The 144,179-nt window shown below is 38.2% G+C and overlaps 2 protein-coding genes across 9 annotated transcripts; one reads left to right on the top strand and one right to left on the bottom strand.

Moving 5' to 3' along the window:
- Positions 1-65,891: 65,891 nt before the first annotated feature.
- Positions 65,892-87,177, bottom strand: CEP44 (centrosomal protein 44). Of its 4 annotated transcripts, none has more exons than XM_055577678.1 (13): positions 86,835-87,177; positions 85,528-85,636; positions 84,046-84,093; positions 78,708-78,846; positions 75,461-75,608; positions 74,177-74,323; positions 73,451-73,573; positions 71,268-71,426; positions 70,372-70,578; positions 69,844-69,919; positions 67,186-67,310; positions 66,897-66,934; positions 65,892-66,115 (listed from the first exon to the last, which is right to left on the bottom strand). In XM_055577678.1, the coding sequence occupies exons 4-13, from the start codon at positions 78,794-78,796 to the stop codon at positions 66,073-66,075; spliced, it is 1,155 nt and encodes a 384-aa protein (XP_055433653.1). In that variant the 5' UTR covers positions 78,797-78,846; positions 84,046-84,093; positions 85,528-85,636; positions 86,835-87,177; the 3' UTR covers positions 65,892-66,072. The 4 variants fall into 4 exon arrangements, with proteins under 4 accessions (XP_055433653.1, XP_055433650.1, XP_055433651.1 ...); XM_055577675.1 differs by having other exon boundaries at positions 71,268-71,429; positions 86,835-87,150; XM_055577676.1 differs by lacking the exon at positions 85,528-85,636 and having other exon boundaries at positions 71,268-71,429; positions 86,835-87,151.
- Positions 87,178-87,316: 139 nt separating this feature from the next.
- Positions 87,317-143,039, top strand: FBXO8 (F-box protein 8). 5 transcript variants are annotated; one of them, XM_055577680.1, is made up of 6 exons: positions 87,317-87,539; positions 102,621-102,957; positions 104,497-104,623; positions 121,699-121,817; positions 123,837-124,033; positions 125,298-125,931. In XM_055577680.1, exons 2-6 carry the CDS (start codon positions 102,629-102,631, stop codon positions 125,483-125,485), a joined length of 960 nt encoding a protein of 319 aa, XP_055433655.1. In that variant the 5' UTR covers positions 87,317-87,539; positions 102,621-102,628; the 3' UTR covers positions 125,486-125,931. The 5 variants fall into 5 exon arrangements, with proteins under 5 accessions (XP_055433655.1, XP_055433656.1, XP_055433658.1 ...); XM_055577681.1 differs by lacking the exon at positions 87,317-87,539 and adding an exon at positions 101,910-102,040; XM_055577679.1 differs by lacking the exon at positions 87,317-87,539 and adding an exon at positions 102,191-102,408.
- The last annotated feature ends 1,140 nt before the right edge of the window (positions 143,040-144,179 follow it).

Raw genomic sequence — 144,179 nt, 5'->3', positions numbered from 1 at the left:
TACACATTTTCCTCCTTCATTCCTCTCTCATATTAGATGCTTTCAATCTCTTCTATTTTCACCCTTCTCCCTTTTTTATTACTGACCAAGTATGAAGAAGGTTGAGCTGACAGTTGCTGTGTCTTTAATAGTCATCAAATACCAAAAACCAGTTTGACCCTGAAATAAGCTGACATGGAAGATGGGAGTTTGGGGAATTGTTTGTGTGCGTGCGTGCGTGTGTGTGTGTGTGTGTGTGTGTGTTTTAAGATGGATGGAGGAAGATTGTTTGGGGTTTTGTTTTTTAAAAAATGCTCAGAGACTTTTTTCTACTCTTTCACATCCTCACCATCAGAATGGTCTCATCTTCTATAGTTTTGTTTTGTTTTTTTCCTGGCTGTTCCATATGTCATGTGGGATCTCAGTTGCCCAACCAGGGATCCAACCCTCATCCCCTGCACTGGAAGCATGGAGTCTTAACCACTGGACTGCCAGGGAAGGCCCAGTATTTTTGTAATTCCATATAATTAACTAATGCCTAATACTGATGACTTGCTTTTAAATAAAGTGGAAAATATTTCACTGCAATATTTTATTTACATCTTTTCATCACAATAGTTTAATTATCTAAAAAGCAAAACAAATTCCACCAAATTTCAGATAGATCACAAATATGTAACATAAATAAAAATATAGGTATTCAGAGTCAAATTCAGTGAGAGAAGAAGCAGTCCTCAGTCAAAGTTAAAATAAAAGAATCATGCTTTGGAATCAATCTTTCAAAGTCAGACAGCCATCAAGGTCATCCAGTCAAGTTGTACTGGATTGTAATTTTAAAACTGGTACCCAGTTTTTAATGAGGAGCTAAAGCTACAAAATTAGTTGCAAGCAGAAATGGAACTGAAGTCTCTCCCTCTCACTCTCAGGTTGATGGAATGTTAACCACAGAATACTGATCATAGTCTTTGTTGCTGAAAGAAACAGAAGCAAGAATCCATAGTTTCACAAAGCACTAGGTATAACAAGACAAATTTCCAGTCCTCCAGAATGTAACGCCAGAGGAATAGCAGGCATCTTAGCTCCAGCACAATCTTTCTCAACTTTGGACGTTCCCATCTCCAGCGAAATTCCTTAGATAGTCTTAAAGGCATGCAATTTCCACCCTCCCTCATGGGAATAAGCTGCAAAAATATTATAGTCTACCAGGCTTCTAAACATTCCCAACTATGACCCATCTATGGCTTAGATGGTAAGGAATCTGTTTGCAATTCGGGAGACCCAGGTTTGAACCCTGAGTTGAGTAGATAGCCTGGAAAAGGGAACGGTAATCCATTCCAGTATTCTTGCCTGGAGAATCCCATGGACAGAGTCATCTGGAGGGCTACAGTCCATGGGATCACAAAGAGCCCGACATGACTGAGCAACTAACACACACACACACATTTGAAGAATAGAAAAAAATGAAAGAAATCAGGGCCAAATAGGAAGCAGACTACCGTCCAGGGGGTCACAAAGATTCATCACAACTGAAGACAAGCACAACAGCAACAGGAAGTCCACAGATCTGGCCGCATATTCATGATGATAGGTGCATTTCCCTGCACAAAAGGGGCTTCTTAATTCTTCAGTCTGTCTACATACAAGTAATAATAGACGAGACTGCTTTGGGGGAATTCTCCCTGACTTTTTCTTATTTCAAATATAGACAACATTGTAGATGGTTACTCAAGCTATGCTCCTGTCTATATAGACACCAGAGGGAAGACCATTTATTATGGTCTTCTTATACAGATGGAATGCAAAAGTAGGAAGTCAAGAAACACCTGGAGTAACAGACAAATTTGGCCTTGAAGTACAGAATGAAGCAGCGCAAAGGCTAATAGAGTTTTGCCAAGAGAACGCACTGGTCATAGCAAACACCCTCTTCCAACAATAATTCTACACATGGATGTCACAAGATGGCCACTACCGAAATCAGATTAATTATATTCTTTGCCACCAAAAATGGAGAAGCTCTATACAGTCAGCAAAAACAAGACCAGGAGCTGACTTTGGCTCAGATCATGAACACCTTATTGCCAAATTCAGACTTAAATTGAAGAAAGTAGGGAAAACCACTAGACCATTCAGTTCAGTTCAGTTCAGTCACTCAGTCATGTCCGACTCTTTGCGACCCCATGAATTGCAGCATGCCAGGCCTCCCTGTCCATCACCAACTTCCGGAGTCCACTCAAACTAACATCCATCGAGTCGGTGATGCCATCCAGCCATCTCATCCTCTGTCGTCCCCTTCTCCTCCTGCCCCCAATCCCTCCCAGCATCAGAGTCTTTTCCAGTGCGTCAACTCTTTGCATGAGGTGGCCAAAGTACTGGAGTTTCAGCTTTAGCATCATTCCTTCCAAAGAACACCCAGGGCTGATCTCCTTTAGAATGGACTGGTTGGATCTCCTTGCAGTCCAAGGGACTCGCAGGAGTCTTCTCTAACACCACAGTTCAAAAGCATCAATTCTTCAGTGCTCAGCTTTCTTCACAGTCCAACTCTCACATCCATACATGTCTACTGGAAAAACCATAGCTCTGACTAGACAGACCTTTGTTGGCATTCAGGTATGACCTAAATCAAATCCCTTGTGATTATACAGTGGAAGTGAGAAATAGATTTAAGGGACTACATCTGATAGAGTGCCTGATGAACTTTGGATGGAGGTTCGTGACATTATACAGGAGACAGGGATCAAGATGATCCCCAAGGAAAAGAAATGCAAAAAAGCAAAATGGCTGTCTGGGGAGGCCTTACAAATAGCTGTGAAAAGAAGAGAAGTGAAAAGCAAAGGAGAAAAGGAAAGATATAAGCATCTGAATGCAGAGTTCCAAAGAATAGCAAGGAGAGATAAGAAAGCCTTCTTCAGCAATCAATGCAAAGAAATAGAGGAAAACAACAAAATGGGAAAGACTAGAGATCTCTTCAAGAAAATTAGAGATACCAAGGGAACATTTCATGCAAAGATGGGCTCAATAAAGGACAGAAATGGTATGGACCTAACAGAAGCAGAAGATATTAAAAACAGGTGGCAAGAATACACAGAAGAACTATACAAAAAAATATCTTCATGACCCAGATAATCACGATGGTGTGATCAATCACCTAAAGCCAGACATCCTAGACTGTGAAGTCAAATGGGCCTTAGGAATCATCACTACCAACAAAGCTAGTGGAGGTGATGGTATTCCAGTTGAGCTATTTCAAATCCTGAAAGATGATGCTGTGAAAGTGCTGCACTCAATATGCCAGCAAATTTGGAAAACTCAGCAGTGGCCACAGGACTGGAAAAAGTCAGTTTTCATTCCAATTACAAAGAAAGGCAATGCCAAAGAATGCTCAAACTACTGCATAATTGCACTCATCTCACAGGCTAGTAAAGTGATGCTCCTGTCTAAAATTCTCCAAGCCAGGCTTCAGCAATATGTGAACTGTGCAATTACAGATGTTCAAGCTGGTTTTAGAAAAGGCAGAGGAACCAGAGATCAAATTTCCAACATCCTCTGGATCGTGGAAAAAGCAAGAGAGTTCCAGAAAAATATCTATTTCTGTTTTATTGTGCCAAAGAGTTTGACTGTGTGGATCACAATAAACTATGGAAAATTCTGAAAAAGATGGGACTACCAGACCACTACCTGCCTCTTGAGAAACCTGTATGCAGGTCAGGAAGCAACAGTTAGAACTGGACATGGAACAACAGACTGGTTTCAAATAGGAAAAGGAGTACGTCAAGGCTGTATGTTGTCACCTTGCTTATTTAACTTCTATGCAGAGTACATCATGAGAAATGCTGGGCTGGAAGAAACACAAGCTGGAATCAAGATTGCAGGGAGAAATATCAATAACCTCAGATATGCAGATGACACCACCCTTATGGTAGAAAGTGAAGAGGAACTAAAGAGCCTCTTGATGAAAGTGAAAGTGGAGAGTGAAAAAGTTGGCTTAAAGCTCAGCATTCAGAAAATTAAGATCATGGCATTTGGTCCCATCACTTCATGGGAAATAGATGGGGAAACTGGAAACAGTGTCAGACTGTAATTTTTGGGCTCTGAAATCACTGCAGATGGTGATTGCAGCCATGAAATTAAAAGATGCTTACTCCTTGGAAGGAAAGTTATGACCAACCTGGACAGTATTTTAAAAAGCAGAGACATTACATCAACAAAGGTCCGTCTAGTCAAGGCTATAGTTTTTCCAGTGGTCATATATGGATGCAAGACTTGGACTATAAAGAAAGCTGAGCACCAAAGAATTGATGCTTTTGAACTGTGTTGTTGGAGAAGACTCTTGAGAGTCCCTTGGACTGCAAGGAGATCCAACCAGTCCATCCTAAAGGAGATCAGTCCTGGGTGTTCATTGTAAGGACTGATGTTGAAGCTGAAACTCCAATACTTTGGCCACCTAATGCAAAGAGTTGACTCATTTGAAAAGACCCTGATGCTGGTAATGATTGAGGGCAGGAGGAGAAGGGGACAACAGAGGATGAGATGGTTGGATGGTATCACTGACTCAATGGACATGAGTTTGGGTGAACTCCAGGAGTTGGCGACGGACAGGGAGGCCTGGCATGCTGTGGTTCATGGGGTGGCAAAGAGTGGGACATGAGTGAGTGACTGAACTGAACTATACAGATGGAAAGACAAGAAGTAACTATGTGCTCTGACCCATGGTGACCCCTGGCCCCGGATTCTCTCTGACAATGGCATCCAATAGGGCACATCATTGTTTTTTTCTGTAAAGAGCCAGATAGTAAGTATTCTAGGCTTTGTGGGCTACACAGTCTCTATCTAAACTGCTTACCTCTGTCCACGTATTACAAGAGCAGCCCTAGACACTAAGTGAATGAAGGAGTGAAGCTGTGTGCTAATAAAGCTTGATTTATAGATTTGAATTCAAATACTTTTCTTTTTTTTTAATTTAATTTTATTTTATTTTTAAACTTTACATAATTGTATTAGTTTTGCCAAATATCACAATGAATCCGCCACAGGTATACATGTGTTCCCCATCCTGAACCCTCCTCCGTCCTCCCTCCCCATACCATTCCTCTGGGTCATCCCAGTGCACCAGCCCCAGGAGAATGGCATTGAAACATGTAAAATATCATGTATGAAACGAGTTGCCAGTCCAGGTTCGATGCACGATACTGGTTTCAAATACTTTTCAAGTGTCATATAATATCCTTCTTCTTTTGATTTATTTAGACAATTTAAAAATATAAAAACATAAATACACCTGGTTTACTTTAACCATTTTTTTATAGTCTGTTATGCACTGTGGTTTCAGATGTGTAGTAATTTGTACAATGGTTTGTTTCCAAGTATGCCTTAAGCAGAACACATGATTTTTTCTATATAATTCCTTGCCTTAATAACTTTTATTTTGTATATTTGTAAACTACAAAGTAAAAAAATGAACATTTTGTGAAGTTTGTATTTTACATACTCAAGGTGAGAAGTAAGTTTTAAATAAGCTTGTAATATTTTATCTGGGGAAAAAAAAAAAAAATATATATATATATATATAAACAATTCTTAGTTCCAAGGCCATTCAAAAACAGGCGGCAGTTAGATTTGACCCACAGGCCATGGCTTCCCAACCTCAGTATAAAGGGACATTCTGTAATTTGTATTGGGTAATTATTTTCTGTGCTGTAATCCAAATATCTCTATCTGGAACTTCAACAATTCCTCACCATCCAGAACCTGTCTGTGTTTTGAGCATTAATATCTTTATTTTCTGGGGTGATATATAATCAAAATCAAGAAACAACTCCCAAGGCCTGGACATGTGAGATCTGGCAGGGACATCCAGCTCTCACTTTGGAGGTAGTGATGTCTGTGACAGTTACACTTTTGTATATTAGCTGTTTGTTCAGAGAGGGCGTCCTGAAGAATCATCCTGGGCAGGGGTGTGATGTGCATCATCTGGCTCCCAGAGACCCTTCCCCAGCAAAACACCCATTTGGAACCAATGCTTTAGTAAATTCTAATCATATATACTGTATGGAAGAATATGAATGTGGATATACCAATGTTAAAGTTTAACATTTCATGTACAGGGACTTCCTTGGTAGTCCAGTGGTTTGGACTCTGTGCTCTCACTGCTGAGGACACAGGTTCAATCCCTGATTGGGGAGCTAATATTCCGCAAGAATATAAGTGGTTGGAGCATAGAAGACTTTAGAGCAGTGATATTGGTGATTTCATTTGTCTAAACTCAGACTGCACAACACCAAGAATGGACTTTAATGTAAACTATGGGCTTTGGGTGATTATTTTTTGTCAGTGTGGTTCATCAGCTGTAACAAATGGACGAGGGTATACATGTGTGTAGGTAGAGAATATACAGGAAATCTCTGCACTACTTGCTCAGTCCTAAAACAAAAGTCTTAAAAAAAAAAAAGGTATGTTAACTTAGAAATCAAAAGTATGAATTAAAACTATTGTATGATTTCACATTCATTGCAATAAGTGAGTGAAAGTTGTCCAGTCGTGTCCTACTCTTTGCGATGGCATAGATGGTAGCCTGCCAGTCTCATTTGTCCATGAAATTCTCCAGACAAGAATATTAGAGTGGTTCACCATTCCCTTCTCCAGGGGATCTTCTCGACCCAGGGATCGAACCTGGGTTTCCTGCATTGCAGGCAGATTCTTTACTGTTGGAGAATGGCCAATGTTAAAAAGAATTCAATGATGCCACATACTACCAAAGAAAGCTTCTATTGGCAGTAGGTGTGATGGCAAGGAATTGGAAACAAGGAGCTAGAACTATATCCATTGATAGATGAATGGATGTATATATTTTATTTTGGTGAATGTGATCCCATTCAACAGTAAAGCAAATGAGCTAGTCCTACAGGTATTAGTATGGTTGAGTCTCACAAACATAATACCAAAATGCAGAAAAATACAGTACAATTGTATTGATATAAATGTGCAAAATTGTTATGTATTTTTAGCAATACTTTTATATTTCCCAATGCAGATGGAGAAGAAACACAGCCACAACAGTGATAAGTATTGTTTCTTTAAGTTGGATGATCTGGATGTGAGTATTTACTATATTATTTTGTATATATGTTTGGAATATTTCAGTTCATATTATTAATTTTCTCTACATTAAATATAGAAACAGAAATACATATATATTTGTATATTTTTCATAATGTGTCTTTTAAATAAATGAATGAAAATTGTAAATGTCAACATTTTGACTTGCCTTAAAAATCATTACTGTAGTTTTAAACTGGAGAAGATTTTTGGCAACAGAAGCTGGCTAAAAACTCTTTTGCATTTAAATTAGACTCTTCATTTTCTCTATTTTTCTGACTTGTAATCAGAGTCAAATCTGGACACGTGCATCTTAGTTCTCCACTGTCCACTTATAATTACTAGTGAACTACTTCTACCCTCTGACGGGCTTTAAATGCTCATGACATAGTGGGCTGACTTTCTAAATTGTTTCCTCCAACTGATTCTCTAAGAGTCAAGGACACATAGCCAGAAAATGAAATAACCAGAAATTCTCCACTTGAGCAATTTCAGAACTAAAGTAATCTTCTTATCTTTCTCTCACCACTCCCCCTGCCCCCGCCCTATCCCTCTCCTCTTTCTCTCCCTCTCAGTCCCTTTTCTTCACCTTGGAAAGGGGATGCAGGAACAGGAGCTCTGCAATCCTGGTCTCCATCACATCTTTCTCCAGGATTTCAGTCAATAGTGCATCTGCCTTGGATTTTACTGTTAGCCTCCAGGAACAAGCTGTTAACTGATTGCTTCATGGTTATTCAACTGAGGATCTCACCAAAAAATTAATCACAGTTCACTGTGACATACAGAATTTAAAGTTATTTTTGTACATAAATGATCATCTCTTTTCCCAATAAATGTCCACAAGTTGAGCTTTCCTATTACTTTTCCAGCTGATTTAGACATATTATGATTCAATGAGACATATTATGATTCAATGATTCATTGGCTCTCAGCAGGCTCTCCTCCTAAATGGAACTGCATCATAGAGCTGGTTGTGCACACCTAATTAGCCCTGTTGGGGGTTTGACGATGCATACTGGCTTACCAGGTGGCTCAGTGGTAAAGAATCCACCTGCCAATGCAAGAGACACAGGAGACAACATATTCAATCCCTGGCTTGGAAAGATGCCCTGGAGAAGGAAATGGCAACCCACTACAGTATTCTTGCCTGGGAAATCCCATGGACAGATGAGCCTGGCAGATTACAATCCATGGGGTCTCAGTGAAGTGACTTAGCGTGCACACACTCTTTTCCATGATCAGGAAAATGGCAACAGGAGCAAATCTGTGTAAACAATTGGATTTATTAAAGTATCCCAACTAATCTGAAAGAAATATTAATGACATGTACAAAGGTATAGCTATGTTTGCAACATTTGAATTATAAAAAAGAAAAAATTGGAAATTTTGATTATCTCATTCACATTTGACATGCATAATTTAAAAAAAAAAAAAAGAAAGAGAAGAAATCCACTGGATTTCAATCCACTTAAAATATGGAATGATGGATTCAAGCCAAAATCGAGTTTTGTTTCTTAAAGGTGGATAAGCACTTCAAAATTGTTGCAACCTCAATTTTCTTTCTGCAATAAACACATGACAGAATGCTTACTGGTAACTAAGAGCAAAAATTATAAGAAAAATCTTTATGTCAGCCTTTTTCCAAGGTAAGATTTACAAGATAGAGTCAGGTTAGGAAGTACTCAGAGGGATTAGTCATATCAAGCAGCTACTAATTAATTCAAGGACCAATCTCCTTATCACTGCAAATTACCCACCATCCAGAAAAGGTGAATCCAAAGAACTTCATAAGCTGCCTCAGTCATTAGCAGTGGGATTGGACATTTGAGCAAGCCTGAGACAAAGTGGGGCTTCTAGCCTAAGGAAAAATGTTTATACATGTCTTGGTATACAGTTATTTTGACGGATTTTCACTTCCTTAAGTCCATGGTCTTAGACAATGATACACTCTGATGCATGTGGTAAACTATTTACTGTTATTGACACAATTTTTTCAATTTCTTGGAATAGGTAATTCTCTGAGAAGAGACAATAAAATAGTGGCTTGACATCCAAAGTTCAAGTTTTTGTAGTAAAAAATATGCTCTATTTTGTAACCAGGAAAAATAATAAAACTATTTTCATCTTGGAAATAAATAGTGGTTTGATGTCAAAATGACTTGGCATTTATGGGAAAAAGGGTTTACCTTTCTTCTAACATTATTTTATTGGTAGCCCAATCACCTTGGCACCTCATGATAGTGGTAAAATCTCTAGATATAAACCCAATTGTTTAGTCACTCAGTTGTGTCTGACTACTTGGGGACCCCATGGACTGTAACTGACAGGTTACAGTCTCTGTCCATGGGATTTTCCAGGCAAGAATACTGGAGTGGATTGCCATTTTCTTCTCTGATAAATATTGTAGGGATTACAATAAAAATATTTTATTTTTTTACAGTATATTTTTAATTTATTCAACTTTGTATGTGTCAAACACGTGAATAAAACAAAGAAATAACAAAACAAAGATTACACACAACACAATGTAATGGCTTGATCCTATTTAATTACATTAATTTTAAGGAAAAAAATTATACCAACATATTAGTCTTTCACAGAAATGAATATTATGTTATACAAAAACTGGTTTCACAGTTGAAAACTAGGTTTGTTATTTGGTGGGTGTTGAGCCAAGAGACACAACCACGTCAAAGATCTGGAGAAGAAAGGATTTATTACTTGCAGTAACTAAGGTGAACATCGGGGATATTTCCCAAAGTAGTGTCTCCAAAAATCTTTGATTCATTGGCATCTGATTTCTTTTTCAATCAGGTTTTATGTTCAGTATTATAATAGTCTCTGAAAAGACTCTAAGCATTCAGGCACTCACATTGGCTGAAATGAATTTTTGAAACCCAAAACATCAATCATGCCCCTTCCCTCAACCGTACTTTAAAACAATTTCAGTTGGCTTCCTTTTGTTAAAATAGATTCTTAACATTGATATGAAGTTGCAAATTTACTCATGCTCCATTCAGATGTGCAAAAAAAGAAGAAGAAAAAAAACTCTTTTTTGTTTTCTATTAACTGCTCTGATCTTAAAAACTCTCATCCTGACAGATAACAAAGGAAAAAAAAGATAATCTGAAAAGTCAAATGATGGGGAAATTTTGGTGCCTGCCCATGCAAACAGTTTCTAGGTAATTCAGATTGCTTAGATGAGACAGCTAGCTAAATGTCAAACCAAAGTTTTATCTCTGCTTTTAACCTGCCTCCTGGGTGATAATCAAGTTCAGGAAGGAAGCTGAGTGCCGAAGAATTGATGCTTTTGAATTGTGGTGCTGGGGAAGACTTGAGAATCCCTTGAACAGCAAGGAGATCAAGCTAATCAATCCTAAAGGAAATCAAACCTGAATATTCATTGGAAGGACTGATGCTAAAGCTGAAGCTCCAGTACTTTGGCCACTGGAAGAGCATTGGAAAAGACCCTGATGCTAGGAAAGATTGAGGAAAAGAGGAAAAGCAGGCAACAGAGGATGAGATGGCTGGATGGCATCACAAACTCAATAGACATGAGTTTGAGCAAAGTCCGGGAGATAGTGAAGGACAGGGAAGCCTGGCGTGCTGCAGTTCATGGGGTTGCAAAGAGTCGGACATGACTTAGCGACTGAACAACAACAAGGAAGTGGATAGTGGTGGGAATTGTAGGAAGGGGGAGAGAAATGAAGGGCATTAGAGATGTTAAATTTAGACTTCCTTGGTAGTCAGGTGGTTAAGAATCTGTCTTCCAATTCAGGTGACACAGGTTAGATCCCTGGTGGGGGAACTAAAATCCCACATCCCGAGGGGCAACTAAGCCCAGAGGCCACAAAGAACAGCCAGTGCACCCCCCCCAAAAAAAGATGTTAAATTCAACAATAATGATGATGAAGACTAAAACTGATGCACTCACATGCTCTCTCCATGAGAACTCAAGACATCAATAAGTATGTAAACAACAATGATAATATTTAAAGGCATTTCTACAGCTTCTAGAAAATAGTTTAAATACAGACAAGAGATTATTTATTTTCCTGATCGTTCAATAAACATTTTGCTAAACGATTTTTTTTAAGGTATTGAGTTTCCCTAAAGCTATCTTTTCTAAAAACTATTCTCTTCATTAGACAGCATGGTTTAAAATTTCAGGCATGATCAAAAAATTTTTTTTTATTTTTGCATGAGATACTCTGACTATATGCTCCCCCACAGTGATGCAAAGTAAAGGACTAAGTCATGGCCTTCTTTTCAAAACCTGTTTTAAAGTATTTAACAGGAGGATACTGAACTTGACAGTAAGGTTTCTGGAAGTTATCAGCCTCAGCTTCTGTACAAATTCTGCCTCTTCCAGACACCCCTGGTTGTGTCAGAATTTTCCCACCACAGCAACTTTGTGGTTGATGTGACACAGTCTAACAAGGCATGTCTGGAAGAGGGAGCATTTGACTAAGCTGGGAATTCCAGGAAAATCACCAAAAAAGAACACATTAAATGTTCATTAATTCAACCAATATCTCATGGACACCAATGTTCTGGAACTTTTTGTTGTACTTAACAGTAAAAATGAGTAAGATATCCCTCCCACTCTTGAATAACTGGTACTTTGTTTACAGACCAGAGAGAATGAACTAGGAGCCTTAGTTGTTGTTTTTTAGTTGCTAAGTTGTGTCCAACTCGTTGCGATCCCATGGACTATAGCTCACCAGGCTCCCCTGTCCATGGAATTTTTGAGGCAACGCACTGGAGTGGATTGTCATTTCATTCTCTCTGGGGGGCAGATCTTCCCAACCCAGGGATTGAACCCGAGTCTCCTGCATTGACAGGCAAATTCTTTACCACTGAATCACCAGGGAAGCCAAGTGTAGAGCACACATCAATCCTTGAAAGTACTTCAGAAAAAGGAAATGCTGATTTTTCTACTCAGGAGTCACTATTTTATACTTCGATTTCTCCTAATATAAGAATCCATTAGACATTATCTAGGAAAAAAATAGGTTTATTTCTCAGAACATATATTATTCCACTTTAATTTTTAGTAAACCCCTAGCCTTCACTATGTTCCAAGTCTCATTGTAGTCATTTTTTGAAAATTAATCCATTACTTATTAAAACAATCCTGAGAAGTATACATTATTATTTTGCCCAGTTTTATACATGAGGAAATTAAGGCTCAAAGCCTGTAAGTAGCCCACCCAGATTTACACAGATAGCAAGTAAGTTACCTTTAAGTAAGATAATCAAAGATAAAAAAATTTTTTTAAGTATATCAAAATAAAAAGGAAAAAATCACATTCCGTATTCAGGGTTTAAATTAAATCAGAATGGGGTTCTTTAAGATTTTTCAGTGCCATACTAATTAGGACAAAATGTTCTGTCCTTGATATCTAAAGATATCTAATATCTCATGCAAGATATTCTCTTGCATGAGAGAATAAAATATGAAAAAATAAAATATTCCTCCCCATATCAGGTTATCTTGCTATCCTCTTCAGACTTGGTAAAAAACAAATAATTAAACTATATGAACCTTCCTTGGATCTATTTAAATGTTTGGCTTATGCACCCTCTATCAGGGAAAACATTTAATCACAGGTTCACATGGTAATTACCATTAGGCTATGGTTTGCTCATCTGAAAAGTGGGGATAAGGATAGTACGTACACTGTAGGATAGTGAAAGGATATCTCCTTTCATGGTGTGATGGCAGAGCATCCAGGTAGAATACATAGGCACTGAAAAAGTTCTTCAGCATGGTCCTTATGCTTTGCTATAAACAAAATATAGCTATATTGTATGCAGGTCAGGAAGCAACAGTTAGAACTGGATATGGAACAACAGACTAGTTCCAAATAGGAAAAGGAGTTTGTCAAGGCTGCATATTGTCACCCTGCTTATTTAACTTCTATGCAGAGTACATCATGAGAAACGCTGGACTGGAAGAAACACAAGCTGGAATCAAGGTTGCTGGGAGAAATATCAATAACCTCAGATATGTAGATGACACCACCCTTATGGCAGAAAGTGAAGAGGAACTAAAAAGCCTCTTGATGAAAGTGAAAGAGGAGAGTGAAAAAAGTTGGCTTTAAAGCTCAACATTCAGAAAACGAAGATCATGGCATCCGGTCCCATCACTTCATGGCAAATAGATGGGGAAACAGTGGAAACAGTGTCAGACTATTTTTCTGGGCTCCCAAATCACTACAGATGGCAACTGCAGCCATGAAATTAAAAGACGCTTACTCCTTGGAAGGAAAGTTATGACCAACCTAGATAGCATATTCAAAAGCAGAGACATTACTTTGCCAACAAAGGTTCGTCTAGTCAAGGCTATGGTTTTTCCTGTGGTCATGTATGGATGTGAGAGTTGGACTGTAAAGAAGGCTTAGCGCCAAAGAATTGATGCTTTTGAACTGTGGTGTTGGAGAAGACTCTTGAGAGTCCCTTGGACTGCAAGGAGATCCAACCAGTCCATTCTGAAGGAGATCAGCCCTGGGATTTCTTTGGAAGGAATGATGCTAAAGCTGAAACTCCAGTACTTTGGCCACCTCATGCAAAGAGTTGACTCATTGGAAAAGACTCTGATGCTGGGAGGGATTGTGGGCAGGAGGAGACGGGGACAACAGAGGATGAGATGGCTGGATGGCATCACTGACTCGATGGACATGAGTCTGGGTGAACTCCGGGAGTTGGTGATGAACAGGGAGGCCTGGCGTGCTGCGATTCATGGGGTCGAAAAGAGTCGGACATGACTGAGCGACTGATCTGATCTGAACATCCACACAATCAAAAGTAAATGTTGGGACTTCCCTAGTGGTCCAGTGCTTAAGAATTCACCTTCCACTGCAGGGGACACAGGTTTGATCCCAAGTTAGGGAATTAAGATCCTTTATGCCATAGGTAGCGGCCAAAATAATAATAATAAAATTAAAAGAATAAAAATTAAAAATACAAAAACTGCAAATTGGCTTCTCAGAAAAAAAGTAAATGTCAACACATAAATCAACCAATAAACCAACATGGGGTCAAAAACTTCCTCAGACTTCCTCAGCCCACCAAAAGCATTCCTTTTCTCAGGTTAGCAAATGGGCTCCCTTATCTTTCTAGTATTAAAGGTTTAAAAAAACAAATAAAAAACTTTATGCTTCAAAGCAATATGAAACAAAGTCCTACTTATGTTGGTAGACCTTACAGAACTTGTTTATGTACTTCTGACCTCTTGGTAAAGTGATTAAATCAGTACTTTTATGATAAATGATTGGGCTATCAGACACAGAACAATCCAAGAAATCACATCTTTGAGGGAAGCTCAAGTTTTTAGCTGTATTATATCTTGGACTAGGAAAGGAAAGTCATCCACATGTCTGTCTGATTATGCTATCTCGAAAAATAAGCATTAATTAACAAGTTTCACTTTGTTTGCTGTGCTTAGTCACTCAGTCAAGTCCAACTCTTTTGCGACCCCATGAACTGTAGCCTGCCATACTCTTCTGTCTATAGGATTTTCCAGGCAAGAATATTGGAGTGGGTTGCCATTTCCTTCTGCAGGGGATCTTCCAGACCCAGGGATGGAATTTGAGTCTCCTGCATCTCCTGCATTGCAGGTGGATTCTTCACTGTTGAGTCATTCAGTAAACCCAAGCTTCACTTAAGTGATTGAAATTCTAGTATTTTAGTGCAGATTAAAAAATAGGATGTAAACTGAATCCTCTGTTGTAAAACTGATGGATCCCTTGAGCTTATTATAAGAGCAAACTTAATGTAAACCAAGATGCTTCAAGAATTGAATCAACTGTTTCAATTGATGACCATCAGATTCACAGGATTTCTGAACTCATGGAAATATGTTTTTAATTTTACAAGAGTTCTCATCATACCTTCACACAGGCTAGCTACGATGATCTCTTTGTGTTGGGCTCCCTACCTCACTGACTTTCTGGTCTCCAGTTCTTTCGGAAATTCAGAGCAGTCTTCAGTCCTATTATCTGGCTCAGCCCTTTCCCTAGTCCCATGCTCCTGTGGATGGTGCACACAGGACCTTCTCTTGGACAATCTGCAGTAACATCTCCTGGTAACTGCTGGTGTGCTAAGGTGCATACTTTCGTTTTTGTTTTGCATAGAACCTTACATCCTACAAAGTGAAGCATACCACCTTCTGACACACCTGTTTACTTTATGTCTAAGAACTGTGGTCCCAGAAATTGTAGATATCTACAAAGATGACAAAATCTTTCTAAAAACAACCCAGGCCAGTATGAGAAACATTCCAATTGGACAAGACTATTTACTTAAGAAGTGAACTCAAAAGCAAGGACTCGCAAATCAAACATACTGAATACCTATTTTAATTGGCATGCAGAAGCCTCCAAAGAATTAATAATTGAAAAAAAGCTTCGTGTAAAAATTTGTTGCACATGGTAATGTATAAATGGCAACCCCAATCTCCCAATTCATTGCACCTCCCTTCCTTGCCCCGTGTCCAGAAATCCATTCTCTATGTCTGTGTTTCTATTTCTGCCCTGCAAATAGGTTCAGCCGTACCATTTACATGCATTAATATGTGGTATTTGCTTTTCACTTTCTGACTTACATCACTTTGTATGACAGTCTCTAGGTTCATCTATGAATGATCAAAATTTGTTCCTTTGTATGACTAATAATCTAGGGGGTCCAAGAGGGAGGGGGTACATGTATACATATAGCTGATTATTTTTGTTGTACAGTAGAAACTAATACAACATTGTAAGGCAACTATACACCAATTAAAAATATATATATATATATTGCAAAGGTTAGTGAAAAATTAAAGACTGAGGTGCCTAAATCAAAAGATTGAGTGACATAACTTTTACTGCTCCCCTCTGTCCTCCTTCAGGTGTCTGTCTGCCTACAGCACCCAGTCCAGACAGAAAATTAAATTTTCCATTGTTCCCTCCTTTCCAAATCCAGACCCACTGTGAAACTGAGTCCCCCTAAAACTGAGCTCCTCTTCTGAGTTTATGATTAAATTATCTACCCATTATCCCCCTTCTCATCCAACACTTATTCTTCTCATGACTGATGACTATTGAAGAAAAGGGGTATTGAAACCAAGCAGGACCCTGTGGGTATGAATCCTTTCCTTGTTCCTCATTTTTTTGTTTGGTCTGTTTTCCTGTCTCTGGCTAACACCCCAAAATTAGTGAATTTTGCTTCCAGGCTCTGTAAAAAAGAAAAGGAACATGAGATAAGGGTAACTAGAATAAAACTTCTTGTGTTGTCTACAGACACTTAAAATTAGACTGGCATCCATGGCTGTCACTTTTTTCATCCTGATTCAAATACAAATTCCCAAGAGCCATTCATGATTCAGCACTCACTTCCTCTGGTAAGGTCTTACTTCACTGGCCAAGGCTACCTGCTTCACCCAGATTAATAACACCTCTAGGGAAGTTGAAACTTAGTCACATAAGACCACTGAGTAAGCAGTGGGCTTAACAAGGTGGCTCCATCAATGGAGTCTTTCTTCGATTTATTTGATTTTGACTGGTTTGGGTCTTGGAGACTATGGTTCTGACATGAACCCCAGACACTGGGAATTACCCTGTGTATAGTAGTTACAGAGTCTCCCTGGCATGCTCTGTACTCTCAAGGTTTTCAATGCCTGTCCACAGCCACTCACCACCAAGCACATCATCTTCCTGAGATTGAAACATCAAAAAAAGGAACAAAGAGAAACACTGACTTAAATATTGTGAACCTAAAGTCGTGGCATGTGAATATCAGAGAAATTAAGGTCATAAAAACATTATGACCAATGACTATCACACAAGGATCAACAAAACCTGCAAGAACTTCAGAATGGGAGCTGGAAATGGCCCTCATGCCTTGCAATTTGAGTACATTTTTCAATGAAGCTGAGTGTCTAATCAAAAGGGGAGAATTGTTTTAAAAAAAAAGAGAGAGAGAAGAGAAGCCCAGAATGGGGTCACTTGCTTCACATAACAGCAAATCAAGATTTAATATCTAACCTAATTACAGTTTCCGCCTCTCCCAGAAATGTGACCTTTAACCAGTTAATCTGGAATTACCTGATCAGTACTAATGAGGTCACCTGCAGGATAGAACCCCACCCATCTCCCAAAATACGACCTTGCTGGAAACAACCCACTTTTTGTTAGAAACTTCCCTTTTCCACCCCTTTCTGCCTAGAAAACCCTTCCATTTTGACAGCTTCTCAGAACCCCTTTCTGCCTGCTAAATGGGATGCTCCCTGATTCACAAATCATTAAATAAAGCTAATTAGATCTTCAAATTTGCTCAGCTGGGTTTTGCAGAGACATCACTTTGCTGACAAAGGTCTATAGATTCAAAGCCGTGGTTTTTCCAGTAATCATGTATGGATGTGAGAGCCAGACCATAAAAAGGAAGAGCACTAAAGAACTGATGCTTTCAAACGTGGTTCTTGTAAAGACTCTTGAGAGTCCCTTGGACAGCAAGGAGATCAAACCAGTCAATCCTACAACCCTGAATATTCATTGGAAAGACTGATGCTGAAGCTGAAGCTCCAATACTTTGGCCACCCGATGCAAAGTGCTGACTCATTGGAAAAGAGCCTGATGCTAGTAAATACTGAAGGCAAAAGGAGAAGGAGTGGCAGAGAATGAAATAGTTAGATGGCATCACCAACTCAATGGATATGAATTTGAACAAACTCTGGGAGATAGTGGAGGACAGGGAAGCCTGGTGTGCTGCAGCCCATGGGGTCACAAAGACTCAAATATGACTTAGTGACTGAATAGCAACAGCAAACAAATCCCTTAAAACAAGTGCCCTACGGAAAAGGCAGTAATTTGCTTCATGATGAGTTCTATGCTAAGTACTTCAGATATCTTTTCTCACATCACACTATATTTATTCATTCATCTGTTAACAGATATCGAAGTTGTTTTCATATACTGGCTGTGTGAATAATGCTACAGTGAACTTGGAGGTGCAGATACTGCTTTGAGACACTTCTTTAAATTCCTCTGGGTATGTACTCCAAAGAAGGATTGCTGGATTACATGGTTAGTTCTATTTTTGGCTTTCTGAAGTATTTCCACACTGCTTCCCATAATGGCTATACCAATGTACAATGCCACCAACAGTGTACAAGTGTGCCAAAAAGGACTAGGTCTTGAGGTAGACAAATCAGGGCTTAAAACCACGATCTGTGAATTTATAGACATTTTTGCCAAGGGGGAAGGTTGGTGGGGAGGGACAGTTAGGGAGTTTGGGATCAACGTGTACACACTGCTATATTTAAAATGGATAACCAATGAGGCCCTACTGTATAACACAGGGAACTCTGGTTAATATTATGTGGCAGCCTGGATGGGAGGGGATTTTAGGGGAGAATGGATATATGTATATGTATGACTGATTCCCTTTGCTGTCTTAAACAATCATACTTAAAATTATCATAACATTGTTAATCAGCTATACCCAACACAAAATGTTTTTGGTGTTAAAAAAAAATTGAAATAAAAAAAAAATCTAAAGAAACAGTAAGAACCGTGTTCTACCTTTTTCAAGCTATGTGATCAAAAGTCATCTCACCTCTCTGAATTCTAGTTTCCTTGTATGTAAAAAGAAATTTTCATCCTAGGGCTGTAAAGATTTGGTGATAAAGAGCAGTTTTATAGTGCGTAGCACAACACCCATCACATACAAGGTGTTAAAACAATTTTGGATTTTTTTTTTTCCTACCTGCCCTGATTTCCACTCAGTTGTGAATTTGATAGCACAGATTAATTGCCTGCTCACAGAAGTAAACTGCATTTTCATAGGTACTGCCAAATGCTTCTCAAGTGTTGGAAACCATCTTCTCCAGCGTCTTCTTACTCTCTGCTTTAACCTTGGCACTAATAAAAATAGAGTAACTGCCTCTTGCTACCTTGCTAAGAAGGCAGAGATGAGGTTGCATGTGATGCTGCTTAAGATGCGATATGAGCATTTAAAAAGAGTTTCCATGTAAAGGACAAGGGATGCCAATCAGGTCAGCTGTGGGCAAGCTTGGAGGAAAATCTCTGACTTATTTATTACTATTTTAAAGCATGAAGTATTGAAATTTTCAGTGAGATTTATTTCAAAAATTCTCTTCTTTATGACTCAGTGGACAATTTCTTTCCTACAAAGATTCAGGCAATTTTTTCAGGAATGTGAATTATTGGGTGCCAATGCTGAGCACAGGAATCAAATTAACTCTTACAGTAAAACATTCTTCTGTTCCCCTGGTGCTTTTCCTGAAATTACTAGAAATAAGCCTCTTAAAAACTGTTTCTAGGAGGTTCTAGAGACCAACTTCAAGAAACAAAATAGGTAAGGTCAAAGCTTTATCAGAATATGACAGTATTTAATCTGACAGGACAGTTTTGATATATATTCATCTTAAAACATAACACCTGGATTCTGAGGTCCAGAGCCATATTCTCTGAATGCCTGTCTGTAGCTATCTATATTACATATATTCTCCAAAAGTTTCATTTGGATCAAGGATAGATTTCTCAAGGAGAAACATAATCAGCAAAGAAAAAACAGAAAAATGCAGGTGTTGAAAGGATTGAAGACAGTAGAGTGAAGAGCCAAAAATACATGTTATGCAAGATTATCAGGTGTCTGAGCCTGTGCCAGGTTTTAGAAAAAAATGAAACTGAGGGGAAACAAGATCAAAAGTATAAAGCCGAGAGGATTTGAGGGAATCACTTTTAATTATTGATCTCTGTGTTAGCCTCAGAAGCCCCAGAGAATTTTCTTTAGGAAACTGTCTAATTTGAAAGTCGAAGATCCTGTTTGTTATCAAAGCTAAAGCAAAAGTAAAAAACTGATAAATATTTGTTGAGGTCCTTTAATGGACCAGAACCTGGTGGTCTGGAGTCAACCGACAAGAAAGTAAAGGAGAGAGAAAGAGGCTGATATTGCTTGGTTTACACAGAAAACCAATAAAGCCCCTGCGCGGGGCTTGCTCTGTTCACGAAGGCCTTAGGCGCCCTCTCCATGGGATGAAGGAGCAGGGAGCCTTCTCGAGAGGGTCTTAGAAGCCTGGGCAGGAAAGTGAACTCAGAGAGCCTCTGTGCTAGAGGGGATCAGCATGAAAGAGAGAGAGAGAGAAAGCAAGACACGGGGACCAAAGCTTGGATGGAGCAAAGGTGTTTTATTCAACATTGTGTAGGTATTTATACTGTCTTACAAGATAGCTATTTTCAGCAGAGATAAAATCAAAACTTACAAGGAAACATGAGGTCATCCATATGAAAGAGAGAGGGTTGTAAATAATCCCTTTTACCATATGGTTCATAAAAAGGAAGAGGGTACTTATCACCATATAGAAAAACTAACAAAGGAAATGCCTGGATTCCTAAGTCCCCGGGAGAGGGGAAGAGGTTTGCCTCTCCTCTTAAGTCCTGAATATTCAGGAATTAATAAGGAACAGAGAATTCCTGACAGATCCAAAACAGCACACAGGAAGCCTCCTGTTAAATGCTTTCTGACAAATATTGAAGTAGTGAAAAATATTTTAATTGCTTCATCTCATTATCAGTTATAGCAAAATTGTAGTATAGAAGAAATAACTATGTTTATTACTCACTTACAGAAATACAGAGAAAATAAACAATCTTATTCTTCTACTAAAAAATAGACCTTACATGCTGGGGGAAAGAGTTAGGGAGTTTGGGATGGACATGTACACACTGCTATAATTAAAGTGGATAACCAATAAGAACCTATTGTATAGCACATAGAACTCTGCTCAATGTTATGTGGCAGCCTGGATGCGAGGGGAGTTTGGAGGGGAATGGATACATGGATATGTACGGTTGAGTCCCTTTGCTGTCCACCTGAAACTATCACATTATTAATTGTTCAATATGAAATAAAAAGTTTAAATTTGAGATACCAGTAAAAAAAAAAAAAAAAGACAAAGACACCTACATTCCTTGAAAAGCTTGTTTTGCTATTTATACCAAAGGTGGATATACAGAAGTACTACTATGTCATGAAAATCAGATTTCTTAAGGTTTGCTGATGTGGATAAAGTAAATGAGAGAATATCAGATATTTCTCTCTGCTGCTGCTGCTGCTAAGTCACTTCAGTCATGTCTGACTCTGTGAGACCCCATAGAAGGCAGCCCACTAGGCTCCCCCGTCCCTGGGATTCTCCAGGCAAGAATACTGGAGTGGGTTGCCTTTTCTTTCCCCAGTGCATGAAAGTGAAAAGTGAAAGTGAAGTCATTCAGTCATTTCTGACTCTTAGCGACCCCATGGTCTGCAGCCTACCAGACTCCTCCATCTATGGGATTTTCCAGGCAAGAGTAGTGGAGTGGGATGCCATTGCCTTTTCCGATATTTCTCTCTACTAAAGCATTAAGAATACTTGTTTATTTTTAAAGTCTGTTGTGCCAAGAAAATACCATGAATTAGCATCTTCTTATCTCAACCAGGTTCACAGCCAATAGGATTTACTGATCACCTGCTCTGGGATAGGAACAATGCCAGCCCCACCTTTTTTTTTTTTTTTTTTTTTTGGCTGTGCTGAATCTTCCTTGTGGTGCACAGGCTTCTCCAGTTGTCAGTATGTGGGCTTAGTTGCTCCGAGGCATGTGAGTTCTTAGTTTCTGACCAAGGATCAAACCCTGGTCCCCTGCATTAGTAAGCTGATTCTTAACTACTGGACCACCACAGAAGTCCAAATGCCAGCTCTTTCTTTCCTGGCACTTTCACCCTCAAACTCCAGGATGGTGCTGTTCTGTGTTACCATCCCAGCCTCACCACTGAAGTCTCATTATGGTAATTTCACTCCTCCTTCAACATCTAGCATCCATAGGTTTAGATGGCATTGTAGAAGGCAGACCAAAAGTTGGACCATATATTTGTAAAAATTGTTCTGATGCCTGACTCATGTGGAAATTTGCCTCCACAATTCTGTGAATTTTCCACTGAGATTTTCAATGTGTCTCTCCTACACAGAGAGCCCCAGACGTAATACTCATCGTTTCATTTCGTCTGACATTAGAATGACACAGAGGAATAATAACATTTGCAAATAAATGCCTCAGAAATATTCCTGATGACAGTGTATAGTTAGAGTGAGAAGCATGAATGGATTAACCTTATCAATTAACCTCTAGGAAGAAAAGCATAGGATCTCTCTCTCTCTCTTTTTAACCTGGAAAGCCTTTCATTAAAGACTAGGATGGGACCCTCATGGGCCTGTCAACCTCCACTTCCTCACTTCCCCATTGCAACCCCCATCTCTCAAACCTTAATATTAAGTCAATGCTTCAATCTGTCCCTAGCAAATAAATTTCACAGAAAATCCAGCAAGTGATATAGAGATTTTTCAAGATGAAAAGATACTGAGTATTTTGAAATGTGATAACACAAAAACAGCAGAATTTTTTTCCTCTGCTTCATATGGCTTTAATCTGTAATCTAAAAGAGGAAGACTTTTTCCCAGTTATAAATGATGGAGTGGAGATGGAGGATAAATTAAGAGTCTGGGATTAATATATATACATTACTATATATAAAATAGATAATAAGCAAGGACCTACTGTATAGCACAGGGAACTCTACTCAGTATTCTGTAATAACCCAAATAGGAAAAAGAAATCTGAATAAGAATAGATATAGTGGCTCAGGTGGTGAAGAATCTGCCTGCAATGCAGGAGACCTGGGTTCAGTCTCTGGGTCAGGAAGATTTCCTGGAGAACAGAATGACTACCCACTCTAGTATTCTAGCCTGGAAAATTTCATGGACAGAGAGGAGCCTGGCGGGCTCCAGTCTCTATAGGATCACAGAGTCGGACACTACTGAGGGACTAACACCGTCACTTCATTTTTTCTTTTTCATAATTGGATAAGTTTGCTGTATACCTGAAATTAATACAACATTGTAAATCAGCTATACTCCAATACAAAATAAAAAAATAAATTAAGTTAAATTAAAAAGAAATGACAAGCTGCAGCTGAACTTTGAATAATCATTAGTGGGAGGAGGCAGAAATTTAAAAAAATAGCTTAAAATTTCTGAAAGACAGTAAGATTTTGAACTATAAAATCTCACTTGCCATCACAGAGCTCAATGCCAAATTTTTTTTTTTCTGAAGTTGTTCATTTTCATCCAGACTGTTATCTCAAGATGTATTTTACAAAGCTTACTCTGCCTGTGATCTTTCAGTTTGTTATTTTTTGCAAGTTTATTTAACTTGCACCATACGGATTATTTTTTAATGATAGCATTTGCAGCTTAAACCTTGCTAATTTCCAATAATATTTATCATTACAAATATTTATTTATTTATTTATTTTGGTTCTGAAAGCAGAACCAAATGTGCCCCTTATTTTCTCGGCCTTCCCCTGCCGCGCTCTCCTCCCCAGACGCCAGGCAAACGAAAGAGCAAGCCTCTACTGCCATCCAGTGCTGCCTCTGAATTGTTTCAAATAAAACCTCTGGTGCAGCAAACCATGACCAGAATTTTAAAAGGATTCTCTCTCCTAAATGGCTAGAATGTTTTAGATATTTTAATCTGAAACAACTAGATATAAAAATTTTTTCAAAGAAACTGTGCATGTCTATTATATGTACATTATAATTGATAATACCATTTTTATCATTACAATAAGATCATGAATGAAGTGATGGCCCATTCCCATCTTACCATGTTGGACATGTGATTTCTTTAACTTCTTATTATAAAACAGAGATTCACACGAAGCTAAAAAAATAGCATATAGACACCCATGGAAAAAGTGCCAAACTCTTTTCAGAGTAGTTGTACCATTTTAGATTCACATTAAAATTGTGTGAGAAATTTAGGTTCTCAGCATCCTTGATAGCATTTGGTCTTATTACTGTTTCTTATTGTACATACTGACACATATATAATGATGTCTTGTTGCAGCTTTCAGGTTTATTTCCCTAATGGCTAAAGATGCTAAATTTCTTTTCATGTGCTTACATGCTGTCTATCTCTTCTCTTTGGGAAATACTTGTTTGTACCTTTTGCCCATTCTCTATTTTTCTTTTTTTGCTGCTGACTTTTGACAGTTCTCTATATTCTAAATATAACTCTTTTGTCAGATAAGCAGTTTGAAAACATTGTCTACCAGGATATAGCTTGTCTTTTTATTCTATTATTAACATGAACTTTCATGGAGCAAAAGTTTTTATTTTTTTATTGTAATATAGTTGATTTACAATGTTGTGTTAGTTTCAAGTGTATATTATATATGTATGTGTGTATGTATGTGTGTATATCGGAGAAGGCAATGGCACCCCACTCCAGTACTCTTGCCTGGAAAATCCCATGGACGGAGGAGCCTGGTAGGCTGTAGTCCATGGGGTCGCGAAGAGTCGGACACAACTGAGCGACTTCCCTTTCACTTTTCACTTTCATGCATCAGAGTAGGCAATGGCAACCCACCCCAGTGTTCTTGCCCAGAGAATCCCAGGGACAGGGGAACCTGGTGGGCTGCCGTCTATGGGGTTGCACAGAGTTGGACACGACTGAAGCGACTTAGCAGCAGCACCATGTGTGTACATATGTATAAAATCACTTTAATAGTGCTTTTATACATATGTACACACATGGTGCTGCTGCTAAGTCGCTTCAGTCGTGTCCAACTCTGTGCAACCCCATAGACGGCAGCCCACCAGGTTCCCCTGTCCCTGGGATTCTCTGGGCAAGAACACTGGGGTGGGTTGCCATTGCCTACTCTGATGCATGAAAGTGAAAAGTGAAAGGGAAGTCGCTCAGTTGTGTCCGACTCTTCGCGACCCCATGGACTACAGCCTACCAGGCTCCTCCGTCCATGGGATTTTCCAGGCAAGAGTACTGGAGTGGGGTGCCATTGCCTTCTCCGATATACACACATACATACATACATACATATATATATATATATATATATATATATAAAACATCAAAAGGGTGATCCATTGCCTTCTCATATATATATATATATATATATATATATATATACACATACATACATCAGATCAGATCAGTCGCTCAGTTGTGTCCCACTCTTTGCGACCCCATGAATCGCAGCACGCCAGGCCTCCCTGTCCATCACTAACTCCTGGAGTTCACTCAGACTCACGTCCATCCAGTCAGTGATGCCATCCAGCCATCTCATCCTCTGTCATCCTCTTCTCCTCTTGCCCCCAATCCCTCCCAGCATCAGAGTCTTTTCCAATGAGTCAACTTTTCGCATGAGGTGACCAAAGTACTGGAGTTTCAGCTTTAGCATCATTCCTTCCAAAGAAATCCCAGGGCTGATCTCCTTCAGAATGGACTGGTTGGATCTCCTTGCAGTCCAGGGGACTCTCAAGAGTCTTCTCCAACACCACAGTTCAAAAGCATCAATTCTTCGGCACTCAGCCTTCTCCACAGTCCAACTCTCACATCCATACATGACCACAGGAAAAACCATAGCCTTGACTAGACAAGCCTTTGTTGGCAAAGTAATGTCTCTGCTTTTCAATATGCTATCTACGTTGGTCATAACTTTCCTTCCAAGGAGTAAGCGTCTTTTAATTTCATGGCTGCAGTCACCATCTGCAGTGATTTGGGAGCCCCCCAAAATAAAGTCTGACACTGTTTCCACTGTTTCCCCATCTATTTCCCATGAAGTGATGGGACCAGATGCACTTTTGATGTCATGTCCAAGAGTTCTGCCCAGGCCTACCTCCTAAAGATATTCCCCTCTGTTTTTGTTTCAAATGTTTTATAGTCTTACATTCCATATTTAAATCTCTGATCCATTTTGAATCTCTGTTCCATTCACTTCTGAATAAGACATGAGGTTTTGGGTGAGCTTCACATTTTAGTATGTTCAATTGCTCCAGCACCACTTGCTGAAAAGACTGTGCTTCCTCCATGGAATTACTTCTGCACTTTTGTCAAAAATCAGTACATAACATAGGATTTTTATTTTGCTTTATAGTTAAATACATTGTATGAGGATTCCCAACCACAATCCTTTGGTGAAACTAATACAGAAAAAATTTAAAGAGATAATTTGATAAAAATGAAATGAAAGCTCAATAACATGAAATGTTATTGGCTAGAAATACACAGAAAATTATTCAAGATGAGAAATAGATTCATATATGTAATCTTAACCTCATTAGCTGAATTCAAACCTAACTTTAAATGAAAAACTATATAACACATCAGATGAAAGTGGATCCTTACAATGGCTTCCATGGCTTAAATCCTGGAGGAGCCCTTTACCAGCAACAGGACCTTGGAGCCCCAGCAACTAAAACCTTGATTTCTGCATTTGTCATCTTTGAAATATAAGTAATAATTCATGTCTCTCTTTGAATTGCTATGAGGCTGAGTTAATAAACATGAACCTCTTTACATATGAGAAATGCAGTCAATACCAGCTATCACTAGTCAGATTCAACATAAAAAGCCTGATAATTCCAGTGACAGCTTTATGTCAAATCCATTTGTTAGGGTGAGCTATATTCATCTTAAACCTTAAGCAGGTTCTGTACTCTAAGTTCATTTCCTGCTTGTAAAGTAGGAACAAGTGAGCAGGAGATTGTATCACCATGGTTGGTTCAGTTCAATTCAGTTCAGTCACTCAGCCATGTCCGACACTTTGCAACCCCATGAAACGCAGCACGCCAGGCCTCCCTGTCCATCACCAACTCCCAGAGTTCACTCAGACTCACGTCCATCCAGTCAGTGATACCATCCAGCCATCTCATCCTCTGTTGTCCCCTTCTCTTCCTGCCCCCAATCCCTCCCAGCATCAGAGTCTTTTCCAATGAGTCAACTCTTCGCATGAGGTGGCCAAAATACTGGAGTTTCAGCTTTAGCATCATTCCTCCCAAAGAAATCCCAGGGCTGATCTCCTTCAGAATGGACTGGTTGGATCTCCTCGAAGTCCAAGAGATTCTCAAGAGTCTTCTCCAACACCACAGTTCAAAAGCATCAACTCTTCAGCACTCAGCTTTCTTCACAGTCCAACTCTCACATCCATACATGACCATTGTAAAAACCATAGCCTTGACTAGACAGACCTTTGTTGGCAAAGTAGTATCTCTGCTTTTCAATATACTATCTAGGTTGGTCATAACTTTTCTTCCAAGGAGTAAGCATCTTTTAACTTCATGGCTGCAGTAACTATTTTCAGTGATTTGGGAGCCCCCCAAAATAAAGTCTGACACTGTTTCCACTGTTTCCCCATCTATTTCCCATGAAGTGATGGGACCAGATGCCATGATCTTCGTTTTCTGAATGTTGAGTTTTAAGCCAACTTTTTCACTCTCCTCTTTCACTTTCATCAAGAGGCTTTTTAGTTCCTCTTCACTTTCTGCCATAAGGATGGTGTCATCTGCATGTCTGAGGTTATTGATATTTCTCCTGGCAATCTTGATTCCAGCTTGTGCTTCTTCCAGCCCAGTGTTTCTCATGATGTACTCCATGGTCGGTTAATCTTTTAATAAAGACTATTCCTAAAATTTAAAATACTGATTATCATCATTGACTGTTATCAATAACATCAAATGTTTCTGGAGCCCTGATGTGTACAGAAAGTCCTGTGTTGGCTACTAGAGTTAAAAAGCTATAAAAGCAGTTGTTATGCAAGATTGCATGTTACAGTCCACAAGCAAAAGTAGGCCATTCCAAATGTAAAAAGGAGGAAAGTGGCTCCCAGAGGCTTATGAGACTAACCAGGTTCATTATCCATCAAGCCCAAATGTGGTTAAAGTGCTGGACAATTTCAACTCCAACAACTCTATTGACCTAACTTTTAAAGACAGAGCCACCTCCACAAAAACTCATGCAAATCAAGTTTCTCAGATATCCTAAGAGAAAGAAACAGAGATTAAGGAAATCTTCAGCTACAGAAGAATAGCAGACTCTGGTCAACAATTAGCATACCTGAGAATTAACCATCAACAAACAAAATTCCATATGGTGCATTCAAACATCACAGTTATTTATTTCTCATGAAGATAATGATCTACTTCATAATATTATTCTTATATTTAAATACTTATATTATATTACTATAATATAATAATATTATAGTTAAAGAATAATATTATGAAGTATTTAATATTTGGGCTTCTGCAGTGGCTCAGTGGTAAAGAATCCATCTGCAATGCAGGATACACCAGTTCAATCCCTGAGTTCAGAAGATCCTCTGGAGGAGGGCATGGCAACCCACTCCAGTATTCTTGCCTGGAGAATCCCATGTACAGAGAAGCCTGGTGGGCATAAGTCCATACAGGGTCACAAAGAGTCAGACATGACTGAAGCAACTGAATATGTACGCATTTAATATTTAATAGCATTATTTTGAAAGAAAAAAAGGCTGCTTGTTTGCAAGATCCTGGAACCTCTGTTAACATTCTAGAATATGCCAGATCACTGCCTACATCACCACTGCCTCCTGACAAGGCACCAATTTTCAGCAAATATAGAGTGACATCTTGTTGATTCAGCTCACTTTAGTGGCAGCAAATACCTCCCTTGCCCAGAGAAGCATGATAACTCAGAAAAGTTAACTGAGCTCACTATAAGCAAAGCCACAGCTTGAGCAGGGGAGCAGTTGCCAGAACAAAACCACGAGGGGCTTAGCAAGTTTAGACTGAAAAAGTAAAGTTATTCGTATTCATGTGATAAATAAGTAGATGCAACTTGGAAATCAAAGTCTCCTCTTGATTTTAGAACATCACTCTCTCCATCCTAGTCTATTTTTTTTTTAAATTGTAACAGCATTATACTTTTCCCTATGGATTACTTTGTTGAATATTAAACATTTTGAAGACAGAAAATCTTAGCACTGTTATTTATTTATTCATTCATATATTTATTTTCAGAATCATGTCCATGTCTTTTCAGGAAAGATAAGAGTCCCAGTAATGTAGCCAAGATCTGAATGGCTTGCTAAAGCTGAACCATTTCTGCCAATGGGAGCAGGAAAGAGAATTCACTTGCTGATGCAGTGCAAACCCTGAACCATCCTGAAATGCTTTGGTCACCTGAAATGCCCACGTGTCTGCTTCTTTTGATTTGCAACAGCCTGTCTCTCTGTTTTCTTGCCACCTAAATGTAGTTCATAAACCCAAGGAAGTGTGATCCTAACCAACTCAGAGCAAGAAGGGATGTAGGAATTGAGACCAAGATAGCTTGTTACCCTGTGAGGTGAAGGGGTACTGTTTGTTTTGGTTATTTTGAAGAGGGCTCAGAAAGCAAGAGAAAAGACCAGTTTCAACTGAGGGACTGTGGGTGTTTTATTTCAATAGCATCCCAGGGTCTCCCTGGTGGTTCAGATGGTAAAGAATCTGTCTGCAATGATGGAGACCTGGATTTGATCCCTGGGTTGGGAAGATCCCCTGGAGAAGGGAAAGGCTACCCACTCCATGGCCTGGAGAATTCCATAGACAGTCCATGGGGTCACAAAGAGTCGGATAAGACTGAGTGAGTTTCACTTTTCGCTAGGAGGGCATGGCAACCCACTCCAATATTCTTGCCTGCAGAATCCCACGGAGAGAGGAGCCTGGTGGCTACAGTCCATGGCGTCGCAAAGAGTCAGACTAAGCATACACAGAGCCCAGGGCTGTACACAGGTAAATTTCCATGGGTCAGTAAGACTTACGTTCTTGCTCCTGGCTCCATCTGGAATTACTCTGAATGTGAGTTTCTCCCACACCTCCAATTCTAATTACAAAGACTGTCAGAGAAGGAACAGGAAATTGGAGCAAAATTCAATGTGGAGATCTCTGAGAAGAAGGGAGGAAATGGCCCAAATAAAGATATAACGTCACTGGATGGCAGAGGAAAAGTTTTCTCCGAAGAAAAAATTAAAAACTGACAACACTTGACTTTGTAGTTGAAGTTGCAAAGAAGAGACCTATGAAGTATAACTTTAAACATACCTCTGTGAGAATAACAGTACATAAATAGTTTCATAATCTATCTCCATTTAAAGAATATGGATAAAGAAGATGGTGCTACATATACACAATGGAATAATATTCAGCTACTAAAAGAAATGAAATAGGGTTATTTTGTAGAGATGTAAATGGACCTACAGTCACACAGAGTGAAGTAAGTCAGAAAGAGAAAACAAGTATTGTATAGTAACACATCTATGTGAAACCTAGAAAAATGGTTCAAATAAACCTACTTGCAGGGAAGGAATGGAGACACAGGTGTAAAGAATGGATATGGGCCCATGGGAGGAGGGAGCATGGGGGTGGGACAAACTGGGAGATTAGGACTGACATGCATACACTGGATCCTCAGGTGGTGCTGTGGTAAAAAATCCTCCTGCCAATGCAGATGCAAGAGATGCAGGTTTGATCCCTGGGTCAGGAAGATCCCCTGGAGGAGGAAATGGCAACTCGCTCCAGTATTCTTGCCTGGAAAATTCCATGGACAGAGGAGCCTGGAAGGCTACAGTCCATGGGGTTGCAAAGAGTCAGACACAGCTGAACGACTGAACACACACACGCGTGCGCACACACACACACACACACATATATATACACTACCATGTGTAAAATAGCTAGCTAGTGGGAAGCTGCTGTACAGCACAGAGAGTTCAGTTCAGTGTTCTGTAATAAACTAGAAACATGGGATGGTGGGGGTAGGAGGAAGGTGCAAAAGGGAGGGGTTATATGTATGCTTATAGCTGATACACTTCATTGTACAGCAGAAACTAACACAACATTGTAAAAAAAAATGTTTCAATAAAAAAAATAAAATGAAACAAAACTAAAAGCACATTTTGTCATTATGATCTTTGGTAGAGCAATTTTACTTTTCTCTCCTGATGACCATGTAAGCAAGAGTCGTAGATGCACAGGGATGTATTTGGCTTAGGAAAAGTCAAGACTAAGGTAGCACAGGTGAACAAAGAGGATATGGAATATGATTGACGTGAACAGAAGGATTTAACCTAAAGAATCTCATTCTATGTTAAAAATAAATGCCTAGTCATGGAGCCAACTTTGAAACAGTGTGAACTCTTTTCTGGTGTCTTTATAAATTGGTCTAAGTCATGTGTCATGTGGGAGCTCATCTGATCCTTGGTGAGCAAGGTAAACCTGGACTGAACCCCATGCTTCCACTTGCTGCTGAAATTCAAAGCCATTCTAGGACCCTTGGTGAATACCTAGACAGTTTACTATCACACAGCTTCCTCTACTTCCTGGGCTCCACATAGACTGACTGGGTGCCACCGCCCATCGATCTGGTTATAAACACAGTTCCTGTATTATCATTCTCAGATGATGAATTAGAACTAAAGCATTTGTTAATATGTGTGATTTTACTGATAATTGGAAGGTGGGAACAAAAACACATCGCTTTTTTTAAGATTTTTTTCACGTGGGCCATTTTTTTAAGTCTAAATGTGTTAGTGTTTGTATTTTATGTTTTGGTTTTTAGGCCATGAGGAATGTGGGGTCTTAGCTCTCTGACCAGGAATCAAACCTATAACCCCTGCATTGGAAGGGGAAGTCTCAACCACTGGACCACCATGGAAGTCCCCACATCACTTATTATATTGCCCTGTTCTCTGGTCCATTTTACCACTCAAGACCAGAAGTTCCTCTCCTGGCTTTTTCTCTGAAGTACCTGTTCTTCTGTTTTGCTGGCTTATGTCCGCTCTTCTCCTAAAACTTATCTCTTCCTCCTCCCCTGGCTTCCTGGTAAAAAACAATATATTCCTCCTCTCACCTCACCCATAGCATCCACTGTCCTTTGAAGTCACCAGCCGAAACTTCCCCAGCGTTTATAAACTTGTTTTCTAAGCAGAAACAGCTCATAGAGAATTCTGGCCCAAATGTTAGGCTGATATTTTCTAACCATATTATGTTATGTCTGCATTTGAATGAAAGAAATCCGGTGTGATGATGCTGAAAATCATTAGACTGGAGCAAATGACTTCTCAACAGTTAATCTCATTTAATCCTTACAAGTATAGGGATGGAGAAACTTTTCCTCTATCCTTTTGGGCTCAGTATGAAGAACTTGAGAATTAAACAGGCAAGAGACACATTAAGTAGAAAAAGAAATGTAAAATTTATATTGATGTTAATATTTTTACATGTACAGAGGCATCACAGAAACGAGAAAAACCTCAAGAAGTGGTCAGATTAAGGGGCCTATAGAACATTTTAACAAGGGCCAATAAATTGTAGGGGTGTCACAGTTGGTAAAGAATCCATCTGCCAATGCAAGATGTGGGTTTGATCCTTGGCTCAAGACAATCCTCTGGAGAAAGGAATGGCAACCCACTCCAGTATTCTTGTCTGGATAATTCCATGGACAGAGGAGCCTGGTAGGTTACAGTTCCTGGGGTTGCAAAGGAGTCGGACACAACTGAGTGTGCACATGCACAATAAATTCTGAAGTAGGTAGAGAAAAGAAGAGGGATTTGGGTTTTCTAAGGCTGATAAATTATGTGAGAAAAAATATATATGAGAGAAACTGATGCTAAAACTTGGCTTCTGTGCACCAGTGCCAAACCAAATCAAAGACAGAGTTTTGAGTGAGGTAGAAAAGAATAGCTTCATTGCTTTGCCAGGCAAAGGGGGACACAGTGGACTTGTGCCCTCAAAAATTGTCTGTCCCAACCTGGAGGGATTTGGTGAGGTGTTTCATAGGAATGGTTCAAGGGCAGGGTTATTGATAAGGATCAGCGTGCATATAGGGACTGGATTCCTTTAATCTGGCTTTAGGTGGTCTCCTGATGAGCTGTGGTTCCTGAGGTTCTCAAACTTTGACCTCTCTGGGATGAAGAATGCTTCCTCAAGTAGTTAACATCTTCCATTTGTTTTTATTTCCATGTGGTTTTATTTCTGCAGTTGAGCTCAAAGATATTGTTATGTGTATCCCTTCAAGAAAAGCTATGACAAACCTAGACAGTGTATTAAAAAACAGAGACATTACTTTGCCAACAAAGGTCTGTATAGTCAAAGCTATGGTTTTCTAGTAGTCATGTATTGATGTGAGAGTTGGACCATAAAGAAAGCTGAAGCACAGGTGAACTGATGCTTTTGAACTGTGGTGTTGGAGAAGACTCTTGAGAGTTCCTTGGACTGCAAAGAGATCAAACCAGCCAATCCTAAAGGAAATCAATCCTGAATATTCATTTTAAGGACTGATGTTGAAGCTGAAGCTCCAATATTTTGACCACCTGATGTGTAAAGCTGATTCATTAGAAAAGACCCTGATGCTGTGAAAGATTGAAGGCAGGAGGAGAAAGGGGACAACAGAGGACGAGATAGTTGGATGGCATCACAGACTCAATGGACATGAGTTTGAGCAAGCTCCAGGAGATGGTGAAGAACAGGGAAGCCTGGCAGGCTGTAATCCATGAGGTTACAAAGAGTCGGACATGACTGAGTGACTGAACAAAAAATCCCTTGAAGGGGAACCAGGACCTTGCCCCAAGGTCGGGCAATTGTTTCTCCACTGCTCCTCCCTTGTCTCTGTATACCCTCCCTGATTAGCAACTGTTTGAAACTGCCCTTTGGAACTCAAGAAAGTTCAAGAAACAGGGGACACAGAAAGAATTTCAAGCCCAGGAGCCCCATAAGGTTCTACTCAGTTTCAGAACTAATGGAAGTAGAGTGTTATTTTAGTAAGGTTTTTCTTTATATGGACTCACCTTGGTGCCAGCTCTCCAACTCTGGTGATAAGAATTGCTATCCTCATCTTGGTACAGTGTTTTTGGGAGGGAGTAGTTTGTGTGTGTGTCCAGCTCAGTCATGTCCAACTCTTTGCAGCCCTACAGACTGTAGCCCTCCAGGCTCCTCTATCCATGGGATTTCCCAGGCAGGAATCCTGGGAAATCACTGTGGTAAGTGGGTTGCCACTTCCTCCTCCAGGATATCTTCCTGATCCAGGGATCAAACCCACGTCTCTTGGGTCTTCTACACTGTCAGGCAAGTTCTTTACCACTAGCGCACCTGGGAGGAAGTTTATACTCTGCTTTTAGGTAGAAGGGTGAGGGCAAAGGACTTTTCTTGGATGTGCTGTTTCTCAGTTGCTTTCAGTTAAAAAAAATCAATATGTCAAAGTAGCAAATTTGGGGTGGCGTGTCCTGATCCCCTTCACAAAACAGTGAAGTGTCTTTATGCTCATTTTATAGATGAAAGCTCTAAAGCAATAAAAAGCTAGGAAATTTCCTCAAGATGGCTCTGGAACTATCTGGAACCAGGATTTAAACAAGATGAACAAATATTTGAGCAGAAGTATTTGGAAGCATCATCATTCAGGATTAAACTTTAGCAAAATGCTATGAAATGCAGTTTGACACATATAAATCAGCCAATCTCATTTTCCCCTTATTGTTGTTTTGACCTTTCCCAGGAGTTCTTTTTTCCCAAGGTTATTTACTTTAACTCTTCTGTCTGGAGCCTCGTGTCTCATTAAGCCCTTCTTTCTATCTACGATATCAGTCAAGAGAATTCCTTGACAGTCCAGTGTTTAGGGCTCCACGCTTCCATTTCAGGGGCATAGGTTCTATCCCTGGTCAGGGAACTATGATTCTGCATGCTGCTAGATGAAGCCAAAAAAAAGATATGAGTCAAATAAAACTATGCAGTTAAATGGGATTAAAAAAAGAAAGGAAAGAAAATCAGGTTTCAGATATGAGTTATAAATATCTAACCATTCATGGTGGTTTCTGATGTTATTTCATTTCTCTTTTTTCTTCATCTTTCTTTTTTTCTGAGAAAGGGGAAAGAAAGAAGAAGGAGTGCTGAGGGAATGTTAGAAATATTATATCACTAGTTAACTAGAACAATTTTTGATTTTCATTATGTCTATTAAGCCCTCATCCTATACATAGCCTTCAAACTTTCTATTCCAGAATTTATACATCATAGTCCACTGGTTGGTTCAAACGTCTTCCTCTACTAAACTGTAATCTTCTAGCACAATTTTTTTTCAAAAACTATTTTTGGAATAAGGCAATAAGTATCAATGCAATTTTAGTGAAATTACTAAAAGAAGTTCCTCAGTTTTCCTCTAGAGGCTTGATATTCAACCAAAATAGTGGATTGAATAAATCAAAATGAGTCAATCTTTAATTGGGGTTATTAACATCTTGCTCCAAATGGAGGAGGAATTCTATCTCACAATGTTTCATTCATGTTTCATTAAGTGTTATCCACTTACCAACAAGGGATGTGAACTCTCATTATTTGGTAAGTTTTTCTCTAATATTCTGTTATATGCTCCCAGAGCCACAAAAACTGTGTTGGTTGGGTTAGAGTAATTTATTTTCACAATTTCCTTGATGAATGTGTAGCTCAGAGAAGTAAAGTGAGCTGCCCAGTTCTTCATTATGATTATCAAAATCATGCTCAGGTTTTCTAGAAAGAGCATCCGTGCTGCAAGCCAGAGTACCTGGAGTATTGCTGATGAGTAACTGAAATGTACTGAATTAATAAATCAACAAGTTAAAGCACAAGGGAGTTAAGTCCTAAAAATGCACATACTTTCCCCTTTATTTAAGCCATCAGCCTTATCCTCCCTGAAACAGTGGTAAGAATTTGTCAATCAGAATCAACCCCCATCTTTGACCAGATGTGCAGGAGAGGAATGGATACTTCTCTCAGTGACTTTTTCTAAAACAAAGGCCAAACATTATCTACCTGAGGTCCCCCCCAACCCTGCTTTTTTTATTTTTTATTTTTTTTTTAACCTGCATGACTGGGCCTGAAGGATCTTAGTTCCCCAACAAGGAAGAGCCCCTGCAGTGGAAGTGCTAGTCTTAACCACTGGACCACCAGGGAAGTCCCTTAGCTTATCATGTTTAATTGTTGCCAGTTTCTTTGATTTTGACTCCAGGTTTCTCATCAGTGAACACTTGCCAGTAAGTCTCCCTCGTGGGGAGGTTGTTCATCAGAGGGGGACGTGTACTTTCTCTACTTTCTGCAGAGCACCGAACAACACCTGGGCCACCCCAATGATTATAGGATCACAAGGAGCTCTCTTACCCTCTGTTGAGGTCCTTTAATGGACCAGAACCTGGTGGTCCAGAGTCAACTGATAAGAAAGTAAAGGAGAGAGAAAGAGGCTGATATTCCTTGGTTAACGCAGAAAGCCAAGAAAGCCCCTGCACGGGGCTTGCTCTGTTCACGAAGGCCTCAGGCTCCCTCTCGATGGGGTGAAGACACAGAGTGCCTTCTCGAGAGGGTCTTAGAAGCCTGGGCAGCAAAGTGAACACAGAGGACCTCTGCGCTCCAAAGAAATAGCCGGGGAGACAGAGAAAGAGAGAGAGAGAGAGAAAGCAAGACACGGGGACAAAAGCTCTGATGGAGCAAAGCTGTTTGAATCAACATGGTGTGGGCATATATACTGTAGTTATTCCCAGCAAAGATAAAGATTAAAATTCCAGACTTACAAAACACAGGCGATCCATATTAAAGAGACAGAGAGTTGTAAATAATCACTTTTACCATATGGTTCATAAAAAGGAAGAGGGTACGTATCACCGTATAGAAAAACTAATGAAGGAAATGCCTGGATTCCTCAGCCCCTGGGAGAGGCTTGCCTCTCCTCTTAATTCCTGAATATTCAGGAATTAATAAGGAACAGAGAATTCCTGACAGATCCAAAACAGCACACAGGAAGCCTCTTGCTAAATGCTTCCTGACAACCCTCAACTGATTTTCTGGGCTAAATTGCAAGGGAGGCAGAGTGATTGAAGAAAATGACAAAGCTATTGATTAGAACGTTCGCTCGCACTTCACAGCACAGGCGGCCAAGTTCAGCATCCTCTGAGCACTACTGCCTTCTCCCTAGGGCGTGCCCTTGTCTGCATAATGCGCCCCCCCAAAGCACGACTGGGAGAAAACAAATCAGAGCAGGATTCTGAGCTCATGTTGTTCATCACTGAGTGTGATGAACCCTTTCCAAGGCTGGGAAAGACAGCCAGGAGCCAAGGTTTCTCCAGGAGAGGAGAAGCTGTGCTCTCCTTCCTTCCCATGAAATCTTAGCCCAGCCCTTACCTCTATTTTTTAAGGTTTAGAATGATGCTGATTCTTGTCCTGCACCAGAATAATCATATTAGATGCATCAACATAATAGGCAAAATTTGAGGCAAACGCTTGGCTCTGCTCAGAGAAGCCACATTTATGAAAGCTCAGTTAACAACCACTGGCCATTGCGGGAGGCAAAGTACGCAAGTGAAGAGGCCCCTGTGGGATGAGGTTCTGTCTGCCTTTGACAGAAGGATGAGGATGCTTCAGAGTTTGCAGGGAAATAAGTGCTGTGCTATCGGCCTCAGGGGCCACCCCGTCAGGTCCAGACACATGGGTAACATGTCAGCACTTCCACCTGTCTCCAAAGGCACCCTCTTCACAGATGCTATGACTCCAATAACTTCAGTTTTTATGTGTTTCTTTAAGAATAGATGCATTGTTATTATCTTGAAATGGAACACCAGAAACACATCACTTTTACATCTCTCCCTTATCTAGAGTTCAAAGTATTGCAACAGAGTTCTATTTCTTTTCTGTAAGAAACCACGGCAGGTGACCCAGAGGTTTCCGCAATGTGAAGAGTCAGGGGTTTGAAGATTTTAGCTTGTAAATGAAACGTCCACATTAACCATCATGTCAGTTTGGAATGACCTGCTGTTGGAAAATAAACTGCTCTAATAGTTCAGAGCAAACACTGAGTTTTGTCAAAAATCTGTCATCTTCAATGAGAATGAGGATGACATTTAAGGAGTCATTCTGCTTCTTGCTTTGCAGATATACTTTCCGACACTGCCTATAAAATCAATGATGATATAAAAGAATCACTCAAGAATTATTAGTTTATTTTGTTTTGCTACATACTCATCACAAAAAGGTTCCAACCTACTTTATTGATAATGGATGTCATCTATTTGGACTTAACTCTTTAAGTTCATTTCTCGGAAACAAGGCACATGATTCTCTCCGTTAAAGTTCAATTACCAGCTGAAACCGCATTAGGTTTTTAAGCTACTGAATTAAATTAGGTGCTTTGAAAACAGTCATTGACTGAAGAGTTCAACATCAAGCTTTGAGAACACAGAGACATTTGCAGTGAATCAATAGTATTGGCAAAGCTATCTCCTGGCTTGCCTGCCAATAGTGAATCGCAGCTCCTATTTTTTGAAAATTAATGTGTTTTCACACCGGGAGTAAAATTGCCTTTTTTCCCCTCAAATGTTCATCTTAAGAAATTAAATCTGAGAACAGGGAGAGGGCTCTATTTTAGGGAAAGAGGCCACCAAACAGCCTCCAAACCCTAAAGTGGAGGCAGTGAGGCCTTCTTTGTTCAGTTCCTTTTCTTCAGGCTCCACCCCTAAGCATGCCAACCTTTCTGCTCTCAAGACCCACAGCCCCATCCTCCTCTCCCTCAGCTTGGGGACCCTCTGTGTCCTCTGGAGGAGCATGTGTTCCTTGATGTTCTTCCTAGGCATTCTCTTTACAAATTATACCCCACCCCCACCTCACTTCCTGCTTCCTCCTAAACCTAACTTCCCTGAAGGTTTGAGCCTTTGAAGATACCAAAGAATGATTTGCAAGCCAGTTGCACTTTCTGCCCTGACTCTAAATTGTTTAAAAGCAGAAAATACAAAGGGATAATATGCATACACACACACACATCATATGACAGCATATATACCACACATTTTACATATATTGGCTCATTTAAACCTCCTACAACCACATGAGAGAGTATTATCTCCATTTTATAAGTGAGAAAACTGAAGCTTTAGGATATTAAATTATTTGTCCAGGTTTAAAAAAATAGTTCAAAGTAGAAGAATTCAAGCAAAAAAATCTCATCCCCAAATCCATCTAATTAATCATTTCACTAACCTATGCCTAATGATAAGTTTTATGAAGACAAAATAATGTGGTTCTTTCTATTATGTAGATCTACTGAAATAGCAAGGGACTTCAGAATGACCTGCCTTTTATTTATAGTTACGTAGAGTTTAAAGTGGAGAAGGCAATGGCACCCCACTCCAGTACTCTTGCCTGGAAAATCCCATGGACGGAAGGGCCTGGTGGGCTGCAGTCCATGGGGTCGCTAGGAGTCGGACACGACTGAGCAACTTCACTTTATTTTTTCACTTTCATGCATTGGAGAAGGAAATGGCAACCCACTCCAGTGTTCTTGCCTGGAGAATCCCAGGGATGGCAGAGCCTGGTGGGCTGCCGTCTATGGGGTCGCACAGAGTCGGACACGACTGAAGCAACTTAGCAGCAGCAGCAGCAGCAGCAGAGTTTAAAGACATTAGTCTTGTTTCCCAGAGGAATTTAGGAAAAAGAACTTTAACATGGATATAATAACATCCAATATTTTTTTGAAAATTAGTCTTGAGACTTTTTGAGGACAGGGTTAACACTCCCCTCAAAAATGCCTAACACATCCCCTGTAAATAGTAAATAATAAATAGTAATCTATATTCCCACCTGTAAATAGATCTGGGCAATTTCTCAGTGAGGCTCATACAGGGCTCAGGGAGGAGGTACAATAACTATCTTGGGAAAGCAAATCTTTACTCACTGCCAGAAAACCTTGTGCTTATCTTGAGACACTAGTGCTTTTTTATTTTAGGAGGCTTCTCAACTATGCTGTTGATTCACAGGTGGCGCTAGTGGTAAAGATCCCACAGGAGACATAAGAGACAAGTTTGATCCCACATCAGGAAGATCCCCTGGAGGAAGGCATGGCAACCCACTTCAGTATTCTTGCCTGGAGAATTCCATGGACAGAGAAGCCTGGCAGGCTATAGTTCATAGGGTCACAAAGAGTCAGACAGGACTGAAGCAACTTAGCATGCATGCATGCATGCATTGTGGTGTAGGTACCCCATTACCTTCTTGGGATAGGTGGTCTGGTATCTATCCCAAGAAAATTCAGGGATAGAGTGGCAAAGCATAGAAAATTGTGACAATCCTTTAGAAAAGGGACTTATATATATGTATCAGATTTGGGGGTGCTTTCCAGGTGGTGCAGTGGTAAAGAACCCACCTGCCAATGCATGAGATACAAGAGACGTAAGTTCAATCCCTGGATCAGGAAGATCCCCTGGAGAAGGAAATGGAAACCCACTGCAGTATTCTTGCCTGGGAAATCCCATGGACAGAGGAGCCTGGTAGGCTACAGTCCATGGGGTTGTAAAGAGTAGGACACACATCAGAATTTATTTTTAAGATCCATTTCCTTTAACTCAGTAATTGTACTTCTAAAAACTTTAGCCCTGATGGTCTTTGTTGTTGTTGTTGTTCTTGACGGTCTTTTAATGAGTCAACTTTGCTAAGCTGCTGCTGCTTCTGCTAAGTCACTTCAGTTGTGTCCAACTCTGTGTGACCCCACAGACAGCAGCCCACCAGGCTCCCCCGTCCCTGGGATTCTCCAGGCAAGAATACTGGAGTGGGTTGCCATTTCCTTCTCCAATGTATGAAAGTGAAAAGTGAAAGTGAAGTCGCTCAGTCGTGTCCGACCCTTAGCGACCCCATGGACTGCAGCCCACCAGGCTCCTTTGTCCATGGGGTTTTCCAGGCAAGAGTGGGTTGCCATCGCCTTTTCCTGCTAAGCTACAGTCCTCAGTTATTCATAAACACTTATCCAAATGTTGCCATGAAAGTTTTTTTTTTTTTTTTAAAGATGTGATTAAAGTAAAAAAATCAATTGACTGTAAGTAAAAGAGATCATCTTTGTCCATGGGGTCACAAAGAGTAGAGCACGACTGAATGACAAACACTTCACATTTTATTTGGTGGGATTTTTAGGACTTCAATGGCGGCTCAGATGGTAAAGCGTCTATCTACAATGCGGGAGACCTGCGTTCGATCTCTGGGTCAGGAAGATCCTCTGGAGAAGGAAATTGCAACCCACTCCAGTACCCTTGCCTGGAAAATCCCATGGATGGAGGAGTGTGGTAGACTACAGTCCATGGGGTCGCAAAGAGTCGGACACCACTGAGTGACTTTCACTTCACTTCGCTTAGGACTTTGAGCCCAGAAGACAGCATCTCAAGTAACCCTGAGAGAATTTCTCCAAGGAGGTGAGGGGAGGAGCCAGGTTATATAATAATAGAAGTTTTGCAACAAAGGGCAGGTTATTGTTAACTAAAGAAAACCCAGGTTAAGGAATTTAATACTTTTCCATGTATGGGAACATGCAAGAGTTTGGGCTTACTGAAATCATTCCTATGATATGAACCTCAACTCTCTGGTCCCAGTTTCTTTGTGTTTTCATACCCTGAGTTTTCTCAAGGCTCACCAGCTCACCATCCATGGTGGCTAATAACTGCTGATGAATGTGACATCCTTTGTTTACTGGTATGGCAGGAAATTTTCCATTTCTCACCTGCAGTTCCATACTTGGCTGGCTGGCCTCCAGGGGGTGAGCCAGATCCTTACAATAAATCCCTTGGCAAACATGTCCTACTGCTTCTGTTTCAAAGGGTAAGCCCTGACTGATATATTAAAATAAATAATCTGAAATTTGTGAAACTTTCACATACTAAGGTTACCATGAGAGCTTTTTTATAATAGCAAACTTAAATGTGCCCTAATGGCTCAGAGGGTAAAGAATTTGTCTGCAATGCAGGAGACCCTAGGTTTGATCCCTGGGTCGGTAAGATCCCCTGGAGAAGGGAATGGCTATCCTCTCCAGTATTCTTGCTTGGAGAATTTCATGGACAGAGGAGTCTGGAGGGCAACTACAGTCCTTGGGGTCCCAAAGAGTTGGACATGACCTAGAAACTAAAACTTTCACTTCATTATGAATTCAACTAATTATGGCACAGTTACTTGTTGTATTTATATGTCTGAAATTGTGATAATATCATAAGAAAACATGTTTAAGTTTAAAATGCAGGATAGAAACTATAGGGAGTATGGTCCCAGTTACATAAAAGTGTATCCAAAAAAAAAGAGCCTAGAAATGAACTTGTATTAAGAAAGGGTGTCTTTGGGAGGTAGAACTATTTATTATATTTTAAACTGAGACAAAAACAGAGGAAATTTTAATCCTTAAAAAAAAAATCTAGCAGCTTATGCTGTGCATTCTTTCAGAATTAAGGATATATCCAAATATACATAATTTTAAAACTAATGCTTTAAATTCATGGGCATTTTTCCAAGAAATCTAGTGCTTTAAGATTTTATGCAATGTTAATATAGTCTTACATAATACACAAACTTGGATAACTTTATTGTAAATCTGGTGGGGTACTTGATTCTAGAACCAACAACATTAAATAAGATGAAACCAGAAATCACTGTAAACAAAGGGATGAGGGCTCTAAAGTTTCAAATATTAATAACTTGCTTTTATTTAAGTCACACATTGTGATACATTCTGTAGAGTGCTAGGAAAGCCTTACTATAACTAGCACAACCCGTCAGAAAAATATACACATAAAAAGCACAGAAAAGATTGTTCCTACAATTCTGCTTGCTGAATAGTTGCCTGAAATTAGATTTTGAGCTAGACATCTTTCTGTCAAAATGAACCATAATTTTAGCAGATGTTATAATAAGAATATATTTTAACACTTGTGTATCTGTTTCTATGCAAAAATGTATATATGACGAATGTTTCTCACAAGCCCATGCCCCCCTCACCCCACCATCTGTGCGTGCACACGTCTGAATACGTCTTCCCTCTCTTAATCTGTCTCTGAAAATCAAGTTTTTGTTAGAAAAAGAGTCAGGAAAGAAATAAAAAGAGATAGATGGAATCATGGTTATACACCCATGAGACTTTTTCAGCAGTTAAATCTGATTGTGTACAGAAATGAGGTATAAAGTGAATTTTCTGTCTTCTAGGATTTTTCCAACAGGGATTAAAAACTCAGCAATATGCCTTAGTTCAAGCTTCCACATTCAGTTATCGACCATCTAACCTCTTAGCACGTCTTAAACATACTTTATGCATACATTTAAATAGACATTGAGTCTAACCACTACAGCGGAAACCGTTGTTTTATGTTATGTTGCATTTTATGTGTAAGAACCCATCTTTTCTTTTATATCGTGAATGTATGTACTGTGAAAATACATGTGTATATTCAGAAGGATAATGACATTTAGATAGGTTAACTTTGAAAATGTATACTTGAAAGTCACAAGAATGTGGATGCCAAATACAGGGTCAATCGCTTTCCTTTTCTGCTTGCCTTGTGTCTCTAGATCTGGAGTGCCTCGAGATTGTCAGATTTGAAAGAAGTCGAACTTCGGAGATTCTGAGGTCAGACGGCAGGGTTTACGTGAGGGACATCCTCCAATATGTGTGTGCATCTCCCTTCCCCACCCTCCAGGGGGTAAGAGCTTCTTTGGATAAGGAGAACATCCTGGGGAGGCATGCTCTTTAGCCAATAGTCCTGAGTGCTATAAGGTCACAATCATAACTTCATAAAGAAATGCTGGAAGAAGTCAGTAAGGTTTGGCAATGTGCTGTGGGCATATGAGCTTGTTAGGGAAAACATGTAGTGACTGTGAAGAGTTGATGACAATTCTGGATCCTCTTCTTCGAAGCATCTGTTTTCATTTATATTCAGTTGTTCATCTGCTATTCATTTAGGAAGGATTTTTAGTAGCTTAGATATATATAAAAGCAGTTGAACAGTTGAATCTATCAGTTTAGTTCAGTTCAGTCATTCACTCATGTCCGACTCTTTGCGACCCCGTGAATCACAGCATGCCAGGCCTCCCTGTCCATCAACAACTCCCGGAGTTCACTCAAACTCATGTCCATCGAGTTGGTGATGCCATCCAGCCATCTCATCCTCTGTCGTCCCCTTCTCCTCCTGCCCCCAATCCCTCCCAGCATCAGAGTCCTATCCAATAAGTCAACTCTTCGCATGAGGTGGCCAAAGTATTGGAATTTCAGCTTCAGCATTAGTGCTTCCAATGAACACCCAGGACAAATTTCCTTTAGGATGGACCGGTTGGATCTCCTTGCAGTCCAAAGGACTCTCAAGAGTCTTCTCCAACACCACAGTTCAAAAACATCAATTCTTCGGCGCTCAGCTTTCTTCACAGTCCAACTCTCACATCCATACATGACCACAGGAAAAACCATAGCCTTGATTAGATGGACCTTTGTTGGCAAAGTAATGGCTCTGCTTTTGAATATGCTATCTAGATTGGTCATAACTTTCCTTCCAAGGAGTAAGCGTCTTTTAATTTCATGGCTGCAGTCACCATCTGCAGTGATTTTGGAGCCCCCAAAAATAAAGTCTGACACTGTTTCCACAGTTTCCCCATCTATTTCCCATGAAGTGATGGGACCAGATGCCATGATCTTAGTTTTCTGATGTTGAGCTTTAAGCCAACTTTTTCACTCTCCTCTTTCACTTTCATCAAGAGGCTTTTAGTTCCTCTTCACTTTCTGCCATAGGGTGGTGTCATCTGCATATCTGAGGTTACTGATATTTCTCTCGGCAATCTTGATTCCAGCCTGTGCTTCTTCCAGCCCAGCATTTCTCATGATGTATTCTGCATAGAAGTTAAATAAGCAAGGTGACAATATACAGCCTTGACATACTCCTTTTCCTATTTGGAACCAGTCTGTTGTTCCATGTCCAGTTCTAACTGTTGCTTCCTGACCTGCATATAGGTTTCTCAAGAGGCAGGTCAGGTGGTCTGGTATTCCCATCTCTTTCAGAATTTTCCACACTTTATTGAGATCCACACAGAGTCAAAGGCTTTGGCATAGTCAATAACGCAGAAATAGCTGTTTTTCTGGAACTCTCTTGCTTTTTTGATGATCCAGCGGATGTTGGCAATTTGATCTCTGGTTCATCTGCCTTTTCTAAACCCAGCTTGAACATCTGGAAGCTCATGGTTCACATATTGCTGAAGCCTGGCTTGAAGAATTTTGAGCATTACTTTACTAGCACGTGAGATGACTGCAATTGTGCGGTCGTTTGAGCATTCTTTGGCATTGCCTTTCTTTGGGATTGGAATGAAAACTGACCTTTTCCAGTCCTGTGGCCACTGCTGAGTTTTCCAAATTTGCTGGCATATTGAGTGCAGCACTTTCACAGCATCATCTTTCAGGATTTGAAATAGCTCAACTGGAATTCCATCACCTCCACTAGCTTTGTTCATAGTGATGATTCCTAAGGCCCACTTGACTTCACATTCCAGGATGTCTGGCTCTAGGTGAGTGATCACACCATCGTGATTATCTGGGTCATGAAGATCTTTTTTGTATAGTTCTTCTATGTATTTTTTTGCTACCTCTTCTTAATATCTTCTGCTTCTGTTAGGTCCATACCATTTCTGTCCTTTATTGAGCCCATCTTTGCATGAAATGTTCCCTTGGTATCTCTAATTTTCTTGAAGAGATCTCTAGTCCTTCCCATTCTGTTGTTTTCCTCTATTTCTTTGCACTGATCGCTGAGGAAGCCTTTCTTATCTCTCCTTGCTATTCTTTGGAACTCTGCATTCAGATGCTTGTATCTTTCCTTTTCTCCTTTGCTTTTCATTTCTCTTCTTTTCACAGCTATTTGTAAGGCCTCCTCAGACAGCCATTTTGCTTTTTTGCATTTCTTTTCCATGGGGATGGTCTTGATCACTGTCTCCTGTAAAATGTCATGAATCTCTGTCCATAGTTCATCAGGCACTCTATCAGATGTAGTCCCTTAAATCCATTTCTCACTTCCACTGTATAATCATAAGGGATTTGATTTAGGTCATACCTGAATGGTCTAGTGGTTTTCCCTACTTTCTTCAATTTAAGTCTGAATTTGGCAATAAGGAGTTCATGATCTGAGCCACAGTCAGCTCCCTGTCCTGTTTTTTCTGACTGTATTGAGCTCCATCTTTGGCTGCAAAAAATATAAGTTCAGTTCAGCTGCTCAGTTGTGTCTGACTCTTTGAGAACCCCATGAATCACAGCATGCCAGGCCTCCCTGTCCATCACCAACTCCTGGAGTTCACTCAAACTCATGTCCATCGAGTCGGTGATGCCATCCAGCCACCTTATCCTCTGTCGTCCCCTTCTCCTCCTGCCCCCAATCCCTCCCAGCATCAGAGTCTTTTCCAATGAGTCAACTCTTCGCATGAGGTGGCCAACGTACTGGAGTTTCAGCTTTAGCATCATTCCTTCCAAAGAACACCCAGAGCTGATCTCCTTCAGAATGGACTGGTTGGATCTCCTTGCAGTCCAAGGGACTCTCAGGAGTCTTCTCCAACACCACAGTTCAAAAGCATCAATTCTTCGGTGCTCAGCTTTCTTCACAGTCCAACTCTCACATCCATACATGACCACTGGAAAAACCACAGCCTTGACTAGACGGACCTTTGTTGGCAAAGTAATGTCTCTGCTTTTTAATATGCTATCTAGGTTGGTCATAAATTTCCTTCCAAGGAGTAAGCGTCTTTCAATTTCATGGCTGCAATCACCATCTGCAGTGATTTGGGAGGCCAAAAAAATAAAATCTGACATTGTTTCTACTGTTTCCCCATCTATTTGCCATGAAGTGATGGGACCAGATGCCATGATCTTCGTTTTCTGAATGTTGAGCTTTAAGCCAACTTTTTCACTCTCCTCTTTCACTTTCATCAAGACACTTTTTAGTTCCTCTTCACTTTCTGCCATAAGGGTGGTGTCATCTGCATATCTGAGGTTATTGATATTTTTCCCGGCAATCTTGATTCCAGCTTGTGCTTCTTCCAGCCTAGCGTTTCTCATGATGTACTCTGCATATAAGTATATCAATCTGATTTTGGTGTTGACCATCTGGTAATATCCATGTGTAGAGTCTTCTTCTGTGTTGTTGGAAGAGGGTGTTTGCTATGATCAGTGCATTCTTTTGGAAAAACTCTATTAGCCTTTGCCCTACTTCATTCCATACTCCAAGGCCAAATTTACCTGTTACTCCAGGTGTTTCTTGACTTCCTTCTTTTGCAAGCTAATGATATAGTCAATGAGAAAAGGGTAAGGCAAAGTTCACTGTATATGTGTGTGTATCTGTGTGCATATGTATAAATATATTTGGCAATTTTCCCTTTTAATTGTAACATTACTTTTATTTATACTAGAACTAATTATGAATAATAATGTTGGTAGTTTCTGTGGCAAGTGGCCATTCAGGTCTCTGATTTTCAACCTAAAGCTTTTATGTTCTGAAGGTGCGCAGTTCTGTGCCCAGAGAAAATGTGGTTTTTTAATCCTGAAGCATTGGATAAACTCTCTTTTATCTAAGTCACTGTTTTTATGTGAGGGCAAGTAAGATTATTGTATTAAGTAGAATTCAAAATTCATTTTTAAATAAAACTCTTGGACCACTTCAAGTTGTACCCTTAGACTCTAGGGTTACACTTGTCATTCACTCATTCATTCTTAAACAGAATACCAAACACACAAAACATGGAAAGAAAATCATTGGAAACACCACTAAGAAAATAAAGGAAAGCCAAAAGCAGAAAAAAAAAAAAAATTCATGACACACTTCAGAGGAAAAACTTGTAACCAGGGTATAGAAAGAACACTTACAATTTAATAACAAGAAGATACAGAGCTCAAAAAGTGCCAAATTGTTTCCCAACTTGGTTGTACAAACCCCCACCCCCACCCTGCAGTGTATGAAAGTCAAGTTACTTTTTAACTGTGTGATCTTTGGTCAGTCACCACACCTCACTGACTCAGTGGTAAAAGTACAATGCAAAAACAGTCGCCATGAAGCTACCTCCAGGAAGTGAGGTCTTTCCCCAAAACTTTGGAACCTGGCGGGCCTTGTAACTTGTACTGACCAACAGAAAGCTCTAGAAATAAGCCTAAGCTAGTTCCCAGCCTGGGCCCCAGGAGGTCCTGAAGCTTCCACTCTGCAGTTTTTGGAACTTGAGGGCTTCGATGAACAAACCTGAGTTACCAGGTTAAAGAAGAGCCCTGATGTCTCAGCTAAGGCCTTTCTAAACCAGGAAGCTTCAAACTTACCTGTGATCACAAGTTCATGTCTCTGTCAGATCACCTAGACCAACTTAAGATCAAGAACTGGGCAGTGAAGCCCTGTCCAGTCCACCATCTATAGAATCACATTTGGAGTTGATAGCATAAGCCGATAATTTTGGAGGTGGTTTGTTAATCACATAATTGATTGAGATACCTCACAGTGAGATTGGAAAACATAAGTATCTACCTAATAGGACTGTTGGGAGATTTTTTTAATTAACTTTTTTATTGGAGTATGTTGATTTTATAGTATTGTGTTAGTTTCTGCTGTACAGCAAAGTGAGTCAGTTATACATATACATATATCCCCTTTTTTAGACTTTATTCCCATATAAGGAATAGAGTATTGGCTCGAGTTCCCTGTGCTGTACTGTTCAGTTTAGCTCAGTCAGTCATGTCTGACTCTTTGCGACCCCAGGAACCGCAGCACGCCAGGCCTGCCTGTCCATCACCAACTCCCAGAGTCCACCCAAACCCAAGTCCATTGTGTCAGTGATACTATCCAACCTTCTCATCCTCTGTTGTCCCCTTCTCCTCCTGCCCTCAATCTTTCCAGGCATCAGGGTCTTTTCAAATGAGTCAGCTCTCCACATCAGGTGGCCAAAGTATTGGAATTTCAGCTTCAACATCAGTCCCTCCAATGAACACGCAGGACTGATCTCCTTTAGGATGGACTGGTTGGATCTTCTTGCAGTCCAAGGGACTCTCAAGAGTCTTCTCCAACACCACAGTTCAAAAGCATCAGTTTTCAGTGTTCAACTTTCTTCACAGTCCAACTCTCACATCCATACATGACCACTGGAAAAACCATAGCCTTGACTAGATGGAACTTTGTTGGCAAAGTACTGTCTCTGCTTTTTAATATGCTATCTAGGTTGGTCATAACTTTCCTTCCAACGAGTAAGTGTCTTCTAATTTCATGGCTGCAATCACCATCTGCAGTGATTTCAGAGCCCAGAAAAATAAAGCCAGCCACTGCTTCCCCTCTATTTGCCATGAAGTGATGGGACCGGATGCCATGCTCTTCGTTTTCTGAATGTTGAACTTTAAGCCAACTTTTTCACTCTCCTCTTTCACTTTTATCAAGAGGCTCTTTAGTTCTTCTTTACTTTCTGCCATAAGGGTGGTGTCATCTGCATATCTGAGGTTATTGATATTTCTCCTGGCAATCTTGATTCCAGCTTGTGCTTCCTCCAGCCCAGCGTTTCTCATTATGTACTCTGCATATAAGTTAAATAAGTAGGGTGATAATATACAGCCTTGACGTACTCCTTTTCCTATTTGGAACCAGTCTGTTGTTCCATGTCCAGTTCTAACTGTTGCTTCCTGACCTGTATACAGGTTTCTCAAGAGGCAGGTCAGGTGGTCTGGTATTCCCATCTCTTTCAGAATTTTCCACAGTTTATTGTGATCCACACAGTCAAAGGCTTTGGCATAGTCAATAAAGCAGAAATACTGTGCTGTACAGTAGGTCCTTATTAGTCATTATTCTTTGGAGTTATATTTTTTCATTTTCTTTTTAATTGGAGTGTTCTTGGGAAATTTAAATGAGATCATACATGTAATCCTCTCTGCCAAGTCAGAGTACTCAACTATGTTAGCCATGATAAGAGTTATTGCTATTATCATAATCTTTATCTTGTGTGGGAGGGAGCTTTTTCAAAAGTCTTGGCACTTCAGGTGACTAATGTTATAGCCTATGAAGCTTCCCACTTTGAGAAAAAATGTCATTATGAGCTATGGTGTGGCCCTTCTATAACACTGGCTGAAAATTACTCTTCCTGACAAGGAAAGTGGAGGCATTTCTCCAGAAGATGGCTGTTTAATGCAAATATGTCGCTGGTTAAGAGATGAAGAAACTTTGTGGTTCTTCTCCCTATTAATCTATCAGCTTATGCACGCGTGCTAAGGAGCTTCAGTCGTGTCTGAGTCTTTGTGACTCTATGGACTGCAGCCCACCAGGCTCCTCTGTCCATGGGATTTCCCAGGGAAGGATATTGGAGTGGGTTGCCATTTCCTTCTCCAGGAGTTCTTCCTAACTCAGGGATCAAACCCTGGTCTCCTGCATTGCTGGCGTATTCTTTACTGACTGAGCCACCAGAGAAGCCACAATAGAGGCTGATCAAACACTAATTCTTTTTAAATCTTCCCTTTAATTTTTTTGCATAATTTTCAAAATTTTTACAAAGTCTTTCTCAGAAGTACATTAACTGTTATACTAACAAGTGTTAATGTAGTTCCTGTCTTTCCCCGAAAGGACTGTAAAAACTGCAAGGCTTTTAGGATTTAAGGCATGGATAGAAATACTCAACCCAGGTGTTTCTAAATCACCTTCCACCATCTCAAACGAAGCTGTACTTGAACAGGTCTGGCAAAATGTCTTAGAATGTCATCTGTGTTTGTATCAAGTTATGTTACATCCAGAATAAATGCATAAAATAAAGCAAAGCCTGCTGACATATTTATTTTCAGGACACTTCTGTCATATGAACTTTATAATCATATTTGAAAATCCAGCTGTAGAAAGGTATGTGTACTAGATGAATGGCTGTTGGTCATTTGCCAGACCACAAAATTGAACTGCATATAGTAAAGAAAATTACAAACCAATGTTGGAGCAGTTCATCCTTTCAAGTCAAATTCTTCAATTAATCACCTAATTGCTGTCAATATCAATATAATAACCCTTCTAACACCTATTAAAAATAAAAAAGACTACAACATTTTTCTGAAATCTTGCTAAAAGTGATTTCTAGCTTTTAAAAGCCTTATCTAAAGTGTTTGTATAAATATAAATGTCCTCTGTGGCCAATGTAATCAATTTTCCATTTTCAGTAAATTCCAGAGAATTCTGCCCTCTGCAAGAAGTGTTGGCTGGATATCCTGGTGGACTGGTTTTACTAGCAAAAGTGTTCATTACAGAGGAATGTCTCCATGTGGGATAGACTTCAATTCCAGGAAGGAGACAGGTTCAAGCATAAGTATTATTTCTCCCCAATTAAGAACAAAATGTGTTTATTACCCCCAAAATACATTGCTTGAGCCAGAATTTATGGATCTGCGTAACTGGAGTAATTTTCTTTTTAGGCTGAGAACCTTTCTGGTGGTAGCCCTATGCTTTGAGCAAACATACGAACCAGAACTCTAAATGGTTGTGGTTAATGCACACATCGCCAGAGATCTTTGGCAGCTCAAACATGAAGCACATAAAATCTCTGCCACTTTGAGACTCAAGACCACTTGGGGAGATATTCTCTGTTTTAAATATGGTCATAAAAATGAAAGTGAATTTTATTTGATGAGAATGATATGAAAAAAAAATTATACGTTAGGTATTTGAGGAGTCAATAAATGGGCTGAATGGAGCCAAGGCCTCTTACATGTGGTCTAAGGAAATGTATTTACAAGATGTGAGTGATGCAATTAATAGAATGGATCTAGCGCTGCCAATGCTGCAGGCTCTCAGGCTAAGCAAATGGTATCCCCATTATATTCCCCTTCTTTCCTTTGCCACTGCTTTCTCCTACTCCACTGAAATGAATGCCATGGTGCAGCTTAGAATATATTACCACTTCAGGAAGAGCAATCTTAGATACAAGGACTCAATCTGCTTTCTCCTTGTTGCCCTAGCTTCTGTGAACACTACCAACCCTATGTGTGTGCTCAGTGGCTCAGTCTTGTCCAATTCTTTGTAACCCCATGGACTATAGCTACCAGGCTCCTCTGTCCATGGGATTTCCCAGGCAAGAATACTGGAGTGGGTTGCCATTTCCTCCTCCAAGGGATCTTCTCAATCCTGGGGTTGAACCTCCATCTCCTGCATTGGCAGGCAGGTTCTTTACCACTGAACCACCTGGGAATCCTTACCAACCCTACAGAACTAACTTATTTGCCCTGCCCAGCTTTTTCCTAGTTTTCACTGTTGAACTACATTTTAATTCCTACCTCTTCAGCCCGTTTGTCCCTTTCACTATTCTGGTTACACAGTCCTTTACATTTGTGTGGACTTAGTTGAGGACGGGAGGAAAGTAAGGATGGGTGTTTGTCATAGCTGAATATTTTTCTAGCAATCTTGCCCTAATTTTGTATTTTTGTATTGTAAAGTCAATGAAAATATTTGAGTGAATGAAGCACGTTTTCTATTCAAAGCAAACATGTATTTCCCTGCCCATGGGGCCCTCCACCCCGTTTACCATGACAAAGGTATAGGTAAGTTATAAACGCACATGAGGAATATGGGTGAGGGGCCATCAGCTGGGGTTTTCACGAGCTGGTGGAAAATGGAAATCAGATGGACAAGGGCGATGCTGCAAAAAGGAAAAGCAGAGGGTGAAGGTCCACCTACTGAGAGACTTACTGCTGAAGAAGGGGCTCCGGGTTTAGTGGAGGAGCTCCCCTAAAACATCCGAGTGCAGCAAGGGAAGGGAGACATGGGGTCCCAGAAATGAAGAGGCAACCTGGGAGAGGGACCCGGGAGAGTCCAGGATGAGCTGGCTGGAGGAGGCCTAGAACGCAGCCGGCCAGGGTGGGAACAAGAGGATGGGACACTCCATGTGGGAAGGTTCTAGGAAACAGAAAACACAACACAAGAGATTAAAATAGTGTATAAACAGATTAGCAGGATGGGTACACAGCACTTAAGAGTGCTAGTTCTTCCTATTCCATAATAGGTGGTCTAGACATAAGGTCAGAAGTAGACCAAATGAGCAAAAACTAACCAGATTATTTACAAATACAGTTAAAACACCAGAGAAAGACTTAAAGTGGTCAAGATTTTTTCCTCTGGGGAGTGGGGCTCGGGTGAAGAGCTGTAGGGATAAGAAGCCTCAGCAATTATCTTAATCTAATAAAAAAATATATAGTAAATACAATGATATCATAATATAATAATATAGGTATTGATACTAATTAGTAGAGATCTACAAAGTGAATATATTCAATTATGGCAAGTGTATACTTCAAAAGTCCTGTAGAAGATATAACTTTTGTGGACATAAAGTCAGAAATAGATACCAATTACCTTAATCATTGCATATCTTAAAAACTTATCCCAAGGAAATAATATGTACCATCAAAGAATTACACGTAGGAAGGCTTATCATGGGCACTTTTTCTATTTAGGAACTTTATAAACCAGTAAAATGCACAATAGAGAAATTATTTAAAAGATCATGGTATCATGCCCAGCACATTGAAGAAGTTCAAATGACTGTTAAACTTCTAGGACAGAATAGTGTGAAAAATCCATATTTTATATTTAGAAACATAATGACATAGAAAATGATCACTAGTCCCATGAAAACATTTAAATTATATCTAAAATATAATCTCCATTTTAATAACCCACACAATTCACATGAATGTGCACATAGAAAAATAAAAAAGATAACACCAAAATATTAACAAAGTTTAAGGTGCTCTTTGTACTTTAAAAAATTTTCAAAATGAGAATAAAATGAACATGTGGTACTTTGAAAATGTTAAAAACAGAGAGTGCTATGTAGTAAAATAAAACCATAAAAGATTGTATTTCTTACATAGTCATTTTAATAAGAAGCATGAAAGTTGAAACTATAATAAGTTTTCTTATCTAAAAAATTTGAGTTTGCATATTCTTTTTGACCTCAGGGTAGAGGATGTTATTTGTAACTCATCCAAACTCATCTTTTAAAATTTAACAAGACAGTTCAGTAGTCTATTTTTACTATAAATCTATCTTGAGCAAGAATGTTGATAACCTGAAGGTTAACATATATTCATTAGCATTTTTTTTACTAAGTCAGAGAACAACATAATCCAAACAGTCTTATCCTTTCTCTAAACTTAAAAAAAAAAAAAAAAAAAAAGGCAAAAAGTCATGGACTACCTTTTGAACTTTTCCCTTCAGTTTCTCATAACAGCCTTCATTTTCCCATGAGTACAGTACATTCTTAAAGCTATAAAGTGTGAGAACATTATCCTGGAAGCAAAATGTTATTGTTAAACTACCAGATATATTTTAACACTGACTACTTTATAACTTTGAAGATACACTGAAAACAATTTAAAAACACATGTCTCCTTTAACTTTAGCTTTTACAACTTAAAATCAAATAAAACTGGACTAAGAGGGGAAGAGGTGGCAACTTATCTGAACATTCTTATGACCAGCTCTTTTTAAAATGTAATTTTTTGTGTGTTTGAGCAAAGTGCTTTCCTGTGTGTTTTCCTACTCCTCCTGATTCACTTTCCTGATAAAATGGGAAAGTATAGTTGTCACAGCGTTCCCCAGTGACTCAGTGGTAAAGAATCCGCCTGAAATCGAGGAGACACAGGTTCAAGCCCTGGATTGGGAAGATCCCCTGGAGAAGAAAATGGCAACCCACTCCAGTATCCTTTCCTGGGAAATCCCATGGACAGAGGAGCCAGGCAGGTTACAGTCCATGGGGCTGCAAAGAGACATGACTTAGTGACTAAACAACAACATAGTTGTAATAATTCTTTACATCCTAATCTTAAACGTTAAAGGCTCACTGTTGTTATTGTTGTTAAATGATAGTTTGGATGATACCTTCTACGTTGAAGCTAATTTGCTTGAGTTGTATACTTATATCTTCTACATGTGTCAAAGTATTAGGGTTAAGAAATCATATATATCAAATAGTTCTTGTCATGAGAAAATAAAGAACTAAGGTTGATTTTTCCCAAAAGTGACACATAATTTTCTGGGTACGTCATTACACCCATAAGGTCTCTAATAATAGAAGTGTACTGTTTCATGGCAGTGAAAATCCACAGGGAGACCTGGCTTTGCAAGAAGCTTCCTTCAGCATCTTAAATGCTGTGACCCCATACCTTCCTCTGTGGGTTCCACATGGCAGCTTTTCACTCAGGCGCAAGCAAGTATATCAACTCCAGAGCCACACCCTCACATCACACTGTACAGAGTTAAGGGTCTTTTCTGGTAGCTATGGAGGCAAGGGAAGGAAACTCATCTTCCCCAGAAGACCAAGCTCTTTGCCTACAGTTGGATGGCCTGCTCATTTGTCAATCAGTGTCTGGGAATCAGTAGAATGAGTTATAAGGCAAGTGGGCTTATACCTGAAGTCATTTTGCTTGAGGCTTATAGTTGTTTTAGGGCTTCCCTGGTGGTTCTGTGGTAAAGAATCCCCTGCTAATGCAGGAGATACAAGAGATGCAGGTTAGGAATATCCCCTGGAGAAGGCAATGGCAACCCACTCCAGTATACTTGCCTGGAAAAGCCTATGGATAGAGAAGCCTGGCAAGTTACAGTCCATAGGGTCGCAAGAGTCAAACATGACTTAGCGAGTAAACAACAACAACAACACATGGCTCAGAAAGGGAAAGCATTGTTACCCACTAGGAAATATGGGTAAATCCCCCAAAGAAAGTTAAGCGTGAGAGCAGACAGCCAATGTGTCTACAATCCCCATCACCATTAAGTAGATTATTGCACATTAATAATTATACTTCTTCACTTTTCAGGGAAAACAAACAAAATGAAAAGACAAACAAAAAACAACAAAACCCCCAACCAATTCTATGGTCTTTAATTCCAAAACCAAAATGAACAACGTCATCTGTTTTTGACTTGAAGATAGGCCCCAGTTGACGAATCCATGCACAAAAGTTGCCTTTTGATAGCATTGGGAGAACAGAGGAAACAGGGCCAGTCCCAGGACATAGCAGAAACCATCCTTAAGTAGTCCTAAGAAAAAGGGCTGTAGTTGAGTCTTTTAGGAGAACTTTGTAAAACTACTGTCAGAAAACTGATTGCTACTATGAAGCAACTAAATCATTGTTTGAGGTAGACATTATACTAAATTGATATCAACCAGTATAAACGAGCACAGCCAACAAATCAAAATATTTATCTGAAATGATCTGTTGGATGTTATTTATCCTGTTGGACCCACTGGAGATAGGGCTCTTTAAAGTGACTCCATGGGACTGCTGTCAATGCTCTCGGGTGATTATCACCCATCCAAGGCAGAAACACCCTTCCTTCCTTATCCAGTCAGTATTTCTCTTTTCTGTCCCCTCTTCATCTCCAATGCTCTTTACCTTCAGCCTCGTTTCTCTCCTGGATCCTGTAAGCATTCTCTAACTAGTCCCCCAGCCTCCAGCTTTGTCCTCTTCTTGTTCCTCCTCCAACACCACCAGGGACATCTTCCTAAAACAATATTCTAGTCCTCGTGGCTTCCCATTGTTTCACAAGGTAAAGCTCCTTAGGATAATATGCAAGATTCTACCTCTTCAGCCTCAGTTGTCACCAGTGGTTACTATTTTTGTTGGCAATTTGATGAAATGCTACTATGAATAGCCTTATAAATTCTGTCAATACTTATGAGGGAATTTTTCTAAGGTATATGCTGTGGTGCAGCATTGCTACTTCATAGGACATGCACATCTTACAAGTTTTTTGCCAAACGATCGGCAAAGTCATCGTACTGACTACACTTCAATCAGAGTTATTTAAGACTTTGTTGACCACAACCTCAATAAAACTTAGTAATGACTTAAAATTTTGCACATTGACTATTTTTTTTATTGTATATTGCTCATTCAGGATGTCTTTTCTCAGTAACTCATCTTTTGTATTCTATTGGAATATTTAGGGATGTTTTTACATGCTGAATACCAACTTGTTGGTTATTCCTACTGAAAAAAATTCTGTTCTGTCATCTCACATCTTATGATAGACTGAAATATTTTTAAGGGATTCCCAAATTTTTATTTCAGTGGTAAAAATCACATGGGAATAAGTCATGTAAGAATAAAATTTACAAATGGAGAGGGAGGTATCAGCTGGGATTCATGGGGGACGAGTGCTCAGAGTTCCTGGGGCTCCTCTCAGGGTTTCTGTGCTTCCTACCAAAGTCCTCCAGGAACTTCTGGAACCTCCATGGGTTCCACAGTGCCCAGTTTGAGAACCAGTACCCTAGGGCAAACTTCCCTTCACAGGAGAAGAAACTAAGTTCAGAGGTTGAGCTATTTGCTCCAAGAACCCTGGTGGTGGCTTCCTCCACCATGGCTATCAGGAAGGAAAGGATGGGGAAATATGCCTGCATAGTGGCCTTGGTCTCAGAGGATAGCCCTCCTTCTCCAGCATGGTCACTCCCCATTTGGCTTCCAGGTGTGTGCAAACTGAGGGCTTCAGCCAGTGCTGCTCGAGTGACCTTGCACCCATGGCATCTGTGTGGCCAGCTCACCTCTGCAATCTCAATCGGCTCCACTGTGGACATTTTATGTGACATCAAAGAAGAAATGTGAGTGCTGGAACCACTGTCTTCGCACACTCTGTTGGGGAAGATCAGGGCTCACAGAGTGGGTGAGGTGGAGAAGGAGAAAGTAGAAAATACAGATGTGCAATGATCTGGCCATTCTCCATGACCCGCAGTTAGGTCTCTTGCCATTGAGGTGGAAGGGGCGCTCCAGGTTGCAGGTGCATCTCCAGTTGGCACGAAGCAGCTGAACAAGCCCTCTGGAGGTGGAGACTGGGCTTGACAGTCAAGCCAGAGCCGCCAGCACTAACTCATGCCTCTTTGACCTCATCCTGTGTTTCGTCCATATGAACATCTGTATCATCTTGAGAGGCACAAAGGGTGTTGGTTTAGGAACTGTTAAAGCCCTTTAACATTGACAGCATTTCCACAGACAGGTCCAGACAGTTGCCCCTCAGTATACATACCTGGGCTTTGTGGGCAGACATCCTGTGGGATGGCAGGGCAGTCATGAGCCCCAACCACCTCTCCTGCACACACACCATGGCTGCCCACACTGGCCCGAGCCCCAGTGCCCGATTCTCATTCCCTTCCAGATCGGAATGCCTGCAGAGCTGTTTCCTCCTTCTCCGTGAGATTTCTGGGCTCTGCCATGTCTATGGTTCCCTTTACCCATCACATCCATTCCTGTTTTGGCTAGTTTAAGCCAAGCCATTTGTGCAGGAGGTGTAGGATGCTGCGGGTGCTCAGCAAGTACCTTCCAGCCAACACATGTGCAGGGAGGGCTACCTTCTGCATGAACAACCAACCCTCCAGGAAGCCACCATCTTTCTAGTCAGTAATTCAACTCCCATATGTCAAGTTTATATTTTCTTTTATGACCTGTGCAATCTGAGTTAAGAACTATTTCCACAAAGATCATCTTTTCCAGTGCTTCCCTAATGTTCATTTGCATATTTTTAAATGCAGATTTAGTTCGCACGTGGTGCTGATGCTGCTGCTCATAGACCTCACTTTCATTTCTATTTCCATATTTATGTCTTTAATCTACCTTTAAATGACTGAATGGTATAAAATGAGGCTCTAATTTAATCTCCCCCACCCCTTGACAGACTTGCCTTCCTAAAACTATTCACTGAATGTAGTGTAACACATGCTCAGTCGTGTATGACTCTGAGACCTCATGGACTGTAGCCCTCCAGGCTCCTCTGTACATGGGATTCTCCAGGCAAGAATACTGGAATGGGTTGCCATTTCCTTCTCCAGAGGATCTTTCCAACCAAGGGATCGAACACATCTCCTGCATTGGCAGACAGATTCTTTACCACTGAGCCACCAGGGAAACCCTTATTCACTGAATAATCCATCCTTTTCCCACTAGTCAGTAATGCAGTTTGTCATAATCTTTATTCTGTGTAGAGTCTGGTAGGAAGCTCTGTACTCTGCTCATTGCAATAGCCTATTTTTCTGCCCTGCAATACCATAACTACTTAGCAATCATAGTTACCGTTATAATTACAACAGTTTTATAATAATTTCAAATACCTTTTAGGAAACCTCTTTAAAAAATAAATGTTTAAAGCCAAAATAATGACAATGTTTTTTGGAATTAAAACATGTAGAAGTAAAATGCATAACAAAAAAGGCTCGAGGGGTGAATGTACATGTAGTTATAATGTTCATATACTATACTTGACGTGGTATAATATTACTTGAAGTTAGCCTGTGGTAAGTTAAAGATGTATCCTGCAAACCTGTAGCAACTACACACATTATAAATATAAAATATAATTAATAAGTCAAGAGATAAAATAGAGCTATTAAAAAATACTCAACTAATGCAAAATAATGCATAAAAAGAGGTTAAGAAAAGAACCAGTCCAGGTTCAATGCATGATACTGGATGCTTGGGGCTGGTACACTGGGACGACCCAGAGGGAGGGTATGGGGAGGGGGGAGGGAGGAGGGTTCGGGATGGGGAGCACGGGTATACCTGTGGCGGATTCATTTTGATGTTTGGCAAAACTAATACAATATTGTAAAGTTTAAAAATAAAATAAAATTAAAAAAAAAAGAACTAAGAACAAATGGGAAATAAGAAAACAAATAAGGTGGTATATTTAAACCCAACCATGTCCATAATCAAGTTAAATGTAAACCATCTAAACACTCCAGAGATTTACAGATTGCATGAAAGAGCAAGGACAGCGTATATATTCTCTTCAGGAAAACCACTTCAAATACAGATGCAGATACATTAAAAGTAAAAAGATGGGGAGTAATGCCATAATAATACTTTCTAAAAGAAAGTTGGAGTGGATATATTAAATCAGACAAAGTACATTTCCAGATGAGAGAATATTACCTAAGATAAAGAGGGCCATTTCATAGTCATAAAGGAATAAATTTATCATGAAAAAATAACAGCCCTAAGTGTTTATGAATCTATACAACAAGAGATTCAAAATACAGGACAGAAATGAAAGAAATGAGAATCTTCTGCAGCCTTCAACTACAGTTATAATTGGAGATTTCAACACTCCTGTTACAACTGATACATTGATCAACTGAATGTCATTAAAATTTAAAACTTCTGCTCTTTAAAAGTACCTAGTTAAGGGAAATGAATTTGAGAAATCAGAGAGTAGGAGAAAAATCTTTGCAAAACAGGTATTCAAAAAGGGACTCTCACAACTCAGTAGGAAGACAAACCACCCAATATAAAAAAATAGGGAAAAATTGAAGAAACTTTCACCAAAGAATATACACAGACAGCAAATAAAGACAAGATACTCAACATCTTAGAGAAATGCACACTAAAACCACCATGAGAGGGACTTCCCTGGTGGCTCAGTGCTGGAGAATCTGCCTGCCAATTCACGAGACACGTTCAGTCCCTGATCTGGGAAGATCCCACATGCCACGGAGCAACCAAGCCCGTGCACCACAGCTATTAAGCCTGTGCTCTAGAGCCTGGGCAGAGGAGGCGATGGCACCCCACTCCAGTACTCTTGCCTGGAAAATCCCATGGACAGGGGAGCCTGGTGGGCTGCAGTCCATGGGGTCACTAAGAGTCGGACACGACTGAGCGACTTCACTTTTCACTTTCATGCATTGGAGAGGGAAATGGCAACCCACTCCAGTGTTCTTGCCTGGAGAATCCCAGGGATGGGGGAGCCTGGTGGGCTGCCATCTATGGGGTCGCACAGAGTCGGACACAACTGAAGTGACTTAGCAGCAGCTAGAGCCTGGGAGCCGCAGCTACTAAGCTCACTTGCCCCATAACCCATGCTCCGCAACAAGACAAATCACCACAATGAGAAGCCTGCGCACTGCAACTAGAGAGTAGCTTTCACTCGCCACAACTAGAGAAAAGCCCAAATTGTTTAAAAAAAAAAAACACCATGAGGTACCACATTGTCACCTTCTGTTTACTAATCACTGGTGAGGAGGAGCGTCCTACCTTAGGGTGATGGAGAGGTCTGATCTTAGGACAGGTGAGATCGCGTAACAGTTTCTCAGTTAGGTGTGCTCACCACCTGTGGGAAGAGAACGCGGCAGGCCAAGTGGGGTTGCGCTTGGAAAGTGACCAGCCAGGGTCACACACCCACCAAAGAACTGACAAAACCAAGTGTTGGTGAGGATGTAGAGCAAGTAGAACTCTCAGACTGCTGGTGGGACAAGTAACAGGGCACAGCCACTTTGGAAAACAGTGTAGCCGTTTCTCATAAAAGTTAAACATAACCTATCACATGACCCAGCCATTCCATTGCTAGGTATTTACCCAAGAGAAGCAAAAGTGTATTTTTAAATAGACTTGGATCCTAATGTCCACAGCAGCTTTCTTCATAACATTCCCAAACCAGAAATAACCCAATGTCCATCAACTGATAAGTCATCTAGAAACTGTGGTATTTCCACACAATGAAATATGGCTCAGTGATATGAGGGAAAGAACTAATACAACATGCTGCTGCTGCTGCTAAATCGCTTCAGTCGTGTCCGACTCTTAGCGACCCCATGGACTGCAGCCTACCAGGCTCCTCCATCCATGGGATTTTCCAGGCAAGAGTACAACACGGGAGAGGGTGGGAAGATTTGGGAGAATGGCATTGAAACATGTGTAATATCATGTATGAAACGAGTTGCCAGTCCAGGTTCGATGCACGATACTGGATGCTTGGGGCTGGTGCACTGCGACGACCCAGAGGGATGGTGTGGGGAGGGAGGAGGGAGGCGGGTTCAGGATGGGGAGCGTATGTATACCTGTGGTGGATTCGTTTTGATGTTTGGCAAAACTAATACAGTGTTTCAGGTTTAAAAATAAAATAAAATAATAAAAAAAAGAGTACAACACGAACGAACCTCAAAAGGAAAATACTGTATGATTACATTTATGTGAAATTTTAGAAATGGCAACATTAAAATGACTGAATGCAAACCAGTGGTTGTTAAGACAAGGGTGGAGGTGGAGGACTGGGTACAGAGCAGCATGTTCTAGATCTTGATTAGGGAGGTAATTGCATGAACATAAAAACTCACTGAATTCTGTTAACTTGGTGAATTAATTTAAAACATTTGTATGTAGTTAAAAATTTTTTTATTTATTTTTGGCTGTGCTGGGTCTTCTTTGCTGAGAACGGGCTTTCTCTAGTTTCAATGCATGGGCTTTTCATTGTGATGGCTTCTCATTGCAGAGGCAGCTTCTTTATTGCAGAGCATGGGCTCCAGGGCTTGAGCTTCAGTAGTTGTGGTACTCCGACTTTGCTGACCTGAACTTCCGGACCAGGAATGGAACCCTTGTCCCCCCAACTGGCAGGCGGATTCTCAACCACTGGACCACCAAGTAAGTTTTATTATATGTAAATTATTCCACAATCAGGCTGATGAGAAAACAAGAAGGAAAAACCCTCAAGGCCTTAGGTTCCAACTGTTAACAAACTACCCCAAGTCCGCTGCAAGCCCTCTGAATTTTTGCTTCCTCTTCTTTAGGTCCTTAAGAATTTCTTTCAATTTCTTGTGATAAATATTTAGCGCATTTCCTCCAAAATGTCTGATGGTTTCTTGCAGGAGTTTAAAAAAATTCTTTCAATATCTTGTCATATTGCTGCAAGCAGAAATCTCATTTTTTTTTTTTGGTAAAAATTCTCTGGCTTTTAGTGCTTTATATTAGACCTACCTAGTTTTGTGCAAGCTTTTAAAAATATGGTAGTTTCTAAAAATTGCTCACCTTTTTTACTGGGAGAAACTTACTGCATTAAGGCTCAGAAATATTAATGCTTTAAGTATGGGAAATTATGTTAAAAATTATCAACTTATAAATTTATGCTACATATTAGTTTGTACATTTAAATACATTACCAGATAGAGCAAGATGATATAACATTTAAATGACTGATGTTAAATTGAAATTAAGATGTCAGATTCAGAAATCAGTAATTATGATGCCCTCCTTTATCTTAATACCCATCCATAATATATATTTCAAATAATTTATGCATTTGGGATACTTATTGAATAAATGCTTTTTTTTTTTTTTTTTTTTTTTGGCTATACTGGGTCTTTGTTGCTGCCATGGGCTCTTCTCTAGTTGAGGTAAGCAGAGGCTACTCTCTAGCTGTGGTGTGACAGCTTCTCACTGCAGTGGCTTATTGCAGAGGACAGGCTCGAGGGGCTCAGACTTCAGTAGTTGAGGCATGTGATTCCAGTAGTTGTGGCTGCCAGGCTCTAGAGCATAGGCTCAGCAGCTGTGGTGTATAGGCTTTAGTTGCTCCGCAGCATGTGGGATCTTCCCATCAGGGCTGGAAGCCACGTCTCCTGCAATGGCAGGTGGATTCTTTGCCACTGAGCCATCAGGGAAATCCAAGTGCTCTATTCTTAATCTTAAAATGTTGAGTTGAATATTTCATATTAAAATTTTTTTAATCAAATAATTTTTGTGATTTGTGAACTTTAGAGACAAATAAGACATACATACTATACAGTCCCCATGCCTACCTACAAATATTAGATATAAAAACCATAATCAAATGAGTACGGATTTTGAAAGATCCCCTCCCACCCCAATAAATCTGCATGTTCTCTGTGTCACTACTGCTGTCTTTTATCATTCTTTGAGTGAGTAGGGTAAGAAACCTGACATTTTCACTAGATGAACTTGGGAATTGTTAAAAAGTAAAAATTAAACCTATAATGTTATTGGATCTCAGAAAGTGTTGTAGTTTGTAAAACTGACAAGGTTCATTTACTTTTTAATGCCTCCCCAAGTGCCTGTCAACCATGTAAAGCTGTAGGAATGAGTAGCATGAAATGCAGCCTCCAAAGTCTTGAAGTTTTATTTTTCAGGGAATGTATTACATGTGAAAACATGACATTACAAAGTGTTAGAGTGAAACAAACAAACAAATGTAGAGCCATTTTTTCCAACTTAATAGTCCTGAGTTATGCCTACAATTTTCATAGAGTTGACATTACTTCTTACTTCACCTTATGAATTCTCAGTGTTTCTATCTGATCTCTATCCAGATGTATTCAGAGCACAGTATAGGTAGGGCCACACTAGCTGCTGATGCCTTTGTGGGCAGTATAATAAATACCTTTCATCCCACTTAGGGGAGAATTAAGGGGATGGAGTTCGTGAAAATTCTAGTTAACTGCGGGTTTAATTATGTAGCTCCAAATAATCTCACCAGGAGCCCTTCCTTACTTTCTTAAGAACTTCAAGTGGCTGGTTTATGGTTTCAAGCTACTCACCAAATTACCTAAGAGGAAAAAGTTTTCTACTATTTCCAGGAGAGTTAGAAGAATAATAAATAACTTCAATGAAGTCAAATTTGCTTTCTTTTCCCCAAAAAATTACATTCTCAAAGTAGTAAGATTCTTTGTAAGTGTAAACACATGGTGTTCTTATGAGTTGTTTTCATTAAGTCCTGTGTAAGTGTGTTAGATAAAAGCATGAAAAAATTTGGATTCCAAATTCTACTAGATAATATGACATCTTTTATTATATTTTCAATAGAAATTTATATTTGGCACACTTAATGTATATCAGGAAATTTAAAATGTTTAAAATCTTTTAATTGGTATTCAGGGCTTCCCTGGTGGCTCAGTGGTAAAGAATATGCCTGCCAATGCAGGAGACGCATGTTCTATCCCTGTCAGGAAGATCCCCTGGAGAAGAAAATGGCAACCCACTACGATATTCTTGCCTGGGAATTCCATGGACAGAGGAGCTTGGCGAGCTACAGTCCATGAGGTCGCAGAGTGGACACAACTTAAGAGCCTAAACAACAACAATTGGTATATGTGTATACTACATAAAGGAGAGAGAGGGGAAAAAGAGAGCATGAGAAAAGAAGATAACTTCTCTTTTGTGCAGAAAAGAAGATTCCAAAACATTTCTTTTAAAAACTGGAATCTGGTTTTTCAAAAGGAAAATAAGATCCTGTGTTTCACGTGCAGATTTATTGGGGTGGGAGGGGATCTTACATTTTTTTCATCCTTTCCATTTTCTGCATTGTTGTTTCCTTTAATTTAAAAAGCAACAAATTTAGGCGATTTCTCAAAGCAAATCATAATCCAAGATGGACCGTGAACATATCTTAATAAAAGGTAAAGTACCAGCATATAAACCACAAGGTGGTGCTACAATTCCATGCCTACGGATACTAAATTTTTAGAAGTTTCATTGACAAAGTGGTTTTTCATACTCTCTTGGTTTATAACTTTTTGCAACTGAAAAAAATAAAGCTAAATGGATTCATTAATTCTAGAAATATTTACTGAAACTACTAAACTCAAAGTTGTATGCTAACTTCAAAAGTTCATAATTTTAAAGTATGATGACTACACATGTCCCGGTATTAGAATAATAAAAGTATTTTTTAGGTTACTTATACTTAGAATTTTAACTTACTATTAATGTTTCACATGTGGAAAATATCAAATTACATTATATGAGTAAATAAAATAATTCATCTAGTTATTTAAAATGAATTCCACTTTTCTCTAAGTTCATCTAAGATTATTTTCTCTCTCAAAAAGAACATAACGTCCCATCATTTAAAAAAACAAACAAACAAAAATACTCATTGGGTATCTTGTAATACAGAACAGCCACCATATGTGTCTGAGCTGCTGGTCTTAAAATGTGTTACAGAATAGAGTACTAAAACACTCAACACATTTTCACAACTGTCCAACTTGCTTCCAAACACAAAAGGAGAATCATGCCATGACTTCCTCAACATTAACTGAAAATGTGTTGCTGCCTTTTGAAGGCGCATGAAACAGTTGTATTTTTGTTTTATTTAAATTTCAGTGAGTATTTTCAACTTTTCATTACAACATATTCGTTAGTACAGATGGCAAGATGGTATGTACGAGAGCCTCCTGGGGACAACATGCGTGTCCCAGGTGGAGCGTTTCCAACAGGATGTAAACCATGGTCCTCAAGCCTGTACTTTAAAAAACATATTATTTAGCACACTGCCAACAAATGTCGACACAAAAATACAGGGCTGGAATGACTTTACGCTCTAAAAGAAGTGTACTGGCACCTCAGCTGTCCTAAGAATAGCAAAACAGTAAAGCAGTATAATCAAAGCGCAAAAATATTTAAGTATTTATTCAATATGGAACCAAAAAGCAAATATACCAAATGGAATTCAAATTCTAATAAGAACATTCCAGTGTATTAAAACTGCATAGAGAACTCTTTAAAATATACAACATGTACAGTAGCCAAAGTCCTAGAGAAGTTCATGCAGACAATTCTATAATTAGTGATTTGGACATTTCAGTAACTCTGCAGTTTCTTCAAACCTGAAATATAATAAATAAATAATATATTAAGTAAATAACTAATCCATAGCGAGGTGTAGGATTTAGGTTGCTGAAATTATGGTTTTGAGCCTTAAATAAACTTCAGTGCCTATTTATGGGTACAAGTACTGCTAATAAGTATACTGTGGCCAGGAGGGAAAGTAAAACAACTAGAGTCAATTTTAAGTCTTTAAATCGTGGAGCATAAGTTATTTCAGCACATTTCAAAGTTCAAAAAAAAAAAAATTATAGTTTTTTAAAGTAGTAGGCTGCATGATAATCTTACACAATTTCATATTTTATTTCAACTTCTCTTTAAAAAATACACATAATTTATATTTGTATTAGATGAAAGTATCATATTCAGTATTATCATACCAACAACTTTCTGAAAAAGACTAGCAACACTTTAACAATACTTATATGTCCCCAAACCATTCATCTACATACATAACTTAATAGTTTGACAAAGTAGTTATCAAAAATAGATAATTTCTTGATTAACTATTAATATTAACCAAAATATCACCGCACTCTTTAATCTGCAATTAATTTCATTAACAATGTTTTACATCGCTTGTTGGAAACAAAAACAGTGACTCATCTCACAAACACATAACTGTAGATGGATTTATTATTCACTGGAGTCTTGAAGGAAATTCTACACCTGATTGAGAGACCTTCAAGGTTTGAAACACACATGTACATTCTTTATATACTATAATCCAACACAATTCCCTATAGAGAAATGAATCTCTGTTGCCCTTTTTTGGTTACTTACATTTTTTTCATCCTTTCCATTTTCTGCATTGTTGTTTCCTTTAATTTAAAAAGCAACAAATTTAGGCGATTTCTCAAAGCAAATCATAATCCAAGATGGACCGTGAACATATAAAACACAGTCTAAAACACTGCACAAGTACTGTTTATTTATCACAAAGAATTTTTATGAGATTAAGATTTATAGTTTCACTATTTTTCTTGCCAATGGCATCTACAACTAAATCTAATGCTTACTTTTTCTGACATTACAAAGGAAATCATGTAAGTGGTTGCCAGATTCTTCTTACCTCTGAGATCTCTTTCAAACCACAGTAATTAACAGTTGAGGTTCTGGGAGTTGAATCTGATGACACCGTACTATAACCAGAGGACAAAGGAATATTTGCATGCCTTTCCTCTTTGCTTTTTCTATCTGTGGAGAAATTAATTTTTAGATTACCTTTTCCTTTCATGGAGAGTCAAATATCTAAAATATTATGTATAGAGGGAAGGAAAATAAACATCTCAATATAAAATGGCTACTGGTATAGGTCTAGATGAGTCCTTAATATTCTTTTAGGATAATGACCTGCACATGAAGATCTAGATGTTAAAAACTGGCCAATAAAAATCAAGGAAAGTAATATTATCTTTATCATGATAGCAATCAACTGAATATACAGGTTAATGTATTTTTAAATATAGGCTACTGACCCATGAATTTTCTTTTCTTAAAATAGTGGCAATTATTACTAAAACTGACTGTACATTCTTCCTAAAAATCAAGAAACATTCTACCCTTAGTTGATATGTATGGAAAAAACTGCTTAAAATTCAGGGTTCACAGATTTATTTCTCTATATAACTGAATAACTTTCCTTTTCCAGTATCCTGATATTATTCATTCAGCAAAATGATGGCAAGTCTTTCCTACAACTGAATCAATTACAGAACATCACAGAAAAGACAAGTTTCTGTCCAATCAACCCCATAAGCCCTGCATTTTTAGTCATGGTACATTTGCAAAAACAAGGCAAAAAAAAAAAAAAAATCAGGTACCCATTTAAACTATTGTACACAGTTTACCATAAGCCTACACAGACAATCTTTGTATTGTGGAACAGAGTATTACCACATGAGAACTTTAGTCTCTCATCAAGCCACAGTCTCGTGCCTGTTTGTTCCATTCCTCTACTCACTCATCAGCATGAACTTCACAGAAACCACCCCCAACCCAACATGATTCTAAGATCAGATTGGTGAACTGCTGCTCTCAGCATCAAAAGAAGTCAAACCCTCTTCTTCCAGGCAGCATGTATAGGTAAGATATAATGCATAAACTTCATAAATTTGACTCTTAATTTATCAGGGTCAGACTAAAAATTTTTTGAGACAAGTATTCACCTCATTCCTAATCTATAATCCATATCAGACAGTAGTCTGTCTGCTCATCACTCTGAGTCCTAGCGCAGGTCTTAAACTTGGTTATGTGTTTAACTAAGGGGTTAATAGCATGTGCTGCAATATGTTATTTAAAAAGTTTAAGCCCAAACAGGCAACATCGAACTTGGCAAAGACAATGTTTGCAAATAGCAGGCATTCAGTATTCTTGCAATGCATGAAAACTTGATTTCTACCACAAATATTTACTGGGGACAAAAATACAGACATTATGCTGGACAGACCATAAGATAAAGTTCTTGCTCTCAAGGGTCTTGATACTGACCTTAGAAATTTGTTGAGTAATGAATGATAAAGAGAAAAAAAGTCAACTTTTACCAAATCTGAAACTTGTAGTCTATAATAAATTTAGTGCCAGAAACAGCATCTCTAATAACTGTACCTAATAACCTAAATATTGAAATTGTTCTCTGTGAAATGAAACTGGCATGTACACTAAGTATGCAGTGCTGAGAAGAAAATGTCAGAGCTAATTTGCCTCCATTCAAACACGTCCAATCATTCAGTAGCTATGTGGCTTTTGGCAGTTAAATATTTAATCTCTCTTCTTCATCTGTAAAATATGGATAATAAAGCACTTGTATTGTCTTGAAAATTAAATTTTTATTACTACAGCTTCACTATGAATTCTCAGTTGGAAAAATCTCTTCTGCAAATATGATTTAATTATAACATGAGACAAAATTTAGACCTTTGTCTTTTCAAAAAGTTTAAGAATCAAAAAAAAAAAAAAAAAAAAGCTATCACTGAAAAGCAGCTTAGAAACCTTATCCCTGCTGTTCAGCCACAATGGAAATGCCAGTAGCCAAAGAAGTTAAGGGACATGGAGATTTGCCCTAATTTTAGGTCCTTCACATTCTATCATCATCGGTGAACTGTTGAAATATAAGAGGTTTGTAATACATTACAGGTTACTGAAAAATGTGGTTTTTTTTTGTTTTGTTTTACATATATTATTCACATATGTGAAAGTTATTATGTGTTAGGCACTCAGTCATGTCCAACTCTTTGTGATCCCATGGACTGTAGCTGCCAGGCTCCTCTGTCCATGGGATTTTCCAGGCAAGAATACTACGGTGGGTTGCCATGCCCTTCTCCAGGGGATCTTCTGACCCCGGGATTAAACACCCAGGTCTCCTGCATTGCAGGCTGATTCTTTACCATCTGAGCACCAGGGAAGCCATTCCTGGTGAAAGTTACTGCTTAAGTTTAAATGAGAAACTACAGAGGTCCATTTATTATTCTAAGGCACTTTGCAAATAAAAGAATAAAATGCCTCTACAAGTTTGCAATTTTGTACATTGGAATTTATTCCACTACTATATGTAAGTTGGCTTTTCTAGCAACTCTTAACTTATCTATAAGTTCAGTATTTTCTTTCTTCTTAGGAGTTTTGCAATTTCTAAAAAAATAAGAATCCAAGGATTAAAATAATCGAATACTATAAAAACATTTTTGTAAAATCTCCTAATCATATCACCAATTCCAATACACCAAGAGCTCACCTGGATTGAGACTGTCCATGTCGCTACTGGAAGAATAGTCTTCACTCATCTCATTAAACTGTACATATTCATCATTCTAAAATAACACAATTTAGCATTTAGAATAAAATGAAAAGATATATTCTCAATTTATATTCTTACTGCTAAGCATAACATATATAGATGACATAAAAATGCTTAGATACTTTTATTTACAAGCAAAACATAAATATCTCTACATATACAATTGATCTTTCAAATGTGGAAGGAGATAGAAACCTTGAATCTACTTTTTAAGAAGGAAAGATAGACTAGGACCAGAAATTGATACAAGTTCATCAGATTATCTTACTGGATGAAGGGAAAAGCAGTAGTCACAACAGGCACCACCAAACGGGCTGTGTCCAACTAGGACTTCATTCCAACTAAACACTTCCCAAGACCCAAAACAGTCTCTTACTTAGCATCCCAAAGAATACACACATAATAATGAATAAAAGTACTTTATTATATCTGAGATACTCTGTAAAAGCAAAGGAAAGAAAATACCTTTTTGGATAAAAGCATTTCTGTTTCAAGAAGAGTGACACGACTCAGAAGATTAGCCCAGGTTTTTTCATTCACCAGCACTTTCCCTTTCATTTTTTCTTCCAAAGATTCTAATCTACTCTCTATGCAAGTCAGTTTCTTAAGCTTTTCTTGGCATTCAGCAAGCATAGACTGTAATGCAATAACCTCAGGATTGACTTTTATATCCTAAAATGACAGAATAGTATCAGTTAGGAAAATAAAACTGTAACTAACTAGCTTATTATAATTAGGAAAACTAAGAGGAAATGACCAACAAATGAAAGTACACTGAGATTGTTCCCTTTGCTATAAACAGGAAATAAGCCTAATGGATATCTGGTGGCTTTTACGCATCAACTATATACCAAGATGTAAGTCACAGGCATAAAAGACAGAAAAAGAAGTTTTAACAGAAGCAGTAATGACCAGGCACTGTAACAGGGGTCTATGACTACAAAGTAATACAAATAATACTCATGGAGAGAGAGGGAAAGAGGGCACAGAGGACAGCAAGGGTCCCAAAAGGAAAATGAAAGGGCTGTAGTGCATCACTTTTTTCCATTCATAAATATAGGCAGGAGGTGGAAAAGAACCTTCACTACAAAGTAGTCTATGTCTCTCACTAGACTGTAAAGCTTGAAGAAGTCCTATGTCTTATTCATCTTTGCATCATCTCTCCTAGTACCCTAAACATGAGGAGCAAATAATATCTTTTTATTTATATTCAGTAAGACTTAGTGATTCTTAAGTAATGGTTACATGTCATGATCAATAGTTTAAAAGACTAGAAATGTTAAAAAGGTTAGACGCTTAAATAATTACGTACATCAAAGCAAGAAATACTGGCATCTGTTCAAGAAGCCCCAAATTCTTACTTGTTGCTCACAGTTAATGTCAGGAACCTGTAATTCAGGAATTGTTATTTCAGCAGCCTTTATGTCACAAACATCAAATGCTTCGTTAACATCTGTAACTGTATCTTCAGGAATGTTAGCACCATCTTCATTGTACAGGTGTCGGATCACCACAGCTTTCTTCTGCATACAGAAAAATACATCAGAGATGCTTTCATGCTCTCTTCAACAATTACATTAAACACACATAGAGTACTTTTTCAAAACAAACATCCTATTTTCCATTTAATATTTATAGAAGTATAAATTAACATATATGCATACACCAAATATTATAAATTTATTAATATTTTATATGTGATGATAAAGTTGTGGTCATGATTTTTAAAAAGCATTTTTATATTTTGCAAAATACCGAAATAATCTATTCAATGACGTCTGTGACTTGTTTCAAAAGGTTTCAATTTGGGGGAAAAGATGTTGAGAAAAGTGATTACAATTAAGATAAAAGAAGATTAGCAAAGAGTTGACAAATTGCTGAAACTCTGAATGGATACTTTGGTAAATGTTTGAGACAGTCCATAAGAGGAAGTTGTTTTTTGTATGGCAAAACCAATACAACATTGTAAAGTAAAAAAATAATAATAATAATAAAAGGTTAACACACTCTTCATGTATATAGATAACTGAGCTGGCTTTATGACTAGGACTCATTGCAATGTTTTTTTCTATTAAATAAACCACAAAACATCAGGCCCTCAATAACAATTACAAAGGGAAAGCATTGAGAGGAAGGCTTTAGGTGACACTGCATTTGTGCAGGACTCTTCTGCGTACTTCCTTTTCCAGACAATCTGCACATGTACAATGAAAACTCAGCACACACGCACAGAAGTCACAACTAGCACTCCAGAAAAGCATGGGAGAAGCAGACAATTCGCTTTAGCACTGACTCAGCTTCTCATGTAAACCAGTGTACTTACACTCTCCAACTTCTCTAAATTGGAAGAATTTTAATACCTACCCAAATTTCTAATAATTTTGATATAATTGATAAAACTTTGATGGATAACAAAAAGAAATTTTAAGAAAATTAAAAACAAGTCTAATGTCTTAAAATTTTGTTATCTTTTTCTGTTAAGACAATTTAGATCATTCCTCAGCCCCACACTGAAATAGAAGATTGAAAAATGTATTCAGTTATACCAACTGAGATTCATTAAGTCCTTACAGTGTACCTAATACTGTGCTATAAAAGCACAGTGAAGATTTGAAAAATTCCAGAATAAGAAACTCCTTGTTTAGATAAATTCTAGTTGGGAAAGGATTCAGGACAGTTACATTTATTTTCACAGTGCCCTCATTACCTGAGACAGAACAGGCACAGTTTTCTTTTTAAGTTACTGACATAGGAGCCTTTTTCTTATAGTTAAGTGTCACTACATTTTATAATGGAGTAAAGTAAAAATAAACTCACATATTGTTTATATAACTCATATTATTAATTGGGGAAAAATAATTCCCTGAATCTTACTTCAGCTAAAATATACTCAAATCCTGTATCTAATGACACATTGATTATTTGTCTGATAGTCTATCCTTCAGTCTCGATGGGTTTGCCCCACGTGGAAGACAGCTGAAAGCATATTTACCATTATAAAATAATATTATGGCTTCATTTTCCCTTGGAGATAGAAAAACTATCCCTAAATGCATTGAACTCATTCGGCCACAGCTTCTTGAAGCAGACAAGGGCAGGGAAAGTATTGACCAACAAATAGAAAATATTCAAAACACCATCCCTAAACCAGATTATAGATTTAAGGACTATCAACCATTGGCTAACCTACATTCCTGGTACAGAAATATGAATGTATATAAATCAAGACCTAGAACTAAAGCGGAGGCCTTTAGGAAGATTAGATACATAATTAAGAGTAAATTTTCACGATCACAAGAGGCAGAATTAGGGATTAGAAATAAAAAGAGAAAACATGTTCAACTGTACATTTCTACCCTCTTCTTCTAAATTTAGGAATGTTCCCAGATAATACACGATATGTATTGTGAACAATCCTTACACTCTAATGTCTGAGTAGAATGTTTTTCTAGATGTTAGGCAGAAAAGTGAACCTCATGTGCTGGATCAGTTAGGCAGGTAATTCTTAACACCAATGCAACACACTGTCTCTGTACTGTCCCACCTTTCCTGAAGTCACAAATCTGCCGGTGACATCAATGCCCACAGGTTCAGTAGATGTCTTCTCAGCACTTGAACAAGGTTCTGACTTAGCAGAACTGGTCTTTTTTCTTTGTTGTGATGGAGTCTTAAAAAAAAAGGTATTAAGACTTAATAAACTATGTGCTTCCCTGGTGGCTCAGAGGCTAAAGCGTCTGCCTGGAATGCGGGAGACCCGGGCTCGATCCTTGGGTTGGGAAGATCCCCTGGAGAAGGAAATGGCAACCCATTCCAGTACTCTTGCCTGGAGAATCCCATGGAGGGAGGAGCCTGGTAGGCTACAGTCCTTGGGGTCGCAAAGAGTCGGACATGACTGAGAGACTTCTCTTTCTTTCTAAACTATGTGGGAAGGTAGCATGTATATATTAAATTCCTCTATCATTTAAATTTTCATGAAATGTGACTGCCAAATACTGCAAGTCTAATGAGACCACACGTTTTTTGAAAACTACAAAGTGATGAAAATGTGTTATGTTAGTTTGTTATATTAGTTTAGGACTAGTAGTTCCAAGTCACAAATGTATCAAAACAAGTGACTTGTATTTAAAGCAAACATCAGGCACTGTAAGGCCACTCAGATCTGTGAGTAGCACAGTAATTGCACTGTGCATTAATTTGCTGACTAGGTATTGACTTTATATATTAAAATATAGCCACTTAACATAAGTTAAAAATCTATTAATAAAATTACCTTCTCAAGACTACTCAACTCCTTGTGCTTTTTCATCACACAATTCAAAATATCACATATAATTTGGATTTTCCATTCTGCAAATCCACACTGGATAAACTGCTTTTTTGTCAAGATTGGTTTATAATTAAATTGATCACGAAGAAGCTGTAAAGAGGAAATAATAGACCAGCATAAAGGTTGGGAGCAATTTCTTTCAAAAATCTAAAATGGTAAGTGACCAGGGATGTACTACCATTTTTAAGAGATGGGGGAGGATTAAGCCACTATAGAAAGGGCACTAAAGAGATTTGTAGGGGTGCTATGAGATCTGATCAAGTAGGAAATAGGTAGAAAACAGGTAGCTAGGAATGTACCAGATAGCTATCCAGAAAGATGGAAAAGATAATCATCAAAAGTTTCAAATATTCTCATAGGAACTAGAAAAACTCCTTTGCTGGCTAATACCAGGTATCAGAAAGCCATAGTTCTCTTTGTTTATAGAAATTATGACAATTTTTAGACAAGTCAGTAGGCTACTCAGTTTCAATTTCTTGTGTGTAAAACGAAAGAAACAGATTAAAACAGTAATTTCCAAAAGCTCTTCTGTGTAACCTCAGATTAACTAGAAGTCCTTTTAGGCTTCCATGGATGCTTTCTGAGGTAAGAGGCAAAGAAAGGGAAGATTAAACCGAGACTACATATAAAAGCTACCATCTCATCAAACTCTTCAGAAAGAAAAAAAAAAAGCAGATTTGATTTGATAAATTGGCTTTTACTATTTTTTTAAGGTTGCATAAACCACAGTACGTAAATAAAATGATACAAAGTAGGGCTTTGAAAAATCAAACAGAGATAAAGTTCAGGATACATGTAGTATAAGTGTAGATGCCAAAGTAGATAATAAGACATAGTTTCAGATCTCAAGGAACACAAGTTGTTCTAACATAAGTTGCAGTTCCTTCTTACAAACAACTAAATTAATAAATTAACTCACAAGTCTATGAACCACAAATTTTACTTAATAAAACTACATTCACTCTAACTTCTACCAGTATACCAAATTTTACTAAAAATAAATATAAAATAGACAAATGATAATGATGTTTACCAGTCATATTTATTAGAGTATGAAACATAAAAGCAAACAAATTGCATCTTGATTATAACAGAGACTGCATTTACATAAGATAAATACATATGAAAATACTGTCAACTATGTATGTAAGGAGTTATAAAAATATGGATCTAAAAAAACCATTCGATGACTTCTAAAAGAAGTATTGTTTTATAAACGCAAAATACCTTATAGACAGTATCTATGAAGCGCAAGTCATTCTTTGCTAGGAGCTCAACGTTGGAGTCGACCAGAAGTTCTGCTACATAGGGTGAGTATGAGGTAAGGGAATAGCTGATGATGGGCAGAGAGGCTGCTGTATCTCCCTTTACCAAACTGTATGGAAAAAAATAAAAAAGATTTTTAATATGCTTAATTCCACAACGAAAAGCTGTTAAAAACTCCTAATTTAAGACAACAGCCATAATAATTAGGTGATGCATGAGACCCTTCAGATTCCACCCCCTACTCTAAACCAGTGCAGCCAAATTACTATGAAACAAAAACTCTTCAGCATCAATACCAACAGTCTGTTTATCACAGTATTTATTGATTTTCCAAAGACTGGCCTTACTTGATCTAGTCTATTTTCTCCTACCAATACAGCAAATGTACCTCCTTACAGTACACAAGTAGGCTTTATGGTTTTGCAAACATTCTCATATTACCTCACTTACTCTCTTGGAGGTTTATCATAAACCTCCAAGAGAAAAATACTATGAATTCTAAGTTACAGATGAGGATACCAGGGCTGGAAAAGGCATCACTGCTAATACGGTTGACCAGTTTACGATCTTCCCCTGACCTCAGACTCATTTGGAATCTACCTTGTTAGATTACGCTAATTCTTCTAGCCTAGAAAAGTATGTCTTTCTCTTCAGTTATGTGTCATTCATTCTGTATGAATAACCCATCCAATCTCAAGCCTTCCATGAAGCCATCTTTCTGACCCACAAGGATCTCGCTAGAACAACTCCCCAGGTGTTCAGGACCTGATGCCTCATGCCCTTGTCTGGTACTGTTGTCTGTCTCCACACATGGATCTTTCTCACCAAGAAGTGCCTTCACTGATTCTCTCTCAACAAAGCACAGCACATATTTATTCAACTGATGTAACAATGCTCTTACTTCAAATGATTGTTTTCCACAAAATTCAAACATGTACATAAATCTCCCCATCCTGCCCCAAATTTTAAAATAAGGAAGAGAACAAATATGATAACATTACATTTTGTTTTTTCAGGACAAATATAAATTGTTTCTCTTTTATCTTTATGGGTACAATTATAATTTACTCAATGAGAAAACTGCTCTGGTAACTCTGTCTCTCTGTAAGACAGTTCAAAACAGAACATGAAAAGGTACTTTTTTACAAAAAAATCTGTCTATTTTATGAACATTATAATAGAAAACAGCCAGTCTGTAATGAATACCTCTTTTGCTAAACAATCTCAAAAATCTTGGTTATCCAGTTTCCATGGACTTAAGACTAGAAACAGTAAGAAAAACAGATACTATAAATTGGCAAGCCAACACAAAAACAACAGATGTCAGGATAAAACTTTAAAAAGGGAAAAAAGTATAAAGAACCCAAAATACGTGGAGGGTGGGTGGGTGGGTGGGGGTGGGTGGGTGTGTGTGTGTGTGCGTGTGTGTGTGTGTCAGGCCAAGAAGAGCGATCTGAAGCAGCAAGATAGTGTTACCTCCCCTAACCCTGTGTCAATAAACCCTGCAGACATTACTACATTATAAAATAATCTAAACTTGTTCTTAATGATAAGCATAGGTCAGTAAGAAAAATCAAATGTTTGAATGCTATACTCAGAATACAGGAGAATAATCAGTACATTTCAGAATTATTTCTATCCAAAATGCCTTTTAATATGTTAATGCTTAAAAGTGGGAAGAAGAAAATGTGATTACTCAAACTGATTAGTCCCTGCAAGTCTGGACAATAGAGATGTCCCTGTTTTGAGAAACCAACATATGACCAGTACATAGTATGGGAGCAGTTTAGGGAATAACCTTCTGCTTCTCACAAATGATGGTCATAATAACAGTCATCTGAGCTAAACTTTCCCTAGTCTCTTCACTATCCTTTCAATGGCAGCCTTCTCTTAGTTAGTTTTCCCTGGTTCACAATCAGTTCTAATGAGGTGGATGAAACTGGAGCCTATTATACAGAGTGAAGTAAGCCAGAAAGAAAAACACCAGTATACTAATGCATATATATGGAATTTAGAAAGATGGTAACGATAACCCTGTATGCAAGACAGCAAAAGAGACACAGATGTATAAAGCAGTATGTTGGACTCTGTGGGAGAGGGAGAGGGTGAGATGATTTGGGAGAATGGCATTGAAACACGTATAATATCATATGTGAAATGAATCGCCAGTCCAGGTTCGATGCATGACACAGGATGCTCGGGGCTGGTGCACTGGGATGACCCAGAGGGATGGTACGGGGAGGGAGGTGGGGGGGCAGGTTCAGGATGGGGAACATGTGTGCACCCATGGTGGATTCATGTTGATGTATGGCAAAACCAATACAATATTGTAAAGTAATTAGCCTCCAATTAAATAAATTTAAAAATAATTTAAAAAATATTAAAAAAAAAAAAAAAAAGAACATCTAGGATGCTACTGAGTAGTTGGTTTAACTCAGGTTCACTCACTACTTGAACACATACCTAATATGAACTTGTCCCTCAACGCATTCATAGAATAAATGTCTAATTAGCTTCTAAGATGCTCCATGCAGTTCTAGAAAGGGGGAGACTGCAGTGAATTGAATAAAAGCACCAGATGTCAAGCTACATTCTACTGGGAGAAATATTTAATTAGTCAGCAATCCCACATAGGAAGGAAAAGAGGTATCAAAGGCTAAAGAATGATAGGAGTGTATATTAGACTAGCAGAATTAGAGAAGAAATGTATGTTGCTATATTTTACAAAGGCAAGTCATATTTGGACAGTGGAAACTAAAGCAAATGGTTCAAAGTGGGGCTATTGAGACAGCTTAATAACAATCTTCAAGTATGATATAAGTTGTCATAAGAAATCTGTTAACTAGAATCTTCCAAATCAAAAAGGAATACCACCCAACTAAATGTGGGAGGTTGGTAAACTACAGAATTAATGAAATCCATTTTACTTCCATGAGATTAAAAGTTGTACAGAGACCATACCTTATACTTACAATGTCGTGCTTCTACTTCTAAAAGCTGTTTCAAATCTCCTGAGTTGGAATTTTTCATTAATTCCTACTTAGAAACAAACTCCTAACTGCTTTCTAAAATATCTCAGTCACTTGGATGAAAAAAATTAAAGGACCTATATAAAATCTGTATTTTTATTTAGATACTCCTCCCATGTCAAATGTTACCTCACATGATTAGTGAAAATAATACAAAGAAGTTCAGTATTGCAGCTTACCCTACACAATCCACCTCTCTAGGATAATTTAGCGAGCGAAGCACTTGTTCTAAGTTCCTTAAGCTTCTTTTTAAGTCACCTGTTGCCATTGTTTAATGTTTGATTCAACTCCAGCTTTGAAAATTATCTAATTTTTCACCTAAAAAGAAAAGAAATCCATGAGACATTGTTTAACTCTTTGTATTTCTGAAGTTTATTTAATCTCTTTTGTTCATAGCTCATACACACTTACTGTATTAATTTTAGCTATTTCTCCCCAATTTATCTTTCCTATTGGTCTGGTATCCTCTATATATTCCTGAATGTCAGGTGCACTTTTCCCTTCAATATTTTTTCATTAAAAAAAAAAAGTAAGTTTGCCAGATGTTCATCTTCTTACAATGAGTCTGATATTACATGTGTGTGTTCTCAGTCATGTCTGACTCTTTGTGATCCCATGGACTGTAGCCCTCGAGGCTCCTCTGTCCATAGCATTTTCCAGGCAAGAATACTGGAGTATGTTGCCATTTCTTCCTCCAGGGGAGCGTCCCAACTCAGGGACTGAGCCCACATCTCTTGTGCCTCCTGCACTGGCACGCAGATTCCTTACCACGGATATTACGTGACACTCGCGCAAATATCTAAATTATGGTACAGCAAAGTACCATTAGGGAAGACATATCCCCCTAAATAATCTCCATCAATGACTATTTTGGCTACTTATAAAGGGTACACGATAAAATCAGTAGGAAATGGAGACAAAGAAATTAAGCACAGGTTTAGTCAGTATTCCCAGGGCTCTGAACTTACATAGCTGTAAATCAGATGGCTTGCTTAAAAAATAAAAATAGATGAGTTTAAAAAAATTCAGGATTCAGCTAATTACATATGGCAGATTAAAATGTATGTTACCTTTATTCCCTTTTCTAAACTCCAGTAAAATGAAAGTAAATGATTAGAAACCATATATATTCATCAGGAAAAAGAAAACCAGAGGAGACTCCACATGGCAAAATTTTGGAAGATGGAAAACAGATGGATGAGTTACCAACCAACCTAGCAGAGCAAAGTTAGATCAATCCCATCCACCTATTTAGGAGGAAACCGACAACAGCAAGACAGGTTCAGAAATGAGGGTCCTTGATTTTCCTGAGGGGTACAGCCAGGGGCTTGAAATAAGAATGATTATTTGAAGGTTGACATAAGAAGCTACTAAACCCTAGAGACTTACTGGTTCTCTGCTTTCACTCCCTCCCTCCATATATAACCTGCTCCGATAGGCAACTATCTCTGATCCCCAGGTTTAACAATGAGTTTTTAGAAAAATCAGCACAACCCACAAAATATTTGAGTTGGAATTCATTAAAATTTAAAACTTCTACAAAATACATTGTTAGAGAATGAACAGATAGGTCACAGACAGAATATTTATAAAATACATACTGGATAAAAGACTTATTTCCAAAGCACACAAAGAACTCTTAAATGTTAGAGTAAGAAAACCCTATTTAAAAATGGGCCTAGTATCTGAAAGTCTCATTAAAGATGTGCTGGTGGTGGTTTTAGTGTGTCCGACTCTTTGCAAACTCATGGTCTGTAGCCCTCCAGGCTCCTCTGTCCACGGGATTTCCCAGGCAAGAATACTGGAGTAGGTTGCCATTTCCTCCATGCAGGGGATCTTTCTGACCTAGGTATCAAAGTCCCATTTCCTACTTGGCAGGCAGATTCTTTACCACTGAGCCACCTGGAAAGCCCCAAAGAAGATATACATGGCAAATAAGCATGTAAGATGCTCAACATCAAATGTCATTATGCAATTATAAATTAAAAAATGACACCACTGCATATCTTATTATAACGGTTAGAATCCAAAAAACTGACAGTACCAAATGCCTCTGAGAACAGCAACAGGAACTCTCATTTTTGGTGGGTGGGAATGCCAACTGCATAGTCATTTTGGAAGATGTCTGGCAGACTCTTACAAAGCTAAATGTCACACAATCAGCAGTTGTGCTAGTAAGTATTTACCCAACTGATTTAAAATTTGAAATGTACATACAAGATTCTGCATGGAAATGTTTATAGTAGCTTTCCTCTTAATCATCCAAAACCAAAAGATATTAGGATGTCCTTCAACAGGCAAATGAATTAAAATAAAAAACACATCTATACAACAGTATATTATTCAACAACAAAGAAAGGCAACCAAGACAGAAATAAACCTTAATGCATCTTGCTAAATAAAAGAAACAAGTTTGAAAAGACTACATATTGTTTGTTTTCCATTTTATGACATTCTGGAAAAGGCAAAACTGTAAAGACAATAAAACTAGAGATCATGGCTGCAAGGATTCAGAAGTAAGAACAAAGATCACAAACAGTTAATGTGCAAAGCAACCTCACAGAAGGGGAGGGTGAAAAAGCCGAAAGCTAAGTTAACTCTGGAAATGAGAGGTATCTGTAAGACTAAAGGAAAAATGAACTGCACATAAATACTGTACTCCAGTTATAAAGTCGTTTCCCATGTACATATGAGTTATGATGCTTCCACACATATACGCTGCAATTGAACAACTAGGTAAACAGATGGCTGAATAGTAGAAGGTATGATTCTCACTGCTGGATGGGAGTTTACAGAGAAGCAAAGGGAGGCAACTGGAATCAGCCCTGCCTTGTGGATTAGTTCAACATATCAGTATGAACTCAGGTTTAGCTTAGTATAGATACAGAAATATGTGCAATGCTGGCTCCCTGGAGAAATGGCCAATTCTCAGACTGAGGCAGGAAATATACAAGATGAGCCTGAGGCTCGTTTTATCATTATATCATTCTAGAAAGTAAAAAAGTACACGCAAAACAAAGAAACCAATCCCACACTTGATATGAGTATGGCATAGGGAATGAAACAGCTTCCAGAGATCAAAGCTGAAACTATCTGAACAATAACAACAAAAATCAGTATAACTCAATGTGAACAAATAAAGAAAAAAAGTCTTATAATGATTTCAACATATGTAAAATAAGCACGTGATAGAATTCAACATTTACAATACTTAGGAATAGAAGGGAACTGCTTCCCATCATCTACAGGATATTTACAAAAAAATTACTGTAAACATCATATGTAAAGGTGAAATATTGAAAGCTTTCTTCCTGAGATGGGGAAAAGGTGAGTTTATTCACTCTTACCATTTCCATTCAATATTGTACTACGGGTCTTAGTACAAAAATACAAGAAAAAAAAATAAAAACTAAAAAGGAAGAAAATAAAAATGTTACTACTCACAGACTGTATTTGAAAAAATTCAAAAGAAATAAAATGAATTTAGCAAGGTTGCTGGACTGAAGGTCAATATACAAATATTGATTGTATTTCTCTGTATTTCTCAAATAATTTAGAAAATATGTTTAAAAATATACATATAAATAATTCACTAGCCTCAAATATCGTAAATGTGTGAATAAATTCAAAACAGATCTGTAAGACCTCAAACAAAACAAAACAGAAAACTTTTATTGATATAAAGCCCTAAATAAGAGGTCTACATTCAGATCAAGGATTTAAAGACTCAATAAGTTGATCCCATAATTCAATGTATTCCCTCCATCCCATGCCCCACCAAAACACTGTAGTTTTTTAAAGGTGGAAATTCACAAGCTGATTCTAAAATTTGCATAGATATGCAAAAGATAAACGGAAAATAACACCATGGTGAAAATGATCAAAATTGGAAAATTCAACCATTGGATATGGAGAGTCATTATAAAGTTAAATTTAGAATTACTGAAAATATCTACCAACACAACAATGGAATGGAATAATGCACAGAAATAGACCATGCATATATCAACACTGCTGATGCTGCTGCTAAGTCGCTTCAGTCATGTCCGACTCTGTACGACCCCAGAGACAGCAGCCCACCAGGCTCCCCCGTCCCTGGGATTCTCCAGGCAAGAACACTGGAGTGGGCTGCCATTTCCTTCTCCGATGCATGAAGGTGAAAAGGGAAAGTGAAGTCGCTCAGTTGTGTCTGACTCTTAGCAACCCCATGGACTGCAGCCCACCAGGCTCCTCCGTCCATGGGATTTTCCAGGCAAGAAAGTTGATGGAGAATAGCCCTGGAGAATGGATGGTCTTTTTCAATAAATTGTACTGTGTCAACTAAATACCCAGATGGGATAAATAAATCTTGACCTCCTTGATGTAAAGGGAACTTTATATCCTTTACAGGTTTGTCAAAGATCTAAATGTGAAATATAAGACAGATAGGTTTCTTGGAGATTATAGAATACATGATTCTTCAGGTAGAAAAAGATTTCTGGTCTTAAGACTGATAAAATGAGCCACAATAAACTTTCTATCTTTTGTTCATCGAAAGATACCATTAGAAGAATGGAAAGATAAGTCATTGAGGGGAAGTTGATACTGTCAATATACATAACCAACAAAAAGATTAAAAAAAAAAATCCTACAAAGTAATAAGACAGACAACTCATTAGAAAAACAGGAAAGAGATCTGAACAGGAACTTTACAGAAAAGTAAAGGTGAAAACAACAAAAATGTGAAAATATATGCAACCTTATTAATCATTAGGAAATTACAAAGTAAACCCAAAGGCAAGGTTGCAAAGCATCTGAAACAGAGCACAATGCTGTTAAAGTGTAAATTTGTACAATGATTTGGGAAACTTATTGCTGCTGCTGCTGCTGTTAAGTCGCTTCAGTTGTGTCCGACTCTGTGTGACCCCATAGACGGCAGCCCACCAGGCTTCCCCGTCCCCAGGATGCTCCAGGCAAGAACACTGGAGTGAGTTGCCATTTCCTTCTCCAATGCATGAAAGTGAAAAGTGAAAGGGAGTTGCTTAGTCGTGTCTGACCCAATGATCCCATGGACTGCAGCCCACCAGGCTCCTCCGTCCATGGGATTCTCCAGGCAAAAGTACTGGAGTGGGGTGGGAAACTTATTAGTGATATCTAGTAACATATTCAGGGTCCATGAAACAGGAGTATGAGGCCAATGGATACAAATAACAGAATATGTGTGTACTTTTATGTGCACAAAAAGATATGAACAATATTTGAAATTTTAAATGGTTTTTTTTTAATCTCAAAGAAAATAATACCATGGAATTACATTTTTAAATGACTCATTTTATTGCATGGGGCAGGGCTTTCTCTAGACCAAAGGAGGTTATTCCCAAGGGAGGTACCTAAACTAAACAGGTAAACAAACGGTTAAAAACTTTTGCAAGAAAAAGACAAAGGGCTTCTAAACCCTAACCCTAACCAATGAGGCAAAGCTCAGTAACACACTTCAAAATATCTAGTATTTATAACTGTCCAAGTATATAACAATACCTTGAGTACTGAATCCTCTGGGAATGCTGCTCCTCTCAAATGAAGTCACTGACATTAAAAACAAAACACAACAATCCATAAATCAGGGGAACTAGAGTCAGCATGATCATGTCCCCCTGGTCAACATTTCAGCAGTTGCCTAGGGTACAAATCACCTTTTCACATACCTTCCCTGTATCTATATATAACCTGAGATGGGGTACAAATGTGCAAAATCCTAAATTTAGTCAACTTTCTATATTAAGCCACTAGTGTAATTCTGTACCCTTTCCTCCTCTTAAACACACTATCTTTTTCCTTATAGCTCAGCTGGTAAAGAATCGTCTGCAATGCAGAATACCCAGGTTAGATTCCTGGATTGGGAAGATCCCCTGGAGAAGGGATAGGTTACCCACTGAAGTATTCTTGGGCTTCCCTTGTGACTCAGTTGGTAAATAAGCTGCCTGCAATGCAGGAAAGCTGGGATTGATCCCTGGGTTGGGAAGATCCCCTGGAGAAGGGAAAGGCTACCCACTCCAGTATTCTGGCCTGGAGAATTCCATTGACTGTGTAAGTCCATGGGGTCACAAAGAGTCCAGCGCAACTTTCACTTCCTGTTCCAAGTCTCCCCTCCTTTATCCACACGGTAAAGAACACATTACTGAACATACTTTTAAATGCCCATATATGAGTTTTAGTCAATATTTTCCAGCCAATCAACCACTTCAACTAAGTATTTACATTTTTAGGCAGAGGAAATTTCAAGTGTGTCAAATGCAAAAAAAACTAGAAAAAAAAGGAAGTCATTCTAAAAATCACTTTCAACAATATATTGGCCAAGAAAGATCAACCTTATTTAACATCTTTCAGGATAACTGGCGGAATATATGTACATAGGGAAGCGGTTAAGGATGACTTCCCAAGACCAGCCTTAATTTTCTTGGAAAAGATGAAGTGGGAATGAATCTGGCTGTTGACTGCAAAAGCTATATATATTTTTGGGTGTTGTCACTGGCCAATATAGTAGGTCTAAGTTTGTTAAGTTCCAGATCCAGGTGCATGTGCTAAGTTGCTTCAGTCGCCTCCGACTCTTTGCAACTCCATAGGGTGTAGTCTGCCAGGCTCCTCTATCCCTGGGATTCTCCAGGCAAGAATACTGGAGTGAGTTGCCATGCCTTCCTCCAGGGAATCCTCCCCACCCAGGAACAGAACCTGAGTCTCTTACCTTCTCCTGTATTGGCAGGTGGGTTCTTTACTGCTCATTCCACCTGGGAAGCCTCCAGACCCATGTACCTTAATCAGTTCTTCTAGGGGCACCTTTTCTCCTAAGACATTTCTATTAACTTTAGTATAAATTTTATCTTTTTCCACAGACTTCTTTTAACCCTTTTTGGGGTATATTCCGTCTCTGTGATACATGAAATTTTGTTTTATTTAACACTTTATGGTATCTTTCCTTTCTCTTAAGTCCTGTAACATATATTAATGTCTCATTATTTCTACCTCTGGCAATGGAATTTCTGACAACAAAGTATGTCCTTGGAACACATCCTCTTCTGTATCAGCAGAATAAATATTCTGAAGAAGAGTATGATAAAAGTACAGCTGGGATCTGTAGGTGAGGAAGATAAGTGATAAAATAGGAAAGAAAAAAATTAAAGGATTAAGAAAATTGAGTATTACAGAAAAAAATTACAGCTACTGCTGTACATTTACATGCAAGGCTCTACAGTTTATTATAAAACTGAAAAACACTAAAAATTAAGACATTAACAAAAAGCCAATCTAGGAATTGTGCACATTTTAACACAGTAGTTTCAGACATGAAAAATAACTTTTTAAGAAGTCACTTAACATTTTCACTTTATAACACTTATAAAAAGAAATTAAAAGACAAAGGCATATACCACTCAGCTTGTAGCACAGATTCAACCACTAAAATGGTCTCAATATTGCTTCCTAGCTTCCTCCCGAGTTCTCTGCTACGGGTTAGATCTGCCCCACTGTATTACAGGAGGCATCGTGAAAATGGTATAAAATTGCAGTTTAAGACGATTAATCTAATTCAGTCTCACTGCCACTAAAGGTCATTAAATGATACCTCCCAATGGAATGCCAATGAACTCAGTGATTTTTGTTCAGAATGAAGCAATTAAACCATTGTTATAAGGACTATGGTTGATGACTAAGGGTTTGTGACAGCTATTGATACTATCTATTAAAAATAAGAGGAGAAAATTGGGAGAAAGGGGGAGTAAGGGTCAAGTATATAACTCTGCGGGATAGCTGTGTTCATATATAAAACCGTCTAAAGGTCTGTGGATAATTTTAGAAAAAGTCTACTACAGCCCTGATTCCAGAATCCAAATTTCAGTATTTTTTTCTCCCAGTAACGAAAAAATCCAGTCCTGTATGAAAGTGAAGTACTTTTTCTTTCCCCCTGAAATACTCGGGAAAGGTAAAACAACGAAAACATCAACTATCCTCAGCTCTTCCCTCTCATCAGTATTTCCGAGGAGCCGGATTGCTCAGCTCAGAGGCTCCAAAAAGAGGAATCGGTCCGTCCAGGACCCTAAGTCATAACCTATCTGAGAGGATGAGCTCTTCCCACTTGGACGTTATCAAAAGGATACCCGAGTCGGGTTCATGGGCAAGGCACATCTAGGGCTTTCCTCCTCCCACTTAATTTAAAAGGTTAAGACAGAGCTGTTTACTTCCACCTCTCCCAGGCCTTCGGTTAGTTAGGGCAGCGAAGAGAGGCGACCCCCGCCAAATCCCGGGCGCAGCCCGGTCGGCTCCCCCGCGCTCACCCAGAACGGCCCAGCAAAGAAAGGGCTCCGAAGGCCTCTGGCCCCGCACAACGGGCAAAGGAGGTGGTAGCATATGCAACCCGAGAACCCCGGGAGCCCAGCCTCCAGCAACGAGTCCCTGCGGCCCGACGCCGCTGCCGGGGAGCGCTTCTCGCGCCGACCGTTTGTATTCCGAGCACCGCTGCAGGATCTTCAAAGCTCTCGGTTCCTCCACGTCCCTGGATTCTCCGCCGCAGATTCCACAGGATGTCTAGCCAGAGCCCTTGGAAGACTAGTCCTGCCGAGAGGTTTTTCTACATTCAGTCAGATCCCAAGGTGCAGATTGGAAGTCTGCCCAGTTCTGAGGCTCAGAGGGCCTCGAACTGGGAAGTGAGAAGCCGAGACCCCGTGGCGAATCGTAGACCATGGCGATGAAAATACTTTCTGAAGCCGCTGAACCCTAACGTCACTTCCGGCAACAATAGGAAACATCAAAACTCGGCCGCTGAGGGGGCTGCAGCTTGAGGCTCTCTGAGTTCGAAAGGATCCGGTCCTGTTTCTGGGATTCTCCCCCACCTCACCTCCACCGGCGTCAACAAGTGAAGTTTGAACCGGCTTCTCCATGGCCTGGGCGCCAGTTCCCGGCTGAGTTGTTTTCTTTTTGGCTGAAAGCCCCCGCCCAGAGGCCGATTCGTCGCGGCGGCGGTGGTATCGCAGGTCGCTCAGGTAAGGGCGTCACCCTACGTATTTCATAGCTCTTGAGTCTCTTCCCTGTACACCCCTACTTTTCTCCTCGGAAATACTGACAACCGATGCTTACCAGTTGGCAGAAACTTGCCAACCTGTAAGACTTTGGGGCCAATGACAGAGCAAAACATCTTGAGTGACAGCGGTGCTGGCTAATTAAAATAAGGAATCCGTGTCAGGAGGCGGGAGTAGGTGTGTTCTTGTGTTCCTAGGTCACTGGGGTGTAGGTCAACTTGGGACCCCAGGTAGGGCCCGGCTTCACTCTGAAATAAAGCCGGGAAAAGGCAGAGGTTACTCTTCTAGCCCAGATGTAGCTTTTAAGTAGAGTGGGGTTGGGGGTGGTTCATAAGCACAGTTTTCGATTTCTTACATACTTTCTAGTAACATGAATGCAAAACACTAACATACAGTTAATGTCACGATGGATTGCTAGCTGCTTTAGCTGTTAAACTTTGGTTATAAACTTGGCAAATTCTTAATTTGTCGTCTCGTTTGTTTCTCTGTGACTGGGCTCTAGTTTCTTACATGGCTGCTCAATTAAATATTATTAAAAGTGGATGAAATCACAAATGGATCCCAATCCTCAGTCAGTTAAGGGTTTTACTTTAGGTTTTGTGTATATTTAACAATTTAATCTTTGAATCTACTTCTAACAAGTGGAGTTTTTATTTTCAGGGATCCCAGATGTTTCTCTCCATATCAATAGATCATGAACTTTATTACTGTAAAGTGAAGCTAATTTAGTTTTCCATTTCAGCTTTCCTTGTTTTTTTTTTTAAGTTCGGAGTTGGTGACCATATTTCTGGGATAGGAGGGATTTTTACCACCTAAGAAAATGGTTTCCAAAATTGAGAAGATATCAGAATGAGAAATAAGTTTTATTCTATTTTCAGGTTGAGTAGGAAGCTTGCAATTTTTATCCAAATAACTTGACAGTTTGTCTGAGGTATTGTGCACACTGTGGCACCGGGCTTTCCCTCAAGTGAGCAGTCTAAGAGAGTGAGCGCCCAAAACTCTCTCTAGTCTTTTATAACCTAGTATCGGAAGTTGCCTCCTTTCATCACTGCTGCCAACTGCCATATTCTTTTGTTAGAAGTGAGTCAGTAAATCCAACTCAGTCATTGTGGAAAGGATTACCCAAGGGCATAAATCCCAGGGTGCAAGGGTCTTTAGGAGCCATCTTAGAGGCAGCTTAACACAGTTACCCTGGCTGATAACTTTTAGGAGTTAATAGGAATAACTGAGCAAAATTATATCCAAGAGAAATGCCTGGTTGTAATGAAACAGGCCAACTTAGACAAGAATTTTTCTTCTTGAAAAGGTTTTTTTTTGGAGGGGGGGAGAGTTGTGTAGGGGGTCTTTTTTCCTACTGATTACATAAAGAAAGGCTTATTGTTTTTCTTGGAAAACTGCTTGAGAAATGGCATGTATGAGAGGAAGGTTTGTCTTTTAAGGATATACATGAGCAGAGTACCTCATAACTGGAGATTGTGTATTCCTTACTGACTGCTATTTTTCATGGTTGAAATGATTTCAAAATAAACATGGGCAAAGATCGTTTTTAAGGTGGAAAGAAGTTAGGAAAGGCTAGAGGTGAGCCTTTCTAGTGTAGAAAGAATGTGGCATGTCTATGTTGGTATGAGAGCAAATAGGGATAGGAGAGGTGTGTCTGAGAACAGAACCGCGTTTGTGTGTTTGTTTTTAAGCATTATTAGATGTCAGGTTACATTCTTTCAGCACTACTGGACGCATATCACCAGCACAGATTTTGTCAGTGAACCAAATAAGCTTATTAGACGTGAAAGGTATAGGCTTCAGGGTTTATTATTTTGGCTTTGACCCACTGTAAAATTGCCTATGCTTCTTCCAATTTTGAAAGATGTTGTCAATCCTTAGTAAAGCATTATTCAAGTTTATCTTTTAAACTTCAGGTGCTTAACACTAGCCAGTGTAAATTTTCAAATTGTAGATTTGGCTTTTAAAATGGTGCTCCCTATCAAGTTAACATACTTCCTTTATAGTAGGATATAGTCAATTAACTAATGTACTTTTAGGCCCTTAGATGTCTGCCAAATTTTAAACAGGTGCTTGCAAAAATAACACAGTTGAAATACTTCATTCATAAAAAATATTTTATGGTAATAACTAGATAAGCTAAGCCATGCATAATAATTTATTATACCTCTGATCAGTTTAATAGGGGATGTTTTGTGTGTTTATTGTGCTTTTGAATGGGTTAAAAGTAATTATTTTCCTTACTTCAAGTATGCTGCTAAGTCACTTCAGTCGTGTCTGACTCTGTGCGACCCCATAGACGGCAGCCCACCAGGCTCCCCATCCCTGGGATTCTCCAGGCAAGAACACTGGAGTGGGTTGCCATTTCCTTCTCCAATGCATGAAAGTGAAAAGTGAAAGTGAAGTCGCTCAGTCGTGTCCAAGCAATGAATTACCAATAAATTATCTTTTCTTTGATCACAGAGCATTGAAGTTAGTCACTCAGATTTACAAACTTATCATTCATTACTTAACCAATGGCTATATACAAGTCTTTTTTTCCCCTACATTTTGATTCAGATTTGAAAATTGAGGGTAATCCATTGGCTGATATAATAATGTGTCCAAATCATTAATATGAAGTCTGTGAATTATTTGTCTAACTCATGTTGCATTTTCATTGATTATTTTACTTAATATTTTAAAACAACTTTAGTGAATACATCCACTTCTAGAAATTTATGTTCCCCATTTATTTTTTTTTCTCATGGTTTTGTTTTTCTGATATTTATTGACATAGATTCTATGGTAAAACTTGAATGAGTTTATATTCTATTTAGGGCAAATGTTTTTATGATGGAGAGATGAGAAAAGACATTTGGTTTCAAGTTTAGGCAGCAGGTTTGGTTTAGATCTATGATCAGCAATTTGTGTATTCTGCAAGAACAGGTTGCAGAGCATTTCATAAGCTATTTGAAAGAAGGAACACGATTTCAGCAAGTGAGCCATGCTTGAAGAACCCCTATTTGCTTATGCTGAGCAGTAATTTGTAGGAGTCACGAACATAGGGAAAAGACACAGAAAGGACACATGCTAAATACACACGTACAAGCACACACACGTCCATCTCTATCATCTCTTCATTTTGTTTTAATTTTTTGGATTTTCTCATCTTTAGAGGATCACAGAATTTTATAGCTGAAAGAGAACTTAGAGATCAAGTTCAAAATTCTCTTTATAGGTGAGGAAAGTGAAACTTCGAGTATTGTGCCTTGTAGTCACAAGTTGAAGGAGCCTAAATAATGCACACATTTTGTGTTAGTCTGTTTTCACTGTTAGATGTTTTCTCATCTCACTTCTGACTTTTCTATTGGCTGCTGTCAGTATTTATTTTATTTTAGGGACTTCCCTGGCCCTCCAGTGGTTAAGACTTTATGCACCCAATGCAGGGGTCACAGGTTGGATCGCTGGTTGGGGAACTAAGATCCCACATGCTGCAGGGCATGGCCAAAAATAAAATTAAAAATATATTTATTTTATTTGATACTTTGTCTTTATTTGTATAAAAGTATGTCAGTGACAATGACAGTTTTTGTTTTGTCTTTTTAATTCCACAACTCTGATAAGAGGGGCCTTGTGGTCAGTGGGCATGGAGTGTGCTGTGCCCTGAGGGTTGGGGATGTGCTGCCATGACCACTGCTGATACAGTTGGGTTGAGTAAAGAGTGCAGTTAAACAATCAGTGCAACTAAAAAATAATGCTGGTGAGAAATTCAATAAATTTATTTTACTCAAAAGTTAAAACAGACAGTGGAACATCTCTCTGCAAAAGAAGCTAAAGAAATAAATGAAATTGAATAAGCCCCAAATTCTCTGCTTTTTGGTTATATTTTAAGTGACATATCTAAATTTTTACACTTGTTTAGATACCATTTGGTAACATTCATTATAGAATCAAATTAAAGAACAGGATAAAAAACCTTCAGAAAACAGTGATATTGTAAATCTTTTTTGAATTTAAAAAAAACTACAAATGGTATGCCTTTTACTAACAAAAAACTGCTCTTGCAGGACCAGATCTTTAAATTTAATGAGTGGGTTTTTTGTTGTTTTTTTTTATGTGTTTAATGTACCCTGTGACCTCTTAGTACTTAGCTATTTCCCTTTTCTCCATAGAAGGACCTCCTTGTGGACTTACCCTCCTTCATTTCTCTACAGTTGTTGCCTTTCAAAGTTAGAAGTGTGCTTGGTTATCAGGTTTTTTTTTTTCTTTTCTTTTTCCCCCCTCTCCTCAGTCTGTTTTAAACTACCTTGGTGGTCTGTTCTTTTGGAAAAAGAGAAATAAATGCTGGGGCTGCCAATTTGGTTATAAATGTGGAAAATATTTTCTCACAGAATCTCCCATGTTCTTATGCAATCACATGATAACACTTAGAAAGTAACTAAAAATCTAGTTACTTCCTAGTTGGAAAAAAAAAATTGAAAATTTCTAAGGCAATATAAAGGAGTGAATTTCCTCATTTGGTACACAGAGTTTTAGATCTTTATCTGAGATAGGAAATTTCTTATTTGTAAATCCAACTATTTAGACATTTAAGAAATATTGAAAAGTAATGATTTATAATGAGTATTTAAAGTAGCTCATTCATGTCACTCAACACAAACTGGTGATTTAACACTGCTTACTCAGGAAGACACTTTATAGAATCTCCTTTGCTTCAAATGAAAGTGTTCAAAGCAGAATGCTTTTTTGAACCTCCAGACTCCTTTGTGTTCTTCCCATCTTCCCCTGCATCTCATCCATCCATCTAAATGGTGTATGAACCATTCATATCACATATATTGTTTCCACAGCATGTGCTGTTTGAATCCTTAGTGCCATAGAATTACTGAAAGCAGTAGAGCAGTGTGTTCCTTTAGAATAATACTTTATTTGATGTTTAACTTGTTACATAGGGATGTTTTGATTAAAGATGATTAATATACTTTACAGATAATTTTATATTAGATGTACCAGTAGGTATTAATAAAGCAATCTTTAGCATTATTTTGTGGAAAAGTTCTACTGTTTTGAAAAGAGAACAAGATATTACAATAACAGAAAAGTATTGTTCTCAGAAATGTTAATAATTAACTTGATAGAGCTTTTGGTAATTAATATAATCTATGCTGCCTTCTAAGTGGAAGTGCCTTTGTGCTGTTACAACAGTTACGTTTAGACTGCCACTGTATCTCTTTTTTTAAAAAAATGAAAATTATATCTAAAATATGTCAGAAAAGTTTCTCAGATTTTTGCATTAGAGAAAAGGGAATGAGTCAGGATATACACACTGCTTGACAATTAAAAGATGCCTTTATATATTCAATATATTATCTCAGTTAACACTGATAGAATCCTGTAATATAGATAGGAGTGATTTCCTCCATTTTATAGGAAACCAAAGATCAGAAACCTTGTTTGAAATGTCTGAGGTCACACAGCATATTGTGTAATTGGAACTCCAACTTTAAATTCACTCTCCAAAATAGCTGTGTCAAGAAAACCTACACAGTTCTCTCATGCAGACCTCATATAGGCCACATTCTCTAGTCTCAGCATAATAAAACTAGACATTAATTTTAAAAACCAGAAGGCCTAAATAATTAGATTAAAAAAAGAAAGAGCTCTTCTAAATTATTTGGTCAATGTGTAAAAAAAAAGTACTATTGTTATTGTCACTGTTATTTTAATAGAAATAAGGATAGTAGTTAGGAGATTAAACAACTGATGGTTTTTAAAAATATTTTTAAAATATTTTAAAGAAATTAGATCATTATTCTCACAAATTTGAAATATTATAAAATTATTGTAACTTTTAACATTATTAATATTATAAAATTATCTCCAGCAATCAAAATTAAATCACATTATTTGCTGTACTTTGATTTTTAATGAGTAAACCACTTTTAATGTAGTTTGCATTTATGCTGTTTCTTTATTAGACCCAGGAATAGGCACACATCAATTCTTTTGTATTTATACCTCCACTCGATTATTGATGCATCCTAAGTAAATAGTCTACACATTAATATAATTTGTATGCTTAAAGATTTGTATTCCTTGATTCTCTCTTCTTTTGATCTGTATAGTGTGTTCCACAAAGTCAGAGGTGATTCAGAGGTCATAGATTTTTAATAATTAGTTGGATTTCCTTAAATCTAAAATAGTTACTATTTGTCAAATGTCACTAGACTTGCTGTGTCCTTGGTTACCGTCTTTAGAGTGTTTATTAGAGTGTCTAGTTATTTAAAGAACTTTATTGTGGCATCATTTGTATATTATAAAATTCATTTGTTTTAAGTGTACAGTACTCTGCCTCCCACCTTTTTTAGTTAATTGTAGATACACATGCAGTTGTGAGAAATATAGCAAGAGATCTCTTGTACACTTTGCTTAGTTTCCCTGGGTAGTGTGACATATTACAAAATCATAATATACTGTCATAACCAGGATATTGAAATTAACATATCTCACCTATCTTATTCAGAATTCTGCAGTTTATTTTTGCTCACATGTGTATGTGCATGTATGAGATTCTGAGCAGATTCACATATTCAGTACCACAGTCAAGATACTGAACAGTTCAAACACCACTGGGATCCCTGGTGCTGCCATTTAAAACTACAGCCACTTCCCTTCTGGATAGTGATGCTGAATGTCTATCATGTAATTATGTACAATTTGTATATCCTCTTTGGCAAAGTATCTGTTCATGTCTTATGTGCTTTTTTAATTGAATTGTTTGATTTTTTTTTTTTTTTTTTTTGCTGTTGCGTTTGAGATATTTTCTCTCCATCTGTAGCTTGTGTTTTTGTTTTCTTCATATCGACTTTTCAAAGAGCAAATGTTTTTAATATCGATGAGGTTGACTTTACCAACTTTTACTTTTATAGTTTGTACTTTTGATGAACTCTTTGCCTAGATGTAGACCCCTAAGATCTCCTTCTCTGTGTTTTTCTAAAAGTTGTATTCTTTTATGTTTTGCATTTAAGTCTGTGATCTAGTCTGATGATTTTTTGAAAGATGTGAAATTTGGATAAGGTTGATCCAATTCAGTTTTGCTTGTTGTTTACAATTTAAAGATTCATTCAGTCAACAAATACTGCTGAGTGCTTTGTAGGTCTGAGGCACTGTGTTTGGTACTGGATTTTTCCTTGTAGTCTATTGGGTTGAATCATTCCCCCATCTTAGTACTTACAGGCAGTTCTTACTCTACATGGTACCATGTAAACTGAAATGTGTGCTTTTTAGAACCATGGTCTTGCTGTGCAAAGTCCCATAGAACTGTTATTCAGTAGTTAGCATGGTCCTGTACAAGGACTACCTATATATATTTTTTAATTTGTATTTCTTACAGTAATAAAGCACAATATGATAGGTGAGTTCCAAAATTATTGTTGTCTTAAGGTACATATGTTTGAGTAATTCATATTTTATAATCAAGAAATATGCTTAAAAATACAGATCTCAACAGTTGTAAATTGATTTCAGTGATCTAAGAAATGAGCATTTTATACATAAAGCTCTTTATAATTCAGGTTCCTAGGGATGTGAAAATGTCATAAAGATCTATAGTAGAAATTTCCTGTTAATTAATTTAGTTTGTGATACTGCAAAAAGGACTTTTGATATATTGAAGCTTCCCATGAAGTCATAAAGTTTCCATTTCTAGAAATAATCTGTAGTGATTAAAGATGATGATAGCACTGATACTGAACTGCCAAAGTGGTGTCTCTGTTATCACTGACTGATGAATGTATACTTGACTTTATTTGCCAAACTGTGTCAATCTAAGCAAAGTTAGTTTCTTCTAACTTTATATATTTACTAGATGTTATTTTTCTTTCTCCTAGCAAAAGTAAATGACATCTCCAAATTCACAGATCCTAAGTTCATGAAATTTAGAACCAGGATTGTAACTGTTCAGATCATTATGTCTAGAATAATCAGGTATACTCTGAAATGGAAGAACCAAAATAAGAGTTATCTTTTAAAGGGGGTTGAATGGTGACTACAAAACTACCTGTGATGGTAAATTACCTATGTGTTAGGTTCTCTTAACCCCTCTAAGTTCTTTGGAGTAAGAGTTATTCACTGTTTTCCTGATGAGGAAAATAAGGACCACAGACTATAGTCTAATCAGATTCTGTGTAGGAGTTTGAAGTAGATCTTTTTTCACATCAAAGCCTATGTGCTTTCCACAAGAACAGTAGCTGGAAAGAGAAACTGCAGCTGGAAGCAACGATGGAGGTAATAAGCAGCTGCAGAGGTAAAAGAGATGAGAGTTAGAGATGAAGAAACAGACGGTAAATTGTCTTCGCCAGTTCTGCACATAGGGCTCAGCGGTTAGGAATAAAAGCTTTGGACTCAGACCTGAGTTTGAATCTTTAGTTTTCCACTTGTCAGCTCTGAGATTTTGGTCAAAGTTGCTTAACCTCTCTGAGTCACTATTTCCTCAGCTATAAAATAGGTAGAATAATATCTAATTATCTACCTGTTAAGGTTGTTTTGAGGACAAAAATGGCATAATGCAATTAAAGCTTCCACAGTGTTCGGCACAGAGTAAGTATTAAATAAATTGTGGTTTATAGTACAAAAACAATATTATTGTTTAATATTTGTTATTAAATATATTTAAAATATTGTGTACATAATATTATACACAAAAGGAGGGAACACAGCCAGTAATCCCAAGCCTTAAATCTGCACACACAAAATTAAAGGGTTTTCCCTTCTACTTTCTTTAAGAAACATTTCTTCTCCCTTTAAATAAAAATTTTTATCACAAATGGCAAAAATAATTCTTACTGTTTTACTCTTTGCCTTGACAAGGGTCACTTACTACTCTTAAACCGTGATGCTGAACTTTTATCTCCTTAGTGATGGTTTTCAGTCTGTATGACACTAAGCTCAAAGAACAGTACTTCTTAAACTTCAGTTCAGTTCAGTCTCTCAGTCGTGTCCAACTCTTTGAGACCTTATGAATCACAGCACGCCAGGCCTGCCTGTCCATCACCAACTCCCGGAGTTCACTCAAACTCATGTCCATCGAGTCGGTGATGCCATCCAGCCATCTCATCCTCTGTCGTCCCCTTCTCCTCCTGCTCCCAATCCTTCCCAGCATCAGGGTCTTTTCCAATGAGTCAACTCTGCATGAGGTGGCCAAAGTACTGGAGTTTCAGCTTTAGCATCAGTCCTTCCAATGAACACCCAGGACTGATCTCCTTTAGGATGGACTGGTTGGATCTCCTTGCAGCCCAAGGGACTCTCACGAGTCTACTCCAACACCACAGTTCAAAAAGCGTCAATTCTTCAGTGCTCAGCTTTCTTCACAGTCCAACTCTCACATCCATACATGACCACTGAAAAAACCATAGCCTTGACTAGACGAACCTTTGTTGGCAAAGTAATGTCTCTGCTTTTCAATATACTATCTAGGTCGGTCATAACTTTCCTTCCAAGGAGTAAGCGTCTTTTAATTTCATGGCTGCAGTCACCATCTGCAGTGATTTTGGAGCCCCCCAAAATAAAGTCTGACACTGTTTCCACTGTTTTCCCATCTATTTGCCATGAAGTGATGGGACCAGATGCCATGATCTTCATTTTCTGAATGTTGAGCTTTAAACCAACTTTTTCACTCTCCTCTTTCACTTTCATCAAGAGGCTTTTTAGTTCCTCTTCACTTTCTGCCATAAGGGTGGTGTCATCTGCATACCTGAGGTTATTGATATTTCTTCTGGCAATCTTGATTCCAGCTTGTGCTTCTTCCAGCCCAGCGTTTCTCATGATGTACTCTGCATATAAGTTAAATAAGCAGGGTGACAATATACAGCCTTGACATACCCCTTTTCCTATTTGGAACCAGTCTGTTGTTCCATGTCCAGTTCTAACTGTTGCTTCCTGACCTGCGTATAGGTTTCTCAAGAGGCTTAAACTTAGTGCATATCAAACTCGGTTATTTTCCAATTTCACATGCTTGGATTCCTCAATCAGAAGATTACTGTTTACAGAAAGGTTGTGAGATTAATAAAAATAATCGGTGCATACCTTTTATCCTGGTAGCTCAGACAATAAAGAACCTGCCTGCAATGCAGGAGACCTGAGTTCGATCCCTGGGTCAGAAAGGTCACCTGGGGAAGGAATGGCAACCAACTCCAGTATTCTTGCCAGGAGAATTCCATGAACAGAGGAGCATGGCAGGCTATAGACCATGTGGTCACAAAGAGTCAGACAGGACTGCCAGACTAACACTTTTCACCTTTTACCCAGATTCATAAATTTTAAACATTTTGCAACATGCTTTAACATTCTCTCTGTGTGGAGATTGACATTACTGTTTTTCTGAACCATTTGAGACTAGGTTGTATATGTTATGCCTTAACAATTCAGTATTTTTCCTAAGAATAAGAATATATTAAAAAGTTCATTTGGGTTTTTCTTTAACATCTAACATTACGAACTTTTTGGCCAACCCAATATTCTGGCAAAGCCACTACACAGTTATCAAATTCATTAAAGTTAACATTGATGTAAGTATTTTTACCCAATCTTAGGCTGTATATCTAGTTTTTTAGTTATTCCAATAATGTCCTATGTAGCACTTCTTTTTTCCATATATGATCCAGTCCACACATTGAATTTAGATGTCATGTTTTTCAGTCTCCTTTAGTCTGGAATTAATCCTTTCTTTAGCTTTATGGCATTGGCAATTTTGAAGGAAAAAAAAATAGATTGTAGACTCGGGTTTCTCTGATATTCCTTATGATTAGATAAAGGTTATACATTTTTGGCCAAAATACTGTATAATTGTTATGTCCTTCTCAGGGTCCAGAGGCACATATGTTCAGAGGCAATATGTCCGTTTGTCTCTTATTGATAAAAGTTAAGTTTGAACACTTGGTTAAATACTATCTGATTTCTTAATTTCTTTTTGTAATTAATGAGTAATTTATAGGGGCAGATACTTTGAGACTCTGTAAACTTTCCATTCTTTATCAAACTCCAGATTCAGCACTCATTGATAATTCTTGCCTGAATTATTTTTTCTATGATTATAGTAAAATGATAATTTTTCTAACTCCTTATTATTCAGAATTTTACTATAAGGAAGAGCTTTCCTTTTTTCTTTATGTGTTTATTGATCATCAGTGCAGACTCACTCATGGATTCTTCTTTATGTGATAATTGGAGTATCATTCTATAAGTTTTATTGCTAAAGTGAAAGTCGTTCAGTAGTGTCAGACTCTTTGCGATCCCATGGACTATGCAGTCCATGGAATTCTCCAGGCCAAAATACTGGAGTGGGTAGCCACTTCTCCAGGGGATCTTCCCAACCGAGGGATTGAACCCAGGTATCAGGTCTCCCACGTTGTAGGCGGATTCTTTACCAGCTGAGCCACAAGGGAAGTCCAAGAATACTGGAGTGTAGCCTGTCCCTTCTCCAGCAGATCTTCCTGACCCAGGAATTGAACCAGGGTCTCCTGCACTGCATGCAGATTCTTTACCAACTGAGCTATCAGGGAGCTATTTATTATTGTTTATTATATAGAGAGCTATGTATTACCAAAGGGCTCATCATTTTCGCTCTGTAAAAATATGGTTTTGTCAAAACAAATGAGCTAACATTTTATAATTATCTGTGAAGTGAACTCTGTATGTAATATTTAATACACCAGCCCCTTGAACTGTGTGTATTACTATTATATTATATGTACATTATCACCTTAAATATGACAAAACCAGAGCTTAGACTGCATGTGTGTGTTAGTCGCTCAGTCATGTCCGACTCTTTGCGACCCCATGGAATTTTCTTCCGGAGTGGATTGAAGTGGAGTGGGTTACCATTTCCTTCTCCAGGGGATCTTCCCAGCCCAGGGATCAAACCCAAGTCTCCTGCATTGTGGGCAGGCTCTTTACCGTCTGAGCCATAGGGGAAGTAAATTCCCCAGAGTCCTGTAAGTGCTGACCAGTGGAGTCAGGACTTGAACTCAAGTGTCTGTTCAGTGTCAGAGCATGTCAATACCATGCTCCCTCTGTGACTTGCTTCACAACTTCTGCAATGGATCTCATGTCTTTTTTAGTTTAATCACTTTTCTGACAGTTCCATCCACATGCCACACACCTGTTACCCTAAGGAAGACTGTGAGTAGGATGGAACACTGTGGACACCCTTTCCTTTCTCCAAAGGAGAAATTTATGATATTGATCTTTCTCAAGTGATTTATCATGCTGCGTTCTTCTCCAGAATCCAGAACTGCTTTAAAGGGAAAAAGACATCCCACAACGGTAATTTGCAATATTATTTAGCAGTAGAAGGATAGAAAATGCAGTTTTCTTTGTCTGAATCATGTGTATATGTGCCTCAAACCTCCACCCTCCCCATTAACTTTTTTTTTTTTTTAATCCTAAGAACCATCTGCTGGCTTTACCTCTTTTCTACCTGCTGGATGCTTTCTGAGTCCCTTTATCCAGTGCTCTATTTAAATGATCCCATTTAAGTCCAGAGCCTAGGGAAATCACCCTGATTCTGTGTTTCCTAGCAACATCCCTGAGAAGAATAACAGCTGCCTAACCATATGCCACCATAAAGAGGTAGGGAAGTACATACAAATTGACATTAGATGCCTTAAATCTCGAGACTTCAGACATCATAGTCATCATATTTGATTATTTACCTTTGGTAGTACAAGTGCAAAAGAGAAGAATAAATATAATTATCTAAAATGACAACAGATATACTGTGATGAGCTTAGCAATCAGTTCAATTTCTAGATATGTTCTTGCTAAGATCAGCAGAGAAATGGCTATGATAAAATTTTTTAAATGTTTATGAGTCTTATGTCAAAATTAAGCTGTACTTATGTTGTAATATGATAGCATATTTAAACCTTAAGGAAACTTAAAGTTCCTTTCAAATTTTTTGTTGATATTCTGTACTTTTTTCATGGTTAATTTATTGCCTGTGGTTTTGCTTCTTCAGAATGTCTTATAATTGAAATCACACACACGATGTAGCCTTTTCAGATCAGCTGCTCTTACTTAGTAATATATATTTAAGTTTCTTCTGTGTCTTTTCATACCTCATTTCTTTCTAGCACTAAACATTCCTTTGTCTGGATATATCACAGTAAATTTATCCATTCACCTACTCAAGGACAATTTGGTTGCTTACAAGTTTCGGTAATTATGACTAAAGCTACAGGTCCACGTGCAGGTTTTTGTATGGACATGAGTTCTCCACTTATTTGGGTAGATACCAAGGAGCAGAAATGCTGAAGCATATAGTAAAAGCATGTTTATTTTTTTAAGAAACTGTCAAACTGTCTTCCAAAGTGACTGTATTGTTTTGAGTTTCCACATCTTTCCAATATTTGGTGTTATCAGTTTGGTATCTCAATCATTCTAATAGAAAATAAGAATTTAATTATTATAGCTTAAGTACTACTTTAGGAACTGCTACCATAATGGTAATATGTGTTATAAAGAGGAAAAGTTACTACCTTTTGTGGTTTATTTGAAAAAACAAATTTTCCTACATTTAAAAATTATTAATATGTTCCTTCTCTCTATACCTCCCTCTTCCCCCCCCCACCCCACCCCACCCAATCTCTTTATAGCTTAAGCTTTTGGATTTCCAAGGACGAAGAGTGAAAAATTATCCTGGACTGTTTTTCCTGTTTTAATCAACAAGTAGTCATTATCCAAAAAATAACCCAACAATTCAGTAAATATACATGCTTTTTTAAATATTGAAAAAATAGCCTTTGATATTCTTTCAAATTCCATTCAGTTTTCAAATTTATTTGAAATATTTCAATTTTCAAAAATTATTCCTGATAATTTTCAGAATTTCTGGTCACCAGTAGTCTGGGGAAGGGGTTGCTTTTTTATATTTTGATTACCATTTATTGTAAACAGCCAATTAAAACAAAGCCATATTTTAAGGTTAGGTCATGCATTGAAATTTAATGATTTTGAACAAAAACCGGTTTCTTCCTCCAAATGTTTAAAACTCATACATATTAGTAGAAAAATTGGGTTTTTAAAACAGGAATATTTTATTTGTAAAAGAGATCTTGGAAATAATTTATGTTAGTTAAAAACACTTCCTGGTTTCATTTTTCTCAATGAATTTATTTGCCGTGGAAAAATTACTTATTTGCAAAACCAAATGAAATGGAAAGGCTAGACCAGTAGCCTTCTAAATATTTGCATATAAGGAAGTCTGGTATTTGTAACAGATAAATGTAGAGCTGCTCTGGTGGGAGGTGGAGTGGAGGCAAGAGAGACTGGACCACCCCCTCCCTTTCTCCTGCCTTTTCCCAGGGACCTCTGAGGAGTCCATAGGACCATATGGAGAAGAACTGGAAAATTGATTTCAAGATTTGTATTTAAAGCAGCAACAGAACCAAATAGTCATCACTGAGCTCTTTATCGTGGAGTTCTAGGTGTCTAATTTATAAGGTTTCTGAATTAGACTTCAGGGCCTATGTTACATTTTATTACAGCCTACAACTTAAGAGCAGACTGGCAAGAATTAAACGAAAAGCCTGTTTCACAGCTGTTATGCATCTGGGAATTTGGTTAAAAGGGGCTAGCTTAGCTTAGCCTGGGTTGTGATAAAAAGCAGTGTGTAGGGACCTTTTAAATGAAGTCCTGTGCTCTGATCAGAGTTGTATTTAATACTGGCCCATAAGTCCACATAATTATAATTTTGTAAGAGTCTTTAGGACGTCAGTAACTTTTAAATCTTACCTTGTGAAAAATGATTATGTCACCTGTGGATTTTAAAAGCAGTTAGCAAACCGAGATAAAGGTGATAATCAAACCAAATAGTTCTCCAAGTCCAAGTTTCATACTTACAATGTTCTGACTGTTCTTTGTAATTTGCTATTCTATTTAATATGTTTTTAATGTTAAAACATGTTAATTCTGATAAACGAATGCTTCATGTAGACCTGTAGTACTGCAGGGAAAGGCGGATTACTTGCTTAATGGAGCCTTACTCTATTCTGGCTTTTCTCCCAGGCTTGCAGATGGGTCAGGGGCTGTGGAGAGTGGCCAGAAACCAGCAGCTACAGCAGGAAGGCTACGGTGAGCAAGGCTACCTCAGCAGAGAGCAGAGCAGGAGGGTGGCTGCCAACACCATGTCTCACACCAGTCATCGCAAACACGTCCAGGGGGGCATCGACATATATCATCTTCTGAAGACAAGAAAGTCTAAAGAACAGGAAGGATTCATTAATTTGGAAATGCTGCCCCCCGAACTAAGCTTTACCATCTTGTCCTACCTGAATGCGACTGACCTCTGCTTAGCTTCCTGTGTTTGGCAGGACCTGGCCAATGATGAACTTCTCTGGCAAGGGTAAGTTCAACTTACCATATTTGACCCAGATATCACTAAGTATAACCTTGCCTAAATGCTTTTTTTTTTTTGGAGGGTGGAGTGCTGCTTTTTTCCATTTTAATATTCCCATCAAATTTAATTTATGGTCCTATATTTAAACTTTGTAAAAAAAAGTTTATTTCTATGCTTATCAGAACGGGATTTAAATCTGGATTGTTCATTTCTAAGAGAAATGCTTCCTTTATGCCTATATCTCTGACTCTTGGATTTTTTTTTCCTTGATAAATTAAAGGCTGGATTAGTTTTTGTATTTTAATTTAGGGGAGGTTCTGTTGCTTTTACATAGCTTAGTAATAAAAGTCAAAAGCTATGGGACTAGAGTAAAGAGGCTGCTAAAATAACGATAATTTTCTAAACAAGTTACTAAACTCCCTGTTACAGAATCATCTCATTTGGCTGGGGAAAAAAATGCAATGATATAAATTAACTATGAAGAAGATATTCCCATGTAAAAGTGAATATTCTGCCCACTTTCCTCAGAAATTTTGATGTTACAGGCTGAGACAGTAACTTTCTTGTTTTCCTGCAAGCTCTCTCTCTCTCTCTGCTGTGCGTGTGTGTGTAAAAGACAGAGAAAAGAAGGAAATTTGGAAGTTTGAGTCAAAAATCAATAATATCAGAAAGTGAAACTATGGTATCCATCCAGAATTTCTAGGAATTGTAACAGGATGAAAGGTTAGCTTTCAAATAATAACCAGTAGCTAATGCCCCTGAACAAAATTGGAAACAAGTGTCCCAATGTGTATTAATAGAAACAGTGTGTTTTGAGGTATTTTAAGTATTAAGATTTTGTAAAGTCATGTTTAGCTCTGATAGTAAAGAACCAGTGTTTTAAAGCAATATCCTAACATATACTAATCTTAATGTTGCAACTTTTCATTTAAGTATTAAAGTTACAGCATTACAGTTTCTCCCTCTGCCCAGCAGTTCCCCCATCCCCCACTCAATTATATTTCACAATGGAGCACATAGTTGTTTAATTCTGTTTAGACTCTTGGTTAGTACTGCAAGCTCGAGAGTAAGTTCCTTTGATTCAGATCCTGCCTCTACACAAATTAGCTGTGTGACCATGGGCAGCTTTTTTATGGTGTCTGTGTTTCTTTATCTGTAGTGCCAAATCATAGGATGGTTGTAAAGATTAAGCAAATTAATACTATTAAAATGCTTTAAATAGTGCCTGGCATCTGTTAAGCACTTGGTAAATGTTAGCTGTTATTATTCTCATCATTTATGTTTAACTTCAGTGGGACTCGAATATTACTAATCTTTGTAATTCACATTTATTAAGTGTTGTCAGAATTGCTAAATTGAAGGCGTTTGTCTGTTTTACTCTAGTAAATAAATAAAGCAAGCATAAAATTAAGCAGTTTATACTTCAGAGCTGTAAAATCCAATTTTATATCATTTCATATCACTATTTTATCATGTATATACATCTTTAACTTAGAAGATTCAATCTGGTCATGTTTTCTCATCTGATTTTTATCATACTTACAGGCTGTGTAAATCCACTTGGGGTCACTGTTCCATTTACAACAAGAACCCACCTCTAGGATTTTCTTTCAGAAAATTGTACATGCAGCTGGATGAAGGCAGTCTCACCTTTAATGCCAACCCAGATGAGGTAAGTGAAGAATTTGAACATTTGTAACTGTTGAACTTAATTGCTCCAACATAATAAATTTGCAAGTAAAATTATAAGTCTCTCAACATGACTTTTGAATCACTGTGAAGCCCAGTATTTGGAGTTATTGCTGTATGACTTAGTCATTTCTTTCTTCCTTACTATGTCAAGTACTAATCTTACTCTCTGTTCACTTTGTATGGCAGCTTCCATGACGCACATGCAGCCATCACCTACATTTGGTTGAGATACCACTACATTATCAGTTGAGAGCACAAAATATATTCATCAGACTTTATCTGCAACATTTTCTTCATTTCCTCACTTCCACTTAGTTGTGATTATCAGAGGATACAAAGGATATTTTTCTAGTTCGTGACACATCAAAATGTCTTTAAATATGCCTTTAAAAATCTTAATCCCATGATAACATAGAAACAACTTATAGATTGTTATAAAATTGCATAATTTTGCATTAGTTATCTGATTCTTTTTTTTCTTAAGACAATAAGCAAACACAAATAAAGAAGAGGGAGAGTGGGAGAATCAAAAAGCACTGCTTGAAATGAATTAATTATTTAATCCTTTCTTAACATATGAGTGATCAAAATGTGAAGATAGTTCTGTCACTGGCTCCCCTTCTCCCCTACTCTTATTTCAATATATTCTGGAAAGGTTCAGATTTTTAGAAATGTTTCTTATTCTTATAAATCTAATAGAAATTATGTAACACTCAGAACTATGACTTTTGGGTGGATCATTTAAGTCTTAGCCCCACAAATACAGTAAAGTATATATGTTATAAAGCAAATACGTTATAAAGAACAGATATGTTATATTTGTTCTCTTCTTTCACCACTTTTATTTTCAGTGAATAGAAGACATACTTTTAATGAAAGTAGAATGATTTATTAGAAGTTAAAGTTCAAAGTATACATTTAAAACCAGTATAATATTGATGTTGCCAGTTTAAACAGGTCATATGACTAGTGTTACAATAAGAAATATTTTGCATTAGTATCTTGAGTTAATTGAATGATGATTACTAGAAAATTGAGGCAGAGGGGTATGGTGTTTTACTCTAGATACGTGGGAATCAGGAAAGGCAGCTATTACAGGCCTGTCTTATTAGGTCTAATTTATCAAGTCATACTGGCTCCAGTCATGAATTATGCCAATATTGAGCAAAACTGTCATCCCCAATTCGTATCAGTTGCAAATATTACATTCTAAGGAAAGTGTAACTCGGTAAGTACTGAGTTGTAGCTTTGCAAAGTCAGAAAAGTTGGATATAACTGCTCATATTGATTATGGTAAGTAGTCATTCCTTGCTAAAAGAGTACCATTTTTAAAATAAATTATAAAGCATCCTTTTTATGCAAAAATGAAAATATAGATAGGCCCTTATATACTAGAATATTATATGGGTAGTTTTAAATATCTGAATTGGAAAAATTAGATGTCAAAGTATGTTTCCATCTTTGCAGCTACATATATCAGACTATAGAGTTCTTTTGTACCTCCTCTAGAATATTTGGGGTGGGGGGGGGGGGCAGAGAAAAGAGGTAAGATTAAAGTCCTCTTTATCTGATAATAAACTATAAAAGTCAAATGTTTGCTTAAAGAGGGGATTCAAGTTACTAATTAAAAATAAGATTTTTAGATCTTCAGATTTTTACTTATCCATCCTACCTCCCATTGTTATTGAGAGTTGGCTGTATTTTCTTTCTTTTACTCCCTGGCCTGATTCAAAGATATCCTGGAGCATTCCAGAAGTATTGAATTCACTGTTCTGAAAGGGGCACATACTGTTATCAGGCAGCGTGGAACTAAACCATTCAGAGTGACTTTGGTTCCAGAATTCTGCTTCTGTGCTTTTTTGAACATCACCCAGGCTCTCAGCAAGCAGCTGTTGCCTAATAACAAAATAGAATTCTCTCTTGACCAGAGTACCCTTAGGACATAAGTAGGCATGGAAGGACATTGAAGTATACTTGTAGGTGCAGGGAAATGAGAAGTATTTTAATTAATATTCCACACTTGCTTTCATTGACTGATAAATAATCAATGTCAGTTTGGTTGCTTAACCAACCAAAATATAATCAAAAGATCATCCTAGTAGATGTTTTTATACAGAACTCACCTACATGAGTCATATTTCAGCCAGGTCTTAGAATGACTCTGGCCATGATTTTTTAGTGCTAGCAATCAGAAAGTACCTATGCAGGTTGATTATTTTTCCCCCTCACTGGAGCACTGTCATCAGATGTGTTATTTGGGTTTATTTAAGCCTGAGAAGTAAATTAATTACGTTTGATGTTATGTTTAAATGTAAGTGGTGTTTATTTTAAGTACCTGAGATAAGATGTATATAATTGTTCGATATTGTAATAAATCTACTTTTCCATAATTTCTAGTTCTGTACTTAACATTTTGATAGCAAGCATCATTAAAATATTATAAAAATAAGAATACTTACAGCCACAGGGAGCAAGATTCTCCAAAGGACATCGTTCATGTCACGGATATGGGTAACCAAACTCCACAGCAGCTGCTGGCAGTGGCTCATGGGGTGGGGGAGAACTTCTGCAGAGTTTGTGGTACGATGTCTAGCACGCTGCTGTTATATGCATGATGTTGTGATCTCAGCTGTTTGTAAAGTCTTGATCTTGTGCATGAGCTTGTGTACCTTGTGGCAGGTGACCACATTCTAGTAAAGGAATGTGCTAAAACCATCTGTTTACATTAGGCCATATTTCCCCTGCATGTACAAGTTATGTGTGTGATTTTATTCCCCAGCATTATTATAATAAAGTAATTTTACTTATCAACCAGTAACTTATTCCATTGAGTAATAAATGTTTTCTTGACATAGTTATTTGTAAATTTAGAGGATGAAATTGGTAGTGAACATGGTTTAACTTTATAGGCTTATTTTTGTTTCTATATATGTTTATAAATTTTTAAAATAACATCCTCATTAAAGTGAAGTCGCTCAGTCATGTCCAACTCTTTGCGACCCCATGGACTGTAGCCCACCAGGCTTCTCTGTCCATGGAATTTTCCAGGCAAGAGTACTGGAGTGGATTGCCATTTCCTTCTCCAGGGGACCTTCCTGACCCAGGGATCAAACCCGGGTCTCCTGCATTGCTTCTGCTGCTAAGTCGCGTCAGTCGTGTCTGACTCTGTGCGACCCCGTAGACGGCAGCCCAACAGTTGCAGGCAGATGCTTTACCGTCTGAGCCATCAGGGAAGCACCAGTATCCTCACTGGGGTCAGGTAAAGAAGTCTTTTTAAACACTGTGTATAAACACATTTTTCCTGTGTTCATGTAGAAAGAGCTACATGCGTACAATTATGTGTATTTTATTAGACAGGTCTGGGATAAAATCTATTATGAGAAACATTTTAAATTTTACCTAACCATATATTTAGATGTAAATGTGTAAGCAAATTATTTTCAAGGGATCATCTTTCTTTTGTTGTTGGACCAGCTAAAATACAAATAGGAAATTTGGAGGAGTTCTCCATTATAGAAAAGGACTTGGGTGTTTGTACTCAATTTTTACATTGTCTCATACATAAAATCTTACTTTTTTGTTCCAATATTCAGCACCAAAATGTTCACTGCCATGACTTCATACCATAGAAGCAATGATGAACAGTAACTATTTTCCTGGAGGTAGAAAACTCTGATATCATCAGAAAGTACACATTCCCCAAATGTATTTTTTTGAATAACTATTCCATAAGATAATGGACATAGTCAAAAGATTTCCCAAGTCTAATAAATTTGATCATGATAAGTTACAGTTAGTTGGCTTATTTAAAGAATAACTTTTCAAAGCCTTTATAATACATTGATTCCCATTGTGAATATCTAAGAAGAAAGTGTTGTGAGTGAGTTTATTTGTCATAGTCTCTTTTTGGCGAGGTGGGGTGGAGGGCTATAAAGTAACATTCCGGAGAACACATTCTGAGGTATGCTAGGGCAGATTATCTGTAGTCTTACTCTGTGTGAATGTGTTTCTAAATGAATTAAATAAACCTGGATTAAATGGTGGAAATACCGTTATTCACTGACAGCTATATGATGTTTATTTTAACCTATAATCTCCTTTCCTATTTAAAGTCTATGGATCTATAATTTTTTTGTTCTCTTTCCTTTGGTCTGATAGTATTAATTACAAAAAAAAAATAATAAAACAGAGTTGAGTCTAGACAACCAAGAGCTTTATTCATGTTCTATATTTTGATTGTAGTCAAACATGTTAAGTGTGGAAAATAAGGGTGGGACATCAAACCTGATAGCAATATTGTATTCAAATAACAACCTGTAGACACTGATTAAGTATTTGTATCACTAACTTGGAATAGATCATTCATCAACATATCCTTGGTGTCTCATTCTCTACACTAACTCTATTAAATCTCCTGCACCAGGGGGTATTCCCAGGGAAGATTGACAGGCCACAAAAGATGCTTTTTAGTTTGGCAAATGTACCGCTTTTTGGGGTTTTATCCCAGCTCTGCAGGCCTTGAAGTTTGACTTTATCTTTCCACTGAAGTTAGGTCAGTCTCTCAGGAATAAACTTAAGCCATATAGTAGAACCTGAGCCAGTTTGACAGTCAGATGGGTGTACTTTAAACAGTGCCTCATAGCACAGACAGAGAATGCTTAAGCTCTTAGCTAATGTCACAAACTAAAATATGTCTAGGAATGATTGGATCCTCACTCTCCTTCACTGTCCTGCTCTACTCAGTACCACATTTTATGATGTACCTGTAGTACCCCCTTTCCCTGTATGGTTCATCTAGGTGTTTTTGGCTTGAAAGAACAAAGAACCTAATAATGGTTTAAGCTGGATAAATTTATTTGCTTCAGAAGACACCCAGAATGGGTATCCCAAAGTTGTTTCAGTGATAACAGTGGGAGCTCAATGTGTTGACTGGCTACCACTACTCAAGGCATCACATTCTCATATGAAAGTACCCTCAGCACAAAGATCAGCAGCAAACTCCTCATATTCCTTATGCTGATTAAAGAGAAAAAATTCTTTTCTGGAGCCTTCAGTATGCTTCTGCTCATTTCTTATGACCCAAACTGAATCACATGAACACCTCTAGACCAGTGAGAACAGAAGAGAAAGGGTTATGCTATTGGCTTAGACTTAATATGACTTAGCAACTGTGGCTGACATGCTAGAAGCAGTGAAAGAGCAAAACGGCCTTTGAGCAGGCTTCCAAGAGTCTGCAGCACTATTTTCACTAGTGAGCCACTTGAAAAATGTGTGATTCTACTTCCCTTGTTCCTGGGGCTCTGCTGGTGTAGAGACATTAATAGTCAAGGCAAGAGTATTGACACCAGAGGCACAACAATGCAAATTGCTTGCAGAGACCACTCTCTCACTGTTTTAGGTCCTCCTGCCACTGAACAAATAGACCTAAAGGGAGGAAGAAAAGGTACAAGCGTAGGTAATTATTCTGTGGTTGAAGTGACTATACTTAATTACCAGAAGGCAATAGTTACTGCTACATAGTGTGGAAAAACAAAAGAATATAAGCGGAACTCAGGAGATGTCTAGAGTTCCTTCCAGTTCCACTATATTCTACTGTGAAAGTTATTTTTTAAAAAATCCCTGTAGTCCTATATGGGTAGCATTTAAATCCCATCACTTAGATACCTCACTAGATAAAGACCCTCAACAGCCGAGAGCGCAGCTGCATTCCTCAGGAGTTGAGTATAGATTATCCCAAGCTAATCATGTTGCTTTCATTCCCTTTGGCTTCCATGACATCCATGTAATCCAGTGCCAATCTGTGAGATTGGAAGAAAGAATACTGTGTGCTCTATGTGCACATGTGTACTTCTGGGCATGGGTGTGTAGCGATGTAGTGATAGAAATACCTCTGACCTCCTTGCAGCCATGTAGGTTGTTAACACACCCAGACAGACACACTGGAAAGAAAGAATTGGGTCTGTGTTCTGTGTGTGAGCCTAAAAATCCTAGAGCCTTAGTAAATTGGGACTTCTTATACAAGGCAATAAATCACTGGACATTTTTTGAATTGAGGTTCCTGCTCTTTGTAGTTAAAACATACTAATGCTACATAATCATTATCACCCAAACTCATAGGAGTTTGACATGTAATTCTGAACCAAGTTTTTCAGAAAAATAGACATTGCTGGTTCTCATTAGCAAATTAATTTTATCTCCAGTTTGCTGATGAGAATTTATTTAGAGCAAAAAGAGCTTGTTGACAATGAGAGGAATCCCTTACCAAATATACCTTCTCTATAAAATATATATACTCAAAAGACCTAAAATGCTCCCACTCATTAGCAAAATCCCTTTACCTTGATCATCCTTAGAGTCAAAGTACAAAAAAACTCTGCCTCTCAGACAGAATATTAATTAACCTCTGTCTAGATAACTTAATAACCTTCTACCTGGTACAGCTAGTCAAGTCATACTAAACTAAAATTAGTCATACATAACTAAACATTTAGTCATACTAAACATTAAAACTCTCTTAAGGGCAACATGATGTATATGTCAGTATGTGCATATGTATGTATGTTTCTGTTTCAATCGGATCTATCATGTGTTGGTTTTGTCTGGTGTCTACTAGATCAACTTTATTTTACACTTTGCCCTGACCATACTGTATCTTTGACCATCCTCCCATACCCTCTCCTGTCTCCAAGTCATTCCCTCACGTGGTTTAGAATCAGTCCGCAGAAGGATATTTATAGACTTGGCATAAACCTTTCAGAAGCTTCAGAGAAAATTAGTTTTCCAGGACCCTTTCTAGTCTGTATCTAATTGAAAAAGATTCAGGACTAAAGTATTCCACAGTTGTTTATTCATCACCCAAACCACCTGATGGGCTTTGCTTTTGTTTTCCTCTGTATGTTATAGGAAACACTAATTTGCTACTGGAGTAAAAGCATACTGAAATTAATGCACAGTGTACTGAGAACTAAGAACTAGAGGAAAGAATAAAATTAGTATATTTTAATTATAATATTTTTGACACCACAGCACTAATACTTCATATTTTAAAATAGGAAATGCTAAAAATGAGGGAGATTTTTTCTTTGTATGAATTTTGTTACCAATTTAGATAAATGTTCCTAGAAACTTTGCAGTATTGTATTTATATTTTAAATACATTTCCAAGAAAATTCTGTTTGCCTTTTATTTCCTTATTATACCCTATATGACCACCCTGACACCTCTCCAGTGTTCTTCTCTATCTGATGTAACCACAGTTTCACTGAAACTTGACATCACTTTCTAGATTTAAGTTCTCAGCTTTACCATCGGAAGTAGTTGTCTCCTCTGAATGTCTTTCCTGAATTTGAAATTGTTGCTACCCATGTCACAGTAGATGTCACTCAAATATGACTGCTTTATCAGAAATTGAAAAGACAGTATTTCCTCAATTATTGGATGTCATCAGTTGCACACCATCTATCAATTTAATTGCAGCTTTGAAATATGGAAGTATTAAAGAAACACTATGCATTTTCAACCAGCTAGTTGTGGTGTACATTTATCCATAAGGTTATGTAACATTTTTCCCTTTTCTATATAATAAAAGTCTTAAGATCTTTCTGAACCACTTATTAGCAGTTAAATATATCATTAGAATGACATGTCGCGTTTTATTTTTGGAATAGTGATTTCAACTTTTATGAGTTTATAATTTGAGGTGTTTATGGTGCACCTATCTAATTCATAGGTTTTAGATACTTTTTTTTTCTTTTTTATGTTACGATTGTCTCCCCCCCCCCTCCCCGCCCCCGTTTGAATTATATAATCCTTACAAGTTTACAGCTTCTCTTGAAAGTCATCTGGAAGCTTTATACAGAAAGAGTTGAGCATTCATTCAACAGATATTTATTAAGTATCTCTCCACTTCCTAGGCATATGACTTTGGCCTTGGGCAAATTATTTACACCTTCTGTGCTTCAATTTCCCCAACTCCAAAATGGGGATAATAATAGTATGTATATCATGGTGGTGTCATGAAGATTTAATGAAATAGTATGTGTTAAATGCTTAGTGCTCACCAAACTGTAGCTTTATTTTATACTGGAAGCACAACTGCACGCACCATAGTATCAGTGGCAGGTACTGCTCTAGGTTAGGGGTTCTTTGTCTCCTGGAACTTTTGGATTGTAGTAGATAAATATTTGACACCTGAGTAATGGTCCTTCATCAAGTATGTATCAGAAACACCAGCATCTTCTAGCTTTAGATAGTGATAAACTTTGCCTTTAATTTTGTTTTCTGACATCTGATGAGCAGTTTTTGCATATTTTAATAATAGTTAATGTTATTAACCGTAACTTTTTGGTTCCGTGGTAGTGCTTAGTTTAATCTTTTAAAAGACATTTTAAGCAATAACTTGAGGTACATACATTATGCTCAAATTTAAACATGTTTGGGCTGAAATAGTGGTAGGATGAACAGAGACTTCAATTACATGAAAAAGTATGCACATGTGATGACAGCAAAACTACCATTTAAACCCCAGCTTCTCTATTAATAAGATTTGGGTTTTTGAAAAATCTTTTTTTTTTTATTTCAATGTCCTTTTAAAAGTATTCATTTGTTCTCAGTCAGGAAAACATTTAAAAAGTCTTGTTTATTTGAAAATTGCTTCAGAGCTGTTAAAATATATTTATAAATGTATATTCCAGATAATATAAAATTGTAAGTTTTATTTATCAAAGTCTGTCATTTAATTAGCTATATATGTATGTGTGTATGTGTATTTCTATAAATGCACATATTGCGAGTGAAATGTTTCTGTGTGATTTTTATAAAGCAGGAATTCTAGACATAACATTAGTGCTTAAATGTGTCACTTTGTCATTAGTTTGAAGTGTTAGTAACCATACCTTAACCTAATAGAGATTTATCTCCATATTTTGATTAATGCTATCTTTTTCTAAGTTACAGACAGATTAGAGATAGTACTTTTTCTAGAAGCTTACATAGCCTACCAGCAATTTTGTCAATATAATTACAATAATGATTGCTGTATTTAACTTTTAGTAGTAATTTGTCTCCTCTTATGGCAGAAAGTGAAGAAGAACTAAAGAGCCTCTTGATGAAAGTGAAAGAGGAGAGTGAAAAAGTTGGCTTAAAGCTCAACATTCAAAAAACTAAGATCATGACATCTGGTCCCATCACTTCATGGGAAATAGATGGGGAAACAGTGGAAACAGTGTCAGACTTTATTTTTTTGGGCTCCAAAATCACTGCAGATGGTGACTGAAGCCATGAAATTAAAAGACACTTAGTCCTTGGAAGAAAAATTATGACCAACCTAGACAGCATATTAAAAAGCAGAAACATTCCTTTGCCAACAAAAGCCCGGCTAGTCAAGGCTATGGTTTTTCCAGTAGTTATGTATGGATGTGAGAGTTGGACTATAAAGAAAGCTGAGCACCAAAGAATTGATGCTTTTAAACTGTGGTGTTGGAGAAGACTCTTGAGAGTCCCTTGGACTGCAAGGACATGCAGCCAGTCCACCCTAAAGGAAATCAGTCCTAAATATTCATTGGAAGGACTGATGTTGAAGCTGAAACTCTAATACTTTGGCCATCTGATGTGAAGAACTGACTCATTTGAAAAGACCCTGATGCTGGGAAAGATTAAAGGCAGGAGGAGACGGGGACGACAGAGGATGAGATGGTTGGATGGCATCACCGATTCAATGGACATCAGTTTGAGTAAACTCCGGGAGTTGGTGATGGACAGGGAGGCCTGGCATGCTGCAGTCCATGGGGTCACAAAGAGTTGGACATGACTGAGCAACTGAACTGAAGTGAACTGAGTAATTTATCACTTTGGAAGTAACGTCATTTTCATGAAGTGGTCTGTCCCAGTGATGGATGTGACTCCTGGTGACTTTTACACCTCACAGATACAGCTGGCTTTCTGTTTGAGGCTGTTAGAACAAATGAATAGGAACTTTGTAGTGTTATTTGAGGGAGAAGGCAATGGCACCCCACTCCAGTACTGTTGCCCGGAAAATCCCATGGATGGAGGAGCCTGGTAGGCTGCAGTCCATGGGGTCGCTAAGAGTCAGACACGACTGAGCGACTTCACTTTCACTTTCCGCTTTGATGCATTGGAGAAGGAAATGGCAAGCCACTCCAGTGTTCTTGCCTGGAGAATCCCATGGATGGAGAAGCCTGGTAGGCTGCAGTCCATGGGGTCGCACAGAGTCGGACACAACTGAAGCGACTTAGCAGCAGCAGTAGTGTTATTTGAAACCTTAGACAACGAAGTTCATGTTATTTTTTTCTGATGGCATTGCTTTCTCTCCTATGAAAAAGAAACAGAAAGATCTGTCCTCCACCTCGCCTCCATTTTTCCTGGACTCCATTAGAGATGATTTTCCATTTTTCTTTTTATTTTCTTTGAACTATCCCTGCTTTTTTGGAGTTTCCTGTTGACATTTTCTAATAGCTACAAATAATTTAGGGTGTAGGTGTGACTGTTCTTAGTAGTTCCTCAGCATTGTGTACTTTGATGTACCAAAAACCCTCCATAAATTGTTTTTGGAGACTGAAATCCTTGCCAACTCAAACAGGTCCATGAGTAAGCTGACTTCAGTCCATATTCCATACTCATGACTTTTCATCATCCTCCAGACAGAATATAGGGTTCTGACCAATTCCAGTTAGAGAAATTTAAAAATTTGGTCAGAGCATTTCCTTTAGTCTTTTCAATCTATTGATTAGATTAACCATCATTAAATTACCATGAATAAAATTGCCATGAGTAAAAGTGTGACATTTCTGAAGTTACATGCTGAAGGACAGTGTTATACACCAGAGAGTGGCATAGCTAAACTTAGTGGGTAGAATGAAATGAAATGACAGCATAAAAACATGGATACCTAGTTTTAAAACTTGCCCTTTAAGTAATATAATCTTTATTTTACTTCAGCCAAAAAACAAAGTGTTGATATTTTAATTGCAGAGTATATATCCCTAGAAGAATTTCTAGATGTGTTTTTTCCGTTAACTATAGTGCCCATGTTCTCTAAATAAATAGGAAGAACGAGAAATTCTGGGCTGGCTAATATTAATAGATTTTATATTTTTATTAGCAAGTATGATAGCACCAGAAAAAGGAGAAATAGTTTCAGAGCTGTCATAGCCGCTGCTGCTGCTGTTTTCAAGTAAGACAATGGGAATACTCTGACCGGGGGAAGGACTTCCCCTGATGTGCTAATTTTTTTAAAAAATAATTAAAATTTTAAAATTAAAGCTTTTACAATATAATATCTTATTTTTATGTCTTTTTAGTATGAAAATGTTACATTTCAATTGCTCATTTCCCTGTGGTTAAAATGTACACTTGACTATTAATAGATCAGTTCCATATTGAAACAAAAATTAGAAATCTAGATTGGAGTATTTCATTTTATAAATATTTATTGTTAAAATTTAAGGATTGTTTTTCTAAAAGTTTTCAAATGTCCTTTTAAAAAGGAAATTAAATGCAGTGTCCAGCTTGCTTTCTGTTGTGTAATGCTCAGAGGACAGATTTATTACCTGAAAAGTAGTAGCTGTAATACCTGGTTTTTACATTTTATACAATAGCAAGTTTGAACAAAACTAGTTAAAGCAAATTTTTTCATTAAATTTCTTTCCTAAATTGTTCTTTAGGAAAACACATTAAAGATACTCCCTAGTATGTCAGTTTTGTTTTATTAGTAATTTTTTCTGTTGATACCAACTGTTACACAAGGTTTCTGCCAAGTGTCTGGGCCAATTGCCAGTACTTTCAGTACTAGTATTCAGCACTTAAAAAAAAAAATATTAAGACTTTATCATTTAAAGCAGTTTTAGGTTCACAGCAGAAGTCCGTATTTTACATGCCTCGTTTCCTAGAATTCACTTTGTCCCCAAATATATATTTTTTGGTTCTGAACATATATATAGTAGATTTTTGCCTTTGAAGTATACTATGGGTAATAATGATTTGATTTTTAAAAATAGGAGAGAAAAACATGAGTTTAATACAATAGAAGAAAAACAAAGGATGTGTATCTTAAAACAGAAATTGCTGTATGAAAGAGCCATTCTTATAGTAATAAGAAAATGGGGAGATGCATTGTGTAGAGGACTGAGCTTCATTCAACACATCGTTCTTCAATCTGAATTCCTTCTTAATATTGGTTTTAGCTATTTGCATATGTTTTCTTAACTTATTTGTTTTTGCCACCTAAATAAACCTTTTCTCTAAACAACTTACCACTCTAATTATATTGTTTAAGTCTTGGTGTTGTCATTTGCATAATAAATTTTAGTGACGTACTCCATGGAGGATGCTTTACAGACTTTCTTGATATATATATATTTTTTTATCTTTGAATCACTGAAAGCATGTATTCTATTTAAAGCTTTAACATGAGATAAGATGAATTCACCTTAACTTTTCTTGGGTTTTCATTGCTGCTTACCATTCCTTTTGTTTATTCCTAATGGATTTCCTGTTATACCCTCCACCACTGTTGATAGAAATCTTTACCATTTTGCTCAAGGAGCTAAGAGTTTGCTCTTGTCCAACTCCTTCTGGATGGCTTATCTTCCCTAAAAAGAAAACCAACGTGCACTCTGTTTTTGTCTTTTAATGCTTTCTCCAGACACCTGTTTCTGAACCAGTACAGCCATCCTGTCCTCCAGGCTGAGAAAGTGTCTTAGACCCCACCTGTATTTTCGATCCTTTGCCCCGTTCTCCTCTACTTGCAGCTCCAATTATGTCCTCTTACTTTTTTGCCATTAATTTTGCCATTTTTTTTCTCCTATGGCAACCCATTCCAATATTTTTATCTGAAGAATTCCATGGACAGAGGAGCCTGATGGGCTACAATCCATGGGGTCACAAAGGATTGGATATGACTTAGCAACTTAACACACACACACACACACGTACTAATACATTAAGTCAGTAGATTTGTATTCAATTTTCTCACCTTGCTCATGCCTTAGTTTTCTACTTTTCCCATTACTATGTGAAAAGGGACCCCTTGAAAGTCACTATTTTTATATATTCTTAGATTGAAACTCTGATACTTGTTACTCTCTATCACTGAAAACCTAGCAGTATGCATTTTGGGGAGCAAGAAGTTCTAAGTTTCATCAGTTTAAAGTCTTCACTCAAACCACACACAGTGTTTATTTTCTTTGTGACACAGATGTCACAAGTCTTAACCTCTTCAGATGTCTCAATGTCTTCATCTTTTCTCCTTTCCTAAATAGCTTCATCTTTAGACCTAATATCTCTATCTCCTTTGGTTCTTCCTTATATAACATAAAGTCTAACCCTCCAACAACTCTCTCAGACCCTGGTTTCCTTTATTCAGATGGTTCTAGTTTGTCAATATGTCCCATAAAACGCAACATCCAGAACTGGACACTTATTTTACTATACCATGTAGATGATAATGAGCTTCACCCTTTTTCTGGAAACTATGTTAATTTAGACTAGTCATGATTTCCTTGCTACCTATAAGACACAGACTCACAGAAGCACATATCTATACTGCTGAGAGTTCCAGTCCTGATTAATAACTATTATTAATGCTATAGGGTCTAGCATATTCCTCTGTCCATGGAATTCTCCACATTACCTGCCATCTGAGAAACCTGTATTCAGGAAGCAACAGATTGGTTGCTGACATGGAAAAACAGACTGGTTCAAAATTGGGAAAGGAGTACGTCAAGGCTGTATATTGTCACCCTGCTTATTTAACTTATATGCAGAGTACATCATGTTAAATGCCAGGCTGGATGAAGCACAAGCTGGAATCAAGAGTGCCGGGAGAAATATCAATAACCTCAGATACACAAATGACACCACTCTTATGGCAGAAAGCTAAGAGGAACTAAAGAGCCTCTTGATGAAGGTGAAAGAGAAGAATGAAAAAGCTGGCTTAGAACTCAGCATTCAAAAAATGAAGATCATGGTATCCAGTCCCATAACTTCGTGGCAAATAGATGGGGAAAATGTGGAAACAGTGTCAGATTTCATTTTCTTGGGCTCCAAAATCTCTGCGGATGGTGACTGCAGCCACAAAATTAAAAGACTCTTGCTCCTTGGAAGAATAGCTATGACAAACCTAGACAGGGTATTAAAAAACAAAGACATCACTTTGCCGACAAAGGTCTGTCTAGTCAAAGCTATGGTTTTTGCAGTAGTCATGTACGGTTGTGAGAGGTGGACTATAAAGACAGCTGAGTACCAAAGAATTAATGCTTTTGAACTGTGGTGCTGGAGAAGACTCTTGGTGGTAGAGTCCTTTGGACAGCAGAGAGATCAAACCAGTCAATCCTAAAGGAAATCAACCCTTTTGATTGATTTCGGCACTATTCTGAAGCTGAAGCTCCAATTCTTTGGCCACCTGATGCAAAGAGCTGACTCACTGGAAAAGATTCTGATGCTGGAAAAGATTGAGGGCAAGAGGATAAGGGAGCGACAGTGAGATGATTGGATAGCAATCAGCAACTCAATAGACATGAGTCTGAGCAAACTCTGGGAGATAGTGAAGGACAGGGAAGCCTGGCGTGCTGCAGTTCATGGGGTCGCAACTTAGTGACTAAACAACACCTCCAATAGGATCTAGGGATTCCTCTGTAACATTCTTCTAAAACTTTATTTAAAAATCAACAATACTTATACATGTATTAAACAAATATATAGTTATTCAACAGAGTTCATGCTATAGTTTCTTTTGTATTTATTGCTTACAAAACAAGATAGTTTTGGATGGTTGCCAGCTTGCTTATTGAAGACGACTGTAATCTGGTCCTATGCCTCTTTATGTTGTGTCATCTCTTAACCCTTCACTCCAGTAGCCCTTCTGAAGCAATCTTCCTTTCCAGAGTAATCCCAGGCTTGAAACTGAGGCCGTCTTTCCTCAAAACCAATAGTGCTAGCTGATTTCAAGTTTGTGTTGCTGGTTTTCAGGATTGTGTTTAAAACCATCTGTTTCCTCCTCTGCATTTAATTGATTTCGAAGAACTCAAGTGAGATTATATGTTAAATTTTCAAACATAGAAAAAAGAAAATGACCAACAATTTTATGATGCTTGCATAAGGCAAATAAATTCCAGTGTTCATTTATAAGTGAGGAGCATCAAGCAATATTAAAAATGGCATATTATCATATAATTGGAGAATTATGTACTATTTAATAGATCACATTAGTTTTTTTTTTATATTTTGTAAATTTTTAGAAAGTAGAATTAGTTTTGTATCTCTTAAATACTGATTTACAAGTAAGCGTGAATAAAGAACCTGTTCATTACTGCTTAACTGACATTCCTTTGTCTTTGAATCACTTGGATTAAAATTAAGCACTGGAAATACTTCTAATATTTTGTTACACTTTTTAAATGGATGAATTTTGGAAAAGAAATCAAACCTGACTTAAGCTTGCTAAGTAGATAAATTAAATATACAGTCAACTCTCGATTGTTCAAACTAATGGAGGGAAGGATGGAAAACTCATTCCTATTTCCCTGGTTCCTACCCCCTCAGGCTCTTTCTGAGAGCCTTGCTGCAAACAAGTTCCTTGACTTTCCTTTCCATCTTGACCATATTCCATGCTCTAGCCTATCTGGGTGCAGTGCAGTCTGAAAGATGGCTTTGCACTGAGTTGACAGAGTCACATGTTCTCACATTTTGTTCTTTTTAAAGTCAGTGCTTTTTAAAATCAATGCTTTTAGGATTGCTTTTACACTTTCAAAATTCTCATGAAAATTTGATAACATTGCTAATATCCTATTATCTTGATGGCTCATAAAATTAATTTTGTATAAAAATCTTATCTTTTGAATTACATTCTATAGATAATTATAACCTTTCAAAAGCATAACCTCATGGTACCAAATTGCTCTAAAAATGTAATATAAAATTTTTATGGGAGTTTTTATAAAAATTTTTCGGACTCTTTGAATTCCCAATGTATGCAGTGTTTCTGAGTACTGTGTCATTGTTTGTAAAGGGAAGAAATGCTGAAGGAATTTATGTGTGAAAACAGTATGTTACGTGTATATAATATGTCATTTTCTCTACCAATTAACTGCACACATTGTGCTATTATCCAGACATGGGCATTCATGGGAATGCATGTATCTGGATAACTGTGAGTTGAAATAAACACACCTGCCTTTTATTTCAATAGCTGCACATTCAAATCCACATAAGACATTTATTTGAATGTGACCTTCATACACATGAGAAAACATTGGTTTCAGTGTTTGATTTTTTTGTTGTTGCTATTTTGTTGTTGTTGGTTTAAATCTAAAGTAGGGCACAGCCTTATGGATAATGCTTCTCTGGAAGACTTTGCATGCAGAGAAAAGGAAATTCAAAGATAAACCCTATGAAAAACATTGAAATTGTTTTGTCTTACTATGTTTTGCCTCAATATGTATTGGAGCCAGATTCTTATAAAACATAGCAATACTTAACGCCAAACTGTATACAACCCATAAACCAGTCTAGAACTCTGCCCATTTTACATTAAATTAAATAACTTAATTATTATTCTTCCCCACCCGCCCAAAAAAATGCTAGTCTGTGATTTGGAGAATCCTTTTTTCTCAAGAATCTGTTTCCTTGAAAAGTGTATTAGAATGTGTATCTGAACTTTCATGTTTTCCATTAGGCAATTGAAGTTTTTGTTATAAGGCTTATTTTTAAGATCTAAGTAATAGTTATTCGTTACCCCTACCCATAACCCAGTTTAGGTGATATTTCTGGATACTTTTTTTTAATTGACATGAGTCAGAAAATTGAATCAGACTTTCTTTAGAAGTCTAAACTTTGAATTTCCTACTTTTCATTGCATGTAAACTATCAACCATAAATAATAGTGTCAGTTCAAGTTCTAGCTTGTATTTTGCATGTGAAAGCTATAAACAGTCTGTTGATGCTGGAAAGACTCTATAGCTATTGTTTTGCTATTGCCTAATTGTTAAATTTGTAAATGAAGACTGATTTTATTTATGTAGACTTGTCTTTCTGTCTTAGGGAGTGAACTACTTTATGTCCAAGGGCATCCTTGATGATTCACCAAAGGAAATAGCAAAGTTTATCTTCTGTACAAGGACACTAAATTGGAAAAAACTGAGAATTTATCTTGATGAAAGGTAAAAAAAAAATTTAATTTTTCATGAGAAAAGAGTTGAGGAATGCTTTTAATTAGTTTTTACTTTAAAAATCACAGTCATCTAGTTGTAAAATTGAGTGAAGACAGGGAAAAGATTCCTGTACCTTGCAAATCATTACTCTTGTGAACTTGAACTTGTGTGTGAGTTTACTGTTGTAAACATTAAAAAAAAAAGCCCAGGAAGTCCAACATCTTTGTGATAGCAAAGATCACAAAACCAAATATTTTTGAGAAAGTCGAAGCCTTTTTTCCTTATAACTAGCCCTGAGATCTAAGTGTTTGGTAGCTAAAAGTTCTGAATTTTGAAATTGCCCATATAAAAATCAAATAGACAAATTGTACCCATAAACACAATCCTAGAGGTATAAGATGTGTATATCTGTGATACAGTACATAAAAATTGTCATGTAAAAGTTTGAAAATTCGAAAAGTATGATTTAATAGTGTGCTCTCCAGAGACAGTGTCTGATGTGCTATCCTAACTTGATAGTTATTCATTTGTACTCTTGAATTCTGGGTATCAAGGACATAAAAATATTGCAGAAATATTTTGATATGACATCACCATAAACTATGATTTTAAAAATTATAGATCTCATAGTAATCTAAAGAATGTCTCAAAAATAGGTTTACCTTTTCATTTTGATTCTCTTTTTTTTTTAATTTCTCATGATTTTCCAACAATTTGTATTTATTATATGCCAGGAACTTTGCTAGAATTTGTAGTATGCAGTTGATTAAAACATAATCCCTAGCCTTGAGGGGTGCACAGTTCAGCATATTGGCCACTGAAAAAAATTTCTTACATAAAGATGGTATCATTAACTCTTTTTTGTTCTGAAATGCTAGGTACCTATGGATTGGCAGGGTTTTTTTGTGGAACAACCTGATTTTTCTGTAAATATTTTAGACTTTGAAGGACATATGATCTCTGTTGCAGCTACTTATAACTATGCCATTGTGTCATCAAAGCAGACATGGACAATAAGTAAACAAATGAGAAAAGCTGTGTTCTAATAAAGCTTTATTTATAACAACAGCCCATGAGCCTCTGTAGTATTTGGCCCACTAGCTGTAGTTTGCCTGTCCCTGCCATAAGCAACAGGTAGAAATTAAGATTATGATCATACAAACATTGTTGAGTTTAGTGAGGATTGAAGCATACTGTAACAAAGCATGATTGTGCTGTGCTTAGTCAGTCATGTCTGACTCTTTGTGACCCCATGGACTGTAGCCCACCAGGCTCCTCTGTCCATGGGGATTCTCCAGGCACGAATCTTCCCAATCCAGGTATTGAACCCAGGTCTCCTGCATTGCAGGCAGATTCTTTATCATCTGAGCCACCAGGGAACCCCAAAGCATGATTATTGGAATGCTATTGATAATAAGTATATATGTACATATGTACACAAATTGTAAACAACCTAAACGTATTTCATTAGAATTATGTCCTTAAGATGGGATACTGTGGAGCCATTAGAATGAATGAGTTAGATCCATGTATAAAAACACAGAAAGCTGTTCATATTATACTATAGGAAATAAGCAAAAGCAGATTCTAGAACAATATAGGGTATAGATAGACACTTTAAAAAACTTCACATCAGCAGTTGTTACCTCTGGCAATGTGGATTGGTACGGAAAATGTAGATTCTCCTTATTTTCAGAATTAAAAAGGTAAAGAATTCTGTTAATCATATGGATTTAGCCAAGAAGATTCTTGAAATAAGTTAACATTTTTCTGAAAAATTCATTTTTTATTTCAGAATTAAAATTTCTAGTTCACCTTGTTTTTTGTTCTAGTCATGAAAGATTTTTTAAAATTGTTTAACTTGATAATCATACTTTTATTTTTAACTTTTAAGACATATATGCTTTATAAGACTGGTAATAAATAGTAAAGTATTTTTATCCAAAAAGTAAATAATCTATGATTTTTCCCATCTCTTTTTAATAGAGAAAAGTTAACTAAAGCTGTACCTTTTTCTTTTTCTACTAGGAGAGATGTCTTGGATGACCTTGTAACACTGCATAACTTTAGAAATCAATTCTTACCCAATGCACTGAGAGAATTTTTTCGTCACATCCATGCCCCTGAAGAGCGTGGGGAGTATCTTGAAACACTTATAACAAAGTTCTCACATAGATTCTGTGCTTGTAACCCTGATTTAATGAGAGAACTTGGCCTTAGTCCTGGTAAGAATATATATAGTGAATTCCTTCCTTCTCCCATTCCCATCTCTGGGTAAAAATAGTAGTAAATGAGACATTTTCCTCACTCTGAGGAAAAATGCTTCCCATAATTACAAATACTTGTTTCATTGCTTCTAGCAGTGACTAGTTTGTCAAAGCTGTTATTTACATGTAGTAAATATACTGTTTTAGGAGGAAAGTTACACTTAGGTATGTAAATTCTTACTTAAACATTGGAAATTTTTTACTAGTCTAATCAAAATCTTGAGAAATTGTTTTTAAAGCTTTTAGTAATACACATATTACATAGGTAACAGCTAGAATTTTTCTACTAAAGTGTATTTTTGATATAACTAGTTTTCACTCTTTGTGTGTGTGTATATGTGTGCATGATGTAGCCTGAGTCACCTATGTATTTTTTCGTGTAATGCAGCTTTCTTTCTTTCTTCCTGTCAACAATGTTGTTCTTATCTTACTACAGAGATTACCAAACCTTTTCCTAGCATACGGAATTTGTTGAACATGCTTATGGAAGACAGTCTTTATTAAGACTGCAAGAGTCTGAAAAATAAGCACCATAGTAATAGTAGTAAGCAGTTGTAGCAAGTATCATGAGGATAACAAGAAGCATCAACTATTGCCCTGCAAATATGTAGAGAAGAAAATATTTTGCTGCATGGGCTCATGTATAGCAATCTAAAGATGGACTTTTGAGATTAATATGTAAATTCCATAGAATTTTTTTAGACCTTTTATACATATCTTAAATAAGAAGAAGAATAATTTTATGAGATGTTTACATTTTATTTTCTAGTACCAAGTTAATACATTTTCTTGTTGTGTAGAATGCTTCCAAATTAAATTAGGCTTCTGTAAAAGCATATGTAAATAAATATCTTACTTTGTTTTAATAGGATATACTGAGAGTACAAATATATTTTATGGATAGTTGAATGGGAATATCACATTCGAGAGCAAGAGGAAAATAAAACCAGTTCTGGAATTTTTAAATTTAGAATGACTTTTCACTAAAAACTCTTAAATTATTTGAAGAAAATGCTTGATGAATTGGTGTTTGGATAACTGACATCCCTGTTTGCCCAGGAGATGAGTTTTCTAGGACACAAGACTTTCATCACCAAATTGGAAAAGGCCCAGGCAGTTCTCTTTAATTTTAATCTAATCTTTTGGAATTAAGAACACTTTTCCTTTGGGACCACTGTTTAATAACCAGCTAATAATTGGAGGTGTTTCTTTTTCCTTCCAGATGCTGTCTATGTACTGTGCTACTCTTTGATTCTACTTTCCATTGACCTCACTAGCCCTCATGTGAAGAATAAAATGTCAAAAAGAGAATTTATTCGAAATACCCGGCGTGCTGCTCAAAACATTAGTGAAGATTTCGTGGGGCACCTTTATGACAACATCTACCTTATTGGCCATGTGGCTGCATAAAAGCACAACTGCTGGGACTTCAGCTTTTAACTGCAAACTGAAGCTACCCAAGGACCTGTTTAGCAGATATGGGGTGACATTAGTGCTGGCCATTCTAGCCTCTGTGTGCAATCAAGCTTGAGTGTACAACTTTTTTTCTTTTACTCTTTTCTTTTTTAGTGACTTCTTTGGGGAACTAAAGAATTTTGCAGAATTTTTCTTAATTTTGCTTATCATGTTTTGCACAAAGCAGAGCCATTGTCTGACACAGCTGTTTAAGAATGTTAAACTGACATTATATTCTAAAAAAGATGGTATATTTGTGCATTAGATTTTGCCTGAAAACTTTATTCATTTCCATTCTTTTTTAAAATACCATGTAATATGTACATATTTAACTAAAAATTCATAATCATAATTATTTTATTGTAAAGATTTTGACTAAAGCCTTTCCTTTTTCTCTCAAACTGAGTTCTGAGATTTATTTGATAAGAAATTACAACTGTCTTCATAAAAGTTGCATCTAACCTGGATAGAAACCATACCAGCTTCTCTTTCCAATCTTTGAAGAGTATATTTGTCTCTATGCAAAACAGGCACTTATTTTTAAAACATAAATTCATCACCTGACTTCATTTTTAAAATTTCTGCCTTAGTTAAGTCTGAAGTCCTTGAAACCATAGCAAAACACATTAAAATCTAAGGTTTCCACACATAAGAACAAAATGCTATTATCTGATTGTGATGATTTCAGCTCTGAATCAGCTGGGAAAGAAATCTTGTAAATGATAGTAAACTGTCTTTATTCACTCATTCAGTAAATATTTATCAAGGGCCTTCCATGTGCTAATATTGTGCCAAGTACTCTTGGTACCTCGACAGGGGCTCTGCCTTCACAGATGTTATGAGATTGGGTAATGAGAGGAAAACTACTGATTGGTGCTAAGTCACTTCAGTCGTGTCCGACTCTCTATGACCCCATAGACTGTAGCCCACCATGCTCCTCTGTCCATGGGATTCTCCAGGCAAAAATACCAGAGTGGGTTGCCATTTCCTCCTGTAAAACTACTGCTTAATGGAGAGCAAATGTATGAAGTAGATCTTAATTAACATCTTAATTAACAGTTATTTAATCATTAAAACACTTAGCATTGGAGTAATAAAGAACAAGGCATGTATATGGTAAGTCACAAATGCCCTGGAAATGTCTCTAGATGAAAAGCATCAGCTTTGGCATGATACAGCTGCTATGTTTAGGGGGAGTAAAATGCGGGAGGGGGAGCCCCTTGCTAGAAGTGTAGGATCCTGGCTTACAGATCTTGCCCTACTATTACAACTGAACAATGGACTACAGAATTTTCAAAAACAAGATAATCAAAACAGCTTTTTTGAGAGTCAAAGGGACTTTTAGGCTGGTAGTAAACACTTTCTAGGGTCTTCCAAGGTAGCACAATGGTTAAGAACCTGCCAATGCAGGAGACGGGTTTGATCCCTGGGGAAGGAAATGGCAACCCACTCCAGTATTCTTGCCTGGAAAATACCATGGACAGAGGAGCCAGGTGGGTTACAGCCCATGGAATCACAAGAGTCGAGCACAACTGAGCACACACACACACATTTTCTAAGATTCCAAAGCAAATATCTAATTATGTTTCACACGTACATAAGTTTGAATTCCACGACAAAATAATTCTAATAAATGTCTTTATAAATGCCTCACCTATGTAAAGCAAACCCATATCTCTTTTTACAAGCTATTCTTTCTGATATCCTTAACTCTTTTTTGTATCTAAGGTCCCTATACTATCATAAGATCCACTTCAAATATAATTTCTTGGTCACAGCTATCAAAGACTGTCTCTATTATACAGTATATACCACTGGTGTTAATTTTCTACATGTCCAACTTCTTTATCAAACTGTAGTCTTACTAAGGTCAAGGATTACTGTTAATCTGTCTATTCTATTAGATTCTGTTCTAAGGCTTGAACTAGGCAAGTGGTGGAGGAGTTAGTGAGGAAGAAAAAGTTTTTAAAAACACACAACTGAAAATTGATAGGATTTAGTGATTTGGAAGAAAAGTTTCTAATATGAGGATCTGCTTATTCTATTATCAAAGGTAACTACTGGGAAAACCAACCAGTGGAATGAAGTGGAAAAGATAATGATTCTAATTTGGGGATGTCTTGAATTTGAAAGTATCAATAGAACATTGAAGCTAAAGAATAAGACTAGATACATAAATTTGAGGGTGATTAGAATTTGGAGTATGCTATACGAGATGAAGCATGAAGTCCAAAAACAAAGGTTTGTAAAAACTGTAGAAGGACCAGGGAATAATGGAATCCCAAGAGCTAGGGATTCAAGAAGGATGCTGAGCTTTGCATGTGTTGCAGCCCAGTAGATTTGTTTTTCCACTTACACTCAGGCCTTTTTTGAGTATACCTTCTCCACTTGGGGCTGAGTTCTTTGAGGCTAGAAAACAATGGTAGTGCTGATGCTTTTGTATTGTCTCTGGCCAAATACCTCCTTGTTCAGTGCGTAATCTGAACTCTGCTGAAACCCATAAGAGTGCTTATGGTCCTCTGCAACTCAGACCCGTCTACACTTTCCTTCCCAGTAAGGGCTCTGCTGTTTCAAGCCCAGAATACACCATTCCAACTGCATGCTGCCAGCCCTCCTGCCGATACACCATCACCACTGATACTTTAACATACAGTACAGGTTCTATTAAGAAAAGCAAAGGGGGAATATGCTTGAAAACTTTTAGAGCCTCCAAATTTATCATCAACAGGGTTTTTTCCTAACATCATTATTCTCTCTAATCTCATCTGTTCTACTCTCTCTCTGGAAAGCTTGTAATCCCTATTTACTTGTTGAGATGTTATTTGCCCTTCAAAGTCCCCTCAGACTCTTTTGCCTCCAGGGCAGCTCTCTCAATTCTTGCAGGTGGGAACTGTATTCTTAGATCTCCCTCAATACCTAACATAGACCTTGGCCCAGAAGCAGTTTCTCAATAAACCCACAGTTGTATCATTCTAGCCCTGGTTTAGTTTCTATCTAAGTATACAGAAAGATGGCTTTACTATTTGCTTTTCAAAAAAATACATCCAGACCTTTCAGGTGTACCCATTTTACAAATCAGGATGTATTAGAGTTAACTCAAAATAATGCAGATTCAACCTATATATTCTAGTGAACATTTTCTTAAATATTAGTATTAATAATGCAACTAACTAACTATGGTTTCTTTCCAAGAATTGTAAGCGAATATGTCTACTTTAGGAAACCATCCTAAGGAAATAATCCAAAACAGAGGAAGGGCAGTAGGTGCAGTCTTCGTCACATCATTGTTTTAATAAAAAAGAAAAAGAAACAATTGGAATGCCCCAAACTTGGGGCTGTTCTAACAAATAATAAATATTTGAGTTTATACTGGACACCAGAAACTAAGGACTGGTCAAGTAGACCAGAACACATCCTCATGACTATGATGCCATGATGTTAATAATGTGTTAGCAGTTGTAAATTATGGTAAATATTTAAAAGGATATTGAATTGCGTATATACACACACATTACAATCACTGTGTAATACAAAGCAAAAGCCTATGACTGGAAAGAACAGATTGGCACACAATATACCAAAATAGTATGGATAATGAAATTTTTAAACTTTCTTCTTCCAAATATTCTCAAGGGTCATGTATTTTAGATGGAACAAAATAAATTATTTGAAGTATTCAGAAAATGATAGAGTGTTCCTAATTTAGCTAGTAGAGTTTCCCTTCATAATGTTTCCGTGCATTTTTATTCAAAGCTTGTTTTATTTTTAAAAGACACTTGGTTGATCTGTTAAATCATATCTGGATAAATGTTTTGTTTTCAAGCTTAGAAAAGTGGATTGTTTTGTTTTATTTTTGTCTCATCAAATTAAAGACCAACAAGAGAAAGATACCAAATCTTTACGGAGGAAATTTTCATTTGTTTAAAAAAAAAAAAATGACTTTCTTCTTGGCCTGGTCGGACAGGAGGGTTGGATTTAATTTAAAATGATTAATGAGATTTTGTCAGGCTTCTTGACTTTACCCCACTGCAGTTTGTCAATGCAACAACCTGGGAAGCCAGGACGCCACTCTGTCGCCCAAAACCACTCTCTGGGGAAAAAATTAACTGGCAGAACTAGTGCCAGGCACACATCAATGGCATCGTCTCTCGGGCATTGACAGTTTAAAAGTCTCAATTGGAAAATGTATGTTTTAGGAACACACATACCTGGGATGTTTTCAGTCTCTTGCAAGTGGTTAATCGCTTTTTAAATATTTAAGTGTTGATGTTTTCCAAAGGAAACTATTTAAAGACAAAATCTTTACTAATACATCCCTTTTCCCTAAATTATTTTAAAAATTCAACAAACAAGGAATCCTATAATCTTGGGTCATTTTTTGTTTTTCTTTTTTTTTTTTAACTTAAAGAATTAAGGTGGAGCTTTAAAAAAAAAAAAAATGAAATGATTTTTCACTTTTGAAAATGCTGTTTTTGACCATTAGCATGACCAAATTTTAGCATCAAGTTTTTACAATAAGCTATAAATTTATGATCTGACATAGTGCACTCCTCTTTTACTTGAGTACTTTTATTTTTAAATAGTCAATGATATGACTAGCTAAAACAAAGTTGCTGAATGTGGCTAGTTATTGGGGGTAAATGCAATATGTGTTTTTGCTTTGTTGTTTAATTAACCACATAAGGAAACAATACTAATGTTGGACTCTCTTCTTTAGAAATAACATAATGTCTACTTGCCAATTTTTATCAGAGCAAAAAATTAGCAAAGAGTGCTTTCCTATTCACAATATCAAGATGGTGATCTCTTCTGAACTGTGTGCCTATAGACAATCTGAGGGAAAAAATTCTCAACCAGAGCCAGGCTTCCAGTGACTGTTGGCTTCATTCCCACGGTAGGAAAGCTGAGGACAGTACAGAGAAGTGGAAATGCCTTGAGCAGTTGATCAAGACTGCTGTTCTTACTAACAGAACAGTAAAAAGCAGTATGTGTGATCTTAGTTCCCTGACCATGGATCGAACCCAGGCCCCCTATTTGGGAGCATGGGATCTTAGCCACTGGACCACCAGGGACATCCTATAAATATTAATACATAAATAAGTTTTGTTAACTGAAGTCACTCTCTACCAGATATTACCAGTATTTGCTGCTTGTTTCTGTTTCTGTTATGCTAAGTGGAACAATAATTTTCCCTTCTCAGCAGTTTCTCTTTTTATTGACTCAGAATGTTTCTAATACTTTCATGATTATTACATCAAGTTATTTAAAACTTTACTATAGCTAATCACTTGGGCATGGTTTGCTCTTCTAAAGTTATTCTGATGCATTTTTTTGTTTTTCTATTCAAGGAGAATTTCATTTCTCACATATTCAGGATCACTATAGTTCCCCAGTATGTATAATATGACATGAGTTTACGGCAGTACATTTTACATGACAGTGAAATTTTCATTTAAATATTTAAGCAAGCATTTAAACATGGCTCATTTTGTGCAAGGAAGGATTTAACCAGGTGCTGTAAAAGAAAGCAAAAACAAAAAAAAACTATGCCCTGTCCTCAAGAGCTTTGCTGGGAGGAAGACAACCATAATCACATACAATTCTACAATACTTTATATCTACCACTGCAACTTTGCAGGGGTCTGGAGATGTTATGTGAGTTTTGGAGGTTCATGTGACCATTTATAGGGATCAGGAGAGACAGACCCCGAGTACATTTGGTATTTTACTAACCATAAAAAACTTTGGAAGATGTGTTAAAAAAGCTTTCTTTAAAAAAAAAAAAAAAAAGCCCCCCTTAAAAAAATAAAACAACCATATGACCCAGCAATCCCACTCCTAAGCATATACCCTGAGAAAATCATAATTCAGAAAAACACATGCACCCCAGCGTTCATAGTAGCACCATTTACCATAGCCAGGACAATGGAAGCAACATAAATGCCCATCAATAGACAAATGGATAAAGAAGATGTGGTACATATATACAATGGAGTATCAGTCGGCCATAAAAAGAAACAAATTGGATATTTGTAGTGATGTGGATGAACCTAGAGTCTGTCACACAGTGTGAAGTAAGTCAGGAAGAGAAAAACAAATGTTATTGCATATATGTGGGCTCTAAAAAAAGGGTTCAGATGAACCTATCTGCAGGGTGGGAACAGAGACCCAGACACAGAGAACAGACGTAGACACAGGGAGGGAAGGGTAGGGTGAGACGAACTGGGAGATTAGGATTGAATATACACACTGCTGCTGCTGTAGCTGTTGCTAAATCGCTTCAATCATGTCCGACTCTGCGACCCCATAGACAGCAGCCCACCAGGCTCCCCCGTCCCTGGGATTCTCCAGGCAAGAACACTGGAGTGGGTTGCCATCTCCTTCTCCAATGCATGAAAGTGAAAAGTGAAAGTGAAGTCGCTCAGACCTGTCTGACTCTTCGCGACCCCATGGACTGCAGCCCACCAGGCTCCTCCGCCCATGGTATTTTCCAAGCAAGAGTACTGGAGTAGGGTGCCATCCTTACTATGTGTAAAATAGATAGCTGGTGGGGACATACTGTATAGCACAGGAAGCTTAGCTTGGTGCTCTGTGATGACCTAGAGGGGTGAGATGATGGGGGTATGAGGGAGGCTGAAGAAGGAGGGGATATATGTGTACTTATACCTGATTCAAGTTGTTTTACAGCAGAAAGTAACAACATCATACAGTAATAATTCTCCAACAATAAAATAAAAAAATTTTAAAATATAGGGGGGAAAAGTAACAGAAGTTTGTTATGGAGTTAGTTAATAAAAACACTATGTCTTTTTTTCCCACCTCAATTTTATGGGGGGAGAAAAGGCCCTATGATTTTATAAAGAGAAGAGTGAGTGATTAATATTGGCTTACCTCATAGCTCAGTGAGTAAAGAATTTGCCTGCAATGCGGGAGACCCGGGCTTGATCCTTGGGTCGGAAAGATCCCCTGGAGAAGGAAATGGCAATCCACTCTACTATTCTTGCCTGGAGAATCCCAGGGACAGAGGAGCCTGGCAGGCTACAGTCTATGGGGTCGCAGGAGTCAGAAATCAGACTAAATGTACAGCCAAGCATTAAGGAAGGAATGTGATATCAGCCTTTTCATACTGTTCATGGGGTTCTCGAGGCAAGAATACTGAAGTGGTTTGCCATTCCCTTCTCCAGTGGACCACATTCTGTCAGACTTCTCCACCATGACGTGCCTGTCTTGGGTGGCCCCACAGGCATGGCTTAGTTTCATTGAGTTAGACAAGGCTGTGGTCCTAGTGTGATTAGATTGATTAGTTTTCTGTGAGTATGCTTTCAGTGTGTTTGCCCTCTGATGCCCTCTTGTAACACCTATGGTCTTACTTGGATTTCTCTTACCTTGGATGTGGGGTATCTCTTCACAGCTGCTCCAGCAAAGCCCAGCCCTGCTCCTTACCTTGGATGAGGGGTATCTCCTCATTGCTGCCCCTCCTGACCTTGAACGTGGAATAGCTCCTCTAGGCCCTCCTGCGCCCGTGCAGCCACAGCTCCTTGGACGTGGGGTTGCTCCTCCCGGCTGCTGCCCCTGACCTCGAGCGTGGGATAACTCCTCTTGGCCACGGCCCCTCGGGCATGGGGTTCTCCCAGCTTCTGCCCCTGACCTCGGACATGGGGTAGCTCCTCTCGGCCGCGCTATGTGCTCCGGAAAGGTCCGTCTAATCAAGGCTATGGTTTTTCCAGTGGTCATGTAAGGATGTGAGAGTTGGACTGTGAAGAAAGCTGAGTGCTGAAGAATTGATGCTTTTGAACTGTGGTGTTGGAGAAGACTCTTGAGAGACTCTTGGACTGCAAGGAGATCCAACCAGTCCATTCTGAAGATCAGTCCTGAGTGTTCATGGGAAGAACTGATGCTAAAGCTGAAACTCCAGTACTTTGGCCACCTCATGCGAAGAGCTGACTCATTGGAAAAGACTCTGATGATGGGAGGGATTGGGGACAGGAGGAGAAGGGGATGACAGAGGACAAGATGGCTGGATGGCATCACTCACTCTATGGACGTGAGTCTGAGTGAACTCTGGGAGTTGGTGATGGACAGGGAGGCCTGGCGTGCTGCGATTCATGGGTTCACAAAGAGTCAGACATGACTGAGTGACTGAACTGGACTGAACTGTGATATCAGCAGGTATACTGCTGGATGGGGCAATAGCCAGACCAAAAGCCTGGAAACATACAAGTGTCTGAGGTCATGGAACAGTGAACAATTTGCCGGAATTGGAGGGCAAGTTCTCAGCAATGATTTAGAGGAAGAAAAGGCTGGAAAATACAGATTGGACAAAGAGAATGCTACAAGGGAGAGTTGGGACTTTTTCTAGGCAATTGGAGATATTCATGAACACAGATGTCATTTCTGATCTATGATTTAGGAAGCTCTTTTTAAAGCCAATCTAAAATGTTAAACAAAAACACAGTAGAATGCTTTATAAGGAAACTAGTGAAAATGCTTCTGGAATTCTGGCAGTGAAATTTGGTGCAAATCTGAACTTTAGCATGGCTATTGGAATGGAAATGATAGAGGAAAGATTTGAGAGATATTTCAGAAGTAAATCCTCCTGGCACAAGACTGAACGTTGGCCATAAAGATGAAGGAGTTAAAAATGATTCTGCGTGATCTTAAGAAGGTGTTGCTGCTATAAACAGAGAAAACCCAGGTGACCAACAAGTCTATTTGGGCTGGAAGTAAGGCAGTGAGGAGAGAGAGAGGATGAGTTCTCTTTGTGTGTGTATGTTAGCCACTCAGTCGTGTCTGATGCTTTGCAACCCCATGTACTGTAGTCCACCAGACTTCTCTCTCCATGAGATCTCCCAGGCAAGAATACTGGAGTGGGCTGCCATTTCCTTAAGTGCAGAGAGGACAATTATGCGAAAGAATTCAGCAGTTAGTTTGAAATGTAATCTAATGCAAGGATTGGAGATAAAAGCTAAGATTACATTTTGAGAGACTCCTCTGCACAAATATGATAGAAGAAAAAGAATAGATACATATGTTAAGGTTATCAAGATCATTTTGTACAGTATGTGGGGGTTAAATGAGCAAGTTGATATTGATGAGTGTTCTCAAATATTCAAAAATCTCAAAGTATTTTAATAACGTGCCTTGGCTAGAGAGGGAAAAAAGCACCCTGTTACATTTGAAAGAACCTTTCACAACCCAATTTAAAAACTAAATAACTGAGGTTGATCTGTTCAGAAAAGTGTTTCCTCTTGACCATCCACGTCTTTGCCAGGATATGAATGTACTGTAGCTCATGGACTTTAGCCCACCAGGCTCCTCTCTCCATGGGATTTCCCAGGCAAGAATGCTGGAGTGGGTTGCCATGCCCTCCTCCAGGGGATCTTTCCAACCTAGGGATCAAGGCCAGGTCTCCCGCATTGCAGGCAGATTCTTTACCATCTGAACCACCAGCGAAGCCCAAGGGCTCTATTTATCAAATAGCCTTTTTTTTTTAAATAAATGGAGAAACTCCAATTGACCCTACAGTTGGAATACTCAAAGCTAAAAATGATAATAATCCAAATAAAATCTTGCACTGATGATTAAGACCCATGCAATCCACTACTCCCATCCCCACACCCAAGACATCCAACCTGACTATTTCTGAGTCCTTGGAAACTCAAGTTGAGTTGCCTTCATGGCATGCTGAGGTTCAAAGTATCTTTGGGTTATGTCTTATTGCCCTCACTTCCTTCACCAGGATGCTGTTCCTGATCCACGGGTAACTAAGCTCTAAAAGAGCCAAAACGATGCTCTTCTCTGCAGTCTCCTTGTCCTAGGATATGGTGTGTTCCTAGCAGAAATGGGAAGGCAAACTCCTCACAGGGCTTATAGCACAATCTCTGAGGCCCTCTTGACTCTCCTCCACTGACAGCCTTTAGCCTCCAGAGTTTCATTTTCCCCTCAAAGCCCCGCTCTATGTGCAAATCGGCCAGACATCCCTGGGTCACCAGCCTTACCAATTTCTCCAACAGACCCACCCACGGCTGAGGACCACCCCAGTGCTCCTCAGCCTCTCCAGCCAGGCACCTGCCTCATAACCTGGGGGTCTATAGACTTTATTGTCCACACCAGGATACTTCTGAGAGTGCTAAAATGCTAAAACAGATGGTACTTCAAGCCAACATGCATCAACTAGGAAGTGTGGTCGCCCTACCCGTGACTATAATACAATGTGATAAACATGATAATAAAAGTTTAAACACTTTGCAGGGGGAACATTTTGAATGTAACACACCGATGGGTCCAAATTTGTTTCCAATCAGAAACATCTCTAAATTATTTTTCAATCAGTATCCATGATAAAAAACCACTCTGTTAAGCCAGGGTTATTTGCACCAGGCAGCACAGCAGAGCTCAAGCTCCAGAAGGAAATAATGTTTCAGCTTGTTGGAAACACATTTGGTAATTTAGAATCCCTGGAGAGGAGCTTGTTTTGTAGTTTGGTCAAAATCCTAAGGAATTGAGTCTCAGAAACCTCTGGAAAGATTATGGAGATATTTAATTGGGAATGAGATAATAAAATAAAAATGACAGATAATGTTTCTCTTATTTAATATTCACAAGTGCACACAGAGAACATAAATGTAACTAGGCTTGTGAGTCCTGTATACACTGACATATTCGTCTATCCGTATCTGTCTAAATATTCCATCCACCCTTGAGCAGATCTGGAGAAGAGTCTGCCGAAGCACCATGCATGCATGCTAAGTCACTTCACTAGTGTCCAACTCTTTGTGGCCCTATGGACTGTAGCCTGCCTGGCTCCTCTGTCCATGGGATTCTCCAGGCAAGAATACTGAAGTGAGTTGCCAAGTCATTTTCCAGGGGATCTCCTCAACCCAGGGATCAAACCCATGTCTCTTATGTCTCCTGCATTGGCAGATGGGTTCTTTAGCACCACTTGGGAAGCCCATGCCAGAGCAGAGAAAACAGCAAATACAAAGACTCTGAGGCAAAAACAGTCGTTGGTACATAGGCTGGTCCATGTACCATAGAATGAAAGCTTCAGGAAGGAAACACTTTTCTTTTGTTTTGTTTTAATTTAGCTGTGCAGGATGCGGATCTTAGTTCCCTGACCAGGGTTAGAACCTGTGCCCCCTGCATTGGAACAGCAGAGTCTTAACCTCTGAACCACCAGGGAAGTCTCAGGAAGACAATGCTTTATTCACTCTTCTATTCCAAGCACCTAAAAATGTCACTGAAACATAAGAAAAAGTCAGTAAATATTTAAGGAATGTGTGAATGAATGAATGGATGGATGGAAGAACCCCTGATGATGGTTTTCTAACATAAAGTCCCCAGCTTCCCCATATTTCACTTTTTCTTGTTTTGGTGTTGGTGGGAATGGAGTACAATGCACTGCCAGCTTCTGAGAGAAGCACTTCATATACTTGAGCACCTTTTAATGATCCCTTCTTTTCTTCTGGGCTTCCCTTGTGGCTCAGCTGGTAAAGAATCTGCCTGCAATGCGAGAGACCTGGGTTTGATTCCTGGATTGGGAAGACCCCCTGGAGTAGGAAAAGGCTACCCACTCCAGTATTCTGGCCTGGAGGAATTCCATGGACTGTATAGTTCATGGGGTTGCAAAGAGTCAGACATAACTGAGCAATTTTCACTTTAACTCACTTTTCTTCAGAGGTAAATCCTGTTACTCTTAGAAGCATGTTAAGAATAGATTACTCACACCACACCTTTAGCTTTGCTACACTGAGAGTTACAAATGGACTTTTTTGGGGGGGCCATACCTCACATGAGAACTTCCTCCACCACAGGACCATGAGGGAAGCCCCTGCTGCTGCTGCTGCTGCTGCTGCTGCTAAGTCGCTTCAGTCGTGTCCGACTCTGTGCGACCCCATAGACGGCAGCCCACCAAGCTCCCCTGTCCCTGGGATTCTCCAGGCAAGAACACTGGAGTGGGTTGCCATTTCCTTCTCCAATGCATGAAAGTGAAAGTGAATTCGCTCAGTTGTGTCCGACTCTTAGCGACCCCATGGACTGCAGCCTACCAGGCTCCTCCATCCATGGGATTTTCCAGGCAAGAGTGGGGTGCCATTGCCTTCTCCGTAGGGAAGCCCCTACAAATGGATTTTATACAAATGATTTCTGCATGAAATCATCCTTATTATCAGTAATGAAGTTGTTACAATTCAGCTTACTGTGGGGCCCCCAGCAAAACAGGGCAGGTATAAATCAGTGCCTTCTTCATATACATATTTACACTTTCTATCAAACAACAGTGGCCCTAAAACTCCACAAACTCAAGAAGAGCCACATCTGCAAGAAAACTTACCCACATTTCCAGTTTCTCTATAAAATCATCCTTCCTTTCTTATTCACAGCTATTATCTAATCCTATGACCAAAGTGATAAACTCTACTGTGATCCATGCTTTTCAAATATATGAACTACCAAAGCCAAAGTAAAAATGCAAGGAGAAAAATTTTCAACAACACTTACTAAAACGTGAGTGTTCTACTAATTCTGTCCTTGGGAAAAGAATACACAAATTGGTTGACGAGAGCATCTTTCCATATAGAAATGTTTCTCTGTAACATTTCATTTTTAGGTTGAAAGAACACTCCTCCAGAAACAAAGATTCACACAGTACACAAGCAGAGAAAAATCTTAAATTCTTCATTTAAACCCCTCTAAAAGTATTCTTACATCATGTATAAACCATTTTTTTCTGGGAAAGGAAGATTCTTTTAAAATGTCTTTACTAGATCTAAAAACAAATGCAGATCCCAATTTTATTTGGGACTGATATCTTCATTCTGTCCCAGAGAGATCTGATTAAATTAAGTAATTTTGTTTCTTTGGTGTTTCCCTGGTGGTTCAGACAGTAAAGAATCTGCCTGCAATGTGGGAGACCAGGTTTTGATTTCTGGGTTGAGAAGATCTCCTGGAGAAGGGAATGGCTACCCACTCCAGTATTCTTGTCTGGTGAATTCCATGGACAGAGGAACATGGTGGACTATAGTCAATGAGGTGGCAAAGAGTCAGACAGAACTAAGTAACTAACACTTTTTCACTTTGTTCGATGTAAGTATAAGATCTTATTTAAGGAACCTCTGTGGAGAAGGCAATGGCACCCCACTCCAGTACTCTTGCCTGGAAAATCCCATGGATGGAGGAGCCTGGTAGGCTGCAGTCCATGGGGCCACTAAGAGTCGGACACGACTGAGGGACTTCATTTTGACTTTTCACTTTCATGCGTTGGAGAAGGAAATGGCAACCCACTCCAGTGTTCTTGCCTGGAGAATCCCAGGGACGGGGGAGCCTGGTGAGCTGCCGTCTATGGAGTCGCACAGAGTCGGACATGACTGAAGCGACTTAGCAGCAGCAGCAGCAGCAGCAGCAGCAGCAAGGGACCTCTGAATACAAAATGTATGCATGATTGTACGAATGTATATATTAGCAAATGTGTTTGGCTGCTCCACAGCATGAATGTTACTCTAAGATCTTAGTGTTTTTGGACAATATCTCCTCAAATTAGCAAATTGAAGTCTAATGACTGAATTTCTGTATGTAAATTTGAATAAAATCGACCCAAGCCTTCCTGAGGCCCTATGCAAAGCCAGATATTCATATCCTTAGACAGATGTCTATACCCTACACACCTGAGGGTACAGAGAAATAAGGTAAGGAAAGTACAAAGACGTCTTAGAATAATTTTGGGATTCTTGCAGACAGGACTCCAGGAAAAGCAGCTGGCAATGCTTTATAAACTAAACACAAGATGTAATCCGACCATTAGCTGTTAACTGTAGTGCTCAAAAAGAGACGGTTTAAGCAAAATATGAACGAGATTTTCAAAGAAATACGCTATTCTTTGCACCAAATTTTGCTCCCCAGTAGGCGGTCAGTTTTTCACATTTTGCCACCTAGTGGACAACCCGAAAACTACAGCCTTCCCTCGCCCCTATAATTTCCATACACGTGGGAAAGAATTGCGTGCTGCTGCTGCTAAGTCACATTAGTCGTGTCCGACTCTGTGCGACCCCACAGACGGCAGCCCACCAGGCTCCTCTATCCCTGGGATTCTCCAGGCAGGAATACTGGAGTGGGTTGCCATTTCCTTCTCCATGAGAATTGCGTAGGAGGAATTTATTTGTTTAGTTCATTGTTGATGCTCCTGCTACAGTGCCTGGCACTTAGTAAACCATCACTATAGAGCTGTTTAATGGAGGATGACTTACCATTGGAGGTACTCTCCATTTAAAGATTATTATTATGGAGAATGTCATTGAAAATACAGTTACAATATGATGTTGGCAAAATATGTTGCCTAACTGAAATAAAAGTTCTAAATTATTTCAAAAGTAAATGGTGCTCTATATTCTCAGGTTAAAGAAATGTCTACATAGCTCATTAGAATAAGAGATGTCTCATTGCTCTGTGTAGACAGATAATCCAGTTGACTTAATTTAGAGAGTGAGCACCTACTTTTTCTTCATCTCAACTGCTCCAAATAAAGCTAAATTTACCCTGGAAAATGCCCTTTCTCCTTTACTTAAAAAATCATGACTGGCTTTCTTCTCTTTTGGTCTGTGATACTTGCTATTCCTTTTTTATATTGCCAAAAATTATGAAACCTCTTTAGGCCTCTTTTTAAAAAGAGTACATATGCACATGTATAAATATATATATATATATATATTTAATTTTATGTTAAAAATAACATTCTGTGCTTCTCCTTCAATGAGCCTACAGTGTTAATGACTCTTAAACATAGTTCTCCTGGCATAAAGATTGGTAATTTTATTAAGAGCAGAATGATAGCTTTTAAGTTGAATATTCCTCTAACATTTTTTGATTTTTAAGACTTTCTTTTGAAAATATTTTAAAAAGCAAAACATATGACTGTGTTTTAGTACCTTAACATTAGGCTAAAGATAATTCATTAGGTAATCACCTCAAATTTCTTTCTCAGGAGAATCAGTTTCCATTTTAAAATCAGCAAAATAGATATACATATAACATAGGCTAGTATTTCATTAAAAGAACTTATTCTTTTATTTTTTTTAATTAGGTTGATCTTAGGCTGACAATATCCTAACACATTTTAGTAATATATTGTCAAGATATAAAGCCTGTTTTTTTTTCAGCTGAAACATATATTCATTATATAAAACTCATTTATGTCGCATAGAATGAAAACTCTCCAGAGTTCCTAGTCTTAAATAGATTTGCACACACATCCAAATAAATGTTAAATGCAAAGCATTTTGACAGAGTTAATGAGAAAGGCATACCTTTCTCACATACCTAGCCCACCAAACCACAGAAAATTTTTAAGTGCCAGCTTTGAAGAAGCCTAACAGCCTAACATTTTTTAAGATGATAAGGATATAAGTTATAAATTAAAATATTCAAATTTCAAAGGCTTTAAGCAACTGCTTTCTAAGGTGATTTTTGCCCCTCTGAAAACAAAAGGTTTAAGTAGTATGTGTATCAGTAAAATAATTTCTTTCATATTTGTGTGAATGAGGCTAACATTCATATGTACATACAAAAATATTCAAGAAAAACAAGTTTAGAATACCAGGTTAATTATTTTTTAGTGTATGTGAAATATTGGTTTTCCTCAACTCTGTCCCAGCGTCAAGGTCTATAGCTTTTATTGGAACCAGCTATCTCATTTTCATAGGGTCCCAGGAGGCGAGAGTCATACATTGTTACTTCAGCCTTCAAAGAGGCAAAGCAGTACAGAGCCTTGTACTGTAATAGACAACACAGAACAGTCCCAATTTCAGTTCCTGTTATATTGACAAGCCTCCTTTCAGGTAAGAGATGGAAACATTCTTTTATCATTATAAGGTTAGTGACCATTTTAATGGAATAAAAAGATTATTCTTACTGCATCGGGGATAGAAGTTTGGGGTGTGGATATGTGGGGAAGATCTGTTCCCTTTCATGTTTATGTTGCTCAGAAATTCTCTTTAATTGGTATAAAGCTAGCTTTATGATCTCAACATTAATACTGGAGATCAAAACTATTGAGGACACATTATTAATATATACAGAGCCTAACCAAAGAATTCAGTGTACTTTTTTTTTTTAATCAAGATAAGATAGATCATTGATTTTCACAGGCTGAGAGGTTTTCTCTTTTAACATCAATAATATAGTATTCCTTACATTTGCTCTATCATTGTGAAAAAATAATCTAAATTTAGTTTACTCACCTCATACATACAATGTGTAACATTTTTTAAATAAATATGAGTCTCAAAATTAACTTTTCCTTCCTGATATACAATGACTTACGTGGGGAAAGATAGTGAAAGTTACACAAACACATATTCACATATGGAAATTACGGAAAGTAGAGATAAAGAGAAAAAATACCAACACATATAATCTCCAAAGTTGTCAAAAGACTTTAGCCAATTCCTTTAGATTTTATATTTTGACATAATTTGCTGCTTAAGGAAAAAGATCTTTCATTGGGGAGAGGGGTTTTTTAAAGATAAAGGAAAATAGTAATACAATATGTGCTTAAACTAAACAATAAGGCTCCCATTTTGTTACAAAATACATTTAACATAAGTGAACTATGTTTTATGACAGTTTCATACAGAGGTGAAATTTATATATATTTTATTTTCTAGTATGTTTATGTTTTATTATATTTTATAATCTAGGAAGATTATACAATTTTTAATCTTGCTTTTTAATGATTTCTTAAGAACAGTCATTTATTACTTTTCAATCAACATCTAGGAACTAAGAAGAAAAAATTGTTGAAACCAAAGAGTTATCTCTTTATTCTTGGTTTAAATAGGTCAAATTCCGATCTCATAGAGAAGGAGGTATTATGATAATTCCTAAAATATGTTTTTAGTGTTTTGTATTTGTGCCAGATAGTTAAATACATTTTGTTTTAAAATAACTATATATGTTTAAAAAGCCAAAGGTACTAATTTTTCTGCAAAGTCAAGTTTTATAATCAAATGTCATCAATTTTGAAAGTCTGTTGAAACCACCAAAAGAACTAACTTTTATTAAATTAGAAAATGTATTTTCTTCATTGTAACTGGCCTCATAAAAGTTATGTGAGCATTTTGTATATGGTTATCTTAAAATGTTACATGTGTCTTTTAAAACATTCTTAGTTCCCTTTTCCATTTCACTTTAACAGTGTTCTGGCGCTTGACTAGCACAAACAGTACCAGATCCCTTTCAGCGGAGACTGCAAACGGAATAAAAAATCACTTGAGGTCTCTATACATTTGCTGTAATATTTATGAGAGAGGGTTGTCTCCTTTTGAGCTTCGTTGCGTCGGACCATTCCTGTGTCTTCGCATCTTAGCATCTTCTTAGCATCATCTTAGCATCTGTCTTAGCATCTTCTGTGACCTGCACCAGAACTGGGCAAATCGCGTGGCCTTAGAAGAGTCTGATCTCCTGGTGGGTGGGAGCGTCTCTCCAGCCTCCTCTCCATCCATTTCCCCTCCCTCCAGGTGTGTGTGTCCTGGGGAGGAGGTGGGAGATATAAAGGAGAGGAAGAGCGGGGAAGCAAGGCCCAACTCCTCAGAGATCTCCACACCTCACCCCCGCAGTGCATTAAGGCCTGACCCATGGCCTTCTGGTCTCACCTTCTTCCTACTGGTGCGCAGAGACGCTTGCTTCTCCCGCGTCCCTGCATCCAGGGCGGGGTGGGCTGGGGATGGCAATGGGTTCGAGATTACACACCTGAGCCAGGGAGAGGAGCCCCATTTCCCGCCCCGCCTGGTTTCACACCGTGTCCACGTCGCTCCTTGTAACCAAGCAGAACATAGAGTTGGAAGAAATAGGGGGAATGAATCGTAAAGGGGCACAGCCCCCTTGTCTCAAGCTCAAGGGAAAAAAATCTCCCCGAAATGTGGGTGCTTGACTTCAGTTTAATTCTTGGCAGTCTTTCTTAGTCGCGCGTTGTTGTTCACAGACAATTATAAAATGAATGTTTGAACCCCTGGGTTGACAAAGGAACCGCCGGAGGGTCGAGCCAGCATCCCCCAACACCTTACAAGTCCCGCGGCCCCGCCCGAGGCCTGCCGGGCGGAGGCGTTCGTTTTGTGGTCCCGGGAGGCGGCCTCCAGCCTCGGGGAAGGCAGCTGCTGTGGACTTGGAACCGCGAGGAAGTACGGCCGTGGCCGGTGGATGTAAAACAAACAAACAAACAAAAAACTCTTTGCAACCGGATTGATCCAGTCTCGCTGCTTCACAGAGAGCGCGGTGTGGCCGCTTGCCTGGCGCGGGGGCTATAGCCGCAGGGAGGCTGGGCTCTGGATCTGGAGGAGTTGATGTCTTAAAATAAATGACAGGGACAGTTCTTTCCCGAGGCAAAGCATCCACCCCGCCCCCGTCCCCCATGAAGGCAGTTGGCTTTGAACTCTGGGACAACTCTCCCACCTTCGGCGCGAGACCTGCACCTCGAGTTCGGTCCAGGGCCCAGGGCTCGAGCGCGACACATCCAGGAGTGGAAATGCCTTCGGTTAACCGAGAAGGTTGACACTGAATCCAACTGAGCAGGAAAATCTGCCGCATCCGCGCGCTGGAACTGCGAGCACCCGAGAGAGGCGTGCAGGCTGCAAGACCTTCCTCAGCGCCGCGCTGAGCGGTC

Source organism: Bubalus kerabau, chromosome 4, assembly GCF_029407905.1.
Source record: "Bubalus kerabau isolate K-KA32 ecotype Philippines breed swamp buffalo chromosome 4, PCC_UOA_SB_1v2, whole genome shotgun sequence".
In the NCBI taxonomy this organism is placed as follows: domain Eukaryota; kingdom Metazoa; phylum Chordata; class Mammalia; order Artiodactyla; family Bovidae; genus Bubalus; species Bubalus kerabau.
The sequence above is the reverse complement of the archived record's forward strand: the minus strand, read 5'-3'. Positions and strand labels throughout refer to the sequence as shown.

Bases quoted from the DNA above. Each gene is read 5' to 3' on its own strand.
- CEP44 (XM_055577677.1), bottom strand. From the start codon at position 78,796: ATGGCAACAGGTGACTTAAAAAGAAGCTTAAGGAACTTAGAACAAGTG. The intron at 73,574-74,176 runs GTAATTTTATTA...TTTTTTTTTAAG, and splicing joins AGTTGAGTAGTCTTGAGAAG to ACTCCATCACAACAAAGAAA. The intron at 67,311-69,843 runs GTGAGCTCTTGG...ATTTCTCCACAG, and splicing joins CATGGACAGTCTCAATCCAG to ATAGAAAAAGCAAAGAGGAA.
- FBXO8 (XM_055577680.1), top strand. From the start codon at position 102,629: ATGGGTCAGGGGCTGTGGAGAGTGGCCAGAAACCAGCAGCTACAGCAG. The intron at 102,958-104,496 runs GTAAGTTCAACT...TCATACTTACAG, and splicing joins GATGAACTTCTCTGGCAAGG to GCTGTGTAAATCCACTTGGG. The intron at 124,034-125,297 runs GTAAGAATATAT...TTTTCCTTCCAG, and splicing joins AGAACTTGGCCTTAGTCCTG to ATGCTGTCTATGTACTGTGC.